A 113,182-nucleotide genomic window follows, 5' to 3' on the forward strand; every position below is an offset into this window, starting at 1 on the left:
CGCTAACTCCCAAACCAACTCTCAAATGGAAGATGGAAATTGAATAAGCTCACTTAGAATGGACGTGACAGTATATTTTTTATCTTTAATTTAGAAGCGACCTGATAAGTGGGTCTTGGCGACGGCAGTCGCAGAATGTGCGCTTCTTGCCAGGCAGATTACGCTTTAGTATCTGTATTTATTATTCATAACCGGGCGGAAAACGTGAAATACTACTATAACGCATGATAAAAGACTTTTAAATTGAGTCCGTTGAGATTATCCCCTAGCACCTCGACTTTTCGTATTTTCTTTCACGCTCTTGTTGCGTGTTAGATACTTATACTCCTTGAAAGCCCTTTAGGGACCCTGAATTTAATCAAATAAATTTATTTACCTTATTTATTTCACAGATTATAAAACATTTCCATTCGAAAAGATCTGAGGGTAAAAATATATATAATACCAACATTTATACAAGGTGACCATTGGGAAAATTTATATATATATATATATATATATATATATATATTTATATATATATGTATATATATATATATATATATATTTATTATATATATATATATATATATATATATATATATATATATATATATATATATATATATATATATATTTATATATATATATATATATATATATATATATATATATATATTTATTTATATATATATATATATATATATATATATATATATATATATTTATATTTATATATATATATATATATTTATATATATATATATATATATATATATATATATATATATATATATATATATATATATATATATATATATATTTATATATATATGTATATATATATATATATATATATATATATATATATATATATATATATATATATATATATATATTTATATATATATGTATATATATATATATATATATTTATTATATATATATATATATATATATATATATATATATATATATTTATATATATATGTATATATATATATATATATATATATATATATATATATATATATAGAAAGAGTGTACTTCCGAGGTGGTCCCATTGTAACCAAATCAGGATACGTTGGGGTGAGGGGCAGGATCAAGGGAAACGTTCAAATTTCACACGCACGCACAAAGTTTTCATATATTTTTTATCTAAAATAATCAGATATTTCTTTATAAAGTTATTGCTATAAATAATTTAGTGTAAAAACCATTCAGTTTCCGTTTTAAGCACTAATCTTGTGATATGAGATGTCGTAGAAACAAAGGAGGCATCTTGTGTGTTTGGTATAACGATTAGAGCGTTATACTCAAACGCGGAGGTCGCGGCTTCGATTCCCAACGGGGGAAGTAGCTTGTTTTTGTTCTAGTTTGGTTGGAAAAATTGCCAGATCACCTAGACTAGGTAGCGGATTCCTGGTCCAGAGGCGTTCCTTATTTTTAATCACCATTTTCTTTGTTGCTATGTTTCGTCTCAAGGGCTGCACTTTAAATTGGGCTCTCCACTGTAATACTTAACTGTAAAATAACTGTGTAACTAACTTTTTAAGTAAATATCTAACACTAAAAAGGGAAAAATAAAATATTTTTAACAAAAAAATTTAACCGACTTCAAAATTTAAATAAGGAACTCATTAAAAATTAAAGAAAAAAACGTTTTAATATAAAATATGTACATAACAATCGTTGTAATAAGTAATAAAAATAAACAAAAATCTTATTTAACCTATCTACTACACGTATTTTTTATTCTACTATTTACATACAATTTAACTTAATACCAACCTAAACTTATTTATCCATTTACAACTATTATTTTAACTACTACCAACTGATCAGTTTGAAGTTAGTAAATTTGTTTTGACTGGCTTGGTGGTGCAGTGGTAAAGACGACAGGACGGACGGACCTACTGTTGGGATAGCCGCGGGTTCGAATCCTGCTAGGGCATGGCTGTAAATTTATGTTTGTAATTGTGTAATATTTGTGATTGTCCTAGGCAAGGGTGCAAAATCCGACAAGGAAAATAATCCCAATCACGCCAGTAACCAGTAACCGCGAGTACTCGGTACAAATTCACATACTTAAAAGTGAGACGAAAAGTACAAATTTATTCTGCCAAAAATGGTACAATTTTTATGAACACGTGTCAAGTTGTACAATGTACACAGCTGTTAAAAGTTGACGTATCAATATATTTTACAACTAAAAACTGAACATTGTCCCATAATAAAATTGTTATGTTTGAAACCATTGTTAAAAAAAAATAAGGACAGTTGACCATAAATTAGAGCAGTAAAAAGATGATTCGTTGGAATTACGATAGTCGTAAAACTCTTGACATCCAAAATTACATCAAACCACCAAAAAATCATTGAAAAATTCAGGATTAATTATAAAAACATTGTTTACAGAATAAGATATTATTTTCATCACAACAGCACTTATCTAGTTAAAAAAAACTATCGCGAAAATCAACTACATTCAACTTATTTCCCAGATTTAGTTCTCATTGAATTTTGACAGAGGGAATACGTTCAAGAATATTATGGAACTATATTTTTTTATTGAATGAAAAAAAAATTGAACAACTATTCGTTTTCTTTCCAAAAATTAGTAAGAAAAATCTCATGGAGGAAGGAAACACTCCTTTTGTTCTTGGAGAGTGTTATTCGATTTGATACCCATTGTGTAGAAAAAAACGGTGGACAATATTAGGAGTACATAAAAATGTATACATTATTTATAATAAAAAAACTTATTCATAAAAAAAATTAAAATAGTTTATCATTTAATTATCAAGGATAAGACCTAATTCAAATTGCAACTATCTTCGTATAGGGGGTTAGTAAAGACTATTTAAAACGGACAACGCTATCAAAACACAAAACTGACAGATTATCACGACTGCCAGTTGTTTCCTGTAAAGTGGAAACTTGCTTACGTTGACGTACACTGCTTTGTGGCAAACCCTACATTGTCACCTATCTGATCTAACGAATTGAGACATCTGAAAGACATCCCAAACACTATTTCAAACTCTCTTCTGATAGCGCATACGGACCAAATCTAACGATTGTTTTAAATGGATTTCGGTTGCCACTTGAAGTTCCGTGCACCGTTAGAATACAGTGAGTTTCAAATAAATGTTTTTTTTCCTGTAAATTTAGTACTGTAATTATTGTTTAATACTGGTTGTAGTATTAGTTTTGTATAGGTCAGTATGAATGTGTGAAACAATAGTAATAAAATAAATAAGAAATACTTTTCAAAAATAATGTTTATTATAACGAAAAAGTAAAACTTAGAATTCAAAAATAATTCTGTCTACCAATGAAAATATGTCTAGCTTAATAATAGCTAACTTTCAATTAAATAAGTACACTATAATTTTAATTTTGAGACAAACTAGTAACTAATTTAAAATTATCTTTAAACTACATTTCTTTTTCAATATTGACACATTTGTTTAGCAGTAGCAGAATCCCACCTACCATCTCTTTTTTTCTATCTAACTGTGGATGTGTCTGATGATGGAGCACGGAAAAAGCTTCGCTCTAGATATCAGCCCTATAAATTAATTTTAAAGGATTTCCAACAGAGGGTATTACAATGAACTATGCTTTGAATAAAATATTTTTAGCAAAAAAATTGAACCGACTTTAAACTAGTTAAGTAGTAATTAAAATAATATTATAAATACATAAATAGGTTTAGGTAGGTATTAAGCTGTAATAGTTACGTGTAGTAGATAGGTTAAATATGGTTTCGTTTATTTTTGTCTACTTATTACAACCATTATTATGTACATATTTTATTTTAAAACGTTTTTTTCTTTGTTAAAAAATCTAAGTTTGATTTTTTTTACTTTTTAGTGAGTTCCTCATTAAATTTTTTGAAGTTGGTTCAATTTTTTTGTTAAAAATATATTATTTTTCTCTGCCGAGTGTTGGATATTAACTCAATAAATTACGCAGTTATTTTAATAAGTATTACAAGAAACAATGATTGTACTGAAGAAACAATGATTGAAAATAAGGAACGCTTCAGGCCCCGGGGTCAGCTACCTAGTCTAGGTGATTTGACAAATGTTCTAATCAAACAAGATCAACGAAAAGTTGTTGCCGCCATCCCGAATCGAACCCACGACCTCCGCATGTGAGCTGAACACTAACCATCACACCACAGAAGCAATTGCCTGCTATTTGTCTACAACTTTTCATATGATATAGTTACTGCTTAAAAAGCAAACTGAATGGCTTTTACACTGAACTATTTCCCATTTTCAAATATTTGATTATTTTAGATAAAAAAAATATGTGAAAACTTCCGGATTCCGTCATCAGATCCTGACTTTGCTTCAATGGGACCACCTCGGAAGTTCACTCATTCGAATAAAAAAACAATTTTGAAAATCGGTTCATAACTGACGGAGAAATCGGCGAACATACATTAAAAAACAGTTAAATACAGCCTAACATAGAACCTCCTTCTTTTTCAGTTAAAAATACGCTGTACCGATTTTTCACAATAAAGCTTCGAATTTAAAAAAATCCTTTAAAACTAGTTTATAAAATATAAAATATACATTACGTATTTATATAAATTACGGTAAAATAAATAGCAATCATAACTGGGATGGAACTTTAATGCAAATGTAATAAACGTTACCGGTTAAAACCGAAGCATCTATATCCAATTCTATTTGCGGTTGAACTGAAGTTATTTGAAAAGGCTCTCTACTGGTTGTCATCCAGGATGAGAGATCACCGAACATCCAGATACGCTTTTACGAAAATCCCTCCACTGCCTTTTACTTGTTGCCAAAGATCAGTTCTAGTATCAAGCACCGACTAAATAAGAGATTACATATACGAGAGCGGGATCTCAACGGAAATAAACTTTTTGATGTTCTGTGGGTCATAATACTTACTAAAGACTGTAAGTAGATTTACGTTGAATTCGTATTTTACAAATTTGACACCAACAAATCATTAATGGTCAAATAAAAATGTTATTTGGGGATATTTAGTGTAATACACTAATTATTATTCGCTATGGTTATTACCATAACTTTTAAATAAATTAAGAAATAATGCAGCTATGCAAAAATGTTATTTCCGGATAAACATGTACAATAGTAATTAATATATTATTAATTATCAATGTTTTTCATTGTGGGTGCTTGTAAATTATTAAATAAATTTAAAAAATAATGCATTTATGTAATTTCAACATGTTAAACCAGGATTTTACAAATTTGATACAAAAAATCATTAATAATTAAATAAAAACTGCAATGAATATGTTCATAATTATCAATATTTTTCATCACAAATATTTGTAAACTATTAAATGCATAGAAATAAAGGCTAAAAAGTATTATGTTGTGTTAAGATTTTAGAAATTTCATATAAAAATCATTAATAGTCAGAAAAAACATTTTATTTTATTAAAAATAGTTCAAATAGTAATTCGTCTACTAATAACGGTCAATATTTTTCACTACACCTGTTTGTAAAACACGTGTTAAGAGAAGACAGAAACAATAAAGGCTGTAAAAATAATTACACCGTCTTAGAATTTTACAAATTCAATACTTTAACATCAGTAATAGCCAAGAACATATTATTTTTATTATAATTACGGGACGTATGGGAAGAAATATGCAGCTGTGCAATGTAAAAATGTTGGGATCATGTGAAATCTAGTTTGATTAAAATTTATAACTGAATTATAGATACATTGATTTTTGATGTGGTTGTTTTAGGTTTGATATTCGATTGGTTGTTTTTTTTTCTACTACGTATAATTATTAGTACAAAATATAAACATGCTCGCAGTGGTCTGTATTTCGATAAATTAAATGGTTTGAGCTGATCGGTTACGAATACTTTATAAGTAGGGCGCAATAAGATGGTGAGATAAATCATAAACAGCCCCTCCGCGGGACTATGTTGTCTAACGAGAATGTCTCTGCTGCCACCTGGCATCGAAATCCGAAGATGCATGGGCTATAGAATCTTAATTAATTTCTCTCCCGTAATCTTTCGCAATTAAACGGCAATTTCTCGTAAAACATAAAGGATTTTTACGAAGGTTGCTTCAGGAACGAAATGGAACCAGAAAATACCCCATAATTCATCTATCCTATAAGATTACTGATCTTTAATCCCCTTCCTTTCCTGCTTTTCTCTCTTTAGCGAATAGCGCACTCCTAAAAGTTGAGATTTACTGCCTTCTTGGAATTATATTGTTGGCTTGCGAACGCTGCCGTGCAGATCCCCAGTCTCCCGCCTTGCTTCATCGTTTGCTTTAAATGATTATGATATATCTACAAATAAATCTGGAATAGGAATAAAGCCCGTGCGAGCTGAACTTCTCAAAATTCACATGTTTTTATTAACAGTTTTTTTTCTTAAAAACGCTTTTTAATAATATTAAACAATTTGATTATATGTATATTCAAAAATGATATACAGGATGACCCAAAAAATCTGCATGAAACATTTTAAGTGATAATTTTATTAAATCAGATATATTTAGCAAAACAGCATTGAATAACAGTAACATACACCTGTAGCAAATAATATACTCAGCGGATTTATTTTGCTTTTTTATGTTATAATCTATAAAAAATCTGGAATAGAAATACAGGACATGCGAGTTTAATTTCTTAATATTCTAATGTTTAATTAACAGGTTTTTTAAATAAAATTTAGTAATATTAAATAGTTTCATTATTTATATCTTAAAGAATGATATACAGGGTATCCCAAAAACTGCATGAAACATTTTAAGTGATAATTTTATTAAATCAGATATATTTAGCAAAACAGCATTGAATAACAGTAACATACACCTGTAGCAAATAATATACTCAGCGGATTTATTTTGCTTTTTTATATTATAATCTATAAAAAATCTGGAATAGAAATACAGGACATGCGAGTTTAATTTCTCAATATTCTAATGTTTAATTAACAGGTTTTTTAAATGAAATTTAGTAATATTAAATAGTTTCATTATTTATATCTTAAAGAATGATATACAGGGTATCCCAAAAAACTGCATGAAACATTTTAAGTGATAATTTTTTTAATTAGATAAATCTAGCAAAACAACAATGAATTACAATAACATGGACATTCAGCAATAATATACTCAGTCGGTTTCAAAGTGGCTTCCTCTCGCGTCGATAGACAGATTTGAAGGTGACTTAAAGTTTTCGGACGCAGCGATTGCTTCGGCGACTCCAAACTTTTGTGGCGTATAGTGTTTTGTGGTGTGTATCCTGTAGTCCATCGGATTGAGATCCGGCGAGTGGGAAGGCCATCCTATCGACATGATGAAGTCCGGTAAATGGGCTCGGCATCAGTCTTGCATTGCTTTTGCCTTATGGACCGGTGCCGGAATTAGATGTTTTACCTCAATAATTGGTTTTATCCCATTCAATAGAAGATTTTCAAATAATTTAGACATTGTCGTTTACAGAGATATTGATACGTTATGACATTTAGCTTACTTTATGCACCTTCCACTGTTACGGTACATGTTGTCGTCTAAATGAAGCATTTATTAAGTTGATGATCTTAATTAGTGCTCTGGTTTTTCTGAATAAATACATTTTTAAATAGAAAAATGGCCATAACTCATACAAAACATAATTGATCTGATAGACGGTTATGCTGACTATAAAATGTATCTATTTTTCTTAAATAGAAACATGATTTTCTAAATAATTGCATCAATATTTTTATCAAAAAGACAGTTACTAATTTATAGTAATTTAAGAAGTTGTACGTTTGTCAGTTTGGCAGAAAAGAAATAAGTCATCAAAGAAAGGGAAAAATCTTGGAGGTAAGTAAGTTTAAAAAAGAACGAGGAAGCGACTAGGTGCAGTAAATAAAATTCGAAAAAAGCAGTATATCACCTGGGATAAGGCGGGGGTGATTACGAAGTAGCATGCAGCGGAGGCAGAGGCGGTGGCGGCCAGATTAGACCTCCTAGTTGGCGGCAGAGAACGCTGATCGCTATGATAAACGGTTATTGAGTTAAATAAACAGAGCGCGAAGAGCCCGTAACTTATAAATATCTATCCTGTTTTCCTTGCAGGACTTAGTTCGTGATATATGGCGGTGTAGCTATAAGGATTATACACCTACTCCTTTCTTCATAAGTTTACTTCGGCCGTTTCTCATAACTCGGTATCGTTCGGTGTTACTGATATCTTAATAAGATTCATGAAAGGACGCCATATTTTATATCCACCCTATCTAGCGTAATGCCCCTGAGCTGGCGGACTCCTTCGCATTGCCCGCTGCCTTGCGCCTCACCAGATAAGCTCGCTACATGGAACTGAGTATACCCGGCTTTTATATATTTACACATTCTGCATCTAGAATAAATCACGGTCAGACAAGAAACGCAATAACAAAATGTTCCACCGGATCCCACAAAAAAATCCTCTCTTAATAAATTCAATACGATATTGTTAATTGAGATTTTACTTTATATCAATGTTGCATCACGCGACTATTACAGCACTGGATATTCTAACAAATCGGTTTGCTGACACGATATAAAATAAAACAGTTTAGGGAACTTTTTTAGATAGATTTATCTTAATAGTTGGAATAGTAATTAATTATTAGTATATTTTACGATCAATATTTTTCTACTACTGTTTGTAAACTCTTAAGAATATAGAAATAAAGACTAAAAAGTATTATGTTGAGTTAGGATTTTAGGAATTAGACATCAATAAATAATTAATAGTCCGAAAAAATTATTTTATTTTATAAAAAATATTTGAAATAGTAATTAATATACTAACAATGGTCAATATTTTTCACCACACTTGTTTGTAAAACACGTGTTAAAAGAAAACAGAAATGGGAAAGGCTGTAAAAAGAATTACCCTGTCTTAGAATTGGACAAATCTAATGTTTACGTAAATAATAGCCAGAACATTTTTTTATAATTCGTAGTAAAAAAGAGATAATGCAGCTGTACAATATAAAAATGTTAAGAACATGTGAAATATAATTTTCGTGGTTTGATTAAAATTTGTAAAATTACATTGTTTTTTGTATGGTTTGCACTTTTTCACATTCTCAATAATTTTTCGGTAATTTCGATTGAAATAATCGCAAGTTAATGAAAGTTACTGATTACTGATAGAGTGTTTTACACCGAATCGAATCACATGAACACACAATTTGAACCTTTAGATTTTAAGTTATATATTGAAAAATGAATTTTTTTTAACATAAGCAGATTTCTGTTCTTAAAAAGTATTAATTCTAGAGCAATTTAACCTGGATTTTCATTTCATTCACCTCAAAATACATACATTTTTAGAGTTTTATAATTATCTGAGAGATAAAAAGTTGTGACACTTTTTCCATATATATAGTCGTGAAATTTTGCTAATTTTAGCCATTTTCAATGTTTTTGCTGTCGTTTCCGTTCAAATAATAGCAAGTTAGTGAAAATTACACTGATTATAAAGAATTTTACGCCGAATCGAATGGTAGTATAACAATTCTCGCACAACTTTTAGTTTTTAAGTTAAAGATTGAAAAATGTATTTTGAAAAAATAATTAGATTTCTGTTTATATCAGGTATCTTAAAAAGTATCAATTCTAGAGCAATTTAACCTGGATTTTCATTTCATTCACCTCAAAATACATACATTTTTAGAGTTTTATAATTATCCGAGAGATAAAAAATTGTGACACTTTTTCCATATATATAGTCGTGAAATTTTGCTAATTTTAGCCATTTTCAATGTATTTGCTGTTGTTTCCGTTCAAATAATAGCAAGTTAATGAAAATTACACTGATTATAAAGAATTTTACGGCGAATCGAACGGTAGTATAACAATTCTCGCACAACTTTTAGTTTTTAAGTTAAAGATTGAAAAATGTATTTTGAAAAAATAATTAGATCTCTGTTTATATCAGGTATCTTAAAAAGTATCAATTCTAGAGCAATTTAACCTGGATTTTCATTTCATTCACCTCAAAATACATACATTTTTAGAGTTTTATAATTATCCGAGAGATAAAAAATTGTGACACTTTTTCCATATATATAGTCGTGAAATTTTGCTAATTTTAGCCATTTTCAATGTATTTGCTGTTGTTTCCGTTCAAATAATAGCAAGTTAATGAAAATTACACTGATTATAAAGAATTTTACGGCGAATCGAACGGTAGTATAACAATTCTCGCACAACTTTTAGTTTTTAAGTTAAAGATTGAAAAATGTATTTTGAAAAAATAATTAGATCTCTGTTTATATCAGGTATCTTAAAAAGTATCAATTCTAGAGCAATTTAACCTGGATTTTCATTTCATTCACCTCAAAATACATACATTTTTAGAGTTTTATAATTATCCGAGAGATAAAAAATTGTGACACTTTTTCCATATATATAGTCGTGAAATTTTGCTAATTTTAGCCATTTTCAATGTTTTTGCTGTCGTTTTCGTTCAAATAATAGCAAGTTAGTGAAAATTACACTGATTATAAAGAATTTTACGGCGAATCGAACGGTAGTATAACAATTCTCGCACAACTTTTAGTTTTTAAGTTAAAGATTGAAAAATGTATTTTGAAAAAATAATTAGATTTCTGTTTATATCAGGTATCTTAAAAAGTATTAATTCTAGAGCAATTTAACCTGGTTTTTCATTTCATTCACCTCAAAATACATACATTTTTAGAGTTTTATAATTATCTGAGAGATAAAAAATTGTGACACTTTTTCCATATATATAGTCGTGAAATTTTGCTAATTTTAGCCACTTTCAATGTTTTTGCTGTCGTTTCCGTTCAAATAATAGCAAGTTAATGAAAATTACACTGATTATAAAGAATTTTACGCGTATATCAAAAAGTATCAATTCTAGAGCAATTTAACCTGGATTTTCACTTCATTCACCTCAAAATACATACGTTTTGAGAGTTTTACAATTATCTGAGAGATAAAAAATATTGACACTTTTTCCATATATATAGTCGTGAAAATTTGTTATCTTTGCGAATCTTTAATATTGCCAAATACTGCCATATACCAAGATGATAATGCGCGCAATAACAGTTTCCTAGTTTGAGGAGAATCATCAAAGATCTTTCACATTCAACATAATCCTCAACATAATTGAGCCTTTATGGAGAGTTTTAGAGTAGAAAGTGAGGAGTAGATTTACATCTCCAATATCGTTGAAGCTATTCAATCGATATTTTCTCGGAAACTAATCAGATACTAGTCAAAAATTCTGTTTTAAAAGCTGCAGTAGCTCGACACCTTATTAATAAATAAATATTGTGTGTATACGTTTGGTGTTCATATTATCTTGACCATCCCCTATATATACGGAAACCCGGATATTTCGTAGGAAGGTTTAAATTAGGATGAGCCGAGCAACAGGTTAGATTCCCCTCGCTTAACTACGAAGATCAGTAGTGAGGAGAGAGAATTCGAGTCGTTGTGGAAAAAGATTAATTTCACGAAAACCGTATATAGCGGATAGCGTGGACTTTAAAGACTTGTAATTGGCCATTAAGGGTTATTTTATGCTCGGCGCGCCTCTGGAAGTGGTGTGTATGTGGTCAGATAGGCGTCGTTGTCGTCTTGCCGCAACTGCTAAGTATCCGGCCCTTTATACTTAATTAGTCGAAAACGGAGTGCTCTTTGGCTTGATAAAAGGTAGACCGTCGATAGATCTAAACGATCTTAAATATTTTATTCATATTGGTATTAACATCTAAAAGATTTAAAATGTTTTTTTATTAATTACATCTTATAATATATCCGAAGAAGCAGTGAACTCACGTCATCAATATGTATAATGTATTGCCTATTGCAATTTGTAAATTCTTACCACACAATAATAAACAATACCACGCAATATTTTGCTTCTCATTTTATTCCAGTTAAAAAGAGATGCAATGCTGTCTGATATGTTCGAAGAGGGAATATATATACGGTGTCGAAATGCTGAGAATTTTTTTTATTAATTACATCGTACATTAGATATACTTCATACAAACTAATTAATTAGTATTGTTCTATTGTTCCTATATCAGCACACGAGCAATGGGAGTGCGGAATTAGTACATCAGTATGTATTTCCCAATCACTACATAGTATAAAACAAAGTCGCCTTTTCTGACCCTATATCCCTATGTGCGCTTAAATCTTTAAAACTACGCAACGGATTTTGATGCGGTTTTTTTTCAATAGATAGAGTGATTCAAGAGGAAGGTTTATATGTATAATACATGCATAATATACTAAGGCAACATTGCTAATTTTAGAGGTTTCTAACGTGATGTCGTAAATTAACCTATTTTTTAGGCATATTTAGCAATTAGCAAAAACGCTGCCTAACCCTACGAGTTAGATCAAATTAATGTACTACAGTATTGTACACCATAAAAAGGTCTACAAAAAAGTCCGCGATGGTATATGTTTATCTTTTAGGGATAACCCACATTAACCATTTTTATTGTTTACTTTTTACGTGAGAAAATGGCTTATTTACGAAGCTATTTTAAGCAATACGGCATTAATCCTTATCGAATTAAGTACCTTAAATACAGTGTGCAATTAATATAGATCAATATGGTTCCTTACAGCATGTAAATTAAACAAATATTTTCGGAGATATTACAAATTTAAAATTTGCGTTTAAAAATGTGTAATGTAATAAAAATTGTATGAATTTAGATATTCCAACGATAGCAGGAAATCTTCATAGTAAGTATAGGGGAAGAGGAATTGTTTTACTCCAAATTTAATGCGTGCAGGCCAAGGGCAGTAATGAATGAACCATAAATACTGGATCGATTTTAATCATGTTTTCATTGAGTGACATAGGCATATATATTTTATGCCCGTGCAAAGTCGGAGCGGGCCGCTATGTTTTTATAAACAACGTTCATATTTTTTCTGTAGTGTATTTAATTTAGTATCAGCATTGCACCCGTGCGAAGCCGGGGCGGGTCGCTAGTTTAAAATAAAACTAAACTACTTAAGCTAAAGTTAAGAATACACTTAGACACTAAACAACTTCCTGTTTGGTTTCAATCTTCTGATTTCCTGGGTGTTATCCAGTAGCTGTTTTGCTTCCACGTTGCTGAGATTTAGCAACCTTATTTCATATTTTAAGCTGAAATCTTGAATCATTTCGTATATCCATTTGATTTCGAGGTCATCGTGTAGCTTTTCGTTGGTTATGTAGCGATAAGCATTGGTAATTAATCGTAGAACTTTCTTTTGGCTGCGTTGGATTACTAATTGATCTGATATTTTAGTGCGATCTCATATTTGCATCCCATAGATCCAAATTGGCTTTATGATTGACTGATAAACCAATCTCTTTGATTTTAGGTCAAGTTAAGAGTATTTTCCGACTAACCAATACAATTGGTTGAGTTTGAGTTTAATCTGCTCTGCTTTTGACTAACATGATGTTTCCAATTTAACCTACTATCGAGATGTATGCCGAGGTATTTAACTGATCCTGCTTGAGGAATCGGGCATCTGTCAAGTGATATAATAAGGTTTTTGTCATTTCGCAGCAAGGCAAAAGTAACATGGATAGACTTGGAGCTATTAAGTTGTATTTTCCAGTCCCAAGTCCATTTGTATCTTGCTGATTACTAGTTTATGTTTTGCCATGATAACTATGTCGGTAAATGTTCCAAGTACTATTTATTTTGTTATTGAAATATCAGCAGTATAGAGCAAGTACAGGAGTGATCCCAAATATTACCCTGTGGATCTGAAAATTATATATTTTTCAACCATTAAAAATAAAATAAAATAAATTAGATTATCCCAAAACGTGAGACATAATAAAAAAACAAAAACATTTCCCTTTATCTCTTAATTAAATCTAACCCTATCCCAGTCCATCGTTTCAGATTTAAATGTTACGTTAGGACCTCTCAATAACGAATCATTTCTTCAATCCTAACTTATTGACAAGAAACTTAAAAAATAAAAAAATATATTTTTCAACCAATAAAACTTACTAAAAATAAAATAAAATAAATTAGATTCTTCCAAAGCTATTGCGAAACATATTCACACTTCCTTTTATCAATCATAACAAACGCCAACCCCGCAGACTTGGTTGGCGCAGTGATAAAGGCGACAGGACGGTCCTCCAACCGTTGCGATAGCTGCGGGTTCAAATCCCGCTGGGGCATGGTCGTAAATTTATGTTTGCGATTGTTTAACATTCATGATTGTCCTTAGGCAAAAGACTGTAAAATCCGACAAGGAAAATGATCCCAATCACGCCGGTAACCAGGCTGGGTAAGGCCGGATGTCTTCTGGGATGTGATTTCTAACTTGGTCACTTGCCAGTCGGTAGGCTTAATTCCGAGGACCGTAATTTGGAGCCCACGTTAAACTGTAATCCCAGTCCAGATAGACCCTCGTTGGCAAAAAGAGACTTTAAAATATATGTATAGAAAAAATAAAAAAATAAAAGCCAACCCATCACATCCCGTTTTAAATTGAGATATTACCTTAGTCAACGGTCACCAACGAATAATTTCTCAAAATTATGTCGGCTTGGTGGCGCAGTGGTAAAGGCGATGGGATGATCCTCCTACTGTTGCGATTGCCGCGGGTTCGAATCCTGCTGGGGGATGGTCGTAGTAAATTTATGTTTGTGATTGTTTAAAATTTGTGAATGTTCTAGGTAAGAGTGTAAAATCCGACAAGGAAAATGATCCCAATCACGCCAGTAACCAGGCTGGGTAAGACCGGATGTCTTCTGGGTTGTGATTTCTAACTTAGTCACTTGCCAGTCGGTAGGTTTAATTCCGAGGACCATAATTTGGAGTCCACGTTAAACTGTAATCCCAATCCAGATAGACCCTCGTTGGTAAAAGGAGACTTTAAAATATATGTATAGAATAAATAAAAAAATAAAAGCCAACCCATCACATCCCGTTTTAGATTGAGATATTACCTTAGTCAACGGTCACCAACGAATAATTTCTCAAAATTATGCCGGCTTGGTGGCGCAGTGGTAAAGGTGATGGGATGGTCCTCCTACTGTTGCGATAGCCGCGGGTTCGAATCCTGCTGGTGCATGGTCGTAAATTTATGTTTGTGATTGTTTAAAATTTGTGAATGTTCTAGGCAAGAGTGTAAAATCCGACAAGGAAAATGATCCCAGTCACGCCAGTAACCAGGCTGGGTAAGACCGGATGTCTTCTGGGAAGATTTCTAAAGTTGGTCATTCGCCAATCCGTAGGCTTAATGCTGAGGACCGTGGTTCGGACACCACGATAAACTTTAGGCCCAGTCCAGATAAACTATCGTTGGTAAAAGGAGAGTTTTTAAAATATATAAAAAAAATTATTAAATAAAATAAAACAAAATTAATTAAATAGATTTTATAAAACTGTCACGCATATCTAGAATTAAGTACAACGTTTTAAGGCCATGTTAAAAGAAATTCCTAATATACACAAAAGGAAATAAACAGATACCGAAAAAATATCGTTTAGTATCGACTAAATATGAATGATAATTCTCTGGAAAAGTTATCACGCGGATGCGAACAGAAGAGAAATACTGATAACCCATTCTTGGAGGGCTTTATTAAATGAAATAAGACGAATACGCTGTTATCGCTTGCCAGTGGCAAGCATTGAGGCCACTTTGGCAGCTTTCATTTTTGAGAATTAATTTCCTGTTGGCATTCTTTAAAAAGGGGAACAGCCACGGTGCATTTGTGATTCGTAGCTAACCGTCATTGTTTGGTTCGAAGCTAATAAGAAAAACTTTAACTGCCATTCGAAAATGTTGTACAGAGGCGTTCGATAAACCTATCCGTGATTAATATAATCGAACATTAACTTAATTTTTTATTATTATTTAATTAATATATTGTTACTAGTCGTTTCCGTCTAACCTACAATTTGTCTTTATGATAACTTAAATCTCGGTATATAACGAGGAGGACCCATCGGCTCTATCTCAGTCTCTGGTGGAATAATGTTTGTACATGTCACGGCTGAATTTTTTAATATATGCACCTCACTACACAACACTATATAAGATCAGATGGTTTGATTCTTTTCGGTCTGTGTTCTGTTCTGATGGTATCCAATAGTTGCAATATTTCAATATTCGAATGAGAATGGAGTCTTTCCTCATGCCCCCTTGCAATTCTCTTGATTTCTTGACTGACTGTGGGTATCTGAAGGTCTCGATGTAGGTAATCAGTCCTATAGTACTTGGATGCACCCACAATACCTCTCAGGACTTCTTTCAATTAGCCAGTACATTTACTTATATTTCAATTCCAGAATATTCATTCTTTTCTATTCTTCTTCATATGTTCCTTCTAGCGAAATTTTGCATCAAGTTTCCTTCCGAGATATTTAGCGTTGTTGCTATATGAAATGATAGTGTAGCGACCTTGAGGCATGTCGAATTTTACATGGTGGAATAGCGGTCTACAGTATAACCAGAAATATAATCCCAGATGCTGAACACGGGCGGGGTTCCAGCAGCGCCAACTAGAACCCGATAACGAATAGGTGGCAACCCCGAGACGTTTATCTGGGATGTTATTGAAGGGTATTTCCATTCCTTATTACTCGAACATCGTTTGGTTTAGACATGCCACCATCGACTGCCCAAGCCTCGTCACCAGGTAACAGCCTTGCCAGCCTTTTTTTATCATTTGTATTTTTACTTTTTTATATTACTTCAATAAATAACGGTCACATAATGTAAACACCTCTGTTTCATTTCGTTTTACCTCATTCAAAGAGCCATATAATTTACCCTAAAATAGTATTATTTTATATTATTGGTGCTTGTATGGTCTGTTTATAGGTGAACTGCACATATACAGATTTACTTTCATTAATTCTTATTTTCCAAGCTTGTCCAAATTATTTATATTGTCACTTGCCTGTTGTAATCTTCGTGAGGCTTCTTCACTATTGTCTCCCCCAACTATAATCGCAGTATCATCAGCAAATGTAGCCATCGTCATATTTTCCATTTGTGGTATATCACAAGTGTAGAGTAGATAAAACATTGGTCTCAGTACACTTCCTCGTACACCCGCTTTTATTCTTCTTCTTTTATTGTAGAGTAAGCTTCTTCTTGTTTGACTCTAAACATTCTGGTTGTAATGTATGATTTTAATAGTTCGGTGTGTTGTTTTGATAGCATTTTCTGTAGTTTATGAACAAGGCCTTCGTGCCAAACCTTATCGAAGGCTTGTGCTACATCTAAAAATATAGCTGAGCGTACTTTTTACTTTCGTAGGCTTTTTCAATAACATCTGTTATTCTGTGCACCTGGTCAATTGTTGAGTGCTTGTTAATAAACCCAAACTGGTGAAATGGTATTAGGTTTTTTCTCTCTAAGATCGGTTTTATTCTTTTCAACAGGAGTTTTTCAAAAACCTTAGATATTACTGGCAGCACTGATATAGGTCTTATAGGCTTTTATTTCATTTGATGACTTCCCAGGTTTTGGGATCATTATAATTTCCGCCATCTTCCAAATGTCTGGGACATGTTTTAATCTAAATGCTGTATTGATCAAGTTGGTGAGTTTTATAATTCCCTTTCTTGGTAGTTTTTGCAGTAATTCTCCTGTTATTAAATCGTAGCCTGTTGAGTTCCTGGGGTTAATGTCAGTTTTAATAACTTTAGTTAACTCTTTCGGCGTGACTAATACAATCATCGAATTTTCAGCTTCTATGTCCGGCAAATTATGTTCAATATTAGTTTCGTTTGGTTTGAAAGTTTTTTCTAGATATTCAGCAAATGCTTCTGCTTTTTGGTGATTTTCAGGTGCCCAATTCTCATATAGGTCTCTTATAGGTGGACTGTGTAGACATGAGCGCTTTAGATATTTTGTGGTTTTCAGGAACGAGTAATCAGTTTTTTATCATCTGTTATATTTCATAGATAGTCATTTATGGTTTTGTTTTTCATTTTCCAGTAATTCTCTTTTAATTTTTTGGGTTATATTGTTTAAATTATTTCTATTTTCAGGTGTTCTGTTTTGTAGCCATTTTTTTCATAATTTACGTTTTTCAGCTACCATTTCCTTCAGTTCTTTTGGATAATTAATTCCTTTAGCTGTACTCTTAATTCTGGAGTATTATTCCAAGCAGCTTGTTGAATATCTACTACGAATTTTTCTGTTTCAAAATTTGATTGTTCAGTTGTCTTGAGGGGAACATTTAGTTCAATTCGTTTGTTCAATTCTTCAGCAAATCCTTCCCAGTCTGTTCTCTTGTTTGTTAACCTTGGGTTTCTTTCTTTTCTTATTTTATTTTCGCTCAACGTCAGAATCACTGGCGTATGATCTAAAGTTTCTTCGACTATGACCTTAAATCATTTTAAATAACTTGGTTATAATTGACAAAATAACATAATAAGGAATTATATATTAATTCTAAAAATCATTACACCATAAAAAAAGAATTAATTATTTAAAAACTCATTTTAATTTTTGTGTAAATATTTTTTAAAAAATTGAAATACATTTTTTAATATAAACTAAAGGTAAATCTGGCAATTCTAAAAATAATGAGTGTGTCAAAATGATGAGCCATTTCACAGAGCAGCCCCTGTTACAGATGTACATCGGAAATATTGGGTTGGCGAAAATTTAATTAAAATTCAATCACAATACTTGTAGCATTTATCAAGGCCTTATCTGTCGGGCTCTGTCTAAGAAAACATTTTAAATAGTAAATTGTCAACATCTGCAATCGCCTTCTATGAAATTATGTGTTTAAAAGGAACAAAATCAACACATTTAAGAGATAAAACTGCTGCTCTTCGTCGCTTTTTAAGCATTCGGGTATTTGACGGTCCTTTTGGCATACTTTATCGCCTCCATTCGCTTATCAGCGATAAACTTACGATTTTTATTTTGGTTATGCCTTTTTCAAATATCACATTTATGTCCTAAATTAACTTACAAAACATAGATATTACTAATTGATATTTTATCGGTTAACAATAATAACGAAAATAATACAGGATTAAATTTGCCGGGAAAAAATCACCTGGCGCATTCGGCAAATATACATATTTATAATAAATACGTATAATATTATTATCATTAGACCGTATCTTCCGGACATAAAATATAATATTCCAATAATCAAAATATCATGGTGGTTATACGGTTGAATGAATGACTTCCGCTTTAGGGAAAAGGTCCAGGATTTATCCTTCCCGGTCAATATAGGATTTAGAGAATATAAATTCGCTGATTCTGATATATTGCAAATTGACTAAAATACCTATCAGCATAAAGTATTTAGGAAATAAGTAGTGGAGCAAAAAATTTTGATTATTTTCTGTAAATTGAGTTGTATCACGATGATTGTAAACGAATCGAGATACGATAGCAATTAAAACAGTCAGAATAATAATCTATCTCACCTTTCTCGTTGTCACCGAGCCTTATCTATGTCTTATCAGTACCGATTTAATTTGATACAAACGCCTGGTTTCATGAAGGCACATATTAACCCAGTTTAATGGTTTAACATGTAACTTAACTAGATATGAAGAAATATCTAAGGTATGTTATGAACATGGTCTATTAATTGATCCAGAAAAATCAATATATTTGTTTATTTAAGTTTGTTGCAAAAACATATCTGAGAATGTGGTTGTTTTTAATAATTGGGGCTCTTGCAGTAGCATATTCGATAGCATGTCCTGATGGGTGTTCCTGTGATTTGGAAATAATTGACTGTATGGGGTTGGACCTTTCTAACCTCCCTGAAGGAATTGACATAAACGTAAGTATAAACAATCCTATTTTCTACCTATAATGTTCATAATTTTTTAAAATAATTGTTAATTAATTAAGTGTATAATTATTTGTTGATTAATGAAACTACACAAAACGTGATAATGGAGAATGCGCCAGAACATAGCAATTTATTACTGTATAGTACGTGAAATGTATTATAATTTATTTACAAACTAATACATCTATACGAAATGCAAAACTGAATGTAAAGTTTAGTGATTTAATGGATGATTTCATTAATAATAATAACTAATATAGTAATATTCAAGTAGGAAGCGTCTAAGCTATTTACGAATGATTAGACCGCCACAAAATTAAATATTAATGAAAATAACGACTAGACATTAGCTAATTTTAAGCTTTTCATTACGGTGTACATATTAAAAATATGTCTCTGTCTAGAGCGATAGAAAAACCTAGAAAGAGCAGTCAACAAAATCCACAAATAGACTAAAGGCTGAAGAAAAAGAGTTTAATAGCTCCAAATGTTTTTATGTTAATTTTGCCGTACAACGAAATGATAAAACCCTAATTATATCACTTGGCAAGTGTCGGATTCCTCAAGCAATCACTGAAATACCTTGGCATCTATCTCGACAGCAGTAAAAAACATCACGTTAGACAAAAAGCTAAGCAAATTAATAATCAACTTGTTGCCTTGCCTAAAATCAAAGGGATTGGTTTAGCAATATATTATAAAGCCCATTTGGATTTATGGGGTGCACTGTCAAGTTCCAAAACAAATTTCTTTGATTAATTATCCATGCTTATCGCTATGTAACCAATGAAGAACTATACAATCACCTCGAAATCATATGGATTTACGAAGTTATAGAAGATTTCGCCTTAAAACATGAAATAGGGTTACTAAATCACTTCAACGTTGAAGCAATACAACTAATGCACAACACACAGATTGAAACGAACTAAACCATATGAAGTCGTATAGGGTATAATGCTAGGTTATAGGATTTTAGTCGGAAAATACTTCCAATTTGACTTAAAATTAAAGAGATCGATTTATCGGTGTATCATAACACCTATTTGGACTTATGGGGCTGTACTAAACCAACAAACCAACTCTCAAGTGCGAAAACAAAGGTCTTTAATTAATTATCAATGCTTATCGGTACATAACCAACACGATGACCTCAAAATCAAATGAATTTAGGAAGTTATGCAAGATTTCGCCTTAAAACATGAAATAGGGTCACTAAATCACTTCAACGTTGAAGCAATACAACTAATGCACAACACACAGATTGAAACGAACTAAACCATATGAAGTCGTATAGGGTATAATGTTAGGTTATAGGGTTTTAGTCGGAAAATACTTCCAATTTGACTTAAAATCAAAGAGATCGATTTATCGGTGTATCATAAAACCTATTTGGACTTATGGGGCTGTACTCAACCAACAAACCAACTCTCAAGTGCGAAAACAAAGGTCTTTAATTAATTATCAATGCTTATCGGTACATAACCAACACGATGACCTCGAAATCAAATAAATTTAGGAAGTTATACAAGATTTCGCTTTAAAACATGAAAAAGTTCAAAATCACCCCACCAATGTAGAAGCGATACAGCTAATGAACAACACGCAGATTGAAACTAACTAAACTACATGAACTCGTATATGATATAAGCATTCAATCTTAATTTTAACTTAAGTAGACTAATTTAATTTTAATTTGGAACATATATACTGATGTATTTATCCCACACTCGTTCTGTTTATATATTGGTGCAAGTACAGCACAACTCAGCAATAGAAATAAATTAATTTTATTAATTAAAATATATATTATAAATAAATAATTCCTCATAATGTTTTAGGTTACAGACTTGGACGTATCATGGAACAACTTTACAACTATACCCGATCAAATCAAGCAATTCTCGGAATTGCGTTACTTAAATATATCCCACAACAGAATATCGACGCTGATGCCAACGGATTTCGAAGGTCTGGAAAAATTAGAAAGCCTGGATCTGTCGTTTAATCGCTTCCAAGACTGGAGAGATATACATCCGACCACTTTTCATCCAGCCATTAATTTAAAACGATTAGATTTTTCGAGCAATCCATTACGGACTATTAATAATCAATCTAACCACTTGAATATAAAGTCATTATTAATACTACGATTAACAAATTGTTCCCTGAAAACCGTGCCAGTGTCAGTATTTAATCGGTTAGTCAATTTAAAAGAGCTGCATCTATCCGCTAACCCTATAACGAATATAAACGAAAGCTTTCAGTTAAATAATTTAAGGTACATCGATTTGAGCCAATGTCTTCTAAATTATATCGACGAAAACGCATTCGCGGACCTCGTCAGTTTAGAGGTGCTGAATTTAAAGCGGAATATCCATTTGAAACGGTTCACGTGCCATTCGGAATATTTGTCGCAATTAGATTTATCGGAATGCGTTTTGGAAAAGGTACCGAGCGGACGCTTGAGACATGTAAGAATACTCGATCTCTCTATGAACTACATTAAAAACATCCCGGCTAAAAGTTTCTTAAATTATCACAGTTTAGAGTTGTTGAATATGTCTATGAATGCAATCACATCAATCGATTCAGCTGCTTTCGACGGACTTAACCTAATAAAAAGTATCGACTTGTCATTCAACAAATTAATGATATTAGACGAGAAATTATTTTACAACAACACGCAGTTGATCAGTTTAAATCTATCCCATAACTATATCCGATATTTAAACAATATCAGCAGCGATTCTTTAAAAGTACTCACCGTTAGTTACTGCGAGATACACGAAATTAATAAATATAGTTTAATTTTTCTTCCTAACCTCATCAAATTATTTATGTCCCGAAATTTCATCAGTAACCTGCCCGATAATTTAATCGCCGATAATTTGGGTGTGTTAGACGTGAGTTCCTGCAGAATTAAATCGATTAATAATAAAACATTCGCGGGGATGTTTTATTTAAGAGAAATCAATTTAGCTAATAATGCCCTTACTTCTATCGATCCATCATTTTTCCCACGAGCTACCAACGTAGTCATATACGAGAATCCATGGAGATGTGAATGCGCATCCTTAAAACGAATGTTCGAATGGATAACCACCTACAACGCCGATAGATTAGACGAACTAATCTGCTACTCCCCTGAAAAATATGCCGGAAAAACCTGGCAAGAAGTCTGTATGGACCAATGGTACCCTAAACAACTCAAAAAAGAAACCATGTGGTACTACTCGGTCGGAATTATCATCTTAATGATTCTAGCTCTAGTCGTGGTAACCATCCTTCGGAAAATCAAAGATATTAAAGAAGAACGAATTCGTGTAGAACATGAGAACCGAAGAGCCGAAGAGCGAGAGGCGCTCAGACGAATGCAAGAGGCGGAAATGGAAATTGAAGAACAAGAAAACAGGAACGCGCCGGATCCGAGAGATCTACAACGACCACCTTCCTACACGGAAGCTTTGCTAATGCCAGTCATCAGTGCTTCTCAACCGAATTTAACCGGGAGCCTACATAACCTCGCATCCAGGCAAAATGTCAGAGGCAGTAATCCGGATTTATCCAAATTGAGGAAGAAAAGGATTCGAAAAAAGTCGGAGGAACGTCGAGCCTCTAGAATGACTTTAGATTCAGATTCGTCATATGATAACCAATCGAGAGATTACGTACCACCTAGAAAAAATCTTCAGGCATTACCGTTGGAAAGTGATTTTTAAAATGCTCAATAATCGATGTACCTTTTTTTAACATCCATTCACATATATTAATATATAATGGGAATTGTGTAAATATAAATACACAGTTGTAGCTTTTTATTTTTAATGTGACAATACTACTATTCTAAACTATACAATAATCATTTAAACAGTTATATTTATTATATACTACACAAATTGCTTCTAATCGTTTTTTATATGAAATTGGCTAACAATGGGTGTGTTATTCGTAAAAATGGTAATTTAAAATAACACGGTTCAAATATTTCACTTACTTTGATTATAAATAAAACAGATAATAACATTTTTGTTATCTATCTATTTCCTGTCTAAATAAAAATAGATATAAATAGGTATTAGTATACCATCGGATACTAATTTATTGTAAACTAGTTAACTCACACTCTTAGGTTTTAAGTATATGATTTTGTTGTGAACAAATAAAATATTTAATGATTTTTTAACACAAAGTCTTTTTCCGTTATTGTGATAACCTTTTACTTTAAGATTATTTAATCAAACAATGTAATTAAAACGCTACTTTAAACATATTTTATATTGCAAGGCAATATGAGGATATTTGCAAAACGCTTCAAATCATTTACTGATAATGAACCCGGTTAACGTTACAAAGAGCTTGTTCCTCCATATATAAACTGTATTTGATACACTAAAGGTACACGTAATGAAAAAAAGCCTAGACTATACGGACAATAACCTTTTTGTAAATTTTCTGAATATTAATTTTCTCAGTGTCATCAAAATGTAATATTAGAAATAAATATAAAAATTGCTATATACCACATTGGATCTGAGGAGTGTAATAAAGCTTTTATAATTTCGAAATTAAAATAAAGTAACATGAATATTTGATATTTTTCATTAATTTTAATAAAAATATCTATAAAATGTATAATTTGTAATTAATTTACATTAAATTATGTAATAAAACATAAGGTTTAATAATAATAAATATGAAGGTGAAAATTGTCAGTTAAAACAGCTTTTTTGATAATTTTTCCAGTTTATCGTGTAGACGGCTTACAGCGTTAAATGCTTTGTTAAACATGTGACATCAGAATGAATAATTCAAATTTATTCTTTGCGTATTTAAATGATTATCAACACGTAATTTTTCGTTTTGTCGGTCGAACTTACAAACCCGGATATCTCGAGACAATAAACTGAATGCCAAAAAGAAACAGTATTGTTAAGGAAGCAGAAAACTTACATGTATGATATAAATATCATGCATGCAAATGCAGTATACGAACTTATGGAGCCGTACGTATTTACATACAAACATGAACGGAAGGGGCATAAACAATTCACCGACTGTTTCATTATAATAATTAATTTAGAATGTATTAAATGAAAGAAATTGATTAAATTTCAAATGCAACCGCGAGTCTTGATATGAAATTGTGGAACATCTAGTTTTTAATGGCATCTTTTTATGAAGTATTTACAGTATTTTAATTCATTTTTATATATATATAAATATATTAAAGTCTTCTTTTACCAACTATGGGTTTATCTGGACTGGGCCTAAAAGGGGCTCCGGAACCACGGTCCTCAGCATTCAGCCGACTGGCGAGTGACCAACTTTAGAAACCATCCCAGAAGACATTCGGTCTTACCCAGCCTGGTTACTGGCGTGACTAGGATCATTTCCCTGTCGGATTTTACATCCTTGCCTAGAACATTCACAAATTTTAAACAATCACAAACATAAATTTACTACAACCATGCCCCAGCAGGATTCGAACCCGCGGCTATCGCAACAGCGGGAGGACCGTCTCATCGCGCATTGCCACTGCTCCACCAAGCTGGCATTAACTTATTTTGTATTGTCATAATGAATCGCGTCAGTGTATAGACGTAAGTGATTTAAACAAAAAACTACAGTGTTCTTTTAAATTTTAATAATCATATTAATTTTTAATTGTGATGATATTCATAACCAAAAAGTTTAATTTATAATCATTATATATCACAGATATATAGTTTAAAAAAAACATTACTTGTTAGAATGCAGAATACTCATCTACAAGAACAATTACTTACATTATTGTTTGATTATTTTTTTTAAATATTAAAATTTCAAATTACAGTGTTACTTTGAAACGATAAAAGAATGTACGGAGAAGGTTCACGTTAAATTTCTAGTAAATCTGTTCGGTAGAACTTAAGATATCGTATCAACCGTAGTAAAAAGTGGTTTCAAGAAAGGCGCGTTTAAGATTTCATTCTTAGATGCCGCGTCACTAAAGCACTTATCTCTCCGAAAATAATTTAAATTATGAAAAATCCTCTTAAGAAGATACTCTTAAATGCCAAGTGAAACTTTGGAAATATGAAGAAAATCGATTTTTCCAATTTTCTAAATGAGTAATGAGGACGAAATCAGTTGAAAATGGATTTTCGACACCCAGATATCAGAAGGCGATAAATCTGACGAATAAGCTGGATGTTAATCATACCTGTTGAGGTATCAGTTTTATGAATTTTTAGTTTTATTCTTAAGGAATAGATCCTATTGAACAATCCTAAAAGTTAAAGTAGTACTAATATATAAAAAAGAAATTGGGATTACCAACATATATTGTAATCCAAACAATGAGGATGAAAATCATTTCGCCTCGACATCCAGAAATCAGAAGGAGATAAATTTGACGAATAAGCTGGATATTGTTCGTACTTCTTTAAATTAAAATTTATTTTAATTTATTCATGAGGTGTCAGTTGTATGAACGATATGCTATTAAAATGGTGTTGAATTTCTAGCTTTATTCTTTATGAGTACATCCACGAATAACCTTAAATATTAAAATAGTACTAATATAAAATAAAGAAATTGGGATCACCAACATAAATTATAATCTAAGTAATGAGAATGAAATAATTTGATAAAAATCAATTTCCGACAGCCAGAAATCAGAAGGAGATAAATCTGATGAATAAGCTTGATGTTATTCGTATCTGTTTAAATTAAAATTTATTTTAATTTATTCATGAGGTGTCAGTTGTATGAACGATGTACTATTAAAAAAGGTGTTGAATTTTTAGCTTTATTCTTGATGAGCACATCCACGAATAACCTTAAATATTAAAATAGTACTAATATAAAATAAAGAAATTGGGATCATCAACATAAATTATAATCTAAGTAATGAGAATGAAATAATTTGATGAAAATCAATTTCCGACAGCCAGAAATCAGAAGGAGATAAATCTGATGAATAAGCTTGATGTTATTCGTATCTGTTTAAATTAAAATTTATTTTAATTTATTCATGAGGTGTCAGTTGTATGAACGATGTACTATTAAAAAAGGTGTTGAATTTTTAGCTTTATTCTTGATGAGCACATCCACGAATAACCTTAAATATTAAAATAGTACTAATATAAAATAAAGAAATTGGGATCACCAACATAAATTGTAATCTAAATAATGAAAATGAAATAATTGGATGAAAATCAATTTCCGGCAGCCAGAAATCAGAAGGAGATAAATCTGACAAATAAGCTGGATAATATTTATTGTAATTTATTCAGAAGGTGTCAGCTCTATGAACGATGCACTAATAAAAAGCTGTTAAATTTTTAACTTTATTGTCGATGAGTGGATCCACTAATAATCTTAAATGTTAAAATAGTGCTGATATAAAATAAAGAAATTGGGATCACCAATATAAATTGTAATCTAAATAATGAGAATGGAATAATTGGATGAAAATCAATTTCCGGCAGCCAGAAATCAGAAGGAGATAAATCTGACAAATAAGCTGGATAATATTTATTGTAATTTATTCAGAAGGTGTCAGCTCTATGAACGATGCACTAATAAAAAGCTGTTGAATTTTTAACTTTATTGTCGATGAATGGATCCACTAATAATCTTAAATGTTAAAATAGTGCTGATATAAAATAAAGAAATTGGGATCACCAATATAAATTGTAATCTAAATAATGAGAATGGAATAATTGGATGAAAATCAATTTCCGGCAGCCAGAAATCAGAAGGAGATAAATCTGACAAATAAGCTGGATAATATTTATTGTAATTTATTCAGAAGGAGTCAGCTCTATGAATGATGCACTAATAAAAAGCTGTTGAATTTTTAACTTTATTGTCGATGAATGGATCCACTAATAATCTTAAATGTTGAAATAGTGCTGATATAAAATAAAGAAATTGGGATCACCAATATAAATTGTAATCTAAATAATGAGAATGGAATAATTGGATGAAAATCAATTTCCGGCAGCCAGAAATCAGAAGGAGATAAATCTGACAAATAAGCTGGATAATATTTATTGTAATTTATTCAGAAGGTGTCAGCTCTATGAACGATGCACTAATAAAAAGCTGTTGAATTTTTAACTTTATTGTCGATGAATGGATCCACTAATAATCTTAAATGTTAAAATAGTGCTGATATAAAATAAAGAAATTGGGATCACCAATATAAATTGTAATCTAAATAATGAGAATGGAATAATTGGATGAAAATCAATTTCCGGCAGCCAGAAATCAGAAGGAGATAAATCTGACAAATAAGCTGGATAATATTTATTGTAATTTATTCAGAAGGTGTCAGCTCTATGAACGATGCACTAATAAAAAGCTGTTGAATTTTTAACTTTATTGTCGATGAATGGATCCACTAACAATCTTAAATGTTAAAATAGTGCTGATATAAAATAAAGAAATTGGGATCACCAACATAAATTGTAATCTAAATAATGAAAATGAAATAATTGGATGAAAATCAATTTCCGGCAGCCAGAAATCAGAAGGAGATAAATCTGACAAATAAGCTGGATAATATTTATTGTAATTTATTCAGAAGGTGTCAGCTCTATGAACGATGCACTAATAAAAAGCTGTTGAATTTTTAACTTTATTGTCGATGAATGGATCCACTAATAATCTTAAATGTTAAAATAGTGCTGATATAAAATAAAGAAATTGGGATCACCAATATAAATTGTAATCTAAATAATGAGAATGGAATAATTGGATGAAAATCAATTTCCGGCAGCCAGAAATCAGAAGGAGATAAATCTGACAAATAAGCTGGATAATATTTATTGTAATTTATTCAGAAGGTGTCAGCTCTATGAACGATGCACTAATAAAAAGCTGTTGAATTTTTAACTTTATTGTCGATGAGTGGATCCACTAATAATCTTAAATGTTGAAATAGTGCTGATATAAAATAAAGAAATTGGGATCACCAATATAAATTGTAATCTAAATAATGAGAATGGAATAATTGGATGAAAATCAATTTCCGGCAGCCAGAAATCAGAAGGAGATAAATCTGACAAATAAGCTGGATAATATTTATTGTAATTTATTCAGAAGGTGTCAGCTCTATGAACGATGCACTAATAAAAAGCTGTTGAATTTTTAACTTTATTGTCGATGAGTGGATCCACTAATAATCTTAAATGTTGAAATAGTGCTGATATAAAATAAAGAAATTGGGATCACCAATATAAATTGTAATCTAAATAATGAGAATGGAATAATTGGATGAAAATCAATTTCCGGCAGCCAGAAATCAGAAGGAGATAAATCTGACAAATAAGCTGGATAATATTTATTGTAATTTATTCAGAAGGAGTCAGCTCTATGAATGATGCACTAATAAAAAGCTGTTGAATTTTTAACTTTATTGTCGATGAATGGATCCACTAATAATCTTAAATGTTGAAATAGTGCTGATATAAAATAAAGAAATTGGGATCACCAATATAAATTGTAATCTAAATAATGAGAATGGAATAATTGGATGAAAATCAATTTCCGGCAGCCAGAAATCAGAAGGAGATAAATCTGACAAATAAGCTGGATAATATTTATTGTAATTTATTCAGAAGGTGTCAGCTCTATGAACGATGCACTAATAAAAAGCTGTTGAATTTTTAACTTTATTGTCGATGAGTGGATCCACTAATAATCTTAAATGTTGAAATAGTGCTGATATAAAATAAAGAAATTGGGATCACCAATATAAATTGTAATCTAAATAATGAGAATGGAATAATTGGATGAAAATCAATTTCCGGCAGCCAGAAATCAGAAGGAGATAAATCTGACAAATAAGCTGGATAATATTTATTGTAATTTATTCAGAAGGTGTCAGCTCTATGAACGATGCACTAATAAAAAGCTGTTGAATTTTTAACTTTATTGTCGATGAGTGGATCCACTAATAATCTTAAATGTTGAAATAGTGCTGATATAAAATAAAGAAATTGGGATCACCAACATAAATTGTGATATTTGACATATAAATGAAATATTACCTTTTAGAGTCAATAAATAAATTTCCATAAAGAGTGGCGATTTTTTTTTTGAGAAAAGTTGGATGATAGCAAAAGGGCCAATGAATGACCAGACGACTTCTCCCACCCCGTTAAGCAACATTGCTGGTATAAATGTTATGTAACGGTGGTTCCCGTCTACTTTCGTGTTACTAGCTTATCTTCGACTCCATAGCGACTCAGTAAGCGCGCGACTCGAATGAAATCATTCGCGATCGCTTGACAGTCCGTGGCGCATACTGTCGACCAAACCAAAGACGAATACATACACATTCGAGTGCATTACCGGGGCAAGAAATGGTGAATTAGCAAGGAAAAGTTTACCGAAAAAAACGATCATCCTCGAGTGTTGTGTGCGTGAGAGTTTCCGCGCGATCCTAACCCTTAAGTCGGTGAATGTGTTTTAAAAAATATATAAGTAAGTGATTATTTAAAACAATGTAAAAATTGTGAGTTTGTTTAAGTCGGCAAATGTATTATGAACAATCGCTTCTCGTTTACGTCTATATCAACGGGCAAAGTATCAAGGTCGATTTGGTGGCGAGGTCCCAAAATGTAATTATTCAATTATTTAAATTATTCTCTAATGATTTTCGGTGGGACATGTCGCTGATGGCTATTTATTAATTACAAACGAATAGACGTCATCGTAATTGACTATATAATCGTATTAAGGGACAGAACGTGAAACCGTAAAAATACTTATTATTTTGGGCCTAAATAACATTCCATTAAATAGGAGTAGAGTGTTGGAAAGTTTTCCTCCCAATAGAAAGTAGCACATTACCATCTAGCCAACTAGAAAGTAGATATTTCGGTACAGTTCAGATAAGACCTTATAAAATAAAAGTCAGTAAATGTGCAACAACCTCTAGAGCTTTTCAGAATCGACATATATTGTATTTGATCTCATTTAAAATACTCGAACGTGTTGGCCTTAGATTCGAGGTACCGACGAATCGAAAAACCTCTCCAAACCGATACAAATACAGAAAATAGCACGAAGCAATTTTAAAAGGTAACAATGAAAAATGTTTCATTGGCTATGCAGAAAATGGTACACCGTTATTTCTTTAATAAACGGGTATACAGTCTAGCCGGCCACAGGCAAGGTTATTTTAATACTGTATAATAATAAAACGTCATTGGACTTAGGAAATTCCGTCAGACTAACAAGTCTTTTATTAAATTTAAAACAAATTTATTTCGACACGATCGCAACCTATCACTAAGTAAAATGTGCGACCTCTCGTCCCATCCGTCATCATCAAACTCCCAATTTGACCGAAACCTTCAGTTAGGGATGAAAAATATCGACATTTCTAAGTATGTCTATATTTTTCGCAATAAACAGGAATTATATCGGAATTAAAAAAAATTGATTTGTCGAGAAAACAACGTTTAAAATTAAGTACCGAAAAGTTAAATTTAAAGGTTTATTATCTATTTTTATATATTTCATTATCTATATAATATTTTTCAAAAAAATCATCGGTCAAAAATAAATATCGATATATCGATCAGTTTTCGGCATCCCTACTTTCAATAAAGGCATAAACGAAACAAGGTCTCCACCGTGATGGTTTTTTTCGGACAGGTAATCTAGAACACATTTGAGACCTGCATTTTTTGTTCTCGTCCGACATAATCAACCTATTAAAGTAAGAATGAAAAAAGATTATTCGAAAAATGTACAGCTAGTAGAACTGTTTTAAAAATAAAACGTCTCAAATCGCGTTCATCCTGCCGACATAGTCGTGACACTTGAAACATTTGAATATTTTTAAAATCACTTATGTACCGACATCCTTATATTTATTTACTCAACTTGTAATACAATTTTTATAATAATAAACGTCAAACGCCACTATATGCATGAATTCTGTATAATCATCATACATCCGTCTACAATAAAAAGGAAAGAAACGATAAAACGTATTAATATCTTTAAAAAACAAGCTTGACAAGATATTTCGTACATCATAACGAAATACGATAATGCATTGTTAAAACTAATTTAAACTACAGCATAAGATATCGAGAACAAATAATTACATATATGAATATTATAATTCTCAGTATCTATACAAAAAAAAGAGTTTATATGAAATACTATTAAATAGAAATGTATATAATTCGAAAATATTTTTCGTTCTTATCAAAGTTAATTAAGAAAGTTTGAAGGTCACGGCAAATTTATCTGATTTTATTTTTTAAAGAATTCCTCGTTTTTTATTCGGTTTTGCAAATTATAACTATGATAACCTGATACATATTAAGTTTAAAAGGAAGCTTAACTATATCGCACTTGAAATCGTTACACAATAGTTGTTTTTATATGATAGAAGACGTACAAACATGTACCAGATAAGGATTGAAATATTTCTCTTATCGTTTTGTATTCGAATATTGCTTTGGTATATAAGGAACATAATAAGTATAAAGTATCAGGTTCTAATTTATATTGGGGACGACGTCACAAATTGATTCTTGAAGACAATGGAATACATTTACCGACTAATACAATATTATTACTCATCAATTGATGCTGATAACTAAAACATACAAACAAAAATTAAAAAAATGAATTTATGTGATATCATAATGACACAGCCCATGTTGATTTATTGTTTTCCGTATTTTAGATTAAAACGCTATGTGGACAAAATTCCTGGTTCTCGCATTATTGGGGACTTTCGCAGTCGGTTCGTTCACCAATTGTCCAACAGCGGCCATATGTCGAGACCCTGGCAGTATCGAAGCAAAATCATTTACATTCCTCAGTAGTTTGGATTCCAAGCAGTACCGTGATATAACAAAACTCACCATAACCAATGCTTCCTTAGATAAAGTTCCGCCGGAATTGAAGTATTTTAAAGAGCTCAAATACTTAGATCTATCTCACAACAACATTCAAATATCATCGATACCGCCGTTATTGCCTAAACTCCGAGTGTTAAAATTAAGTGACAACAACATCAAAAATCTCGATTTTGCCAAGCTGCCCAAGAATATAGAAGAACTGGACTTATCCAATAATCTTCTATCGCATATACCACAAGACTACAGTACTCTAAAGTCACTATCCATCTTAAATTTAACCAACAATCTGTTTGACTGCGATTGCAACAATTACAACGCGCTTACTTATAAAAAATTGCTTAAAGACGGTATTATCTTACAAGAACCAATCACCTGTCAATATCCCAAACAGTTTTTAGGAAAAAACATCAATTCGATAAACTGTACTCTTAACGATATTATGGTGTACGATGAAGCCGATGAAGGTTCCGGTTCTGGAGATGATACCTTCACTGATAGAATAAAGATCATGGCTCCTCATCTTCAAGAAGACGATAATATAGATGAAAATGAATTCGTTGATGATATAAATGAACATCCGAAAGATGAATTCTTGAATGTTACTGACGATGGACAAGAAGAAGGCAGCGGTGACATAGAAGGCAGCGCATTCGGACCAATTGATCTTGTAATACCTATATGTCACATTAATTGTTCGAGTCCTGAACCGATAGAGGGCGATTCAAATGACACGATCCCCATGCGGGATCCCACGGATCAAATTAAAATATTAAGCGAGGACATACTAAACCCAATTATAATGGAACCAACTACGACAACTACCACTACAACCACCACTACTAAGAAACCGGAGGTTGTAACCGAAGAAATGATCAAAAAAGAACACAACCATCTAGAGACATTTAAAGGATCCGATAAAAAGCAGGATGTCGATATATTTTCGAACGAAACCAAAACGGAAAAAATGGAGAAAGCGACTGCATTAAATCAAAATAACTCTACCGTGTATGTAGTTGTGGTTTGCGGGTTGATATTGGCTATCGTATTCCTAATTTGTTTCATCAAAAAACGTAAGGCGAAAAGAATTAAGAAAAACCGAAAAGATAAGACCACCGTAGCAGGTGATGAGATGAAGCCACTCGACAAAACCGCGATAACAGCAGTAAACGAGAAAAACGGCAAAAGTTTACCCGAAAACGTTCCTTTAATTAACGGGCAAAATGGAAAGCATAGTGATGAACCGATTTTGAAAGCATACACGCCGTTGGAGCATCCAGAAAATCCTAGTGAGGAACCGGAATTGAGGGAGAAGTTAACGCCATCATCTCCACGAGAAAGAGTAACGATCAGGGCATCGGAAATTCCCGAATCGATCCCGAAAACTCCAGTATTCGTTCATCGCCAGAAAAACAGCGAAGGGGAAATTATAACTACCGTTCTTCCACCGTAACATCTACAAAACTCGATACCTCAAACAAAAATAATGATAAATTATATGTGATAAATTAAACTAAACTTATTTACACGTTGTTCCTAACGTATCTAGTGAAACATCTAGTGTTTTCAACATGTTAAATCTCTACTTGGATAGTGAAATTTCAAGTGAACAAAGTTCGAGCAATAAACTCGACAACAATGTGTTAATTACTTGGTATCGTACGTGATTTTTAACGTAATAAAATTATGGTGCTTAGCAGCTTTTTTCAAATATTCATGCGGGATATTTAAAATAACTAGTGAGAAATTTATCAGTTTGTTAATGTGATTCATTTTCCATGTGAACTTTTATGTAGAAAAAATCTTGTGACTTCTCTGCCAAAGCAACGATTAAATGAGTTTTGCAACCTAACACACAAAAAAAATCAAATGAAATTGACTGATTTATTTTCAGTAATGGGCTGATTGAGGCTTAATTTAATTTGCGAAACTCATCCATGAAATCCTATTATTATTTTTTAGATTTATAATTTTGTTATCAATTTAAAGATCTTGTTTTTATAATTTATTTTCCATGTATGTTTATAAAATAATATTATGTCTCATTTAAATATTATCGATATTGTTTTATAATAAAATTAACTGTATTATTAAACCGTCGTGTGTTTTTTATACGTTGCTAACCTCTTTTATTTAAAATGTGTTGTATAACTAGAAATTTTCTGACGAATTTGTTATTAACATTGACGAAATAACCGGCATGCTATTACAAAAATAGCCACACGGCCATATAAGGTAATACCATAAAATATATTCCAACAAATGTGGAGATTATTTAAGTAAACCATAAAATCTAAACTACTTTGAATGTATCAGTATTAATCTTAAAAGTTTGAATATTTAATTATGTTAATTATTATATCTGCGAATATAACATCATTTTTATTTGAATATAAACTAGATTAATATAAAATTTATTCTAAACAAATCATATGGTCCACAAAACAAAACCTACGAAACTTAATAACAAATAAAAACCGTATAAACTATGTAACATGTACGTCACATTATCATAATGGATAATTTCATAATGGGTTAAAAAATTCCTCTTAATATCATTGTCTTTTTACACAGCATCTTTTTGCGCAATAACAAATACAACATAAGCGACCGTAATAATATAATTTCAGCACATTATAAAGCTTTAAAAATGTTTTTGAATCAGAATATTGTGCAACCTATTCCAGTCAGAGAAAAAACAATTAACCGTATTTAGTAGATTACACTATTCTCAGTTCAATAAAAGATATAGAGACATAAAATTACAGATAGGAAAATAACACGTAACCTTTAAACACACTTTACATTGCACACAGTACGAATACATTATGTTAATATAATCAACCCAGAGCTTGTAGCTCTGTTTCTGTTGAATTATTATGTTTATACCGTTTCTACAAAATATTTACAAATACTAAAGGAAATGGATTATTCATTTTATTATCTACTTATCGACAAGACGTTATTACTAAAGCAAAAGATCATATAACTTCGTTCCTAGAAGTGATTAAATAAAAAAGATGCTAACGTCCCCGCGCATTCGTCATATTGTATACATTTCTCAAAAACTTATGTTATTCTCATATTCAAGGATGAGCTATATGTGCAGTTACGGTATAGCAGCGATCATACGATCATTTAGAACCAATATCACTACGTATACCTTTCTCTTTCGGAAATCTCCGATGACTCACTGTAGCGGATACCTTGACAAAATCAAGATCTCAATCTTCAGGTATTACCACGATACAATGATGAAAAAAGACAAGCTTACCAAGGATATATATATATATATATATATATATATATATATATATATATATATATATATATATATATATATATATATATATATATATATATATATATATATATATTAAAAATTATATGAAAATATTTTGTATTAAATACATACTTTTCTATTTATTCTGTAGTTAGGCAATATTACATTCTGTAGGTACTCTTGTGTCAAATATAGTACTCTGTGACGTACTATCATGGAGTGGGGAACTAGTACCTGGCTCAGGTAGTAACACTCCTTTATTTTATCGTATAGTCAGTGTTCGATAATTTATTTTAGTGAAATATTGGGTTTATTTTCGTGAAGAGTTTCTAAAACCAGAAGTAAGTATACGTTTTCGTATTAATTATTAAATTTCGTGTGTTGTATTTGTAAAAACAACAGTAAAATCGTAAACAACTTGAAGGCTATCTCCGAATGTACCAAGGTATTTGTACATGTTACTCAGCATATAATCGAAGCGTTCGTTTAACCTTTATTTAAACTACTTCTAAATTAATGTACGTTAATGTTTGCATCGGATATAATTGATAGCATAAGCATATTTTTACGTGATGTGAACATACATTGATTATAATTTATCTACGCAAAAAGATGGCAGAATATCAGATTGATAAAACTTACTCATACTCAAAACTATTGTCTTTTTTAGTTTTGTAAAACAGTCAGACATTTAATTACCTTGTTTTAAGGCTCTTTAAAAGATGTTTATTGTTACGTTTTATTTAACACAAAACTTGTGAGATACATTTGTGTTATCAAAATTGCCGTATATAAGTTGTTTATTACAATTTCGCCTGTTTAATTACTTATTATTAACTTTAAACCTATTGTTTTCAGATAAATGAAGATATTCTGGGTTTTATCAGCCATTGTGGCGCTTGCGTACGCCTTGCCTGAGATCCCAGTTAATTGTGTTCGATCCTGTAAATGTTTGGAGGTAGTTCCAAATATTGTACAAGTCACTACCTGCGATTCCCCAATTACCGTTAATTCCGCGTTTCTTAACCACCTGAACAAAACAAGCGTTACTGTCATATCGTTCGCTAATGTCATTATTGAAAATATTTCGGAAAATGCGTTCACACAATTTCCGCTTTTAGAAGATATTGTTATCGAAAATACTAATATCGGGCATATCGATTCTAAAGCTTTTGATAATGTTAAAAAAGTCAAACTGGCTAACTGTGCCATCGAAGACTTTCCAAATTTAAAATCAGAAAAATTGGAGGAGTTACATTTTGGAAATTGCAAATTATTGGATATTCCACCGCTGGAAAACCTGTTCTCGTTAACTTTCTTGAATTTATCGGGAAATTACATTAAAAACATTGACATTATGGCGTTCGCTGAATTATTTGATTTAGATACTCTGATACTGTCTAATAACGAAATCACCAAGATTCCATCCAATGTTTTTATAAACAACAGGGCTCTGAATAGTTTATATTTAGACAACAACCCTTTGAAAAGTTTTAGCCTAAATACATCAAATAATTTAGAAACTCTTTCGTTGAGAAACTGCTACCTTACCGAATTTGATTACCACTCTTCATCTAAGCTTATCATGTTAAACGAACTCAATCTAAGAAATAATAAAATAAGAATTTTAAAATCTGGGGATTTGAGTAGTATGAAACAGCTCACCGTTATCGATTTATCGGCTAATAACTTAATTCAAGTTGATAACGATGCGTTCGCCGGAAATCCTAAACTCAATAAGTTGATATTGGATGACAATAAATTCGATCAATTACCGAACTTTACCTTAGCAAACGGTGAAAATTTCGAAATGTATACTTTCTCTTGCGAAAACTGTGAAATTCAAACAATACATAAAGATACTTTTAAATATATGCCAGCTCTTGACAATTTAAATTTGGGCCACAACAAATTAAAAAGCTTGTCCGATTCTTTTAACTATATTACTAGTTTACGTTTATTAGATGTCTCTTACAATAACATAACCAATCTGTCTGAATTATCGTTCGAACATAATGTCAATTTAGAAAATTTAAATATCGCTGGTAATCCATTGTTAACTTTGAACCCCGACGCTTTCGTGTACACTAGAAATATCAAAAAAATAGATGCCAGCAACTGCCGCTTGTATAAGTTATGGAGCAGCAACAAAACTTCTTTGATGTCGTTGAAGAAATTATTGATTGCTGATAACCAACTGGTGACACTTTCCACTACCGATTTCAAGCTTATCCCTCACTTGGAAGCCATTGATGTACACAACAATCCATTGAAATTTGACGAGGAATTTTGCAAATTGATCGGATACTTGGAGAAACAGGCAGTGTACCCTATCGATGTTTCGAGCCCGATGACCAATCCAGAAGATGTTCTCGCCAATGACATTGAAAACTTCGTACTATACAAATGGTCTACAATTCGAAACAATAATTGTAGCGAACTTTCAAACGATATTAACGAAAAAGACGATTTCGATTATATCGAGTGGGGAGATGATAACAAAGACGGGGAAATTTCCGCCCTGGACAAAATACAATTCGATAAAGATCCGGACTACAATAATTATGACGGTGATGATAACAGCGTTGACGAAGATGATGAAGACGAAAATGAAAACGAAGATGAGGAGATCGAAGACGATAGAATTACGGCTGAAATAATCGAAGATGAAAATATGACTCTATCCAGAGCAAAATATATATTTTCGGTTACCTCCATATTTATTTGTACTGCTTTTCTCGTCCTAGTTTTAGCGGTTTCGTGCACGTTGTGCATCTTGAAACGCGATAACAATTACGGACAGAATCTGCCAAGACTGAAAATTCCTCTTTGGGAAGCACAACCAAGCCAAAAGAAACACAGCGGTTCAGTGTATAGGCCTCTGTCCGAGGACTTATCAGGACCAGTAACACCTAAATGTAGCCGTTATGAATTCTCTCCAACCCCTACAGTTCATTCAATTCATTAGTAAAAACTAACTGTTAAAACTTATATAAATATTGTTTCATTTACATTCCATTAATATTTTTGCGGAAGTATTATTAGATTAACCATCCAGTCACGATAAAAACAAAAATGTATAAAAAATTCATAGAATATATTGCTTTTAATTTAAGCTGTTATTTTATTCAAAAATTATTTTAGTAGTACGTATAGTTTTAAGCTAATTCAATAAATTTATGATTAAAGTGTTATCAGTGTGCTAATCAATATTATTTACGCTTGTAATTCACAAAAATGGTAATTCTAACAATCAATGCCATAGATATTGTACTTACATGGTTAGCCTTTGTATCGGTATTTTATTTAAATTAAATATTTTAAAATATAGGTGTTTTATATTTTTCCTGTGTCATTCATTTTCACCAACCCTTCAAATAGCCAAAAACTAAACCGACAGAATTATTACTTCCAACTAATTTGCAACATTTACAAAATCCTGTTTATTAATAGATGCATTTTATTTTAAAACCACATCACAAATAATTTGATGTAAATGACATCAGTAAATTTAAATTGAATTTTAATAGAATGATTGTTGGTGTTCTAAAAGTCCTTGTCGAAAATATAACGATCTATTTGGGTTATTAGCTAAGGAACAAACCACTCACGTTATCTACATACATATACCATTTTTATTCGCACAACTCTCTTAACTTTGTTTTGACACGATATATTTATCATGTAGTCGATTAAAACAATTTTAGATAAGACCTTTAAAACAATTTAGATGTTTTTAAAAATAGCTTCACATTTACAATTTAAGAATAAATATTTATTTTACATATGTTCAGAATAACTATCGCACAACACCCTCAAGTATATTATCCAAAAAAAGAGATATCAACTTATTTTTTAATGAAAATGTATATGTACATACGTTTGAATAATGGCATGGTTTATTTGGTTGTCTTCAGCCACTGTCATCTGCTGCAGCGGTATTCTTTATGTCATAGTTAATGACAGCACACCCCTATTACAGATTTCAAAGAACATCACATGTACACTATCAGAACGTACTTTGGTAACAATTTCATATGACAAATTAAACTGGCATTGTCAGAAGAAAACTGCACTATTTGTTTTGGCATGGCCAACTAGAATACAGTATACCAAAGTCTTTTAAATATGTTGCTAGGTAAAAAAATGAAAGAAATAGTTTTATTTTAGGATATTTATTTTTTATATTCAACGCACATTTAGTTTTAAAATTTAGTAAAATAACAAAGATATAACCAAAACGGAGACAATGAAATTGCTTTGAATATAACGGATTAATAAAATATATGCGGTCAAATCCGGGAAATTCAACGCAATCTCATTCAGATGTGGTACTTTCTGTAATCCTTAAATATTTTAAATAAATATATACATCAGAAATTTAAAACTATTTTTGGGAGCGGATTATTACTAATCATAAATATTGATTTTTCAATAAGGACTCAATAGTAAAGCTTTTCACAAAAAAATACAAAAATATATCTATTTTACTTGGTAGGCAAACTAGGTAGCTATTTATTATTTTAATGCTAACAGTTGCATACAAAATAAATACTGTCTCCCGAAAAACCAGCTTCCTAGTGTTTAATTCTAATTTTCGCACAGAATAAAACTAATCGGTTGCAGTTTAGCGGAAATTATTTTGTTTCCTTTAGTATTCGATTAAAACTACGTGCGATATAATATTAATTTTTCTGTTAATGGTAAACACAATGAAATAAAATATACAAATGTAATCATATTAAGAACCTATCTATATTTAAGAATCAATATTGAAAAGGTCAGTTGAATGGGTCCGTAACATCCCTACATAGCAATAATGTCTTAATAAAATATATAAATTGAGCTTTGGTTATAGCAAAAATAATTTCATGGGAATGAACATAGAGTGACTCTAGTTCTGTTAAGACTTTACACACTTTATACACACTATTACTTCAGGCGCCATACAACAAAAAATTGCATCTATGGCGCAGAATTAAAAAAATTTTAATAAAATATTACCCTAAGCTGTTACTTTATGAATGACGGGTAAAAAAGTCTAAATACTGCGTAACAAATTAATACTTCATAATAATTTGATAACATTAATAAACGATCGCTTTTGAAATTAAAAAGCTTTACATCTAATACCCTCGTTTGTAACTTTAAAATATCTCGTCTCGTCTAGACTCAACTCCATACAACACTCTCATGGATTATTATTAGATTTACACTTGAGAAATATACATTAAATATTCTATACAACTATTTAGGGTGTTTTATTTACTAATCTGGTAACATATGAACAAAACTGATTGGAAACATCCCAGTTCTGTCCGGTTCATTCTCTACCATCCCTTCCATCCAATTATCATCATCTGTATGTTCGTTGAGGACAATAATAATTTCCCCTTCCTGAAACGACAGTTCATCGTCGTTGTCAGCTGCACAATCATAGAGAGCCTTGCATCTTCGTAAAGTCGAACCACCATTAGCTAGATACGATAGCCTCCCGTTAGGGACAGTTCTTGGCGAACACAAAGAACTCGTTGAAATCGGACTAGATGATATTCTTTGTGGCGGAGAATCCGAAGCCTGAAAACAATCTCACTTATTATCTATTTGAAGTGAACGAATATCTTAATCTAATATATATGGTACAGGGTTTATCAATAAGGGTGAATCGATGTTGAAATGGAATAAAATTAACTGAGCGCGAGGTATTAACGAAGTTCTTCTTTCTATAACCTGACTTATCTCGAGTTTAAAGGCCCACCCCCTGGATCATAATGACCCCCAAATCGTTCATGCAGAATATATATCATGACATCCGCTGTGTGATACATAACGCCGTTTTACTAGTCTGTCTTCATAGACTACAAGGAAATGAACAAGATCTAAATATGATTCGCGCTTTCAATAACCTACCACATATTGTGTTTATTATCTGCTAATTCTATAGTACATATAGTATTACGAACTTATTAGTTTCTTACATATATATGTGAAAATTTTATGAAACTCATAAAAAAAGAAAACATTAATTTTTTTATCGGTAATAGAAAAAATTATAGGGAAGCCAAGACGACAAATTGAGTTTATGAATATAATAAGTCTGTTAGTATGCTATATATTGCTGATACAAAATAAATTCAAAAACATAACTAAAATCATAAGATATTCTAGATGTATGTTAGATGTTTGGTATGCTATCACATCAACAAGACCAGAATAATTTAATAAACTTATGGAATGTGTAATACAGAGCAAAATTATTTGAAAAACTGCTGTTAAAAACCATTGTAGAAATACCAGATTTCCTGTTTGGATTTTGAAATCACCACTGGATAATCGACTAAGTACATAGAGTAACAGCCGTTGTTGAAAAGGCATTCGAAGAAAAAAAATACTATCCTGAAATATTCCTGGACGTCTCATGGCATTTGGGATTAATTTACAAAATGAGCAAATTGCTACTGCAAAATTACTGTCGACTGCCGGAATCATACATTTTCGAAAGAAAATTTAGAATCTCGCATGAAGGATCATTCTCAACACTTCAACCTATTTCGGCTGGAGTTCCACAAGGTAATGTCTTGGGACCACTCCTGTATCTGCTCTATACTGCTGATATACCAACAAAAACAGTACTTGGAACATTTGCCGACGATAAAGTCATCATTGCAAAAGATTGCAAGTAGCGGTCAATAAGATCTACAAAAGGACCCAATTATATCACTTGACGGATGCCCGATTCCTCAAGCAGAATCGGCTAAATATCTCAGAATACATCTAGATGGTAGGTTAAATTGGAAACATCATCTTAGACAAAAAGCAGAGCAGATAAGACTCAAAGTTTGGACCTATAGGGTGTAAATATGGGATTGCACTAAAACATCTAACAAACTAATAATCGATGACTTATCACACAACCGTTACTAAATCACAGCAACGTGGAAACAACACAGCTACTGTACAACACTCAATTTTATTTATCAAAGCTTTTATTTTTATTACTGTCGTCTATTTAGTGAAGAAAAAAAAATATATTAGTAAATTTAAGCAATATGATAAGTATCTATTGATATGGTTTGATCTTATTTTGTGATTAATTGTTTTTCAAAGGAGAATCTTAGCCAAATTCATTTGAACGAAAAATGAACATGTAATGAAGAAAAACATCAAAGCCAAAATAAATTGAAATGTTATTAATTTTATTCAAGGCGTCTGCGCTGAACCTGCCAATCATATATTACATCCTATTCACTTCACTGTAGTCTCTCATCGATATCGCTAAATTTGGAACAAATCGGTTTTCAACGCCATATAGCACTTGCCATTTATAGTACGCACTACACCAAACAGCAACTTTTTGCGGATGCATTGTCACCTAATGAACCTCTTCTGGGCATCGTTCCAAAAATTATTTCTCAACAAAAATTAGGGTGCTAATAAACTCATATTTTAATCATAAGTTATAATTAGACGTCGACAAAGGTTACCAACATCGATTCGCCGTTATTAAAAACCTCTATAATAAATAAAAGCCAGAATTATATAAAGCGAAATGTTATTCTGTTTGCAAAAGTGTATTAACACCTGATCTGTAACGTTGCAAAAGTTAAGAGGCTAGATTCGTGTACTTTAATACAATTACGATTCCATTTTAATTAAATAAAATAATATCTGAGTTCACACCAGCCCGACTAATATCACACAACATGCAAAAAATCATTAATTTTCGTGGTATTAGGCAACAGACCGACACAAAATCAATTTTTACCAGATGATATGAATTATTGTCTTCTTTATAACTATCCAATCGACATTTCCGTCTCTGCAAAGCAAATCTGATCACAATAACAATAACAATTACTTACAACGAATTTTAATAAATTCCGATACTCTTATGTCATCTTTAGTAACATACATCAACAAAAATACGACCACTTCAACAACGATGACATATATGACATATATGAAAAAATGTTGGTCGATATTTTTAATTATGTTACATTAAAATTCGATCACGACAAACGGTCACAAATAATTAATTATTCTAATAGAAATAAACATTGAAATATCTCACCCTACGCGGTGGTGGAACTGGATTGTTAATATCAACATCAGATGCCATCGAAGAAATACTTTCATTTGACCTCCCATTTGATAATCGACTTAGTGAGGGATTTGGAGCGGGGGGAGGTGGATTTTGCGGTCTTCGCAATATCGACAGTTTATCGCCGTTTTTACAATCTGGTATGACTAGTTTAGTTCCTGTAAGTATAAATGAATACAATAACAAGCAACTTTAACACATACGAGGACCTTTACCTATTGGTATCACAGATCTTCCCGAACTAGAATCACTACTCGGTGAACGTTTATGGGTGTGGCTTAAGGTGTGATATCCCGCCGCTATGGGATCAGATGGGGTTCTACTATGACTGCTGGGCAAAGTACCATATTGATATTGTCCCAGACCGGATGGAGGTGGAAGAGGTGCTACTCTTTTCTTCAGACTGCCATGAACATTTGACGCTGAAAAGGTTATTTTTATATTTTCGGATCTTAAAAAGATTTTTCGAAATTCCAAGAGTGAAAAGATCTTTCAACAGGATAAAACATCGGAAAATCTTGATTTCACTACATTTAAAAAATGTGGAAAAGTCGAAAAAAATCGACAAAATACGTGCATCTAAGCTGAGGAGTATGGGAGATGAGGGAGTATTTCCCTAAACAAGGAATAAATAACAAAATAGAAAAATAAAAAATTATACAAAATGTAATACCTGAATAGCTTGGAGGTCTCGAACGATTTTTTTTCTCGGGAGTTAAGGATCCATTCTAGAAAACAAAAACGGCATTTGTTTCTGGATTACCTCCAACCTGGTAAAACAATGAACTTACTCGATCTTCAATAATGGTTTCATCATCGGAGAAATCTGTTGAACCATCATCGTGGGATAAGTTCCAATCAATATTAATGTTATCAAAATAATTTTTTAATCGATTGACGGCGTTTTGCAACTGAAAACAGAGATTGATTATGTGATATTTGGACCGTATAACACAAATAGTTACAAGTTCTTGGCAGGTGTTATTCCCCAGTTCCTGAGCGATATCCATGGCAGTTTTATTTTGAGAATTTCTTATATTAGCATCCGCACCACTTCGCAACAACAGCTTCATGCATTCAACTTTGTCGTAAAGGGCACATAAATGCAAGGCTGTGTTAGAACCGCTAATTTCCTGTAGATTTGGTGGGTTTGTTGTTTTATCCAGAGCCGAATTAGACATATTTTGTATTAAAAAGTCGACAATATGCAGTGTTCTACCGGATTCGTTTATAACAGCTCTATGTAATGCTGTTTCACCGATTTTCTAAAACACAATAAGAGACAAGTAGAGGAAGACTATGTATTATACCTAATCGCATACCGAAGATGGTAAACAAGCGCCTAAATCAACGTTTTCTGCGAACACCTGTAAAAGTAATCCTAAATCTCCTCTATTCACAGCTTCTTCAAGATCATGCATTTTCTCACGTTCAGACGAACATGTAGTCAAGGCAAAACGTTTTTCCACATACTTAGCCCTTATATAATTAAGTCTCTCATCCCTACCATTATAAAGATACAAAGAAATTATCTACACATTATAGAATTTCATTAAACTTACATTGAACTAGAAGGTTGTAATTTGTCATTTGGTACAAGCTGAGCTTCCATAATATCGTTAAATGTATGATTGGTCATAAATCTCGCAAGTACTAACTGACTAGTTCCAACATTATCTAATGTTAATGATTGTATTCTTGAAATATGTACACCTAAATCCCTGTGAATTCCTGAACATTCTATACAAACAATAATACCAAAATTAGTCGATAGCCAAGTTGCATCTAGAATAACAAAATTGTACAAAAAACAACCAGTATAAGGACAAAAACGAAATACCATTCTGTGAGTTGCAGTCACAACATCTGTCATTTCCAGGTATCTTCTGTATATATTTTATAATTGCCTGTTGCAATTCTATAAAACTATGATTAACTTTATCACCTCCAGATTTTCCACTATCATCAAAAGCTTTCATTAAAGCCATATCTTTACAATTTATTAATACTGACATCCAAGCCTTTTGATCTGATTCATCTTCAGTTTGAAAGTGATAAGTTCTATTGTCTGCGACCGATATAAAAAATTAACGTATTCGAAAATCAAATCAATGGAACACAACTCACATGAAATCAGATCGAAGCACCGTTTATCATCTGGAACAATTTTAATCTGACACGTAAGTAAATTTATTCTTGTAGGTGGTTTATTTTCATCAGCATGACAAATATCTAAATAGCCTTCAGCCTGAACTTTACATTTTCTTTTTTGCCATACTCGCCTCATTTTACCTTCAGACTTTTTAAACAAATATCCAGTTCTTGTGACACCATGGTGTTTGTCACCTTGGAGCTGATGTAAAGAATATCCTGCTGCTCCTTTATCCATTTGAGAACTTGTCTAGATATAAGAAGAACATACATACCACAATTTTATTAACACCTACTTACTTACTTCTTTCTCTAAACTTGGAGTTGTCTTAATTAAATTTTTTAAGTCTGTTAATTTTCTTTTTTCTTCATCTTGATTTTGTTTAATTCTTTGCAACTTTATACTAAGATCAGCTACATAATTTCCGAAGTGTTCTATAGTTTTCAGTCCATCTTGAAAGTAACTAAAATAACAATAATTATAGTTTCTAAAAAAATAAACAAACATACCTACTTAGTTTGAGCATGATAGTATTCAACTAAGCTCTGTAATAAGTCAGTACCCTTCTTTGTTTTAATTTCATTATACTTGATAAGATACTAAAATAAGCTCTATTAACATATTACACATTACTCACATAATATAAAACATACTTCACACATTTGCAGTTGGAATAATCTTCTTTCCTTTTCCATTTCATCAGCTATTTCTGCTGCTGTTATTTCTTGACGAATCATTCCTGCATCTTTGGCTTGCTGCTTTTTCTCCTTTTCAATTTTAGCAAATTTACTTTCATAATCCTTCCAAGCTTTATCAAATGGTCTTTTTAAGTCACCTTTCATACCTCTCAAATCACCTTTTAAGAGATTGTCAAGTGGGAACATTACAATGTTATTAAGATTTTGCATTAATGTCTTCATTAAAGCGGAAAGTTCTTGAGTTACAACAGCAAACTTCCTAAAAGCATCTCCAATAATATCTTCATGTTCTTTTAAACACTGTCCTTTTGGACACTGCTCCTTTGGACACTGCTCTTTTGCATTTTGACTAATTTTCTCCAAAGCTTTGACTAGGCATGACTCATTATCAACATGACCTAAAATCTGGGGCTTAATAAAAGTCTTAGCAAATTGTAATTCAAAACATTACATAAACCTGATGTGTGAATTGCTTTAATAGCTTTTTTCATTTTATTCAAGCCATCTCTATCATAATCCAATGTCTAAAAAATAAATAAAAAAATTAATTTCTAAAACTCTCAAAAGAAAAGGTATATAGAAATGATAAAGAATGTATAAAATAAAACTTAATTTAACTTCCATAATAGAGATACGAATATTTGTTTCAAAATCATGAGCTCATCACTATTCACAAATTATAACCTATTGATAAAACCATAATAGACTGAATTTTAAAAAACCGGAAATAGCATAATTAATTTGAAGGGAAGTTACTTAGATAGACTTCAACCAAACAATCAACAAATATCCTATCAGAAAACTGTCTTGTGTTATAAAAAATTTAAATAAAATAGTACTAGCTATTCTAAAAATAATTACTTAATATATGTAAACATATAAATTGAATACAAGCCAAAGTAACACATAATACCTATTTTGCAAATAAAATAAATATTATCTTAAACCTGTAACATGCCAGTTACCTAAGATGATTAAATCTTACCTCTTCTAAGTTTGTGATTGTATTCCTACATTGTTGCATTCGTGAGACAAATGATGATGTTATTGGAGAACTATAATCATCCCTAGTCTCGTCAATGAACTCAGAAACTGGAATTAAGCTGGGCATGTTGTATGTTAATATAAATTTACGTCAAAACACCATCAATCACAGAATATTTATAATTCACACTGGTTTAATCGAATACGCATCTCAAGATACATTCTCATTCTACTAAAGTTATAACTTTAGAAAAAAATATGTCTTAATATTAAATTATATCTATGGGATTCATTGTTTTCGCGATTTCAGAGTTTTTATGTTATTACTCTCAAGTATACCAACAACTGAAAACCATGAGTAAATAAAATTTTATCTCTAGGGATTTTTAGAGGGTTATATTACATATAATGTTGGCGAGACTGTATACAACGCCTATCCTTTTCTACATTCTTGCTATCTCTTCTTCTTCAAAAAAATTAAAAAATTATTTAGATGTAATAAACAATTCTTTAATAAACTGTTCCAACATATTTCAAAGGGTCAAATAAATACGTTAGTGATTTAAGAGCAACGAATATTGAAGTTTATATACTAATATATTAATAAGTAATTTAGAGTGAAAATTTGTTTACATTTATAATGTAATTTAATGTTGTTTTAATCAACCCTTCAGATTAAAAACATTCCTAAAAACAAAATCCATATAAAAGAAACATATGACTAAAACAAAGTGAGTAGCTTTTCAGGTATTTCTAATGATGAATATGTCAGAAAAATCAGTAGGCGAAGTATGCGCGCGCAACGGCCGCAGCTGTTTCTAGTCTTTATTTCTTTCTAGTTGTTCGGTTACGTTGCAGAATGTTGAATTAATGTGCTATTTATGCATCAAAAGTATCTGATTGTAATGGCTTCGTATTATATATGCTGTGAAACAATAATGGATTTACATCAAAACTATGATATCGTGATTAAGGCAAGGTAAATAAATGAAAAACTGGCCTGCACGAATTACTCGTTCGGGTTGTGATAGATGGAGGACAACATTGACAATAACGGGGCGAAATCACGGGCACGGTCTAATTCAGCTAGAGTGTTGGTGTTTGATGAACCCAGAGCATATTTAGAACAAAAACAAAGATGCAGCATCATTCCAGCACAAGATTCTGGTCCAAATCAAAAACGTATGTCTTCAGGTAATGTATTTTGAAATCTATTCACAACAAAAAATCATTATTGTTTATGTATCATAATTTTATCAACATACCATAAGTAAATGTTAACATTTCAGTAATTTATTTAATGTATTCGTAATTATCTTTCATTTACCTATATTTATATTTTGATGACTCATTTCTTAACTCATATTTTGTAATATTAGAATTACTAGTAATAGTATTGATGCAATTATATTTATTTTAATATCTTGGTTATTAAATATTATTATGTATATGTTTATATACATAATAGTTTAACTATGCAACATATATGATTTCTATATTACATACAAGTTAACATGAAGGTTAAGTACAAGTTAAAATTAATATTTTAGATTTACAAAATGCTTCTTCAAATTTGGTTAAATACCGGAATTCTACTCTGGGCAAATCTGCTCCATCACTCTCTGTAAGTATGGTAAGTTTTTACTTGAACGTTTAGATATTTAACATATTATGGTATGTTTTTTCCATAGAAGGATATCAGTTCTACCAGGCGAAATAGCCGCCCAGCTATTAATCGTCTAAGCCTGATTGCAAATACATCACCCATCCTACCCAGATCTCACTCACCAATATGTGGAAGTCCTATTGACAGTCCTAGAACACAACAGAGTTTTATAAATTTTTCCTTTGCTCCTATAAAAAGAATTGTGGCTGGATATAGAGGGGATGGCAGACGGTGGTCTGTAGCTTCTTTACCATCTTCTGGTTATGGTACCACCCCAGGGAGTTCAACTATGTCAGTAAGTTGGTGGAAGAAGCAGCATTGAAACACATATTGATTGTTTTTTTTTCTAGTCAAAGTGTTCTAGTCAAGAGAGGCTTCACCAGTTACCTCATATTCCTACTTCAGATGATATCAGAATATTAACTCATCATTTTTCAAGTAACGAGAGTAATCCATCTTTACCAGGAAGCTATGATGATGCATCTATTACCCATAAATCTCCTTTACATAGACCCAGATCAAGAAGCCTTAGGTGATAATTCTATGCCTTAATTTTAATGTACTTTATTCAACTTTATAATTCTGCAGTAGTCCTAGCCGATCACCTGTAATAGACAACGAAATTTGTATGATGAATGTTTTATATAAAGAACGTTTTCCAAAAGCCACTCAACAAATGGAAGAGAGATTGTCAAATTTTATCGATGAAAATAAAACGTTCGATTTTGGAGAGAATTGTGACTACTTACCTATAGTAAGATTTGTTCACCATCAAGTTTTGGAAATGGCCCGTGATTGCCTTCATAAATCCCAACACAGATTGATTACCAGTCGTTATTTTTATGAAATGTCAGAAAACTTGGAAAGGTTGCTAACCGAAGTAGGAAATTTCGCAATACAAAACGTACATTTTCTAGTAACAATGATTTCGTTTTAGACAAAAGAAAAATCAGAAGATGCTGCGAATATAGTAACGGGATTTATTAAAAAATTACTTCTAATAATATCACGTCCAGCTAGACTTTTAGAATGTTTAGAGTTTGACCCTGAGGAATTTTATCATTTCTTAGAGGCAGCTGAAGGTCAAGTTAAAGGTATACAGGGTATAAAAGCTGATATTCCTCAATATATCATCCGGAAATTGGGTTTGAATAGAGACCCTATAGCAGAACTTCAGCAAGAATTAAAGGATTGCTGTTGGTCAAATAACTCTTCAAGGTCGTCTCTTTGCTTATCATCTTCAACACCTACTAAGAAAAATCTCAATAACCCGAGCGAACAAGATTTCGAAGTTGTTAAACTTATATCAAACGGAGCCTATGGAGCTGTGTATCTAGTTAAACACAAGCAAACGCGACAGAGATTTGCAATGAAAAAAATTAACAAAAACAACCTTATGTTGAGAAATCAAGTGGAACAAGTGTTCGCTGAACGAGACATTCTAAGTTTTGCTGATAATCCTTTTGTTGTTAGCATGTATTGTAGTTTTGAGACAAAAAAACACTTATGCTTGGTAATGGAATATGTGGAAGGAGGAGATTGTGCTAGTTTATTGAAGAATATAGGCCCTTTACCACCAGACATGGCGAGATTTTATTTTGCGGAAACAGTATTAGCAGTCGAATATCTTCATTCATATGGAATTGTTCACAGGGATTTAAAACCTGACAAGTATATATCAAAATATATTGACGATAATTCATTCATATCATGTTTATTTTAGCCTTTTAATTACTGCTCTGGGACATATTAAGCTTACTGATTTTGGTTTAAGTAAAATGGGTCTCATGTCGTGTAAGTTTGTGATATAATGTACCTAACATGAATGATATGAGTGTTTCAACATTACAGTGGCCACAAATTTATATGAAGGCTACATAGACACTGAAGCACACCAGTTTTCTGATAAACATGTATTCGGCACTCCGGAGTATATAGCTCCTGAGGTAATTTTACGACAAGGTTATGGTAAACCTGTTGATTGGTGGTCAATGGGTATCATATTATATGAATTTTTAATTGGTTGTGTGCCATTTTTTGGTGAAACTCCTGAGGAATTATTCGCCCATACTGTTCAAGGTATTTGTATAATTATTAGGAAGTCTATAGATCCCCATTAAAAAGGATATTGCAAATTTACAGATGATATTGAGTGGCCTGAAAATGATGATTGGTCCGTGCAGGAAGAAGCAAAAGATCTTATTACCGCACTTTTGCAACATTCACCAAGAGAACGTCTAGGAACTGGTGGTGCTCAAGAAGTGAAAGAGCACGTTTATTTTTACGGCCTGGACTGGAATTCTTTGTTAAGACAAAAAGCTGAATTTGTACCACAGCTTGAACATGATGAAGATACAAGTTATTTTGATAGTAAGTTAACCATAATCGTAAAATATATTTGGTGTAATATTGCTGTTAGGTCGTATGGACAGATATAACCATGAAATTGAAGATGATACTGATGATACAGATGACTCTCCGGTATTTGGATTATTTTCCTCTTGTTCTTCACAATATAGAAAAACGCATGGTTCGAAAATGAGCCTTAATTCCGACACTAGCAGTCTAAAATCTATTTCGTTTATAAATAGTGAATCTATCGTCTCTGAAAGTGCAAAAGCAAAACCTAAAACGTTTGTTAATCTTACTCCATTTACCTTAGAGAAAGATATGAAATTGGCAACAGAATCGAGAAAAGTATGCATGCTGTATATATTTATATTATGTAATTGTTATTCAAATGAGTATTATTATAGGTCTCTTTAGACTTATCGCTTCGCACAATCACAACGCCGGAGTCTTCACAAACGGATAGTGATGATGTTTCACCGCAAATTCACAGAAGACGCAAGGTTGCTCACGGACGGGATATTCTACCTAAATTCTCGATATCCGTCGAAGATGAACCCAGCAGTCTAGAGGCCGGAACTTCTTCGTCGGAAAACAGAGAATTATCGCCTTTGGGAAGAGGCCAGTTACCAACTACTCATCATTCTAAACATAAATCTAGATCTGTCGTTAAAAGTGCTTCTGCATCAGGTTTATCGCTAATGATACCATCTGGTAATATTAAAGTACCATAGCAATTAAATAAATACATTATCGCGTGTTTTAGATGATTTCCAGGCAACACCATGCAATATCCATTCACCTGGGGGAGGAGGCGGTTCCAGTACGGCTAGCTCAAGAGATACCTCGCCTTGTAGGGAGCTATCGCCACTGGTTACAAGTTTAAAACCGCCAATCATAATACGAAGAGGACCAAAAGGTTTTGGATTTACGGTTCATACAATCAGGGTGTATTATGGAGATACGGATATTTATACAATGCATCATCTAGTAATGGTAAGTCACTAGAGTTTAATGAGCATATACAGGCATCATATTGTATATTATTCTTTATGTTATATTTAGGCTGTTGATGAAGGAAGCCCTGCCTTTGAAGCAGGATTAAGACCAGCTGACTTAATTACTCATATCAATGGAGAGGCCGTTCAAGGCCTGTATCACACCCAGGTGTTACAGCTATTGTTAGGTGGTGCAGAGCATGTAAGCCTGAAGGCCACTCCTTTGGATCAAACGTCAATTAAAACTGGCGGAAGAAAAAGAGAACCTGGTCAAAGTAAATTAGCCAAAAGAAGTCTGAACAGGCAAAAAAAGCAGAAGAGAGACAGTGATAAAAGAAGAAAAACATCTCTGTTTAGAAGGATCAGTTCGAAGAGAGCCAGCGTTGAAATGCAACAAGTAATTGTCATCTTTATATATATATAAATATATGTGTGTGTGTGTATGATTATTTATGTTATGGTATTATTATTTTACAGATAGCAGCTAACATTCAGTCGCCTGTAAGTGTCACGCCCAGTAGAAGTTTCCAATCGTTTCCGAGAAGTGACAGTAGTTTTTCGTCAACTACAATAAGAAGTGTGGGTGGCAACAGGTCTAGTCTTTCGCCATCAGATTCATTTAGTCAGCACTCCTCTAATTCGTCTCCAGTTACCACTTCTCCCGGAACACCTTCACCCACAACTGTTTCCAATGGAAGAAATAGTAAACAGCACTACCAGCGACCTTCAACTTTACACGGTCTTAAACATAAACTTCATTCTACAGGTTGTTCTAAAGCCCTTCACGCCAGTGGACCCTCTTGCCCTTCTGCCGTTCCCAACCGAAGAAAATCTGTAGGCCATATCCCTTTATCGCCATTGGCAAGAACCCCTTCACCATCTCCTCTACCCGCGTCACCAACACGATCTCCGAGTCCCCTGGCATTCCCGATCGGGCATCAGCCAGGTAGTTCCAACACTACTCAATCCTATAGTCCTAGTGCAGGTAGTGCGCCTATAACGGTGTCCTCGCAATCAAAGAAGAGCTTCGCCCGACCGAAAGGCGCCGAACCAGGCTCTCCTTTGCTCCGAAGGGCTCTGTCGCCCGATCGTTTACATCCACGGAGCGCCGAAACAAAATGTTCTATATCTCCATTGTGTTCATCGGGAACTGTCAACCCAACAGTTAAAAACCAATCTAGGACAGGGAGCTCTTCGGTTTGGAGACCCAGCGCTTCTACAGAGAAGGAGAAAGAAGTTGAATCGGAAACGATACAATCAAATGATTCCGGTACGTTATATTTATTTACACAAAATTAAAAAGTAAATATTCATATAAAAACAGGTACTTCGTCTGAAAATCGTTTATCATTGACTTTGTCTGGTCCAGGAGAATTTCTTCCAAGAATAGCAGAAGAAAAGGATTCACCTACCAACGGCCAAGAAAAAAATTCACAATCTTCGATGGAGAAGGAGATATCTAGGTATACTAGTGTGGACGAGAGCAACGCTACAAAGGATCCGGAAATAACTAGTCTTGGGGAGAAACACTTGGGACGACATCAAAAAACTGATCACAAAACTAGCGAGGTTAAAGCTAAAGTGGCATCGTTAGTGGATACCGCTTCGAGTAAAACTGATGAAACAGCTAAAAACGTTACGGCCAATACTGAATTTGATAAAGTCACCAAGGTTCAAGGTGGACAGTTTTGCGACGTTGAAAAAGACAAAGTTCTGTCGACAACCGAACAAAAAGACAAAAGAACGGTAACGAAAGGTCTACAAAAGGACAAAACTGAAACGGAAGCTTCAAGTTCTAAAGTGAAAAATGAGACCAAATTAAAGGACAAGTCACTTGCAAAAGGAGACGAAAAAGAAACTAAACCTAGTAAACCCTTTAAGAATAGGGTGTTTGTTTAAAGTGGTCTGTTTTTATTGTAATATCTTTAACGGGATGTGGCCCCTTTGGCAATTGATAGTAAAGTGCCGTTAACTGTTTAAAAAAGGAGTATTTCTAATAACCGCCTAACCATATTTAGTTTAGTGTTACAGAAAGACTGAAATTTAAAATTGCCATTAATTTTGAGTTGATTCTTTATTTTCGATACCCCAATGTAAACCCATATATTTATATAAATTCAAGGTAGATTACTCATTACATTTACGTTTTTCTTAAAAGTATTTTATGAGTAATCAGGTAATGCACAAACTACTTTGTAATGGCAATGTAAATCCTGTTCTTTTAAATTGAATTAAAATGCTCCTTAAGAAGTGTTGTGGTCATATTGAATAAGTCAGATGTGATGTTAGATGTAATTTTAATCTTTATAATATAAACGTCTCATTCACCTTCATAAAGGCTGTATTAACAATTTTTATCTTTATCTGTGTGTTTTCACGACTCTTGCAATTTGTATAGTTTCCATTTTATCTTTAATCTAGATTATATCATAGTTCAAATAGGTATATACGTTGCTTTACCTTTGATTGTTCGATCTCAGTTTTGAACTATTTGCAATATAATTATCACGGTAATTATCATTTCAAAAACAGGCAGTTTCGCAATATATGCAAGCACGTATATATATAAAGTTGCAGGTATATAATGCGTATCTTATGTATCGTACACCATGTGTGTAATAATTTAAGAGATTATATTAATTTATCGGGGTTGTATTTCTGTTGAAATGTACTAGTCATCTAAAATTGTATTTTTCATCTAACAAGGTAATTTATACGTTCCCTTTTTTTTCTGAAAAAAAAAACATTCGATGTACTTAAAACAAATTTTCATCTATTAAAAAATGTGATTCTCATACTTTGTAGTTAAAATTGTTATACCATGTGTTAAGTTAGAAAGTATATTATTTGAATATATTATGTCCAATATTTTTTTATACTAGATACTAGATATGTTTTTTAATCTTTCTTGAGTTGTAATAAAGTCAGAAATACTCGTTTATTTGAATTGTTTTGATCAACAGAAAAAGATCCTTTTAATCAAATTTTATTTGCATTAGGATATAAATAAAATTTCAATGTGAGTACATTTATCTACATGACTATAAATACATTTTAGCTAAAATATGGATAAAATCGGAGAAAACACTGAAGAACAACTGAATATGTGTTATAATCTCAATAACCTAACAGTCTCCTAAGGGAAATCATAGAATAGCATTAAAATTAATACACTAAAATACAGAATAAAAAGCCCTTAAGTTAAAGTTGGAATGCAACAAATAGATATAAATATAGAAAAATATAACAGGAACGCTCTGATAAAATTGCAAAATTAACAAAAAACTCAAATACACTTAAATTACAACTAGATGTAGACATTATATGTCTTTTGAAATTTGAATGGTAGTACTAGAAACAACTGGTTCAACTTTAGAATAATCATCCACATATTTAAACTTTTTTAATGGAGGTCCTTCATCCGGTTGGTATTCATCTATATCTGGTTCAATAAAACCCTTCTGATTATACTTCCCTGCAAAATCGGGAGGTTTCTTCTCCAATAGTTCAGGTTTAGATTCCAACATATTTTTCACTATATCAAACATCCTTCCGAGTATACTTTTGTCCGAACTATTTTTCTCCATGATAAAACTATCATATCCCTTCCCCATGCTCTCTAAAATTTTACTGAATTCATTTTCAGTTGTATTTTCAATGACCAAGGCTTCTTCTGTGAATTTAGTCTCCATATCTGCCTCTTCATCTTTGAAAACTAAGAACTCTTCCATGTTCAGATCCTCTTCTGTTGCTTGAGGACTACTTAATAAGGATCTCCTTATACTGACTTGTTCATTTTCAACCGGCATCTGTTTATTTTCGAACAGTCTCATATTGGGTAATGATACCAATAGAACTGAGAGCAAAACTACCATTAAACAAGTAGATGGTGTTGCTTTAGATGTAGTTGAATTACAAATCAATGCCTGAAGCCTATTGACATGGGCTATAAGTGTTCTGTTTTGCCTTTGTAATTCTCTCACTCTCTGTAGGAGATTTTTATTTTCCTCGGATCCCCTTTTCACTCTATTAATAAAAAATTAATATGTTTAATTCGGTAACTGATACTAAATGAATGAGCGTATACACCTAATTAATATTATTACATGACTTGGTCCATTATAAATATCCAAATCAGTCTTACATTTAACAATGAAATATGAATAAATAATATAAGTTACCTTTCTTCTAATCCATCAACATATTCCTTTTTTCGCTTTCTAGAATCCTGGGCAGAAATTTTATTTCTGATTTTTCTTCTAATCCTTTTAAGCTCACGTTCCTCATTTTTAGTTAATGGATGGTGCGTTGGCAGTTGTATTCCCTCTTTTGCCAAGAGTCTTTTCTCTTCGTTTGTTAAATTTAATGGAGGATATTGATTATTAGTTGACGAAACTATATGACTATCATCTTCTGTAAGTACAATGATTTTTAAGAACGTCCTATATTTTTTCAACCTGCTCACCTTCTGATGAAAGGACTGCTTGAATAGTTTCCAATTTACGCTTCTTAAAATTACTAGCCAAAGTGGCAACTTCAGTTGGTGTATTCAATATTTTAATACTTTTTACGTTTAAAGGCAGAAGAACCGGCCTGCCATTACTTGAAACTTGTTGAACCTTTAAAATCTGTGTTTTCGGTTTGGGAGCTTTTCTTAATTGAGCTAAAATTTGATAAGCATATTAGGTAGGTAAATGTCACTTTGAAACTCGATTTATTTCAGCATTACTTGCATTAAGAGGTTTAGCAATAAATTTCTTGTTTGAAGGATTTTGTATTAAAATTTTTGTTGGCTTTTGGCTGTTAACAACTGGTGATTTAACTAACTCCTTTGTTTCTTGATTACCTAAAGGATCCAAAATTGATAATAAAATGGTATCATCAAGTCCATCTATTCCATTAATTACAGAAGATCTAAGGAAGTACATTTTTCTGACAAATCCCAACCAACAATTCCAAATTACTTACGAGTCATCAGTATTCTCTGCACTGTAAATGCTATTTTTATCACTTTCTGAATAATAACTTTGGGGTGACAAAACTTCATCTATGTGACTGGCATCACTAGACATATTAAAATCGTCCTCAAAGTTTGATAAAAATCCATCGTCCAAATTATTTTCCATAGACAATACTGAGTCAAAAAACTCAGAGCTCTAAATCAAAAATACAATATATTGCACAAATCATTAAAATATTGGGTATAAATGTATATAACCTCTGTACAACAAAAACCACAGTATGTGAAAAATCAGGCAGGAAAATAGGGCATAATTAAAATTATATTAGATAAAGACCAATAACTAAATTATATACTAACCAAAAGTTCCGAGTTATCATAATTCATAGACACGTCCATGTTATCCATATTGTTACGATTACAATCCTTGTCAGGATTCAATAGACATTCATTGTTTCCTAATATTTGCAGAATTCATTTTAATATATAGAACACTTTAAAATATTACTGAAACATTTTCAGATACAAATATTTAATATAATCACTTTTTTTTAGGTATATTCTGGCTAAAACTTAGCTACGCCGATCTCAAAGCTTAGCCAACGTGGAAGCTACGTCACCGAACGACTTATACCAAAAGATAAACTATATTTCTGAGTGAAAGGATGAATTGTCGTTCCACTGCTTAGATTTAAAATAGGTACACAACTCAATTGGCTTAATAGCAATACTATGATATTTTAATTCTACACAATTTGTAGAAGAAACTGTATTGATTTATTTACAATTATTTTTTAATTACCCCTAAAATTATTACTGAAAAACCCAATCACATTTGCCAATTATAACAAAAGATACATTTATTACTTAATATGTTAATTATAATGATCGTAATAATATTAAAATATTTAGATCACATCTAAAAACATCGTACTTAGGGTAATATGTCTCAGATCTCTAAGAAATTCTTAGTCAATATTGGCAATGTTGCAGTGGCGAAAATGTTTTACTGGTTGTATATGTTAAAAAATTATCCAAATTATTTTAATATTCTTACTTCAACTCATGTTTTAAAGCTATTATGTTAGACTTATTTATATATTATGTATATATTATTATGTATATGTTTATTTTATTTCTGGTATATTTTAAATGTATTTTTTGATTTTAAACTTATTATAAAATATATTGTGAATAATCATGGCGCAAAATTTTAAATGTAGTAGTCATCGTTACCATGGAAACGGAACATATGATTCACCACACCTTTATTGTGAAAATAAATTACATCTATTACATATTTTATAAATATTTTAATTTTGTTCTTTTAACGATATTGTAGAAATGAATTACTAATTTTCAAGATTAAGGTATTTACTAATTGTAGTAATATTTTAAAATTTTGGTACTTTTATTTTATAAATGACATAATGGATCAACCTGATTTAACGCATGCGCATCAGTATTTTGACCTAAAAGTCACTTGTACGGCACATTATCTACGAAGAAGAGTGTGTGAATATGGTGTATTCTTAGCGTAGAATATCGTTTTTAGGCTAGATTTGTGTAGTGAAACGCCTATTGAATTTAGTTATAATCATTTTATTGTATTTTATGGTAAAAGTTAATGGATAATACTTTGAAAAACCATGTTGCCCGGCCTTACTCTCTAATGGCGTTCAGCCGTTTTCGCAATCTAATCACGGAATATGGAATTGAAATGACACTTGAAGAAATGATATCAACCTAAGACAAGTTCTCATGAATGTAACCATTCCTCGTTTGGAATATTTCTCGTATTAGTGCGGAAACCATTCAGTGTCATAAACAATTTTAACTTTCTGAAATACGTGAAATAACTGTGATAGTACAAAATGTGATATATCTATCCAAGAAGTTAAATTTTATGATAGCACAGCTGCGAGAGACTTATTAAGGCTTTGTTGTTATCGGACTGTCCAATGCTTAAAACAGTTTGCGGGGAACAGCAGGGTGAGTCAAGTTTTTATTGCATTCTCAAGGTTTATATGTACAGCCTGCTTTTTTACCCAGTAGAGGTTATTTTTATTTATTAGTATTATATTTTTTGGATATTTATGTATGTAGATTATAATTATAATATTTTTAATTATATTTAAGTTATAATATAATCATTAATACAGTACATATTGTATTTTTTATTATATATATATTGCATAGTATAATGTAACTTGAACTTGATCATCTAATTATAATTATAGTCAACACATACCCTCATATGTATATATTCTTAATGCTATGTTTCACTATTTAAAGTATTTGACAACAAAAATATTAATACATGATTATGTAAATTTTACACTCAACATGTTTTTCATGTTTTAATAAAGGGATATGTAACAAATGTATTACATACCTTCCTTTGATAGATAGTAGATAAAATTTAAACTATGGATAAAATAGTAAGGCTATCAAACCTGTTAATTCACTATTTTATGCAATGTTGTCATATGAATGATTTTATTAATGTTTTAGTAGTAAATATTTGAATTATTTTATATATTATGTATTAAATATATATTATATTAGCATAGCAACAAGCTTAGATATGCTGAGTCATTAATAACTATAATTTATTTTTGAATAGCTAAATTAATTTGAATCATGTTAAATAACGTTAACAGAGATCCTATATTTTGAACATCTTTGCTTTTAAAGTAAACAATTTGATATAATTGTAATCGTAATATCAGTAAGAATTTTGATAAAGTTTATCAATTCATAAACATAATCAGCATTTTGACACAAACATTTTAGTTATCAGTTTTTTAACTACGTCGATTGATTTGTCTTTTTCCTCGTATTTCCAACATCATAATTCAACCTTAGTTTTGAATTCTTAAAATTTGAATTGAACCTCAAAAATATCGATTGAAGCCGCGAAATGTTAAGATATGTTGTTTTCAAATGTAATTGAAATATCTTAATTCGTTACAAAATTATCTTGAGCATTATCTCAAACAATTCAAGTCATTTCGGTCTAAGTGTGCTATATTATGTCTGGTTGTCATGTTAAGTCATTGTAAGAAATTTTCATTTTAGTTTTGATTTTTTCACACCAATTTCATCAATGTTATTACATTTTTGTAACGTTACGTTGTTTTGGAACGTACGTGGCAATCATTGAAAAATGCGATAAGTTATGAACAAAGGATAATAAAGTTTTAATTGAATCTATCATCATTTTCTTTTCTAACAAGTGTGCATTGTTCAGATATCTGGAACAATGAGCGACCATCATAATATTCGCAGTTGATTTTATTTTATTTGCAGGAATATATTAAACAAATATGGATAAAACTGACCAGAAGAAAAACTCAAAGCATCGTGGTGAGTATTAAAAAAAAAGAGCTTAAACTACCTTTATGTCATTTCAAAGCCGCTAAATAAGCTACATATATTGTGTAATGACAGCCTTCAAAGTTCGTGGTAAAATTATTAAATAAAAACCTTGTCACTGACCTACAATTCGCAGGATACTATTTGTTTTGGCTTTGTAATGCGAACACCTATTTTTATATTTCTTAGATATGAGGTCTTATTAAACCGGGAAACCATATAAAGTGTACTAAAGCACAGAAACCAATACATATATTATAACCAAAGCGAATAGATTTAGCTTAAATAAATACTGTTTTAAAACTACTCAGAAGGATGTGTGTTACATAATTCTAGCTTCTTTTATAATATATTATAAAATATATAAGTATCCTTAAAAATTTAAATGTATTTAGGTCACAGATTGTTTATGAGGAATTGAATTGTTTTTTAGGTGCTGGTGATTCCCATAACACAAGACACAGCGTAAATTTAAGTTCTGGTGTCTTGATGGTGGGCCCAAATTTCCGTGTTGGAAAGAAAATCGGCTGTGGTAACTTCGGCGAGCTTCGGTTGGGCAAAAACTTATATAACAATGAACATGTTGCTATTAAAATGGAGCCCATGAAATCTAAAGCTCCCCAACTACACTTGGAATATAGATTTTATAAATTACTGGGGAGTCATGGTGATTAAAGAAGTCGATTTTGATTATTAAGCTTACGTATTCATGATCGAATTTTCAGAGGGTATACCGGAAGTGTATTATTTTGGTCCGTGTGGCAAATATAATGCACTTGTTATGGAACTTCTTGGACCCAGCTTGGAAGATCTCTTCGACTTGTGTGAACGTAGATTCTCTCTTAAGACTGTTCTAATGATTGCAATACAATTGGTAAGATGTTACGATTGTTCTAGCATTATTATTCGATTTTTATCTGAATGTATTTTGTAGCTTCATCGAATTGAGTATGTGCACTCCCGACATTTAATATACCGGGACGTAAAACCTGAGAATTTTCTAATTGGGCGACAAAGTACAAAAAGAGAGAAGATAATTCATATTATAGGTATTTATTAGACGTTGTATAATGAGATTTTCTGTGTTTGCTTTTAATTTGTGGTATATACTCACGTTTACTATTATTAATCAATGTTCTTCCTGTTTTATTCTCGTGATCTTTGTTTTTATAGATTTTGGCTTAGCAAAGGAATATATTGAATTGGAAACTAATAAACATATTCCCTACAGAGAACACAAATCATTAACAGGGACAGCTAGATATATGTCAATAAATACCCATCTAGGTAAAGAACAATCTCGAAGAGACGACTTAGAAGCATTAGGACACATGTTTATGTATTTCTTGAGAGGTTCTTTACCTTGGCAAGGTCTAAAAGCGGATACGCTAAAGGAGCGATATCAGAAAATTGGTGATACTAAAAGAGCTACTCCTATTGATACTCTATGTGAAAACCATCCGGAAGAGATGGCCACTTATCTTCGATACGTTAGAAGATTAGATTTTTTCGAGATGCCAGATTATGAGTATCTTCGGAATTTGTTCACAACTTTGTTTAAGAAGAAAGGCTACGTAGACGACGGCGAATTCGATTGGACAGGAAAAACAATGGCAAGTTTGAGTTTATTTATTATTTTATTTAGATGTGAAAATTTAATATGGGTATGGAATGCAGTCTCTGCTTTTTTTAAGCTCTGAGTATAAAAATTTACTATTGAACAGATTTACTGTTTTCTTTATACTTTACATTTCTTTTGAAAACTAGAAAAACATACCTTAATCTTGAGTAATTCTAGACTATCTGAAAAAACCTTGTAGCAGTAGCTCATACATTCGAATTGTTTGCGTTCACTGAAAAAAAGTCTTCAGACTGATCAGAATCTGACTGTCGTAGATAGACTATCTATCTTAAGATTGCATTCCCTATATATAACAGTGTATTTTATACCCACTCATTTTACATGTTAAATATGACATTTTATTCAGCTACATCGAATATATTAACATATTTTATACAGCCTTCTAATCTGTGTGTACTACATCAAATGCGTAAAGCACCACCTTCAAATAAAATAAAAACCAAGTCAGATAAGGTATTTTATAATGTTGAAGAAGAATTAGTTTCGATTTAAAATTGTAATTGTATAAAGTATAAATTGTTTTATATAGAGTTGAACGATAAATAGAATACATTATTGGAGTAGGATCATGCTTTAATACAGTATTAATTCCTCAGTACAAACATCATATTTATTTAAATATTTTTTACGATAAGGAAATAAAAATTTAAGGTAAAACAAAAGTGTTATCTTTTTTAGTGGTTTATGTTTGAATCATCTGCTCATGTAAAGCAATATCGCCAGGATGATTATACACTAGTTGTAATCAATTTGGTTATTCACTATTAATATTGTAGAAATATAGTTTCATGCTTATTAACACTTTATTCGTTTAAATATCCGTTTTAATCCAATCGGTATTTTAGAGTACACCAGTAGGCTCACTTCAAACGACAACTCATGATGTTGTTATATCACCTAATCGTGAAAGACATGCCGGACCGAAGGTATAGTAGAAACTAGCCATAAATGTTGACTTCGAGTGAAACCCTTTGATCATTTCAGGCCAATAAAACTAACGCGTGGCCTGAAGCGTCGAAACAAAGCACATTGGGTAATTTGACTCCTGCCGATCGACACGGTTCGGTACAGGTTGTTAGTTCTACAAATGGAGAACTCAATACTGATGACCCAACAGCTGGACACAGCAATACACCAATCACACAACCTCAGGAGATTGAACTGTTGGATGAGACTAAGTATGTGAAGTATGTGTTGAGTATTTATTTAATTTTCAGTTAATTATCGATATAACTAGTGGGTTGTTCAATAAGGTTTGCGTACGAGAAGGGGTGGCGTTGTTAGTTTTGTCTTTATTTTTCGATCGCTGCTTAATTTTATGGCCTCGAATGTTGTTTTTGCTTTTATACAACGTGGGGCAAAAGTCCCGCTACCGTTGAGGTAATTTCCCGTTAGTAGCAATAATGGAACGATTATTTTCAATAAATATTGTCATTATTTCTGCTCGTTCTAGTGGCACATATTTATTCATAATTCAAAATGGTAGCGGAACTTTTGCCCCATCGTATATGTTAAAGTCTCCTTTTGCCAACAAGGGCTTATCTGTACTGGACCTAGAGTTTAACGCGGGCTCCGAACCACGGTCCTCCTTAAGCCTACCGACTGGCGAGTGATCAACTTAGAAATCATCCGGTTTTACCTAGCCTGGTTACTGGCGTGACGGGTCATTTTTCTTGTCGGATTTTGCACTCTTGTCTAGGGGCAATCACAAACATAAATTTACGACCATGCCCCGGCAGGATTCGAAACCGCAACTATCGCAACAGTAGGAGAACCGCCCTGTCATTTTTCTCATCAATCTATATGATTTTGATCAGGGAAAAATATTATGGGCGAAAAAATATTTTTAAAACGTCCATATTATTCGCTAGGTTTAGTTCCCTTTGACTTTTGGCAAAAAAAATTAAATAAAATCGTGTTTTGTTTATTGAACAACCGAGTATTGTCATTTAATTATGTTATTAATTGAGTTATGACGTTTAAAGTCGGTTTTCGTTAAAAATTACAGAACGATTGTCTTTTGTTACAGGTGTTGTTGTTTCTTTAAACGGAAGAAGAAAAAAAACCCAAGATCAAAATGACTACAATACAGTGAAACTGACCAACATCTCACTTTGTTGCCGTGCGGTCACAGCAGTGCTGCAACGTTAACTTGATGATTTATTAAAACCTATTTTTTTTGAGATCGTTGTTACTGAACTTTTATTAGCTAATTAATAAATAGGTTAGCCTTAATTAAAATATAAAGATAATTTTTAAGTCATACCATATCTGTGAATGTCGACAGAAGCCTTACTCGTTATTTCTGTATTTTTTTAATGATAACTTCACAACTTGTATGTATTATTTTAGTTGCTGCTTCGACACTATTTATTTACCAAATATTATATTTTATTAAAATATTAATTAATAATTATAGATTTTAGTGTGTGTTAGTAAAGATATTTGTTATCAGTTCTTAACATCTCCCTTTGAACAGTCTAAAATTCGGTTATGTGGATGTTTTCGTGAGTAAGGCCGAGTTTTATTTAAAAAAATTGTAAAATAACAACTGTGTAAATAACGTGAGACTTCATTCACTTTGAAGCAGATATTCCCATTTCAAATCCTTTTGTATATCGTTAATTTCCATTATAGAAAATATTACGTTGATTAATGTTACTCTGCATATTTTACTTTAAATACTATAAATTATTTTTACACGTTTAATTTTGCGCTAAATGCAAGCTCCAATAAGCCAAGCATGTCTTTGTACTTATATACTTATTTTCTACTTGTAAAGTAAATACAAAAAATCGCAGTTATTATATGGAATCCGGCGAATTTAGTATCTTATTAGTGATATTCTACAAAACTGAATTGTTTGCGGACCAAGTTTTTGGGATAGATGTTAATTAAACTCCATACTGTTTCTGATCTGATTTAGGTATTTATTTAACGACTAAAACATCACACCAAAGATACTGTTGAAATGGTTAAAGTTGAAAGAATTTATAATAGTTAATAAATCCGATATATGTTTTAAATTGATATAGAAACGGCATGTTGTTTAATTTAGTTTTATGCTCCTTTTAGTTTAGGGATCTTTTATCAAAACACCATAGTCGGATTCTTTATAGTGCTGTTTTCTTTTTCGGCCGATTGCAATTGTTTTAAGTGCATTGTTTAAAAGTTCACAGCTGCATTAGATGTGGTTTATGTTTAAACAATGCAACATTTTAATACTAGCTCAGATTGTTTTCCATAGATTCTCCTCTGACAATAAATTTATTTCACAAAAAACATTCGACTTATTGGTGTTTACGTATAAATATCATATTTATTGTCATGTATATTATCAGCATACTCCATATAATTTTAGTAAATATTAATAAAACAAAATGTATTTCTAATTGAAACAAATCTGAATATTTAACAAGAAATCTTGTGATTTAAGCATTGTAAAAACTTGCTTTATTGTTGATCTCAAGTTAATTGATCGACTGCTTTCGTTTCCTTTGAATTTTTGTATGTACCAATTTGCAGAAAAAGAACCTGTAATTCTGCTATACCACCGTATTTCATTTTATGGCTGATTAAAATATAGAGATTAGAAAAAAATTGTATTATTTCTTATCCTCTTGGAATATATTTATTTTTAACTCCTGTGTAAGTTCTGACGTAAAAGACTCATTTTGGATTTTCAATTTAATCTCCTGTTATTAAAATACGTAACATCTTATCAATGAGTTTGTTTGCATGAATTATCTTAATTTCTGACAAAAGTATTATGTTGTAGTAAAAAATATTTCAGTCAAAATGAGTGGAGAAATTATAAATCATTTTGTTCAGGGAGGATACCTTTATGCTCGATCTTCTACAATTTTAATAACATAACCTAAATGTTTTATTACAAATTTTAATACTAATTAACAATATATCCGTGTTATAAATATGTAGTCTTGAAGAAATATTGAATACCAAACTATAGTTAAACTTGGCATTTCACTATAGAATTAGAAAGTTGACCTATTTAAATCAAGTCTTAAGATATCTTGATAGTTCACCAAATATAATTCTTATTTCATCATGACAACCAGCGAAAAGATCCATTCTACGGTTTACGTGGTATTTATATCACTTTTACTGGATTTACTGGCTTTTACCATGATATTACCGCTACTTCCATCATTGTTGGATCATTATAAAGAACATGATAATACGGGATTGTACTCATGGCTTTCCAAACAAGTACACATATTTCAAAAATTAGTGGGTGCTCCAGAAGAATTCAACTCAGTATTATTTGGTGGATTTTTAGGATCGATGTTTAGTTTCTTACAATTTTTGGCGTCTCCTATTATAGGAAGCATTTCGGATGTTGTTGGAAGAAAGAAAGTTATGGTCATTTGCTTAGTATGTACATATATGTTATATATTTTATAAATAAATAAATATACATATACATATTTATTTATTTATATTTTATTTCTATAGATAGGTATATCATTATCTTATATACTTTGGGCTTTATCTGGAAACTTACTTATATTTATATTGGCAAGATTTCTAGGAGGAATAAGTAAAGGGAATGTCTCAATCAGTATGGCTATAATAGCTGATGTGTCTACAATGAAGACAAGGGGTAAAGGGATGGTAAGTCTAATTTCTGTGAGTATAGTTGTTACTAATATTGATTGTTTTAGGCCTTAGTAGGAATAGCATTTTCTCTTGGATTTATTATCGGACCGTTAATAGGTGCTCTATTTTCTTTATGGGCAAAGAATAAAACTGGTCACTGGTTTGTAGCTCCTGCACTTTTTGCTTTAGCACTATCAGTAACAGATCTTTTATTCTTTTTAATATTTTTCAAGGAATCATTACCAAAGGTAAAAGTGTGTTTAGTGTTTTTTAATTTATTTGTAATCTTTTTTTAGGCAAAACGAACTAAACATTTCTTCCAAAGCTTTCAAAGTGCTAAAATATTATTAAATGCTAAAGACTTGTTCAATTTTACTGCTGTTACAAATATTAAACAAGAGGACTTACACATTTTGCAAAGACTGGGACTTATATATTTTTTTTATTTGTTTATTTATAGTGGTTTGGAATTTACATTAACATTTTTAACCCATCACACTTTTGGATATACATCAATGCAGCAAGGTTGGATGTTTTTTGCTATTGGTAAACAAAATGAGGACAATAATTTCATATAAATTAATGTTGGTTCTTTGAAGGTTTAACCATGGCACTAATACAAGGAGGATATGTACGAAAAATACATTCTAGTAAAACTAAGTCCACTGCTGAACTTGGTTTATGGATTATTATTCCATCATTTGTTAGTGTCGGATTGGCCACAGGACCATTTCTTTTATATCTTGGACTGTTCTTATATGCTGTTTGTAAGTCATGTTTGATTTTTATTTCTCTTTGCTCAATTTAATTATTATTCTTTTTTTAAAGCCACTTCAATGGTAGTGCCTTGTATTACAACATTAGCTTCAGAACACGGAAGTGAAAAACAAAAAGGTATTGTAATGGGAATTTTTCGATCTCTAGGAGCCTTGGCAAGGGCACTGGGTCCTATCATTGCAAGTATTGCATTTTGGAGTGTTGGGTCTAAAATAACTTATTTAACCGGTGCAGTATTTTTACTATGGCCTGTCATAGCTCTTCGGAATATGCAAATAAAAAATAAATAAATGCCTTATAGTCATTAGAAATATGCCCTATTAATGATAATTTATTATTAATACCAATATGTATTTTAATATAAATATTTTTATACTTTAATATATTTATTATATAGAAATAAATTGTTTTATATAAAACTGTGTTTCAGTTATATATATTCAGCAATATAGAGAAAAAAACATACATAAATAAATACAAAACCGTAAATAAATATAACCAAACATTTTATTTTAAGAAGTGACAGTGGCAACGTGAATAACCGAAAATCCCTAGAATATTTAATCGATTCTCGGCACTAACCTAAAAGAGTGTTTCTATTGTCAAATGGATCGTCAAAGTTAGAAAATAAAACAGTGAAAAAAGCAATGAAAAGTGAAACTATGTTTAGAATATTAATTACTAAGACAACTATGAATATCTTTTAGCGAATTTAGATCAATATATACGTTAAATTGAATCGTTGTTACAATATGGCTGGTAATAATGTAGAAATTGAATGGCTTAAAGGTTTAGGAGTAGCTTCTGACTTTGGGGCCACTCTTTCTACAGTCCCTGAAAATCAGCCAGGAACATCGCCAATAAATCAATATGACCAAGTTGAAAGAACAACTCTTAGTAGTAGTACATTGAAGGTTTGAAAAAATATTTAATTTTATATAAATATTTATATATATATTACATATATATACATATATTTATATAAATTATATATATAATGTTATATATATATAAATATACGATTATATAAATATTTGTATATATACCTATATTTATACAAATATTTATATACATATACACTCCTTGATTTTAGAGAAATACTAAAATGGAATTATCTAAAAGTGATTTGCTTAAATTGGTCACTTGTTTTGAAGGAGAGATTCAAGCTAGAGATATTGCAATTGCAGCCTTGAAGGTACATATTATTCTAGACCTTTTTCCTGTGATAATTGTATATGATTAATTTTTTTAGTCTGAAAAGTTAAAACAAGTAGCTAACTTAGGAAGATATAGACCAATTGTAATGTCAGACCCATATACAGCTTTACTTAGAGATAGTATTGCCGATACCTTAAATTCTAAAGTTCCTGTTAGTGAAAAAGATATGCAGATTGCAGCTGAACATCAATTTCAGGCCTTGGAACAGCTTGCAATGCAACAGAGATGGGCGCATCAACACATGATGAACATTTTAAAAGAAGCAGAGGTTAAACATAAGAAGGTAGATACCATTACATATAATAATAAAGAAATATACGATTTCAATGAAACATTTTAGGTAATTCAGGAATTGGAAGAAGAAAAATGTAAACATGAACATGACACTGCTCAAGGAGATGATATTACATATGGACTGGAGTTAGAGAGAACCCGGTTGAGACAGGAACTAGACATGGAAAGGAATGCTAGGAAAAAACTAGAAAAAGAAGTCAAACGTCAGGTTGAATTAGCTGATGAAGAAAGAGCTAGACAGAAGCAAATTGTTTTGTTATTGTTAGCGGAAAGAAAGAAAATTATTGTGAAATACATAGAAGAAAGAAAAAGAAGTGAAGACCTAGCTCAAGTAAAAAAGAAATCTATATCACTTTTATACCTCATTAATTTTTATAAATTTAGATTCTATCTGAAGAGAAGGCAAGAATTGATACTATGGCAGAGGGTTTAGAAGAAGAAAGCAAAAAGTCTTTGCAAATGGAAGCAGAACTTGAAAAACAAGCACATGATTTTGAGAGTGAAAGGAAACATTTTAAATCCCAATTGGCAGCAAAGGAACAGAGGTTTTATTTTAAACAACTTTTGTGTGTTTATAGTTGATTTACTGTTTTATAGAATTTTGGAGATAGAGACTGAAATTAATAGATTAAGAGCTGAATGTGACGCGATAAGGAATAGAATTCAGTTGTCTGACAATGGTACTGCTATGATTAGTAGTGTAGCTAAGGTTGTACAGCCCACAGCCACTGTATCAAGTGTTCCAGTTTCAGGGCCAAGTAGGTGTAATGTAAGAAAATAATAAACGATCCTTAAAAATAAAACATTTCTAGCTACTGGTATAGCCCAATCGGTAACGCCAGGACAAGCTCTTAGACAAGCTGTTGTTTCTACCTCTCCATCAACAATAGCCACTTCCTCCAAAGTAAGTAGCTTATTTTGATTTTTAAGATATTTTTATCAAATATTTACCAATATAGCTCGGTGGTGGAACTGCTACACCCGACACTTCGACTATAAGGCCAGTTCCGAAATCTGCTTTTCATCCACACATGCCGCAACAGCATCAGCAAACAGCACCTCAAACCCCACCGAAAAAGGGCACAGTAGCGAGAGGGGTACCGCCACCAATTCCACCCAACAAACCAGTAATTCCAAGTAAGGCAGCAATTACCCGTCGAACAGATAATACGGAGTCCGAGAAAAAAAAATGTAACGTCGCTCTAAAAGAGGGGGAACCTCAAACCGCTCAACAGGTAGTGAGAACAGGTCAGGGCATTGAATTGTTGGGACAGGAATTGGCCGATTTCCAGCAAATGTTTGTAACAATGGCAACTAGCAATAACACTTAAAATAATTGAAACGTTTTGTTTTGCTTACTTTTACGGCTGACAGATAAATCAGCTTCTACTGTTATTACAGTCCAACTTATTACACGTGATAACGGTTTATTTGGCTTCTATTATTCTACGGTGTCAACGAGGTAACTGCGGCTCTATCACTAAATTAATTGATTACAAACTCCTGAGTCTGTAAAATACAAGTTTATTAATGTATTATTTTCTTATTTAGGAACTGCTGGTAACCCACCGTCTTGAATTCCCTGCGATTTTCCCGGTGATAGCAAGTATGTGTTGTTCTTTGTACCCCAGTTCAAGTACGACATAAACTTGTATTTTTAGGTTAAGGAGCTATACCTATTTTCGATTTCAAGCGGCGACTTAAACAAATTTTAATAAGATAATGTGAAGTAAAAAAAAACTATGAACTATTTTAGCAGTAGGTAAACTATTTATCGAATAGTACATTGATGACTTGTAGAAAACAATTATGTGTATAAGAGGCTCTGTACAAAGTGCTTTAGAGATATCATGGGGCGTTGAAGCTGAAATTTAGTGTATTTTTATTGGCTATTTAGTAAATGGATGACTACTATTCAATAAAATCTGTTTTATTATGAGAAATATTAAGAGAGAACTTATACTTCTTCAGATTTAGATATCATTAACGGGATAATGAGTTGTAAATGTTGATAATGGAAACTGCTGTAACTTCAATACACCATTAAATCTCTTTGTTTTTGAAAAGAAAACATAGGGTGCCTATCTCTAATATTGTATAATAAAATTTACAATAAACGGTCCTTTGATATTAACTCATTATTGAGACGTAAAGTTATAGTATAATATTTATTTTGTATTTATTTATTTGTATGAACATTTGGCTACTTATGTATTTATAACGCATAAATTACACGTAAATAAGTTATTTTCGCTTATTTATTAATTAGATACTTTGATCTATGGCCAAACAAATGTTTTATTCAATATTGTAGTATTCTATTAATTATAGATGTCTACAATCAATGTTATGGCTAGATTGATTTGAAATAAATTAATATTTTATAGGTTTTACATCACAAGATAAAAGCATCTGGTATCTATACCCTGTAAAACTATTATAGGGACAAAGTTTTTTTAGAATGTTGTAGGGAAATATTTATTTCTATAATTTATATTAGAATAAAATTATCTAGAGATCTAGAGTGATGTAATTCGTATAGAAATGATTTTACCACGTACTTCTATTATTAATAAAAAATCTGTATTTTTCGGACAAAACAACTTGTTTATTTTTTATTGACTGAGAGTGTAGATTTTTAAAAATGTGCTTATTTTATAATTAATCTGTAAATTTAAGGAAAATCTCGTGAAATTAATATAATAGTTGTAGTAAAATTGTGTACAATATTTTTAATTTAGTTACTTTTTTGTTTTGAAATTTAATCTGTATCAATAAAGTATGGATATTTTTTTATAAATTATTACTTTATCCTTAAAAAATAAACAATAAGATCATTCAAACTACCGAAACTGGAAACATGATTTTTTTTTCGCATTTTAAATGTTTCTGGCAAAACTAATGTTGGAATTTAAACCTATTATAAGTAATCTAATTAAGCATAAAATTCAAGGGTCTAACAGTGTGTCAATTATCAAGTGGTGACAATAGTGTGAAAAATGTACCTCTCCATGAAAAGCTTTGTTTTGGTTTTTTATATAGTCTCAATTACCACTGCACATCATACGTAAGTAAAAAATATATCGGTTGTTTCAAGTATTCGTCAAGCCTAACAATATTTACAGAAATCATTCCGCTACCAAAATGAGAGACTATATTGAAGAAACCAGTTTATCGTTAAGAGATATTTTACCATTAAGGCCGAAACATTATGACAAAAACAGAGCACCAAAATTTAATGGACAACCAACCATTGTTTATTTCCATGTTACAGTATTATCTATAGATTCCATAAATGAAGAATCAATGGTAATAATTTATTTCCTCCTTATTTATTTATTAACTAGCCGCTAACAGTAACTCATTTAGAAATTCTATTTAGACTTACGTTACTGACATTTTTTTGGCTCAAAGTTGGCGAGATCCTAGATTAAGATTACCGGAAAATATGAGTGAGGAATACCGCATACTCGATGTAGAGTGGCTTCACAGTATATGGAGACCCGATTGTTTTTTTAAAAATGCTAAAAGTGTTACCTTTCACGAAATGACTATACCGAATCATTATTTATGGTTGTATCATGATAAAACATTATTATATATGTCAAAGTAAGAGGTTTATATAGTTCATAATATAGATGGAAATGTAAATTACTTTTTAGATTAACTTTAGTGCTGTCTTGTGCAATGAAATTTGAATCGTACCCTCATGATACACAAATATGTAGCATGATGATTGAAAGTTGTAAGTAAGATTATTCAAAACTAATTCCTTTAAGTGCATGTCTTGCTTCTAGTGTCTCACACTGACCATGACCTAGTTTTTATTTGGAACATGACTGATCCCTTAGTGGTAAATCCAGATATAGAATTACCTCAACTTGATATTTCGAATAATTACACGACTGATTGTACGATAGAGTATTCTACGGGTAAAATTTTAAACTGAATCGACACTAAAACCCGAATTAAACTGTTTTAGGAAATTTTACATGTCTAGCGGTGGTTTTTAATTTAAAACGACGGTTAGGATATCATTTATTCCATACTTATATACCCTCGGCACTTATTGTCGTCATGTCGTGGATATCGTTTTGGATTAAGCCTGAGGCAATCCCTGCCCGTGTTACATTAGGTGTAACTTCCTTATTAACTTTAGGTTTGTTTGAAACGGTAAAATAGCTAAGCTTATTACCGAGTTATGTTATTTCAGCGACACAAAATACCCAGTCACAACAGTCACTACCTCCAGTATCTTACGTTAAAGCAATAGACGTCTGGATGTCTAGTTGTTCCGTTTTTGTATTTATGTCTTTGATGGAGTTTGCTGTGGTTAACAATTATATGGGCCCTGTAGCAACAAAAGCCATGAAAGGATATTCAGACGAAGACATCTCCGACATTAACGACTATAGAGTAAGTAATATTTAAAAAATACTAAACAAGAAGTATTTGTTTATTATTTAGGGAATAGAGAGACCGAGATTTAGCACAGTGAGTCAACCACAATATCCAACATTTTGTAATGGAAGAAGTATAGCTTTATGTATAGATCAATTTTCAAGATTCTTTTTCCCGTTTTCCTTTTTAATTTTAAACATTGTTTATTGGTCGACGTTTCTTTGACCTAATATTATTGACTTGTAATACTTAAGCACAATAATCGAACTTTCATATACATGGTAACATAAATAAATAAACTAGTATATAACTTAATTTTATTTTTTATTTATCTCGTTATTACTATTTACAATATTATGTTAGACAAAAAACAGAGAAGATCAGACCTAAAATCAAGCAATTATACTGGTTAGTCCGAGATACTCTGAATTTGAGCCAAAATTAAGGAGACTGCTTTAGCAGTCAATTATAAAGCCAATTTGGATCTATGGGGTATAAAGCCAATTTGGATCTATGGGGTTGCATTAAGCTAACTAGGAATTCAACGCTGCCAAAACAAGGTTCTACCATTATTAACGCTTATAACCAATGAAGAGCTGCATGATGACCTTGAAGTGAAGTGGATTTACGAAGTTATCCAAGATTTCGCCGTAAAACATCAAATAGCCGACTTGGTTGGCGTAGTGGTAAAGACGACAGGACGGCCTCCCTACTTTGTGACAGTTGCGTGTTCAAATCCTGCTGGGGCATGGTCGTAAATTTATGTTTGTGTTTGTTTATAATTCTGATTGCCCTTAGGTCAAGAGACTAGGAAAGTGATCCCAGTCGTGCCAGTAACCAGGCTGGGTAAGACCGGATGTTCTCCGAGTTGGTCACTCTCCAGTCGGCAGGTTAAGTATCAAGGACCGTGGTTTGGAGCCCACGTTAAACAGTAGGTTCAATCAACATTAAATAAGATCGCTAGATCATAGCAACTTGCAAGCGATACAGCCACTGAACAATACGCAAATCACACGAATGGTTCAATTTACGGCCATTCAAAATCATTTTGTGGATTTTTAAATATTTTCGTCGCTAACAACCACTTTTGGGCGTTCACTGCGTTCACCGTCTTCGTCTTCGGTACTCATTTCACCACGTCTAAACTTAGCATACCAATCCTTGATGGTTGATTTTCCTGGGGCAGTGTCTAGAAACTCGTTATCAAACCAAGTTTTTGTTTCAACTGTATTTTTTCCCTTCAAAAAGCAATATTTTATCAACACGTGAAATTCCTTTTTATCAATTTTTTTTACAATAACAAAAGTTGCTTTACTCAAAATGCTATCATTCAATCTATAACAAACTAATGATCCGACAGCTGTCAAATTTATACACGCATCTTTTGAGGGTTAAGACTAACTAACTAAAAAACATATGGATTTAATTCTAGTAGCGCCATCTATGTGTCAGGTCGGGGACTTTTTAGTTGACCTGTTAAAGTGTTGCTCTTAACTTTAGCTTAAGTAGTTTAATTTTGTTTTATTTTGGACATTATATATTGATGTATTTATTGTGCATTTGCCTTGCCTATTAATTTGTAAATTAAGATTGTACTAAGTATATTTAATGTAAGACGTAATTATTTTAAAAAAGTAATATTTACATATTAATATAATTAAATTGTATGGGTGTAATATTTCAAACTACTGATTTAGTACAGGGTGTTGATGAATGCCTGCATATGCACATACAGCATTGTAATTTGAATATTATGCAATACTATTTCGTCACGATATTGAAAACATGGACATAAAGTTTTAATACAATGATGTAACTAATAGTAAATTTGGTGGTTTGTGATAAAAAAAATTGAGATTTGGTCTGTTTGCGAAAGAGCGAGTCTGCTTTAGGCTTCGAAATGAAGCATCCATAAATCTTGGAGTGCAACTGCAACGCGTGGCAGCGATCGTTACGACAGGCTGTGTTAGAAAGACGAAGCGGTGTTGTCGTTTGGTTGGGAAGACGCTTCGCTGTGAAAGGGTAGTAGTGGCTAATTTTGGATGATCATAGTCGGTATTTGGTAAGCGTCAGAAGTTTCCGCGTAATTTTGCGACGTTGTCATTTACAAGTGATCGAAAGGTAGAATTCAACGAACTGCGGCAACCATTTTTAGAGTTTTAGTTTAGTAGGGTTAGGAGTTTGCTTGTTTATAGTTGATTTATTCTTGTACCGTCCATATTTTGATTATAAATAGTAGATAGTAATGGATACATCAGTGATATATAAATATTCTGAAAAAACTTTTATAAAGTTCTAATGTAAAGAGAGATATGATAAAAATCTATCCAGGTGCGTATATATTCAATTTTACGAATTGGATTGAATTCTATATCAAATTTATTATATTTTAGGTATAATTGATTCTGCGAAAGTAAAAGGTCAGATAAATATTAGAGTATACCATCAAAATCACAGATCGTTGATCATATAGGGTTATCCCACAACATTAAAATTGTATAAGAAACATTGATGTTGAGATTGAGATATTCAAATCTCCATGGAGGTATTAGAATATATTCTAATTGTCTAGGTTGTATAAAACTGATATAAAAGGGAAGGGAATGTGAAATACAATGCATTAAAATACATGTAAGGCATGAAAATGACTTGGCAAAATCAGTACAAATATGGATGCAGCCAAACTGGCAACTAACATTCCAATGAATCCTATATTAGATGAAATCTGAGGTAGTGCAAATTTGGAAAGATTAAACTTATTGATTGGTAATTATTGATTGGAGTAATGGCAATTAGCAAGCAAATTGTTTGAATTCCAGGTACAAAGCATAAAAGTAATGATACAAGTGTTGAAGCATGGGTAAATTAGGCCAAAAAGAAAAGAGATATGAGAATTTTGACAGGGACAAGAATGCATTTTAATTGTTGAACATTGTAACTGATGATGATGAGAAATTGGACAATGTATTCAGTTAAATATGAAGTGTTTATAGTTGTATAGATGTTATTGTGTGATTGTAAAGATAATTGGATGCTTGTAGATTAGACTCAATGGAGAAAGAGTTTATTGCATATTTTTATAGAAGTATAACTTGGAATTGTTACTGTAATGTTTATATATTGATAAAACAAATTATATTTGTTTTCTTATATATTGTTTTATTTTCTCCCTTTTTTGTGTGTTTTAAAAAAGGTTCGTCATATCATATTTATTATATTATATAGTTTATTATTGTAATGTTCATATATAAATAATTATATCCTGTTTTATCCTTTTAAAATTAAGTATGTATGTAAAAAGTTCTTTATATAATATATTATGGATTGTACCAAAAAAATTAACTTGAGTTTCAAGGGAAGTTTTAGGTAAATAGTCCAGTCATATTAAGGATTTCACCTTTAAATGAGAAGACCTTTTCTAAAGAAAGCTGAGGTGGTGTCACACAATTTTTGGAGGAGTATACTTGAGTTTTAATAATTATTTTTACAACTTCTTTGAAGAAAATTAACACGACAGTTCTTTGACATTGTGATTTTTCGATAGCTTTTTCTATGATAAGAACATCTGAATTATTTCTGACCTGTTCTGTAGTGATATTAACATATTAATAATAGTTAATAAAAATGAAAATTATTCATAATTATGTATAACGTGTAGATTTTATATGGCATATTATGTATCGGGGCCGATGGTTGACTTTGCATTATTTTGAGCTCTGTGCGCTGTCCGTCCTCTATCTCAAGAATGATTAAAAGTATAAAAAAATATTATATGCATAATAAATGCAAACAGCATTAAATCCATAGGAAGTGAGGTATTTGGAAAAAACGATTTTTGTGACTTTGGATATCTTAAGACGCGGATGCGAGATTTTATGAGCCTTTTGGGACAACTTTTAGAAGGTTAAAATGAAGGTTTGTACGGACTTACAGCTTATTATCTCTCGTTTTGAGGTTGGCAGCGTATATGACTGGACTATTATTGATGAATTTAAGATAATGTATTCGATATATATTGGATTCCTCAGATATACGTATGTTGTGTGAGAAGTGGCAACGTCGCAAGTTTGGATTGTCGTGCGCGTGTCGGGGATCCTCGAGATTTAGACTCCCGCGAGGGGATCGAGATTAGCCGTCGAAGGGTTAAGCGACGAAGATGGCAACAACGCGGGTGATGGGAGGAGGACGGCGCGTCGAGCGTCCGCGCCGCACATGGCAGTCGGCAGGCCGACATGCCCGGCAGGCAGTGCACCGCCTCCGGACAACGCAGCGTCCGGACAACCCCCGCAGCCGTAGCCGCAGCAGCGATATAAATATCGTCGACGAGCTGCGTCCACACAGGCGCGGATTCTGCAGTTCGTCGTGGCCGTGGCGTGTGCTGGAGTCGAGCCGCACCGAGACCTGCAGCTTTCCGCGAGTGACCTGCCGCCCCGGGCCCCCCCGCCTCCTCTGTGATGGGACCCGCGGCGCGTCCGCCGTGACCCCGTGCGTGAGTGACCTGAGGAATGTTCATCCCCGAAACGCTACGCAGCTGCATGGTGGAGCCCGATGTGTCGACGTACCTGCAGACGCCGTCCTCGGGACAGGTGCCTACCCGCTGCTACCTTACCTCTCCTCCCCGCGTCGTCATGCGTGATATGTAATTAACATGATTAACATGAGTGTTATTCTGTTCTGTACTGCGTTCGCTGTCTGGCCCGGGGAACTTACTCTCAAGACCGAGAGTGAAATTTTATCGTCCCCTCACCCCACACCCTCGTAACCGTTCTGTCGACCGCTCTCCGATCATTTAATTTCCGCGCTATACCCCAAAACCAAACCGTTTCAAATCCGAACCGACATATAAAATTTCACTGAACCTTGGTCACCCCCATGGTCTGACTGCTAACCTCGATGTTGACATGTTTGAATTAATGTTAATGACTGTTCTGTTTCGTTTCTGTCTCATGTCTCTATGTTTCATCTAATGCACCATCGTATATCCTAGACATACTTTTGTACTTCTTGGTTTTGATGTTAAGTTGGTCTATTTACTATGTGTTTTGCTACTCGCTGACATGCTGTAGCCTTTTTTGATATATATCTATATATATATATATATATATATATATATATATATATATATATAATATATATATAGATATATATACTATTGTTGAGCCACGCCACACCAACTACGCCTAAACTCGGGGAATACGTTTTACGCGATGTGCATGATGAATTCGTTCAAAATTCAACCAGTAATATTTCTGCTTCTTTCACGAGTCCCGGTCCCCAATCCCCCTTACCGTTGACAACTCTTTACTTAGACTTGCTAATCTATAGATATATCCCATAAACATTTTCCGCGATCTACAATAATTATAATAATTGGCCGTTTGCCTAGGAAAATGACGCTACGAAAATGACGACGACGACGACAACGACGATTTTTATTTTCGCATTTTAAAAGTTCCGACCGCTAAACGTCAACAACCAATCATGTAAGAAACGATGCTATACGATTCGACTATATGCCTAGCAGGAACTGGATATCGGTGTGGCTTGATATCAACGTTGGTCGATTGGTCACGTAAGATTTTAACATGCAAAAACAACGATCCAAGACGCTTCTCGAATTTCAATTGATATCGCACCGTAGAAATGCATTATGCCGATTCCTACGATTCGATTTTAAACGGCATACCACGTTGCAACAGAAACCGTATGCACGGCGATGAACTGGGACTGAAAGAAACATCGACGATGCGGTTTGAACCGTGTTGATTATTATAATGGTTTATCTTAGGAACAAAGGTTTTGCAAGACGTTATAATCATACCTATCTACATATAATATCTTTAAGATCGCACGCCAGTTTAGAATCGTATAGAATCTGATGACTATTTATAACACGCTATTTATAGCCGCTAGCGAGTAACAGCAAAATGACATAGCAAAGAGAGTTCATCTCGACCGAAAATCGTAAGATTTTTACGAGAACAGGAAAATGTGTCATTGCAATGTTCGTTTCAAACTTGCTATTATTAAACAATACTAGTTCCTAACTAATAAATATTACTAAAATAATATAACAATCTGCGCAATACTCTTACCGTTTTAATTTTGTTTTAATTTCTAGCAGCATTTTGAATTTGTAGTCTATGTTTTTCATTTCCCGTTTTCATACATGTTGCTATTTTGAAATTGTTAACTATTCATCATCAAACTAATATATATTAATCGATTTAACTAAAACTTTGCTACCGTTCAAAATGGCAATGTCAAATTTAGAATTAACACTTGGTTAATTTCTTTTAGGTGTCGATGCTTGATTACAATGCTTAAAATATGTTATTGTCTTATAGTGATATTATTTTTCGAAATGTTAAATTTTTTATAGGACGAGTTCCACCCATTTATTGAGGCTCTTCTACCCTTTGTCAAGTCCTTTTCCTACACTTGGTTTAATTTGCAAGCAGCTAAACGGAAGTACTATAAAAAGCACGAAAAGCGAATGTCATTGGAGGAGGAACGTCAATGCAAAGAAGCTTTACAGGTGAGTTGTATTAGTAGTAGACCGTTTTGGCAAGACATACGTACGATATTACATCGAACATTTTATGAGCAGGTGTTCTTGGCCTACGAATGCTTCCTTCCTTGGCAAAGAACTTTTTGGCACACCAGAAAAATATTTGTTTATATCAACAGGCGTCTGATACGAACGGATCATTTCCAACCTCGTTTAGTGATATAACACCAAATCCAGAAATGGGACATTTTCTCACAACGTTTAAAATAACAAACGTATTCGTTTAAAAAAAAATAAAAAAATGAGCATCTTCATAAACGAAAGTCTATTCTTGTTCTGATACTTTTACAGGAGGCAATGACTCGTGAGACAAAGGTAAAAAAAGGGAAGAAGGTAGTTAAAAATAAACGCGTCATCAACAACATTTCTTAATCGGAAATGTAAAGGATGGAATTTTCTCTTCTAAAAATAATACAATATAAGCTTAATGTCGTGTTCCAGTTCTAGTATTGATATAATTTTAAAATTATGTATAATAGTAGTACCAAAATAATATAACATCAATATTTTCAAGGATATTTCTTTATTAAAATAAAATACAATTAATTGGCGACTTTTAGAGAGTCAGTTTTACACACACCAAAAAAAATGTTTTTTAATTTTGCCATCTTATCGGTTTTATTTTTTTTTACAGAATGAAAAGGCGGAAGTTAAACAGAAATGGGCCTCTCGGTTACTTGGCAAATTACGAAAAGACATTACACAAGAGTGTCGCGAAGATTTCGTGTTAAGTATTACGGGGAAAAGACCGGCTGTTTGTGTATTGTCCAATCCAGACCAGAAAGGAAAAATGCGTCGTATTGATTGCTTGAGGCAAGCAGACAAAGTGTGGCGGTTAGATCTCGTGATGGTGATATTATTTAAGGCCATACCTTTAGAAAGCACCGATGGTGAACGGCTCGAAAAAAATCCAGATTGTTCGCAACCGGGTCTATGTGTAAATCCATATCATATTAATGTGTCAGTGAGAGAACTGGATCTTTATTTGGCGAATTTCATCAATAGTCATGGTAAGTTTAGTGTCTATTCCTCATTATTGAGAAAATAAGTAGATTAAATTAGGTTAACGTTAAGGACATTGGCAATATTTGAAAACATACCAATCTTATTAACCAACTACCATCAGAATGACTTAATTTTTATAATTTTCTCCTAACTATACCGTAAACTGTACGCAAAATGTCTTAAAAACAACCTATTTTGTAAAACTAGATAATCAATGTACTAGATAAATATTGCTGGTGTATTAATTTTTATATATTTGACTATGAATATATATATAGATATAGATTTTTAAAAATGTCTGATCAAAATAGTAAAAAAATCTGTTCTGTTCTTAAGTTCACAGAATTGTTGAAATTAATTTCACGGATTCTTCGTTCGTTCGATTAACTAGCCAGAAGTCAGAGGGAACTAAGTCTGGTGAATACGATGGATTCATACATTAATTGACTTATTTTGAATATGATTTTTTGAAACGTATTAGATGATGCTACATCTTGATGAATAGTGATTGCTTTCTCTTGTAAATCTCTGTTGTTTTCTCAAATATATTTAAATTTAGCTGACTGAGGAAGCTGTAACGCAGTTAGTTGAGGAACAATTTTTTTGCACTCCAAGAAGCTTTTTGACCGATTTTTAAATCTTAATCAGGTTCACAACACCCCTCAGCTTCATATTGTGATTCAGGTTCATAGTTGTTGACTGACACCTTTCCCAAATTGATGTAACGACCTCATTTTCTTTTAATTCGATTCAATTCAATCAGCCAAAATATTATATAGAAAAACCTGGTAATGTTATATGTTATTTTATTGATTTTTTACTTGACTTGGATATTTCTAAATAATGTTTAATTAAATTATAGTTTATGTTGTTCATTATATCAGCTTAACGTAACAATTGCTATATTCTTTCGGCGTTTTTCTACCAACAAAAAATCTATAATTAGAACACCTTATATTAACCATACAAAATATAGTGGAACTAAAAATATACAAAAGAATATCATATTAAATCCGATGGATATTTTTAACCCGTCAGGATTTTAAATAAAATTTTGCAAGACAGGCCTGGCGTGAAATAGGGAAGTGAACTGTTTGGTAAATAAGAGTAATTTTTCGTTTCCAGAAATATTAAGTGGAGTTTGTTACAACAACAACAACAAGAAAGAGGATGAAAGGAAAAATAAAGGTAAGGCATTCTTCTTTTTTTGTATAACACTATACTCATTCGCTTCAAACCAATGGATTTACTTTTGTCTACCGAGTGACTGATCTTATAAAAGGATTTTGTGTCTTGTAGTTACAGGGTATACTCACAATCCCTACAATGGTGTAATATGTAACGACATAATCTTAGCGACAGGAGTATTTTCATCAAAGGAACTGTGGAAGTTGTCCAAATGTAACTTTTGTACATCTTCCTTCTCGTCTTTGTGTTAATCTGTTTCTTTTTAGCATCGATTTTGCACGAACTGTCGGATCCACAACCAAATATGAACAGCGTTAAACTTGAACACCCTGCTTATTACTGCAATAGTTATACGGATCAACCTGTGGTTGGTGATAGATCTTCATCGGTTGATGCCATGGTCGTATCTGCGACTTATTGTAAGTTCCTCTGCAGGTCTGTTCATTTCCTTTTTAATCAATTCGTTAATTATAATATTTAGCGATGCCACAAAACACTACTATAGTGTCTTCCAGTTCACAAGCTAGTCCGAACGCTTTATATTATCAACATAGTCCAGAAGCACAACACCATCAGAATCAAGTCAAATATCCGGAGAATGGTCATGATTCTTTATCGGATTTTGTTACCTTCGTATGTCAAGAAACGGACAACAACCAAAACGCACAAGTAAGTTAATTCGTTTTTAAGAAGATTGTTCAATAAGTTTTATATTCGAAAAGATCTTATTACTCAGTGGCATTGAAATTATGAAAAATTAGTTGAAAAAAAACTTGATATCAGTCTTTTGGGATGCCAAAAGTTAGGTTCATGAATTATGTCATCTTTTATAATGGCAACCTATTCTTCACACAAAACATAAAGATTCTCTTCAAAGTACTAAACTTATTGAATATCCTAGTGTGTAGACCAATGGGTAAACATGTTTTTGGTTCTTAGATGCAGCAGGGTTTATCTCGGAGTCCTAAATCGCAGTATTTCACATCGACAATGTTGCCGCCACCTCCACTACCACCCATGGCTAGACCGGTCGCTATAATTCGCTCGACAGGAGAAGTAACCATGAGTGGCACGAATTCACCTCCATCAAGTATTACGCCACCTTGCGGCGAAACTTCTCCTGCAGATGAAGTAATTATTTCCGTAATTAGTCTGCATATTTAATAATATTGTTTATATTCGATAGGTTGCGGAAATCAATGCATCACCACCACTAAGTCCAGGAAGTCATGAACGGAGAAAATCGCCTCTTCAAAGGAATTCAGTGCCAACAAGTAGCGCGTACTCGCCGAGCAGAGATTATTCACCATATAATCATTTCCATGGCCAACCAGGACATGTTGGTAGTTAATATTTGTAGCACCTAGAACCTTTTATTATCTTTCGTTTTTTTTATTACAGGTCTTCAGTTATCCCAATATGGGCCCGATGTCTGGCGTTATCAGTCCTACCAACCTCAGTATGTATTCACCCAATGTGAATACGGCGAGAGGTATGTCTATATATAATATATCTAATAAAACAGCCAGTGCACGTCATCAGAGTTTACGATGTCGGCAGGCCGCAATGTTGCCGCATCAAATTGAACTTCCTTGTCAGTTGTTTCTTTTTTATTTATTGTGTTTACGTAAAAAATGATATATTATGATTTTTTTCAAATTTGACATATGCCAATTTTTATTTTGCCTGGTATTAATTTTAAAGGATTTCTTATTTTTGTTCGAATATTCCCTTCGGATGTCGATATGGGTGACTCTTTTGGACTAACCCACTTACCTTTATGCTTGGCACTACTGTAAGTTATCCACTTTTTGTAGCTACACACAATTCGATACGGGATAGTCTTAGTTTTTTACCTGTCAAGCAAGGAAACCGTTCTTTTAAATTTTTCTCATTAAATGTAAACATTTAAAATAATTTAATACATCAACTTTTCAAGCTGCTGGAGAGTTCTTTGAGAATTTGAGTTGGACTTTCATGAAATAAGTCTCGCAATGCATTGTCTTCTGATGGCTGTTAGGTGACTATATCCCCTGTATAAATTGGGATATGATCCAGTAGCATCACTATAAGTCGAGCTCTCTTTTAAGCTCTACATTATCAGCCATGTATGCTGAATAACTCAATAATATTAATGTAACACTGTTATTTTATGTAGATAAATGTTAAAATCATTAAATTTAACAGTTTAGACTGTTCTTTACATTGATATTTCGCATTATCACTAATAAATATCACAAGCATGTAATATGTTTCTGGCTACAAATGGATTTTATTATGAATAACCTATATATCCTTCAAATATAAAGTTTATAATTTTTATTTATTATAACTAAAGTTTTTAAGCAATTTGTAAACATTTGGCAACAGTATCGTCCACTAGAGCGCAAGCAGAATTTTATAGATTGATTCGGTTGACGCTGTGCATTCACTCCTATTGACGCTGTGCATTGGCTGTTTTATTGGAAGGACTATATTGTTGTTATTGGTGTATTATTATTATTATCATAAGATCGTTTCCTAGGCACCACGCGTTCTAGTAACATGCCCCGGTGGAATACGCCATTGTTCACATTGGATCAGGAGGATTTCAGTATGATCGCTCATACATCACCATCCGAACAGAACGCCATTATATTAATGGATGAAGCGGCAACCGCCGGCACGACAGAACACGGCAGTCAATGTTGCAATCAGAGCGCCAATCTAATATGCGACGCAGATCGATTTTTCCAGGCCGGCGACGGGCTGGAAGGGAACGCGCCAACTGGACAGAGGGATACCGTCGACCAATTATCCCAAACGCCGAAGTCGCCCTAGCGCTGAATAATACAACGAGCGCTAACTGCCTTTAGCAGATTAATCGCCAGTTTATGTGTGATGTTTTGTTGGGTTCTGATTTATTTCAGCGTGGAATTCAGTGCCGCATATTTCTCACGGTGAACGATCGATGTTTTCATAAGATCATTGCGGTTTTAACATTACTGCACGAACAATCTTGACATCATTCATTTCCACGCGGATTTATCATTTAATTTTCTCGATATCATCAAGAATGTTCCTACTGTGACGTTAAAATAACTTGTAATATCACTCGGTAACATCATCGTGTGACATAACATAGAAGCTGCTCAAGTAGTTTAGGTAATGTAGATTAGTTAAGATATATTATATATATACATATATATATATATATATATATATATATATATATATATATATATGTATGTATATGTATTAGGTTTGATTGCCGGTGCCAAGTGAGGTTGTACGACGAAAGCTCGATTTGTCAGTGATTATTCGAACGTTTTTCGACACAAACATTTCGACTAATCACTACGTCGACATTCGGTACAGCGAGATTCGGTGAATTTAGTTGTACTGCGCCCAAATCTAACCCCCTGGAACATTTCTATGAGATGGCTCGAACAAAATAAAACGTTACGAGCCGCATATTTTCTAACGCGACTTTCTATATTAGCCGTATAGAATTAACGTCAGTAAATTAACTACAAGTGACCTTAAACTTAAATAAATGAAAAGACTTTTTTGCCTCATATTTACGGCTACGATTTTATTCGGTTTGATGTTGTATATATATATTACATAGTCGAAATATTGTATATACACCTTATTATAGAGCACGGTGATTTAGTGCTTTAATCGCGACTTTAATATTTAAAAAAAACTAATGGATTTTCTTTTGCGAATCAACTAGTGATAATAAATTAAGTGATGTCCCCCACCAAAAAAAAAAAAGAAAAAGCAAGGTCCTATTAATGTTCCAGAAGATATATTTACCATAGTAAAATTTACAGATTATTGTAATCTATTATATATATTTAAAAAAAAATAAACAAACATCATTTATGATGTTTATGGCCTTTGGCTAGGGATTTTTTTATCTCATTCTACGTAAATCGGCATATATTAAAAAAAAGGAAGTGGTAAAATACATTTTCAATTATTCCCGAAGACTAAGTATACGCTGCTCATTGTAGATAATTTTTTGGCATCTAGCTGTATTACATATAAAAAAAATTAAGCGGATGTTAAGTTATTCTGGATACAATATTGGTGTTCAGTCAACAAAACTGTACTGTTAGAAGTAAAACATATATCGAAGGTAATAATAACAGGGGGTGGTGTTTTGGAGCGCTACCAATTCCGTTCCTATTGGGTAGAATATCCAGAGTTGCTTGTCTTCCACACCACAAAGAATATGAGCTTGTCGCGAGAACAAGCTGAGCTGGATCCGTGCCTTAGAATAACAATAAATACTGATATTGTTAATTTAGCCTAGATAGAAAATGTACTAAGCTTGCTCATATTTCTTTTTTTTTTCTCAAATTTTCCAGCTCATAATATTCAATTTATATTTCCGTTCACGTATTTGTTTATTTCAGGCGTTAGTTAATTATAACGAGGATTAAAACAGTTTCCATCATTATTGACTTTTTCCTCTGTAAGCTATGCAGTCAGATTCGAATATCCCAGCTTTCACATTTTAAATAAGGGGACAAAAATGTGCTTTAATTAGTCTAACATCGATTTTTCGTTTTTACATGTTATAAACAATTACGTGATATGAGCGCAATTAGATTAAAATACTGTTTTAGAGGCATATTTGACATTTGCTTGTGATTGGATTTTCTTTGAGGGATGTTTCGAGTAAAAGTGAACAAAAGAAAAACGATTTTTTAACAAAAAGTCTAACATCCAGGTCATTCTATCTAATAAAAAGTAATATAATTTTTATTCGAAATATCTTAGAATTATTTTAATGCATTGTCAACCGAAAGATTTTTTTGTTCTATATAAAGTGTTATTTCCAGGTCATTATTTTTATTTATTTTAGTCCAGGTCGATATCTGATAATGAAAAAATCTTTTGCGTTTTACAGTTTTTCGGTTTCAATCGTATTTTACGATTAGCAGAGTGGTCTTGACTGATAAATCTACTCCCTCCGCAGAATTTTTGAATTCACTCTGCCTTTGATTTTATTTTAAAACGCCCAAATTACCGCCAACTCTAATTTCAGTCATATCTCATTCGGTTCAAACCTTGTCTAATCAATTTATAATTTTCTTTCGATCACATCGAAATATCAGGTGCAGAAAATGAATTCGAAAAGACTATGTATGAGTTAATAGATCTTTTTTAATTTGTTTTAACACGGGTTCAGTTCAAATTAAATGGAATTGAACGTTGTTATGTTAATTTAATATTATAGTGTCTTCATTTAATTTGTTATACATAATTTGTTTTAATACAACTGTATGTATAAACTTAATTTATATTCATTTTAGATGGTTACCTTATATTTACGTTGTACAAATCGTTTTGATCATTATAACTATTTGTTGATTTAATTCTTAGGCTCTTTCATATATAAGAAAAAAACTGCTATTTTTCACTGATCTATTGACTTTGAATAAGAAATGTTAATATTCACGTTTATTATGATCATTATGTAAATAATTATCAAAATGAAATAAGTCTATACACTTATAGATTCGGGTGATATTTAACCAGTGCCATTGATATTGTTGATTCAATTGTTGGACGTTCTCTATACGTCAAGTAGTGGTTACATTATTATTCTTATTATTATTATTATTAGTACTAGTAGTAGGCTTAACATAAGCGATTTTTTCTTTTTAATTTAAAAAATAAATCAGAGGGTTTATTTGATAATAATTATTGTTTTATTTATTCACCACTTTTTCATTCACCATTTATTCAACCTTTTGACGTTACAATTTTCCAAAGTTAGTTCTCTCAATTATATGATTTTGTTATGTCATCTGTACCGCTAGAGTTACATAAAAACATCAGTGCGTCTAGAAAGAAATTCGGTGAGTTAATTTCATAATATTGGGTAATAAATTATTTTTAGATAGATTGGAAACATCACCGAAATACATTGTCGAATATATTTTAGAACAAAACCGGAACCCATATCATTTACATAAACTGATCTCGTTTTGTAATATTTTGCTAATTTGGTAATCGTGTTAATGATTAATTTTTTAAATTATATCGATTAATAAAAAAACAACAGCCCACTTTCTAGATAAAATGTAATTAACAATACTTTATTTTCGAGTATATACATAATTAAATTTAAGCAAACAATTAAAACAAAATCTTATAATTAATCTTCACAAATAGAATGCTAAAATTAAAAAAAAATATTTTTCGTGTTTAAATATACGTACGACGAGTAATCTTCGAATGAATGAATCTGGTAAGAACCCTTTCTCTTTTATAGTGAAGCTATATAAAGATATCTAAAAGAACACAGCACATTTTAGTTCTGTTTTCGCAACTAAGTAGTTCTTTAGATTCTTTACTGTTGTCTAAGATGTTTATATTGTTTACCCTAGGTAATATATTTATTCTATTTTATATATTTACGAGAAATTAATCGGAGAATCGTTAAGATTAATTTATTTCATTAAGACGATTTTTATTAATTTTGTAACGAAAGAGGATGTGATGTTTTCCGGTTACGGTGAAACTCGCTTAATAATATATTTTGAAATCTAGTTAATTTAATAGCCGGTGTATTTTTTTAATGTTATATAAACGAAGTGATTTCACTAATTGAGTATTTTCATAATTAGTTTTTATAACGGCCCTTGCTGTGCCATCTTCGTCACAAAGTCACAGGAACGTCGAACAGAACCCATCGCCTTTGGTGTATGAACCTTCAGCATATACGAAAGAAAGACAATTTCTACCAATCCCAAGGTAAGTGAAGGGAATCGATTCCCTTGCACAAGAGCGCATCTAAAACTGTATTTTTCGTTCGTTATAATGTGAATTACAACATTCGACCTTTAAATAAGACGGAATCGTTGAAAACGTTCTACATAAAAACTATTTACACTGACCAAGAAAAAAATACATTATATCGAGAACTTTCATTGTTGCACAACTTTTTACTATTTCTTAATACCCTGATATTCAGCAGTGCATTTTTTTTCAGAGCAAGGTCGACGGAATACGAATATGATCCTCTTCAGACTTATAAGTCAGAAATACAGTATCAACCGAGTTATTCGACACCACCGAAAGCAGCGATAAAAACAGCAACCAGACGATCTAAACAACGTAGGGTTCAACCAACTATTGAACAGTTCTTGAAAGAAGTTACACCAACAACCAAAACGGCATATGAACCATCACCATTGCAATATACAAGATCGTCTGCTGCCAAACAACCTTCCTTTGAGATAGAGGAATCTCAACAGTAAGTATATTCATAATCCAGCAAGGTAAAAATATCCATATATCCGAGATACATCTGGTTAAATTCGTTTTAATAATTTCCTTATTGAATTTCGATGAATTAATTGATATTACATAACCCTGCCAAAATTGAACTAATCTGTTGTATGTTTTTTTGCTGCGTTAACTTTTTTAAATCCGTATAACTACCACTCATTATGAAATAGGTTTGGTTCACATAAAGTGTTTTTTACCGCAAGTATTTACCACTTTAGTTAGAGGCCATAAAACTTTTTTCCATACCGTAACTAAATTAAAAGGTCATATGAGTAAATTAAAAAATTCTTAAAATAATATATATATATATATATATATATATATATATATATATATATATATATATATATATATATATATATATATATGTATATATATGTGAGTAAATATAAACTTTCACGCGTAATTTCACTTTCTATGCAAAATAGTACTATTCACGTAATTGCAGATGCTGTATAAATAAATAAATATATATATATATATATATATATATATATATATATATATATATATATATATATATATATATATATATATATATATATATATATATATATATATATATAGGAGATATATAATATAATTTATATTAACGCATGATCCCATCAAAATAAAACTGTATAATTTAACGTATGATTTTGAACTGACTTGATATTTTATTGCAAAACATCTTCTCTAATTTCCTATGTTGCATACTTACATTTCGTATTTCGTAACAATAAGAATTCATGTAAGTGTTTACCCGAACTACGGTTTAATTTTTATGGCATATAATATAATTGTTGAGAGTATTTTAGTTTTGTTTCGGTATTTAGTATTAATTGACTTTTATGACAAGATGATTTTTAACTAACAATAATATCATTTATTTCAGACAATCATACTTTCCTCAACAAAATATCCAACCGACTCAACTGCCAAAACAATTACCTGCTGCTCAAAACCTACCTGCTTATCACAATGTTCTATTGGCTCAGCGATATGCACTTTATGATAAACCACAACCACGAGATCAGGAAACAGAGCAAGGGAATGAAGGAACACCTAAATCGTCTATATTTATTTCACAAACTGTTCCGAAAAAATTAACTCCCAAACCTACTAAGCCTAAAACATCAACTTTAGACGAGGAAATCGAATATCTAACAAAATTGCAGTACCGACAATTGCAACAGCAAGCCAAGGAATTGAGAATCCCGCAATATTCTAAATTGGATCTGTTATCTAATGAAGAAAGACGGAATGAACGCCCTCAAATAGAATCTCGTGTACCTGTACCATCCCAATTAGGTAAATTATCACAACATCAATCAGTTAAAAATAAAAATTAATTGTAGAGAAATTATTTAGCTAAACCAATAAAGTTACCAAGGATACAAAATTATCAGCCACAGTACCAGCAACCGCAAGGTGTCGACTATCAGCCAGATATCACATATCAATCTGAACCAGATATTGAACTAAAATACAAACCAACTAGTAATTATGAACAATCTCAATTAGGTCAATATCAGCCTCAAGAAAATTCATATAGGGGTGGCCCGAAATATTTACCTGACCAGAAAGTTTTACAATATGAGGAGTCACCTTATCAACAATCCGACTTACCCGGTACTGTAACGATACCGAAATACCAAATTCCTAAATCGTCTAGTCTAAAAACTCAGTACAGCCTAGAAGGTCAATTACAACATAGGTAATTACCAAATAATTATAAAGTATAGATTTATATATATCTTTGATTTTGTTTAGTGGGCAATCACCTCAGTACCAAGAGATTCAACATCAGTCTCAACCCGTACTATCTAAACAAGAAACGCCTGTATATCAAGGTCCAACAGATGAGGAATATCGAGAATCTGAAGTTAAACAAAGACTGGGAAAAAATTCTAATTTAAGGATATTAAAAACTGGAAAACCAGTTGTTTTTATTGGGCATGATGAATAGAACTATAAAAAATTATACAATTTTATTAATAAATTAACAGTTTCATAACTGAATTATAACTTATAGTTAACGCTAAGTTAAAGACTTTGTGTATGTGGCGCTATCTAACGCCATATTATTAAACTAAGAAATAAAATATTATAGAAACCGCTACGGCGTTTTATTAAATTATGATATCAGCTACTAGAGGTCACTATATATTACTTATAATGTTAGGTTAATAATGACAAAATAAGTTAAATCAGAATAGTTTTGTTTTGGTATTAAATTTTTGTTATTTATATTAATATGGTGAGTGTACATACACTACGGTTTAAATTAATAGTAATTATTGATTACAATTAATTCTAACAGAAATTTCGATTCAATGGTGATGCTGATTGTCCTGATTGGATCTTGGCAGAGATTTATAATTTATCGCGTTTATCTTCTGTTAAATTAAAGTTACTAGGACAAATAGTAGCACAAGCAATTATAAACCCACCTTTGCAGGTAAAAAGTATTTAATATGTTTATAAAAGACCAGGTTTTATTTAAAATGTAACATTTGTTACAGATGGAAAAAGTTGATAAACTCTTTGTAGATTCAAAATTGGGTATGAATATAATATACTTTCATTATTATTATTTATTGTTATAGTAATTTTACATTTTATTTGCTTTTTTAGATACTGATATAAATTTAAAAGCTTGTATTGCTTGTCTCACATTTATATTTTCATCCACCATTCGATTTAGTTGTGATAGTTCTGCTCTGCAGACTGAACTTCAACAACTAGGTTTGCCAAGAGAGCATAGTATTTCTATTAAAAAGATTTTAGATGAATATAGTTCTAGTTTAACTGATCATTTTAGATCTCAATCTTTAAAAGGTAACAGGATATGTAGCAGTTGCTTATAAAGTTAAATATTATATTTCAGTAAATAGACTGGAAGATGTTTCAAGTAAAGTTGATGAAACCACAAAATGTGCTGTATTAAGTTTATCAACAACTCATGATAACAATACAGAGACATTATTATTAGCACCTAATACTGTTGATGATTTGTTAAAGGAACTGGTTAATATTAAGACCAAAATGGAAAATTTAAAACAAGTCATGTAATCTATCATTTTGTTATTATAGCTTCATTCATTAAATAAATTTTTTTAAAATTATTTTAGTGTATTAATTTCTTCATATTTGTAATTCGAAGAGAAAACATCAATGCAGCTTATTATGTTTAATAAGAACTGTAGGGTTTATTTGGACTGAACCTACCGTTTAACATGGGCTCTGAACGACGGTCCTCTGCTTTAAGTATACCGATTGGCGAGTCACCAATTTAGAAATCATTCCAGAAGACATCCGGTCTTACGGATCGTCGGATTGGGATCATTTTCTTTGTCGGATTTTACACACCTGCTTAGGACAATCATAAACATTAATTTCCTAGCAAAATTCGAACCCGCGACTATTGCAACAGTAGATGTACCGCCCTGTCGCCTTTACCACTGCGCCAACCAAGCCGACGGGTTTTGTTATGTTATAGTTGTTAACAGAGTTGAGTAATAATTTTTGTTAAATATATTTATGTATTGGTGCATGCGCCGGTATTACTTGGGTATATAAAATATTTTATATAGTAAGAATGTACAATTGGTTAGAGAATGACATACTAAAAAGGATTATTGTTATAATTATATTATTAAATAAAGTTTAAATAACAGAGACAGAGTTTATACATTGTATATACATTTTATATATTTGCATAATGGCGAATGCGCCGGTAACATTAGGATACATAATGGTGTATAAATTATAAATATATATATATATATATAAGTTAAATGGAAATATTAGAGGAAGTCTTACCATCATTGATTAATATCAGATATTTAAATGTACAGTTTTCGATATATTTAGAATTTAATTGATTTGTATTTAATTGTAATATAAATAATACACAACTTATTTTGAATTAATTAAAATTGTACAAATATTGTATTATATATTGTATTACATATATATATATATATATATATATATATATATATATATATATATATAAATAGATAATATAAATATATATGGTATAGAAATGTGTATCAGATTAGAAAATGAGGTGGAAGAAAGTAAAACGAATTTTAGAGGGGGTCTTAGTGGCTGATAAAACAGTATCTAAATCTAGAGGTAATTTAATATGTACCCCTGACCACGAGTAAAACCGAACATAATCTCCCACTATAAATTCTCAATCAGAATTTTAAAATCGCAGTAACCGATAGCAAATTGTGTTTTATATAATGTGTATCCGCATACGCAATAGGCATGTAAAGGGATTTGCCATGAATAGGAGGTGGTGTTAGATGTATCTGGAAGTCGCGTGGCAGACGCGTGCCTGATAAAACCTAAATCGGTCTGTAATGCGATTGTAATGACTTGTACAAGCGACTCACATGTGTTGACACATACCGCTTCAATCGGAATAAATCTGCTGTGATTATAATGCAATTTTGATGATACCAGATTATAATTTTTATTTATTAAATGTTCGTAATTCTAATAATAAATCTTTATATAGTAAGCCAGAATGGAATAAGGACTTGACTTAATTTAACTCATTCAAATTTGATACGAATTTGACATTAATGTAGTTATTAATAAAAAATCGTATATTTTAATTTACGTTTGCGGATTGGATAATTAAGATTACCCTTGACCATTGAAATATATAAAAACTCTCCAATTATCTTGGATTTCCCGGAAAAGGAATCAGTATCCTTAATGACAGGGAAGAAATGCGCCAGCTCATAGGATTACATCATTCAGATGAGATTCAAGTCGGCGATGGATTACTTTTATTCCTGCTAAAATTACAACCGGGACTGGGATGGAAATCGATCTGAAATTTGCCAAACAAGGGGAAGCGCCGCGCTTTAAGTGCTTTCTTTGAAATTCAAATTTTCTTCAAATCTTTTCATATACTAGCGGCAGTTGGATATTTTTCCATTGATCTACACTTAAGAATATTCGCTTTCAATCTGTTTTTTTCTTATACAAATATTATGTTCAAGAGGTAAATAGAGGTAAACGTTTTATAAAATATGTTTTTTAAAAATTCACATCCAACAGGTTTTTTTGCACTGTTTATTTTTCTGTATTAGCTTCAATTAATATTAATACACAGTATTTTTATTATAGTAAATTACTGTAACATGTATGACTATAACATTCTGTTATATTTTTATTAGCTGCTTTCGTGTACTCTGAATCATGTTTTCACTTTAAGGAGGTACTCATTGGGAAATATTGATACAATATTATATATTTTCCATCATTTTATGTTAACATAGCGATGCCATTTCCAAAAATCGTTGTTTGTTTCGCAGCGATCCAATCATTGATTTATTTTTGAATTTATTTGTTATTTCGAAACTGGTAATCAGAAGGTGCTATGTCAGGTGAGTATGTTGGATGAGAGGGAATTTCTTATTCGAGCTGAAACAGTGCTATCCTTCACAATTTTTGTGATGTGTAGCCAAGAGTTGTCATTTAGACTTTTTTAAATTATCTACGGCGTTCTATTTTAATGGTATAACTGACAGTGAGGATATGACGAATGGGCAACATCGGAATACGTTTTTAAAAATGTTTGATAGGCTACGACAGCAGATCTCTTAAGCAGAAATCAATTAACACTTTGATACCTCATATTTTCACAAATAATCAAAATTATTACTTACATTAATCTGTTATTATTTAAACATTTATTAACAATGGATATTATTAAGATCCTGTAGTGGTTCAGACAGCTATATAAGGATATGGTTTTGTATATTTTAGACCTACATAAGCTAGCATTAAATCTCATTGTCGTTCTATTAGAGCAATACTAGAATCAGGCTCTTCCATGCCTTTTTTCTTATATACTACTATAATATAATATAACAATAATAAGCTTTAGATGTAATGCTGCAAAATCTGTTCTGCTGAAGAATGTTATGTGGTACTAACAGCAAAATACTGATAAATGATTATTGATGATGATTACAGTTTTGGATAGGTTTCATATGCTTAATCTTAAAACTTTATTGTGATGACATTTGTGACATTGAGTTTCAAAAATATATAAGCTTTTTAAAATCCAAATATAATTAATTTTTTAAATTAAATAATTTATGTGTTGTTTTCATTTCTGCTTGTTATCTTGATTTATAAAAAAGGTATTGACTCAAAGATAAGCAAAATTGTATATTACATATTGACAGGGCACAAGTGTTCTTGACTTGGTCATTAATAAAAGAGGCATTAATCCCTATTATTCTAACTAATAATAAATCAGATATAGTTATGCTAAATACTGGGGTTGGGGTTTGAGCGACGCCCCTAAAGAACTATCCCTTGTGGGAGACCAGCTGACGCAATGCTCTCCGAAAAAAACATCGGCTAACATAAGAGTACACATCGTGTTCATATAATTATATTTTCATATAATAAAGCGCGTTTATTATTTAGAATCGCATCTTTATGACGAAAATATTGTTTCTATCGGAATTAATGAACATATTTTACTGCAGTTCGAATACTGACACACTATTAATATTATTCTAAAATACAAATACCACTGTGATGAAGAAATAGTAAGATTTTTACAAATATATTTTAAACCAGTTATTTACTTCGTTTTCTGATCTCATTTCTTCAAACTAGTCTTTAATGTTTTGTTCGACTTGATGTTTTGATGCAAAAATATAACGACGTAAATCTGACGGATCTAAATCCGAGCAATTAGGTGGTTGTAGAAATATGTGAGTGGAATTTTGACGAAAAAAATGCGTAAAAGTATCTTGAAATTAATCTTGATGCAAAACTTTGCTGGAACGAACATATAAAAAGGAAAAGTAAAGAAGTTATTATGCATTACTTTGCTGATATATAAGCAGCATATGTTGCCTCAGCTTCGAATGTGTTCAATTGACACAAAAAGTGCTAGTAAAAGTTAGCAAGTTCTATTGGACACATGCGGTGAATATATATTATCGATAAAAACGTGTCAGTGTTGGTTGGTATATTTCAGAAACGGAACAATCAATGTCCCTCATCTTGCAAATTTGAATCATTACGGGTGCCCTCTAACGAAAATATTTGATGCAACATGCCAATTTTTGGTCACTTATTGCAAAATGTTCTGTGGAATTACTTAAACGAGGTGTCCATTATTACCCACCATACTCACCAAACAATGCTTCTCTTGATTTTGCCAGATGATATCGCTTAGCAATACTTGCATAACCCCAAAAATGCGCTGTTATACATCATTATAGATTTTTATACGGCATATATTAGAATATTAATAGTAATTATTATAATAGTGATTTATTGATTATGAACATTTTTTTTAAATCGATTTCAGATAGCCGTTTCCGTATCAGGCATCGGGATCTATAGCGTTAAGCCCGGAATAGGTGTTAGTATATATTGACAGAAACCTCGAGATAAAATGAAAAAGTAATTTTCTTGCAAGAGAATTCATGGCAAGATCTGTTCAATCATTTTCGCATTAGCATCACGTTAGCGCTTGCCGTCATGTGACCGCCCCCTTGCGCGGTTCTCCATTTTCGTTCCTGTTGTCCCCCTCCCCCTGCCCATGCCGTCGCACACCCTCTGAATCCCATATTATTGTCCATAGACATCTGTGTACATTTTTACCAAAGCATAATATTTACCTATCTATGTTATTTTCTAAATCAAATTAATAATGAATTCATTGCCTTTAAATAACAACAAACAAAAGAATATTTTCTAGTTTTAAGGTGACGATATGACATTGACACTGACACATGAAACAAATCATGTCGTCACAAAATATTTTTATGAACGATTCGTTGGCATATATGCAACTTACTCACTCACAGCTCTAAACGAAGAATTGACATTTCTTTTGCATGCTAACGAAACGATTTCGATAAATGTCATTGTATTATATTGTTATTCGATTAATTCGTTCAATTTTTCTGTTGCCATTTCCGTTGGAATAAATATAGGCTTATGAAAATAACAACGATTATAAAGAATTTTACTCCGAATCGAGTGGTGGTATAACAATGTTTAATTTTTAAGTTATAAAAGGAAAAGTGTGTTTCCCAAATGTTACTGGATTTCTCTTTACTGTTGCCATTTCTATTCAAATAATTGTGGGCTAATGAAAATTATAAGGATTATGCGAATTTTATGTTAAATCGAATGGTAGTATAATAATTTTCAGAGAGCGTTTTATTTTAAAGTTATACAATCAAAAGTGTGTTTTTAAAAAATTAGTGCATTTCTGTTATTCTGTAAATTTCTGTAAATAATTGTGGGTTAATGAAAATTACAAGTATTATAGATAATTTTACGCTGAATCGAATCGTTTTTACATACAAAGTTTTATTTTTTAAGTTATACAACGAAAAGTGTATTTTCGGAAAATTAGCGGATTTCTGTTTATATCCCATATCTTGAAAATTATAAATTCTAGAGCAATTTAACATAGATTTTCGTTTCTTTCGTACCAAAATACATATATTTTGAGAGTTTTACCTTTATCGCAGATGTGAAAAATGTTGGCACTTTTTCCATATATAGTCGTGAAAATTTGCAATTTTCAGGCATTATCAATATTTTTGCCACCATTTCCGGTCAAATAATCGCAGAGTAATGAAAATTATAGGGATTATAGATAATTTTACGCTGAAATGAATGGTGGTATAATCATTGTCATAGAAAGTTTAATTTTTAAGTTATACAATGAAAAGTGTATTTTCGAAAAATTAGCGGATTTCTGTTTATGTCCCATATCTTGAAAATTATAAAATCTAGAGCAATTTAACATAGATTTTCGTTTCTTTCGTACCAAAATATATATATTTTGAGAGTTTACCTTTATCGCAGAGGTGAAAAATTTTGGCACTTTTTCTATATATATAGTCGTGAAAATTTGCAATTTTCAGGCATTATCAATATTTTTGCCACCATTTCCGGTCAAACAATCGCAGAGTAATGAAAATTATAGGGATTGTAGAGAATTTTACGCTGAATTGAATGGTGGTATAATAGTTTTCATAAAAAGTTTAATTTTTAAGTTATGCAATGAAAAGTGTATTTTCGAAAAATTAGCGTTTATGTCCCATATCTTGAAAATTATAAAATCTACAGCAATTTAACATAGATTTTCGTTTCTTTCGTACCAAAATATATATATTTTGAGAGTTTTACCTTTATCGCAGAGGTGAAAAAGTTTGGCAATTTTTCCATATATATAGTCATAAAAATTTGCGATTTTTAACCATTTTCACTATTTTTGCTGCTATTTCCGTTCAAATAATCGTAGGCTAATGAAAATTACAGGGATTATAGAGAATTTTACGCTGAATTGAATGGTGGTATAATAGTTTTCATAAAAAGTTTAATTTTTAAGTTATACAATGAAAAGTGTATTTTCGAAAAATTAACGGATTTCTGTTTATGTCCCATATCTTGAAAATTATAAATTCTAGGGCAATTTAACATAGATTTTCGTTTCTTTCGTATCAAAATATATATATTTTGAGACTTTTACCTTTATCGCAGAGGTGAAAAATTTTGGCACTTTTTCCATATATATAGTCATAAAAATTTGCGATTTTTAACCATTTTCAGTATTTTTGCTGCTATTTCCGTTCAAATAATCGTAGGCTAATGAAAATCACAGGGATTATAGAGAATTTTACGCTGAATTGAACGGTGATATAATAGTTTTCATAAAAAGTTTAATTTTTAAGTTATACAATGAAAAGTGTATTTTCGAAAAATTAGCTGATTTCTGTTTATATCCCATATCTTGAAAATTATAAATTCTAGAGTAATTTAACATAGATTTTCGTTTCTTTCGTACCAAAATACATATATTTTGAGAGTTTTACCTTTATCGCAGAGGTGAAAAATGTTGGCACTTTTTCCATATATATAGTCGTGAAAATTTGCAATTTTCAGGCATTATCAATATTTTTGCCACCATTTCCGGTCAAATAATCGCAGACTAATGAAAATTATAGGGATTATAGATAATTTTACGCTGAATTGAATGGTGGTATAATCATTGTCATAAAAAGTTTAATTTTTAAGTTATACAATGAAAAGTGTATTTTCGAAAAATTAGCGGATTTCTGTTTATGTCCCATATCTTGAAAATTATAAAATCTAGAGCAATTTAACATAGATTTTCGTTTCTTTCGTACCAAAATATATATATTTTGAGAGTTTACCTTTATCGCAGAGGTGAAAAATTTTGGCACTTTTTCTATATATATAGTCGTGAAAATTTGCAATTTTCAGGCATTATCAATATTTTTGCCACCATTTCCGGTCAAACAATCGCAGAGTAATGAAAATTATAGGGATTGTAGAGAATTTTACGCTGAATTGAATGGTGGTATAATAGTTTTCATAAAAAGTTTAATTTTTAAGTTATACAATGAAAAGTGTATTTTCGAAAAATTAGCGGATTTCTGTTTATGTCCCATATCTTGAAAATTATAAAATCTAGAGCAATTTAACATAGATTTTCGTTTCTTTCGTACCAAAATATATATATTTTGAGAGTTTACCTTTATCGCAGAGGTGAAAAATTTTGGCACTTTTTCTATATATATAGTCGTGAAAATTTGCAATTTTCAGGCATTATCAATATTTTTGCCACCATTTCCGGTCAAACAATCGCAGAGTAATGAAAATTATAGGGATTGTAGAGAATTTTACGCTGAATTGAATGGTGGTATAATAGTTTTCATAAAAAGTTTAATTTTTAAGTTATGCAATGAAAAGTGTATTTTCGAAAAATTAGCGTTTATGTCCCATATCTTGAAAATTATAAAATCTACAGCAATTTAACATAGATTTTCGTTTCTTTCGTACCAAAATATATATATTTTGAGAGTTTTACCTTTATCGCAGAGGTGAAAAAGTTTGGCAATTTTTCCATATATATAGTCATAAAAATTTGCGATTTTTAACCATTTTCACTATTTTTGCTGCTATTTCCGTTCAAATAATCGTAGGCTAATGAAAATTACAGGGATTATAGAGAATTTTACGCTGAATTGAATGGTGGTATAATAGTTTTCATAAAAAGTTTAATTTTTAAGTTATACAATGAAAAGTGTATTTTCGAAAAATTAACGGATTTCTGTTTATGTCCCATATCTTGAAAATTATAAATTCTAGGGCAATTTAACATAGATTTTCGTTTCTTTCGTATCAAAATATATATATTTTGAGACTTTTACCTTTATCGCAGAGGTGAAAAATTTTGGCACTTTTTCCATATATATAGTCATAAAAATTTGCGATTTTTAACCATTTTCAGTATTTTTGCTGCTATTTCCGTTCAAATAATCGTAGGCTAATGAAAATCACAGGGATTATAGAGAATTTTACGCTGAATTGAACGGTGATATAATAGTTTTCATAAAAAGTTTAAATTTTAAGTTATACAATGAAAAGTGTATTTTCGAAAAATTAGCTGATTTCTGTTTATATCCCATATCTTGAAAATTATAAATTCTAGAGTAATTTAACATAGATTTTCGTTTCTTTCGTACCAAAATACATATATTTTGAGAGTTTTACCTTTATCGCAGAGGTGAAAAATGTTGGCACTTTTTCCATATATATAGTCGTGAAAATTTGCAATTTTCAGGCATTATCAATATTTTTGCCACCATTTCCGGTCAAATAATCGCAGACTAATGAAAATTATAGGGATTATAGATAATTTTACGCTGAATTGAATGGTGGTATAATCATTGTCATAAAAAGTTTAATTTTTAAGTTATACAATGAAAAGTGTATTTTCGAAAAATTAGCGGATTTCTGTTTATGTCCCATATCTGGAAAATTATAAAATCTAGAACAATTTAACATAGATTTTCGTTTCTTTCGTACCAAAATATATATATTTTGAGAGTTTTACCTTTATCGCAGAGGTGAAAAATGTTGGCACTTTTTCCATATATATAGTCATAAAAATTTGGGATTTTTAACCATTTTCAGTATTTTTGCTGCTATTTCCGTTCAAATAATCGTAGGCTAATGAAAATTATAGGGATTATAGATAATTTTACGCTGAATTGAATGGTGGTATAATCATTGTCATAAAAAGTTTAATTTTTAAGTTATACAATGAAAAGTGTATTTTCGAAAAATTAGCGGATTTCGGTTTATGTCCCATATCTTGAAAATTATAAAATCTACAGCAATTTAACATAGATTTTCGTTTCTTTCGTACCAAAATATATATATTTTGAGAGTTTTACCTTTATCGCAGAGGTGAAAAATATTTTGGCACTTTTTCCATATATATAGTCATGAAAATTTGTAATTTTTAGCCATTTTCAATTTTTTTGCTGCCATTTCCGATTAAATAATCAGGGGTTAATGATAATTATAAGGATTATAAATAATTTTACTCGGAATCGAGTGGTGGTATAATAAATTTCATACAACATTAATTTCTAAGTTATATGATGAAAAGTGTTTTTTTAAAGAATTAGTGAATTTGAGTTTATGTAACATATCTTAAAATTTATAAATTATCGAAGGATTTAACGGTGATTTCTTTTTTTATCCAAAAATACATATATTTTAGATTTTCATCTTTATCCGAGACATGAAAAATGTCCACAAAAATATGTGTCATTATCATTTCTGCCATTGCCGTTCAAATAATCCTAGGTTAATGAAAATTGCAGGCATTATAAAGAATTTTATGTTGAATCCAATGGTATTATAAATATTTTGATACGTTTAATTTTAAAGTTGTTGAATGAACATATCTGGGTCAAGCATGTCAGAATTGAAAATTAAAGTAAACAAAGTCAAATTTAATTATCCACTGGATATATTTTCTATTTTTATTATCATTATTAAAGGCGAATTTAAAAATACCGATAACAAAATACTGGTTGGTAATAATGAAATGAAAGTGATTGGGAAAGGAACAATAGGCAATGCCGCGATAAAGAAAATTCTCGAAGTATTTCCATCTACATGTTCCGCCTGCCTAAAACTGAACACGACTACAATCGTAAATCAAAGAAAATTAAATATTAAAAACGTTCAAAAGTTCTCCACGCGCGCTCTAAATTTAAAATGAATGTAAAGTAGATAATTCGAATTTGAGAAATTTGAACCATTCTTTTTGCAAAGGAAAGAAATTTAATTTAATAGTGCCGACACATGTGCTTGTCGTTTCAAGATTTGAAACATTATTTCCATATTTTCGACCAGTTGTCTCTGTCTAGACTTTTGAAAAGACCGAACGTGAATGAAGAAGAACATTTTCGCATTTTTGAATTAGGCTCATTAAATATTATATCTTGTTTTAAAACTGTAACTCCTTTTTTGAAAGATTATATTAAGTTTTGGTAGATTTGCGTTTATTTATTATTAATATTAATATTTCCCATCATCACATAACCATAGAAAGTGAGTTTATATTAAAGTATTTTAGTTGGTTTCAGTTGACTGCTGCCAATTTCGTTGAAATAATAGCTGGCTAATGAAAATTAGAGAGATTACACAGTATTTCACGCCCCATGAAAGGATATTATAATAACTGTCATGCACCTTTTATTTGTTAAGTGTTTTACAAAAATTACTGGATTTCTGTTTGCTGTTGCCATTTCCTTTCAAATAAACGTAAGGTAATGAAAGCTACAGGAATTGTAAGTAATTTTACGTTGAATCGAATGGTAGTATAAAAATTTTCATAGATTTTTTAGAAAAAATTATCGGGTTTCAGTTGACTGCTGCCAATTTCGTTGAAATAATAGCTGGCTAATAAAAATTAGAGAGATTACATAAAATTTCACGCCCCATGAAAGGATATTATAATAATTTTCATACAACTTTTATTTGTTAAGTGTGTTTTACAAAAATTACTGGATTTCTGTTTGCTGTAGCCGTTTCCATTCAAATAAACGTAGGCTAATTAAAATTAGAGAGATTACACAGAATTTCACGCTGCATGAAAGGATTTTATAACTTTCTGTTTGCTGTAGCCATTTCCTTTCGAATACACGTAGGCTAAGGAAAATTAGAGAGATTACACATAATTTCACGCTGCATGAAAGGATTTTATAATAACTTTCTGTTTGCTGTAGCCATTTCCTTTCGAATAAACGTAGGCTAAGGAAAATTAGAGAGATTACACAGAATTTCACGCTGCATGAAAGGATATTATAATAACTTTCTGTTTGCTGTTGCCATTTCCTTTCAAATAAACGTAGGCTAATAAAAATTACAGTTGTTATACAGAATTTTATGTTGAAACCAATGGTTGTATGTTGTATGCATTTTCGCACAACGTTTAATTTTCAAGTTATATAATGAAAAGTGTGTTTTCAAAAATGTATTGAATTTATGTTTACTGTTGCAATTCAAATGATTCCTCGCTAATGAAAATTACAGAGGTTATAGAGAATTTCATGCTGAATAGAATGATAGCATAATAATTTTCATACAAATTTTATTTTTTAAGGCATACAATGAAAAGTGTATTTTAAAAAAATCCTGGATTTCTGTTTACTGTTGCCATTTCCTTTCAAACAAACGTAGGCTAATGAAAACTACAAGGCTTATAATGATAATTTACGTTGAATTGAATGGTAGTATAAAAATGTTCATACAGTTTTTAATGTTTGTGTTATATAATGAAAAGTGTATTTACAAATAATTACTGGGTTTCTATTTACTACTGCCATGTACATTAAAGTAAACGTAGGTTAGTGAAAATTAGAGAAATAATAAATTATTTTACGCTGAATTTAATGGTAGTATAATAATATTCAAACAAAGTTTAAGTTTTGAGTTATACAATGAAAAGCGTGCTTTGAAAAAATTACTGGATTTCTGTTTACTGCTGCCATTTTCATTCAAATAGTCGCAGGCTAGTGAAAATTATAAGGATTGTAGACAATTTTACGTTGAATCGAATGGTTGTATAATAATTTTTGCATACAATTTCATTTTTAAATTATACAGCGAAACATATGTTTTCACAAAATAAGTGTATTTTAGTTTATGTCCCATATCTTGAAAATTATAAATTCTAGAGCAATTTAACATAGATTTTCGTTTCTTTCGCCCCAAAATGCATATCTTTTAAGAGTTTTACCTTTATCGGAGAGGTGAAAAGTTTTGGCACTTTTTCCATATATATAGTCGTGAAAATTTGCGATTTTTAGCCATTTTCAATACTTTTGCCGCCATTTCCGTTCAAATAATCGCAGGCTAATGAAAATTACAGGGATTATAAAGAATTTTACGATGAACTGAATGGTAGTATAATAATTTTCATACGAAGTTTAATTTTTAAGTTATACAAGAAAAAATTATGTTCGAAAAATTTGCGGATTTCTGTTTATGTCTTATATCTTGAAAATTATAAATTCTAGAGCAATTTAACATAGATTTTCGTTTCTTTCGCTCCAAATTACATATATTTTGAGAGTTTTTCCTCCATCGGAGAGGTGAAAAATTTTGACACATTTTCCATATATATAGTCGTGAAAATTTGCGATTTTTAGCCATTTTCAATACTTTTGCCGCCATTTCCCTTCAAATAATCGCAGGCTAATGAAAATTACAGGGATTATAAAGAATTTTACGATGAATTGAATGGTAGTATAATAATTTTCATACAAAATTTATTTTTTAAGTTATACAATGAAAAATGTGTTTTAGAAAAATTAGCGGATTTTTGTTTATATCCCATATCTTGATAATTATCAATTCTAAAGCAATTTAACATGGATTTTCGTTTCTTTCGCCTCAAAACACTTATATTTTGAGAGTTTTACCTTAATCCGAGAGATAAAAAATGTTCCCACTTTTTTTTCAATAAAAAGCGTACTTTCAAATATTGAGTTTATTTTAATTTATGTGACATATGATAAAAATTATAAATTCTAGAACAATTTAACATGCATTTTCGTTTCTTTCAATGATTTGAACAACTATATTTTCGCGTTTTTGAATTATGCCCATTAAATATTATATCTTATTATTAAAAAAAGTTTAGGTTTATTTATTATTATTATTAATATACCTCTGTTACGCGGTGGTCTAGAGAAAGTGAGTTCAGATTAAAATAAAATATATTAACCATTAAAGGTTTGTGTATTAACGTAAATATTCGTGGTCCTTGCATGTGCTAAGGTATTTTTGAACAGCCAGCAGTTTATATAACAGAACGGGCTTTTGAATACAATTTAATGAAGATTTAAAATAACCAGACCATACCTACGTGCGCGAGCGCCATCTTACATTTACATTAATGAAAGGAACAGTGTCGGCAAGTCAAAGCTAGTTTTATATTATTCATTTGTTGTGATTATTTGTCTGATGACTTTTCAGTAGCTACTGAATCTTTTCATAATGACTCTTTAAAAACTTATGTGTAGGTATAATTCGCACAATATGAATAGATGCTCGTACAAAAACTGTTGATTAAGCTATTTGTATGGCTCCAGGTATACCATTAGCTTATTAAAATATTATATATAGTAAATCAAGGCTTCCGCGGGTGTTACATGTTGTGTGGTATTAATACGAGAGTATATAACTAATAATAACGTGTATATCAACCACCAACCTGAAGATGGTAGATGTAGTTCGTCCGAAACATCGTCATAACAATAATATGGTTTTAATAAGGACCAGAGGCGAATGACAAGCCAAAAATTCATAATATATATTATATTTGTGAAGATCCCTTTCTTGATGTTGCAAAATATTCAGTTTGAATCACGTTACATCGTGTGACTGTTACTGTACTGGCTAAGCATTTTCATTTATTTCAATTATTAATAGTCTGAAGGAACAAGCGCATCTCTGGTAAGCTGTGCGCAGGCGCATATACTTGTTTTGTAACTGGTCATGACCATTTTAGAATAAAATTGAAAATCTATTATCAAACATATATTAGAATGACAAAGGAACTTCCTTAAGTTCTGCAAACTAATGATGAAATATTAAAAATACTAATTAAAATGCACATTTTCATAAGTGCTGTAATATTATTTACCTATTAAATAAATATTGGGAAACATTAGGAAATAATAAGTTATATGCTATTAGAGAATTTTATTGCAAATTTTAAAAAAGAAGCGGAGTGAAAAATATGATATTTATATAGAGATCATATTGAAATATATTTACACCAAGTCCATGTAGTATATTTACAGAAAACTCAGAAACCATATTTGTATATGTCATTCATCTATCTCAAAGCTAAATCTTCATCCTACAGACCATCGTACTTTTCAACTGAAAGAAATCACTAGTCAATACATCATTATTTTTACAAAACATTAATTTATTTACCTATGCTCTTTTATAAAAATATATTCTTTTTCCGTTGTTTGTTTCACTCCTTCACCTTCTGAGTAATAGTCATTAGATCATGCTATATGTTTTGTTTATTCGATTCACGTCAACTTTTATTAGTAAATTTGATCTCTTCACAGTATAGTCCTCCACTATTCTTGCACCTTGAAAAATCCGAATTCTAGCTTCACCTATAAAAGAAATTTTGTTGTTTTCACTCGATCAATAGTAAATTTAAAAATTGCCGATTATACTTACTGTAGATATTGTAATCTGGGGACCATGTGTTTTAAGACTGCATGGTGTAAAGAGTTCAGTGTCGTTTTGTATCGCCATTCAACAAGTCACCTCTTCCTTTAATAAAATAAAATTTCAAAAGTTAAAAGTTTTGCGGTTTAAACACCTTTACATTTTATAATTTAACATGACATGAAGCAATCGTCTCATTCAACACTACCAGCTGACCTACCGGCCTCAAGAAATACTGGTGTTGCAACATATGCTGACGATAGAGCGGTCTTATGATCACACGAGGCTCCGTACTGGCCACATGAGCCAGTAATCAGCCACATGACATGTAATGAATCCAACTTCATCTATACAAAGTCGACTTGTGGTTGAAAACATGGCGTATCAAAGCAAATGGGACGAAATCTACACATGTGACATTCACCTTTTGTAGAAGTACTTGACTCCTACATAAGTAAAAATAAATAATTATGAATTCCCGTAAACAGACAATTTTATATATCTGGGAATGCATTTTGATCCACTCTTAACATAGAAAAAACATATAGTTACAAAACGTAAACAGCTTGGGCTTAAACTAAACTAAATGTATCGACTGAGAGGGCGTAAATCTAAAGTATCCTTAGATAACACGGTTTTGCTGTATAAGCCAAGACTTAGGCCTATTTTGACCTATGGTATTGAACTGTGAGGTACTACTAACAAATCAACATAGCTATTTATCAGAGGTTCCAGAATAAAGTGTTGTGAGCCATCGTCGATCTCCAACAAAGTAATTCAGCGCGATATCCTCTTAGAACCCATAACGAGTGTGACTCAAAAGTGTTAGTGCAAAATACTCTGGAAGACTATTGGTGCATCTCAATGCACTCGCCAGACAGTTAAATGTGCGCGATAATAGTGAAGTGCTTAGGCATAGACGCATACTGCCATACCAACTGATTAATAGAAACATAGAGTGAGATATAATAATCTCTAGAAAAAGTTAGAATAGTCTTTAGAATAAGTTAGGATAGACTTTAGAATAAGATTTAGATTATAATTTTGTAAAGCAGATCACTTACTGAGGCAATCTTCTACATGTCACTATAGTTAAATTGTATAACGGAAATTAAAAAAAATACTTATTGCCCGCGGGCAGATTGTCGAAGCTCTAAGAAATTCATTAAAAAAACACTACCAGTACTAGTCAGGACTAAAGTAATCACCAAATTATATATTTTTACACTAGCCCCTTGCAGGAATCAATTATTTCAAAACTGATATTAATTTTTTTTATTATAACATCTTTATTAGATACGATTAGTACAATCTTAATTCTAAATTAATTTATTACAACTTTTCATTTGTACTTGGATTAAGTCACAAGCAAGACGAGTGTGAGAAAATACATCAATATGTATTCCACATTTATAAAATTATAATAACTTATAGCTATAGTTCACACTAAAGGTATACACTTTATCTAAGTTCGTATGTTTTGGTTCGCTTCAATCTCCTGACATTCTGCGCGCTGTCCAGCATTTGTATTTTTTCCACATTAGTATGATTTAGTAATCTTCTTTAGTGTTTCAAGGCGAAATCTTGGATAACTTCGCATATCCATTTGATTTCCAGGTCATCGTGCAGTTCCTCGTTGGTTACGTAGCGATAAGCATTGGTAATCAATCGAAGAACCTTGCTTTGACAGCTTAGGATGACTAGTTGATTTAAATTTTTAGTGCAACCCCATATTTGCACCCCATAGGTCCAAATTGGCTTTATAAATGTCTTATAAATCAACCTATTTGATTTTAGATCAAGTTAAGAGTATCTTCCAGTATAGTTGTTTTATTTTGGTTCTAATGTGTTTTGCTGTTTGTTTAACATGATGTTGACAGTGAAGGCACAAACGTATACTATCGTACGAACTGATTAATAGATACGTAACGTGAGATATAATAATATCTAGAATAAGTTAGAATGCTCTTTAGAATAAGGTAGGATAGACCTTAGAATAAGATGTAATAGTTTCTAGAATAAGATTTAGATTACAATTTTGTACAGCAGATCACTTAATGAAGCAATCTTCTACATATCTCTATAGTTATATAGTTTTTAGAGATTCTTTAAAAAAACCCAACCAGTAGTAGTCAGGACTGAAATAATCACAAAATTATATATTTTTACACTAGCCCCTTGCAAAAATCAATTATTTCAAAACATTTATTAAAAAAATTACAGATCAATAATTTGGAAATGTTGATATTACCGTGAACCGCCCCACCCCCGCAGAGAAACGTTTTACTCTGAACCTGGAGTGTTAATTATAGCCCGGCACTTGGAATGCATAAGCGTTAATAAATTTTTCGTCGATTTCGAAACACTGGTTCAAATCAATAAGCGCGGCATTTATCAGACAAAAAACGACAACGATTTCCACTGGTCCGCTTCAAGAAAGCTCATAAATTAAAAGTTTACAATGTGTTTCATTTATGTAATTTGATTTTTACCCTTAGCGTTCAACGAATACGGTCCGGATATCCATTACGTATTTTATAAGTTGGCAATAGCAATTTCTCTTATAGACCAGGAGCACATCCTGTCGGTTTTGTTCAAGATCCGTTTTTTTTACCAGCCTCAGGTAATTTTTTTTATGTATATTTGAAATTGATTAAGTTATCCGGAACTAACACGATTTTATTTCTAATATAACGCAGTTTTGACGTATGGCCTTGAACGACAAAATCAGTTTTCAATAATACTTATGCATTCATCATTTTATTGTCATAATATAGTGTTCACGCTATTTGTAGCTGCTAGTCTAAAAGCGGTAATCCCTATAGGGCATATTTCTTTTGTTTAAAAAGTCTTTACCGATACTTATTGATAATTGATTTATGACCCCTTCGAAGTTTGCGCCGACTTTGCCGTGTTTAATTAAGTTTCAAGGTTTTATGCAGAAATGTTTATTATTCACGCTACCCTTACTGTATATTTGCGATATTTTGTTTTTTATTATTGGACAAGTTCTCGCTGTTTGACAACAGATAGCTCCGTTGATTATAAATTGTTTACGATGGAAGCTACTTTGTTTTTTTCGTTCGATAGGTTAAGAATACAATAATAAATAGTCAAGAGTGCTCTTCATATTGTTTCTTATTCTTAAATTTTGCTTTTTTAGGAAGAAAACTGAATCACTTGTGAATATTACTTTGGATTAGGGATGTCCTAGGGAGGAGGAGGAGGAGGAAAATATCGATATATCGATATTTTTTCAAAAATATCGATATTTTTGACCGATATTTTTTTTACCCTTATATCGATATGTCGATATTTTTTCAGCTGATATTTTTCGATATTTCTTTTTTAATTAAAGATGCTTTTTAAACATTATAAAAAACATTATAAAATTGAAACTTAATATTAAAGGTTTAGTGCCTTTCAGTACTTAATTTTAGAGAATTTTCCAACTATCGCAGTTATTGCAAAAAAATCTATATTTTTTAAAATATGGATATTTTTCTTACCGGAAGACATCCCTACTTTGGATACTTTGAAAATGATAATTTTAACATCAAAAATGTATATTTTTGGAATTATATATTTCGAAAAATCCTTAATGGCGTGTAGAGGTAGTTTGGAACATAGCTGATGAAAAACTCTGTTCAACCCACCATATATTCCAGAACTAGCTCCTCTTGACTATTATTAGTTAAGTATGTTCCTATGCATAAAAAATGTTAAGTTTTCTATAATATCGTTAATATACTGATATTTTTATAATGCACAATACATTGCATAATACCATATTTTCAACGAAAGAAAATTGTATATATGTTTTGTAATATCTGAATAAAAAGCTTATTTAATAGCATTTCTAAATACAAAATTATTTGATTTTTCAGTTAACACAACTCAAGAGACACCTTACTCGCCAGATTTAGCACTTCTCAAGAAATCATATGCGTAAAAATTAAAGCGGTATGAATCACCGGTTTTATTTAATATTTCTGATAAAATTTATTGTTCAATTAAAATGTCTTTCAAACAGTCAAATTGTATTTTTGTTGACAACATTTTATGTAAAAACATGCGATTATTATATATAACCATATCTAGAGGCAGTTGATTTTTAGTAGATAAATAAATTAGGAATTCAGTAATATTTAAAGGATGGGGGAAATAAATTATGTTTACCTTACTTTGAATAATGTTTTATGAGATTGAAATAACGATAAGAGTGTAAGTGTTTGTGCTATTGGACGAATGTAGAGACAGGGCCCCTCTATATGTATGTGAGGAGGTATTACAGTTTACGATCTGAGCAGCCGTTCCACCTTTAGTGTATATATATATATCTATATATATATACACTCATACAGATATATACCTGAGTACCAGACCGCCTGCCCAAATGTCTTTATATTGGACCACTTTTGTAGATTTATTGTCGGAAATCATGGAAACATTTTATTTGTCCTAAAGTTTTATAACCGACTAAATTTTCATTTCTTTTTCTTATGATTTCGTTCGGTTTTTATATTTCTCGGTAATGGTTCTGTTTTTGTCGAGTATGTCGACTGTTGTACTCCATTCCTCCATGCCCCAATATGGCTAATATTTTGATTCGATACCCAACAACTTATACACGTATAATAAATGTTAAAAAGTTCTATTCCTAATACTGCTCTAATAAAATTAATTGCTGGGGTGGGAATTATGACCCTTCAAAAATCTATAACTTATGTCTCTTTATATGGCTTTGAATGTGTTCTCACTTTCACCATCCAATTATTCCATTCACCAGAGTTTTCAAACTACACCCCTGGTACCGTTCAGAACAGAAAAAGGGCACATAAGCACCGCAGTGGCGTAACATGACTTTTAACTAAACGATTTTTATATACTTATAGTTATATAAAACAATTTTTCCTTTGTATTACTAGAATTCACATTCTTCTTCTAATATTATTAGTTATTAGTATACAAGGTTAATCATTATTATGTCTCTTAGAAAATAAATAAGAAAATATATAATTGATAGTACATATTCTATCAGAAGAGTAACATAATTGATTATTTGAAAAATATTATCGAAATTATTTCTATCGATACGTTGACTCAACTAACCTCTATGCTGACGGACAGTTTGAACATCATCTGTCATTTAGTTTGTTTACTTAATTTGAATTTATCAATTCATCTTAAATGTGTTTTACGACTAACCATCTAAAGAGTTCTCGTAGAGTATATAGAATGTTGCCTACCGACATAACCGAAGTTATGATTCCTAATATGCGGAAAATAATGACTCAAAATTATC

At 31.5% G+C, this 113,182-nt stretch overlaps 12 protein-coding genes and 1 long non-coding RNA gene across 43 annotated transcripts; 11 read left to right on the plus strand and 2 right to left on the minus strand.

The window, feature by feature from the left end:
* Positions 1 to 19,459: 19,459 nt before the first annotated feature.
* Positions 19,460 to 34,803, plus strand: LOC143197791 (uncharacterized). The gene is made up of 5 exons (XM_076406541.1): positions 19,460 to 19,597; positions 19,659 to 19,820; positions 21,674 to 23,551; positions 30,835 to 30,911; positions 32,543 to 34,803. Exons 2-5 carry the CDS (start codon positions 19,683 to 19,685, stop codon positions 34,164 to 34,166), a joined length of 3,717 nt encoding a protein of 1,238 aa, XP_076262656.1. The 5' UTR covers positions 19,460 to 19,597; positions 19,659 to 19,682; the 3' UTR covers positions 34,167 to 34,803.
* Positions 34,804 to 35,849: 1,046 nt separating this feature from the next.
* Positions 35,850 to 39,324, plus strand: Gp150 (leucine-rich repeat domain-containing glycoprotein 150). The gene is made up of 3 exons (XM_076405867.1): positions 35,850 to 35,948; positions 36,171 to 36,337; positions 36,855 to 39,324. The coding sequence occupies exon 3, from the start codon at positions 36,859 to 36,861 to the stop codon at positions 38,962 to 38,964; it is 2,106 nt and encodes a 701-aa protein (XP_076261982.1). The 5' UTR covers positions 35,850 to 35,948; positions 36,171 to 36,337; positions 36,855 to 36,858; the 3' UTR covers positions 38,965 to 39,324.
* An 831-nt stretch (positions 39,325 to 40,155) lies between these two features.
* Asap (ArfGAP domain of ASAP) lies at positions 40,156 to 48,272 on the minus strand. 2 transcript variants are annotated; one of them, XM_076405865.1, is made up of 16 exons: positions 47,933 to 48,272; positions 47,399 to 47,471; positions 46,903 to 47,345; positions 46,763 to 46,848; positions 46,553 to 46,712; positions 46,225 to 46,498; positions 45,938 to 46,165; positions 45,660 to 45,882; positions 45,420 to 45,600; positions 45,063 to 45,362; positions 44,889 to 45,008; positions 44,771 to 44,825; positions 44,313 to 44,519; positions 44,068 to 44,255; positions 43,762 to 43,815; positions 40,156 to 41,573 (listed from the first exon to the last, which is right to left on the minus strand). In XM_076405865.1, exons 1-16 carry the CDS (start codon positions 48,056 to 48,058, stop codon positions 41,265 to 41,267), a joined length of 3,027 nt encoding a protein of 1,008 aa, XP_076261980.1. In that variant the 5' UTR covers positions 48,059 to 48,272; the 3' UTR covers positions 40,156 to 41,264. The 2 variants fall into 2 exon arrangements, with proteins under 2 accessions (XP_076261980.1, XP_076261981.1); XM_076405866.1 differs by lacking the exon at positions 43,762 to 43,815.
* A 445-nt stretch (positions 48,273 to 48,717) lies between these two features.
* On the plus strand, positions 48,718 to 55,885 carry dop (microtubule-associated serine/threonine (MAST) protein kinase dop). 12 transcript variants are annotated; one of them, XM_076405861.1, is made up of 16 exons: positions 48,718 to 49,125; positions 49,482 to 49,564; positions 49,623 to 49,892; positions 49,948 to 50,129; positions 50,186 to 50,477; positions 50,535 to 51,268; positions 51,321 to 51,391; positions 51,449 to 51,676; positions 51,740 to 51,967; positions 52,017 to 52,294; positions 52,354 to 52,660; positions 52,713 to 52,942; positions 53,012 to 53,341; positions 53,422 to 53,647; positions 53,711 to 54,214; positions 54,269 to 55,885. In XM_076405861.1, the coding sequence occupies exons 1-16, from the start codon at positions 48,963 to 48,965 to the stop codon at positions 54,841 to 54,843; spliced, it is 4,701 nt and encodes a 1,566-aa protein (XP_076261976.1). In that variant the 5' UTR covers positions 48,718 to 48,962; the 3' UTR covers positions 54,844 to 55,885. The 12 variants fall into 12 exon arrangements, with proteins under 12 accessions (XP_076261976.1, XP_076261979.1, XP_076261967.1 ...); XM_076405864.1 differs by having other exon boundaries at positions 54,314 to 55,885; XM_076405863.1 differs by having other exon boundaries at positions 48,725 to 49,125; positions 49,482 to 49,555.
* A 29-nt stretch (positions 55,886 to 55,914) lies between these two features.
* On the minus strand, positions 55,915 to 58,863 carry LOC143197428 (uncharacterized). Its single transcript, XM_076405874.1, has 6 exons — positions 58,265 to 58,863; positions 57,913 to 58,100; positions 57,674 to 57,858; positions 57,410 to 57,607; positions 57,126 to 57,357; positions 55,915 to 56,970 (listed from the first exon to the last, which is right to left on the minus strand). The coding sequence occupies exons 1-6, from the start codon at positions 58,310 to 58,312 to the stop codon at positions 56,265 to 56,267; spliced, it is 1,557 nt and encodes a 518-aa protein (XP_076261989.1). The 5' UTR covers positions 58,313 to 58,863; the 3' UTR covers positions 55,915 to 56,264.
* A 488-nt stretch (positions 58,864 to 59,351) lies between these two features.
* On the plus strand, positions 59,352 to 66,524 carry LOC143197430 (casein kinase I). Of its 5 annotated transcripts, none has more exons than XM_076405880.1 (9): positions 59,352 to 59,896; positions 61,217 to 61,273; positions 61,716 to 61,949; positions 62,008 to 62,156; positions 62,217 to 62,331; positions 62,456 to 62,895; positions 63,770 to 63,850; positions 63,909 to 64,102; positions 64,954 to 66,524. In XM_076405880.1, exons 2-9 carry the CDS (start codon positions 61,234 to 61,236, stop codon positions 65,003 to 65,005), a joined length of 1,305 nt encoding a protein of 434 aa, XP_076261995.1. In that variant the 5' UTR covers positions 59,352 to 59,896; positions 61,217 to 61,233; the 3' UTR covers positions 65,006 to 66,524. The 5 variants fall into 5 exon arrangements, with proteins under 5 accessions (XP_076261995.1, XP_076261992.1, XP_076261993.1 ...); XM_076405877.1 differs by having other exon boundaries at positions 59,356 to 59,896; positions 63,909 to 64,111; XM_076405878.1 differs by lacking the exon at positions 59,352 to 59,896 and adding an exon at positions 60,699 to 60,965 and having other exon boundaries at positions 63,909 to 64,111.
* A 100-nt stretch (positions 66,525 to 66,624) lies between these two features.
* Positions 66,625 to 68,742, plus strand: rtet (major facilitator superfamily domain-containing protein rtet). Of its 2 annotated transcripts, XM_076405876.1 has the most exons (7): positions 66,994 to 67,175; positions 67,225 to 67,319; positions 67,401 to 67,559; positions 67,610 to 67,792; positions 67,841 to 68,090; positions 68,144 to 68,311; positions 68,373 to 68,742. In XM_076405876.1, exons 1-7 carry the CDS (start codon positions 67,139 to 67,141, stop codon positions 68,609 to 68,611), a joined length of 1,131 nt encoding a protein of 376 aa, XP_076261991.1. In that variant the 5' UTR covers positions 66,994 to 67,138; the 3' UTR covers positions 68,612 to 68,742. The 2 variants fall into 2 exon arrangements, with proteins under 2 accessions (XP_076261990.1, XP_076261991.1); XM_076405875.1 differs by having other exon boundaries at positions 66,625 to 67,319.
* Positions 68,743 to 68,883: 141 nt separating this feature from the next.
* Positions 68,884 to 72,633, plus strand: Naus (cortactin binding protein N-terminal like nausicaa). Of its 5 annotated transcripts, none has more exons than XM_076405873.1 (10): positions 68,884 to 69,235; positions 69,415 to 69,516; positions 69,574 to 69,822; positions 69,880 to 70,164; positions 70,218 to 70,378; positions 70,431 to 70,591; positions 70,646 to 70,737; positions 70,793 to 70,970; positions 71,385 to 71,439; positions 71,495 to 72,633. In XM_076405873.1, exons 1-9 carry the CDS (start codon positions 69,074 to 69,076, stop codon positions 71,408 to 71,410), a joined length of 1,416 nt encoding a protein of 471 aa, XP_076261988.1. In that variant the 5' UTR covers positions 68,884 to 69,073; the 3' UTR covers positions 71,411 to 71,439; positions 71,495 to 72,633. The 5 variants fall into 5 exon arrangements, with proteins under 5 accessions (XP_076261988.1, XP_076261985.1, XP_076261984.1 ...); XM_076405870.1 differs by having other exon boundaries at positions 68,885 to 69,235; positions 70,793 to 71,081; positions 71,495 to 71,635; XM_076405869.1 differs by having other exon boundaries at positions 68,885 to 69,235; positions 70,793 to 71,081; positions 71,385 to 72,633.
* A 133-nt stretch (positions 72,634 to 72,766) lies between these two features.
* On the plus strand, positions 72,767 to 74,502 carry HisCl1 (Histamine-gated chloride channel subunit 1). Of its 2 annotated transcripts, none has more exons than XM_076405883.1 (8): positions 72,767 to 72,900; positions 72,959 to 73,142; positions 73,216 to 73,442; positions 73,496 to 73,578; positions 73,631 to 73,765; positions 73,816 to 73,992; positions 74,047 to 74,249; positions 74,301 to 74,502. In XM_076405883.1, the coding sequence occupies exons 1-8, from the start codon at positions 72,833 to 72,835 to the stop codon at positions 74,457 to 74,459; spliced, it is 1,236 nt and encodes a 411-aa protein (XP_076261998.1). In that variant the 5' UTR covers positions 72,767 to 72,832; the 3' UTR covers positions 74,460 to 74,502. The 2 variants fall into 2 exon arrangements, with proteins under 2 accessions (XP_076261998.1, XP_076261999.1); XM_076405884.1 differs by having other exon boundaries at positions 74,308 to 74,474.
* Positions 74,503 to 76,217: 1,715 nt separating this feature from the next.
* LOC143197432 (uncharacterized) lies at positions 76,218 to 77,384 on the plus strand. Its single transcript, XR_013006003.1, has 3 exons — positions 76,218 to 76,565; positions 76,628 to 77,000; positions 77,054 to 77,384. It is a non-coding gene; the product is annotated as an uncharacterized LOC143197432 (long non-coding RNA).
* Positions 77,385 to 78,442: 1,058 nt separating this feature from the next.
* On the plus strand, positions 78,443 to 88,698 carry NfI (Nuclear factor I). 8 transcript variants are annotated; one of them, XM_076405893.1, is made up of 11 exons: positions 78,443 to 78,820; positions 80,617 to 80,772; positions 81,440 to 81,815; positions 82,936 to 82,998; positions 83,110 to 83,211; positions 83,265 to 83,417; positions 83,480 to 83,667; positions 83,938 to 84,129; positions 84,185 to 84,341; positions 84,400 to 84,490; positions 85,523 to 88,698. In XM_076405893.1, the coding sequence occupies exons 1-11, from the start codon at positions 78,740 to 78,742 to the stop codon at positions 85,536 to 85,538; spliced, it is 1,575 nt and encodes a 524-aa protein (XP_076262008.1). In that variant the 5' UTR covers positions 78,443 to 78,739; the 3' UTR covers positions 85,539 to 88,698. The 8 variants fall into 8 exon arrangements, with proteins under 8 accessions (XP_076262008.1, XP_076262000.1, XP_076262001.1 ...); XM_076405885.1 differs by having other exon boundaries at positions 78,445 to 78,820; positions 84,185 to 84,337; positions 85,511 to 88,698; XM_076405886.1 differs by having other exon boundaries at positions 78,445 to 78,820; positions 84,185 to 84,337.
* Positions 88,699 to 89,144: 446 nt separating this feature from the next.
* On the plus strand, positions 89,145 to 92,370 carry LOC143197434 (uncharacterized). Of its 2 annotated transcripts, none has more exons than XM_076405895.1 (6): positions 89,145 to 89,248; positions 89,628 to 89,754; positions 89,993 to 90,256; positions 91,166 to 91,581; positions 91,642 to 91,987; positions 92,044 to 92,370. In XM_076405895.1, the coding sequence occupies exons 1-6, from the start codon at positions 89,236 to 89,238 to the stop codon at positions 92,237 to 92,239; spliced, it is 1,362 nt and encodes a 453-aa protein (XP_076262010.1). In that variant the 5' UTR covers positions 89,145 to 89,235; the 3' UTR covers positions 92,240 to 92,370. The 2 variants fall into 2 exon arrangements, with proteins under 2 accessions (XP_076262010.1, XP_076262009.1); XM_076405894.1 differs by lacking the exon at positions 89,145 to 89,248 and adding an exon at positions 89,321 to 89,387.
* A 77-nt stretch (positions 92,371 to 92,447) lies between these two features.
* On the plus strand, positions 92,448 to 93,398 carry LOC143196842 (COMM domain-containing protein 4). The gene is made up of 5 exons (XM_076404711.1): positions 92,448 to 92,530; positions 92,594 to 92,731; positions 92,796 to 92,835; positions 92,908 to 93,111; positions 93,161 to 93,398. The coding sequence occupies exons 1-5, from the start codon at positions 92,528 to 92,530 to the stop codon at positions 93,343 to 93,345; spliced, it is 570 nt and encodes a 189-aa protein (XP_076260826.1). The 5' UTR covers positions 92,448 to 92,527; the 3' UTR covers positions 93,346 to 93,398.
* Positions 93,399 to 113,182: the final 19,784 nt, after the last annotated feature.

This window comes from Rhynchophorus ferrugineus, unplaced genomic scaffold (assembly GCF_030347505.1).
Source record: "Rhynchophorus ferrugineus isolate W39M unplaced genomic scaffold, kcgeb_rfMv2 rfM5, whole genome shotgun sequence".
NCBI lineage: Eukaryota > Metazoa > Arthropoda > Insecta > Coleoptera > Curculionidae > Rhynchophorus > Rhynchophorus ferrugineus.

Excerpts from the sequence above, each read along its gene's own strand:
- LOC143197791 (XM_076406541.1), top strand. The coding sequence starts at position 19,683 with ATGTGGTTGTTTTTAATAATTGGGGCTCTTGCAGTAGCATATTCGATA. Across the intron at positions 19,821-21,673 it reads CTGAAGGAATTGACATAAAC|GTTACAGACTTGGACGTATC; the intron begins GTAAGTATAAAC and ends ATAATGTTTTAG. Across the intron at positions 30,912-32,542 it reads GCACGAAGCAATTTTAAAAG|AAACGCTATGTGGACAAAAT; the intron begins GTAACAATGAAA and ends TATTTTAGATTA.
- Gp150 (XM_076405867.1), top strand. The coding sequence starts at position 36,859 with ATGAAGATATTCTGGGTTTTATCAGCCATTGTGGCGCTTGCGTACGCC.
- Asap (XM_076405865.1), bottom strand. The coding sequence starts at position 48,058 with ATGCCCAGCTTAATTCCAGTTTCTGAGTTCATTGACGAGACTAGGGAT. Across the intron at positions 47,346-47,398 it reads AATTCACACATCAGGTTTAT|GTCATGTTGATAATGAGTCA; the intron begins GTAATGTTTTGA and ends CCCAGATTTTAG. Across the intron at positions 45,363-45,419 it reads GCGCTTGTTTACCATCTTCG|AAAATCGGTGAAACAGCATT; the intron begins GTATGCGATTAG and ends ATTGTGTTTTAG.
- dop (XM_076405852.1), top strand. The coding sequence starts at position 48,963 with ATGGAGGACAACATTGACAATAACGGGGCGAAATCACGGGCACGGTCT. Across the intron at positions 49,126-49,481 it reads TCAAAAACGTATGTCTTCAG|ATTTACAAAATGCTTCTTCA; the intron begins GTAATGTATTTT and ends TTAATATTTTAG. Across the intron at positions 49,893-49,947 it reads CAGGGAGTTCAACTATGTCA|TCAAAGTGTTCTAGTCAAGA; the intron begins GTAAGTTGGTGG and ends TTTTTTTTCTAG.
- LOC143197428 (XM_076405874.1), bottom strand. The coding sequence starts at position 58,312 with ATGGATAACATGGACGTGTCTATGAATTATGATAACTCGGAACTTTTG. Across the intron at positions 57,608-57,673 it reads TGCTAAACCTCTTAATGCAA|CTCAATTAAGAAAAGCTCCC; the intron begins GTAATGCTGAAA and ends ATCAAATTTTAG. Across the intron at positions 57,358-57,409 it reads AGCAGTCCTTTCATCAGAAG|AAGATGATAGTCATATAGTT; the intron begins GTGAGCAGGTTG and ends TTGTACTTACAG.
- LOC143197430 (XM_076405877.1), top strand. The coding sequence starts at position 61,234 with ATGGATAAAACTGACCAGAAGAAAAACTCAAAGCATCGTG. Across the intron at positions 62,157-62,216 it reads TAATGATTGCAATACAATTG|CTTCATCGAATTGAGTATGT; the intron begins GTAAGATGTTAC and ends TGTATTTTGTAG. Across the intron at positions 64,112-64,953 it reads GATGAGACTAAGTATGTGAA|GTGTTGTTGTTTCTTTAAAC; the intron begins GTATGTGTTGAG and ends CTTTTGTTACAG.
- rtet (XM_076405875.1), top strand. The coding sequence starts at position 66,993 with ATGACAACCAGCGAAAAGATCCATTCTACGGTTTACGTGGTATTTATA. Across the intron at positions 67,560-67,609 it reads AGACAAGGGGTAAAGGGATG|GCCTTAGTAGGAATAGCATT; the intron begins GTAAGTCTAATT and ends TGATTGTTTTAG. Across the intron at positions 67,793-67,840 it reads TCAAGGAATCATTACCAAAG|GCAAAACGAACTAAACATTT; the intron begins GTAAAAGTGTGT and ends ATCTTTTTTTAG.
- Naus (XM_076405868.1), top strand. The coding sequence starts at position 69,074 with ATGGCTGGTAATAATGTAGAAATTGAATGGCTTAAAGGTTTAGGAGTA. Across the intron at positions 69,517-69,573 it reads TTGCAATTGCAGCCTTGAAG|TCTGAAAAGTTAAAACAAGT; the intron begins GTACATATTATT and ends TAATTTTTTTAG. Across the intron at positions 69,823-69,879 it reads CAGAGGTTAAACATAAGAAG|GTAATTCAGGAATTGGAAGA; the intron begins GTAGATACCATT and ends GAAACATTTTAG.
- HisCl1 (XM_076405883.1), top strand. The coding sequence starts at position 72,833 with ATGTACCTCTCCATGAAAAGCTTTGTTTTGGTTTTTTATATAGTCTCA. Across the intron at positions 73,143-73,215 it reads CCATAAATGAAGAATCAATG|ACTTACGTTACTGACATTTT; the intron begins GTAATAATTTAT and ends AATTCTATTTAG. Across the intron at positions 73,579-73,630 it reads TAGCATGATGATTGAAAGTT|TGTCTCACACTGACCATGAC; the intron begins GTAAGTAAGATT and ends TCTTGCTTCTAG.
- NfI (XM_076405885.1), top strand. The coding sequence starts at position 78,740 with ATGTTCATCCCCGAAACGCTACGCAGCTGCATGGTGGAGCCCGATGTG. Across the intron at positions 80,773-81,439 it reads AATGCAAAGAAGCTTTACAG|AATGAAAAGGCGGAAGTTAA; the intron begins GTGAGTTGTATT and ends TTTTTTTTACAG. Across the intron at positions 84,338-84,399 it reads TCCATGGCCAACCAGGACAT|GTCTTCAGTTATCCCAATAT; the intron begins GTTGGTAGTTAA and ends TTTTTATTACAG.
- LOC143197434 (XM_076405894.1), top strand. The coding sequence starts at position 89,366 with ATGTTTATATTGTTTACCCTAG. Across the intron at positions 90,257-91,165 it reads GAGATAGAGGAATCTCAACA|ACAATCATACTTTCCTCAAC; the intron begins GTAAGTATATTC and ends CATTTATTTCAG. Across the intron at positions 91,582-91,641 it reads ACCTGTACCATCCCAATTAG|CTAAACCAATAAAGTTACCA; the intron begins GTAAATTATCAC and ends GAAATTATTTAG.
- LOC143196842 (XM_076404711.1), top strand. Across the intron at positions 92,732-92,795 it reads TTATAAACCCACCTTTGCAG|ATGGAAAAAGTTGATAAACT; the intron begins GTAAAAAGTATT and ends CATTTGTTACAG. Across the intron at positions 92,836-92,907 it reads CTTTGTAGATTCAAAATTGG|ATACTGATATAAATTTAAAA; the intron begins GTATGAATATAA and ends TTGCTTTTTTAG.